At 46.1% G+C, this 130,862-nt stretch overlaps 6 protein-coding genes across 9 annotated transcripts; 3 read left to right on the top strand and 3 right to left on the bottom strand.

The window, feature by feature from the left end:
• Positions 1 to 3,964: 3,964 nt before the first annotated feature.
• Positions 3,965 to 10,204, bottom strand: PINLYP (phospholipase A2 inhibitor and LY6/PLAUR domain containing). Its single transcript, XM_033158758.1, has 5 exons — positions 10,147 to 10,204; positions 9,491 to 9,607; positions 8,280 to 8,432; positions 7,360 to 7,503; positions 3,965 to 4,246 (listed from the first exon to the last, which is right to left on the bottom strand). The coding sequence occupies exons 1-5, from the start codon at positions 10,202 to 10,204 to the stop codon at positions 4,095 to 4,097; spliced, it is 624 nt and encodes a 207-aa protein (XP_033014649.1). The 3' UTR covers positions 3,965 to 4,094.
• Positions 10,205 to 15,832: 5,628 nt separating this feature from the next.
• XRCC1 (X-ray repair cross complementing 1) lies at positions 15,833 to 32,141 on the top strand. Its single transcript, XM_033158257.1, has 17 exons — positions 15,833 to 15,952; positions 16,522 to 16,614; positions 18,651 to 18,758; positions 19,320 to 19,478; positions 20,480 to 20,560; positions 20,657 to 20,768; positions 21,984 to 22,105; positions 23,850 to 23,973; positions 24,763 to 24,988; positions 26,527 to 26,643; positions 26,869 to 26,968; positions 27,699 to 27,891; positions 28,714 to 28,768; positions 29,123 to 29,268; positions 30,203 to 30,293; positions 31,252 to 31,327; positions 31,913 to 32,141. Exons 1-17 carry the CDS (start codon positions 15,902 to 15,904, stop codon positions 32,024 to 32,026), a joined length of 1,968 nt encoding a protein of 655 aa, XP_033014148.1. The 5' UTR covers positions 15,833 to 15,901; the 3' UTR covers positions 32,027 to 32,141.
• Positions 32,142 to 36,794: 4,653 nt separating this feature from the next.
• On the bottom strand, positions 36,795 to 42,501 carry ZNF575 (zinc finger protein 575). The gene is made up of 3 exons (XM_033158255.1): positions 42,319 to 42,501; positions 38,973 to 39,086; positions 36,795 to 37,745 (listed from the first exon to the last, which is right to left on the bottom strand). Exons 1-3 carry the CDS (start codon positions 42,389 to 42,391, stop codon positions 37,048 to 37,050), a joined length of 885 nt encoding a protein of 294 aa, XP_033014146.1. The 5' UTR covers positions 42,392 to 42,501; the 3' UTR covers positions 36,795 to 37,047.
• A 5,323-nt stretch (positions 42,502 to 47,824) lies between these two features.
• Positions 47,825 to 58,787, top strand: ETHE1 (ETHE1 persulfide dioxygenase). The gene is made up of 7 exons (XM_033158254.1): positions 47,825 to 48,035; positions 52,466 to 52,610; positions 54,016 to 54,164; positions 54,432 to 54,561; positions 55,864 to 55,953; positions 57,158 to 57,274; positions 58,295 to 58,787. Exons 1-7 carry the CDS (start codon positions 47,898 to 47,900, stop codon positions 58,345 to 58,347), a joined length of 822 nt encoding a protein of 273 aa, XP_033014145.1. The 5' UTR covers positions 47,825 to 47,897; the 3' UTR covers positions 58,348 to 58,787.
• A 23,174-nt stretch (positions 58,788 to 81,961) lies between these two features.
• Positions 81,962 to 116,907, top strand: PHLDB3 (pleckstrin homology like domain family B member 3). 4 transcript variants are annotated; one of them, XM_033158250.1, is made up of 16 exons: positions 82,015 to 82,162; positions 93,871 to 94,145; positions 96,679 to 96,819; positions 97,230 to 97,370; positions 99,890 to 100,018; positions 100,801 to 100,956; positions 101,865 to 101,975; positions 102,734 to 102,820; positions 103,178 to 103,276; positions 105,766 to 105,859; positions 107,092 to 107,260; positions 108,631 to 108,718; positions 110,255 to 110,311; positions 112,643 to 112,862; positions 114,419 to 114,504; positions 115,808 to 116,907. In XM_033158250.1, the coding sequence occupies exons 2-16, from the start codon at positions 93,894 to 93,896 to the stop codon at positions 115,940 to 115,942; spliced, it is 1,965 nt and encodes a 654-aa protein (XP_033014141.1). In that variant the 5' UTR covers positions 82,015 to 82,162; positions 93,871 to 93,893; the 3' UTR covers positions 115,943 to 116,907. The 4 variants fall into 4 exon arrangements, with proteins under 4 accessions (XP_033014144.1, XP_033014141.1, XP_033014143.1 ...); XM_033158252.1 differs by having other exon boundaries at positions 82,017 to 82,162; positions 97,233 to 97,370; XM_033158251.1 differs by lacking the exon at positions 82,015 to 82,162 and adding an exon at positions 82,222 to 82,583.
• A 2,680-nt stretch (positions 116,908 to 119,587) lies between these two features.
• LOC117051671 (formyl peptide receptor 2-like) lies at positions 119,588 to 124,480 on the bottom strand. The gene is made up of 2 exons (XM_033158249.1): positions 123,943 to 124,480; positions 119,588 to 121,024 (listed from the first exon to the last, which is right to left on the bottom strand). Exons 1-2 carry the CDS (start codon positions 123,998 to 124,000, stop codon positions 119,973 to 119,975), a joined length of 1,110 nt encoding a protein of 369 aa, XP_033014140.1. The 5' UTR covers positions 124,001 to 124,480; the 3' UTR covers positions 119,588 to 119,972.
• Between the last annotated feature and the right edge of the window lie 6,382 nt (positions 124,481 to 130,862).

Here is a 130,862-nt window from a genome sequence, read left to right as displayed (position 1 = left end):
CATTGCGTCCCACTAAAAGAAGGGTCAAATAGGAGAACTACTTGAAAATGATTTACAGATGGTATTTAACTATGAGTAGGCTTACTAAAATGTATAAGATTGAATCAGATAAATGCTGGAGATGCAATGAGATTGAAGGAACATTCTTTCATATGTGGTGGACCTGTAAAAGTGTAAAAGAGCTGGGAAATAATTCATAATGAATTGGGGGGGGATGTTTTAAAAGTATTTAAAAAAACACCCTAGAGTCCTTTTTGTTGGGGATAATTCAGACAGAAATTCACAGGTGTCAAAAAAGGTTATTTATGTATGCCACTACTGCGGCCCCTGTTTTGTTAGCCCAAAAATGGAAAATGAGTGAGGTCCCAACTAAACAAGAATGGTAACTTAAGCTGATGGAATATGTGCAGCTTGCTGACTTAACACATAGAATAAGAAAACAAGAAGAACATACGTTTAGAGAAGACTGGAAAATGTTTATTGAATATATGGGGGGGAATTGTGTACACTTGAAAACGTTGGCAGTATTAAGATAAATTCAACAGTGTAAATAAGTTTTGATGGAAGTAATAATGGAATACTGAATGGTTTAGTTTCTGTAAAATATGCAGGGATTTATGATATGCAAAATGACCCATAGAAAGAGAAGAAGGGAAGTCATTGATATTTTAAGGATGTTTAAATGCGTATTCTAAATTGTAAAACAGAAAATTTAATAATAATTGTTGTTGTTCAGTCGTGTCTGACTCTTTGTGACCCCATGGACCAGAGCACGCCAGGCACGCCTACCCTCCACTGCCTCCCGCAGTTTGGCCAAACTCATGCCAGTCGCTTCGAGAACACTGTCCAACCATCTCATGCTATGTCGTCCCCTTCTCCTTGTGCCCTCCATCTTTCCCAACATCAGAATAATAATTATATATCTATATAAAAGAAGGGCTGAAATGATTTGCAGCCAATGAAAATATCCAACAGAGTGTCATGGAACAGGAGTTAGTTTCACCTGCTGAGCAGCAGCCTGAAGGGGGAGAAAGCAAAGGCTACTCTACCTGCACCTGACCAGCCTTCAAGGTCACAGAGCAGAAGGCACCGATGAGAACCAGGTATCTCTGGGCTTCTTAAACAAAGCTCTCAGCAGCAGTCAGATGCTGGAAATGGCAGCTGCAGTTCCTGGCCCTACCTGGCTGTTGCCTGCTCTCCATCTGGAGTCCCTGACCTCTAGACTGGACCTTTGGCTCTGTGATCATGTGGACTGCTTCCACCTGGCAGTTTATTGTGGTGGTGCTCATTCATGCAAGCTTTTTCTAGTGTCCCCTTGGCATCCCCATCATATTCCCCCATCTAATTCAGATTTCCTGTTTTGCAACAAATCCAGTACGTTTAAAAAAGAAAAGGAAAAAGTTTATCTATCCACAGTCACTGCTAGTGTAGAAATTTCTTTGCATGTTTGGGGGGGGGGGAAGGAGCTGGTTATGTGAGTGGTGACATTTCAGTGGTGACATCTCTATCACCGTCCTCCTGCATCATCAGATCACAACCTCACCATTTTGCTTGTGGCAGCCCCCCCCCCCAAAAAAAAAACTGAGGAAGGGGGAAAACCTATTTTCATTGATTGCCATGTGCCCTGTTCAGACTTCAGATGAGATACCAGTATTCTTTCAAGAAAGCCACGCAGTAAATGGGGGGGTTTTGCATAGGGGGCTGTGATCATAGTACAAAGCAGACAGAGGGCCTTTGGAACGCCCTCCCATCAGATGTCAAAGAAATAAACAACTATCAGACTTTTAGAAGACATCTGAAGGCAGCTCTGTTTAGGGAGGCTTTTAATATTTGATGAATCATTGTATTTTAATCTTTTGTTGGAAGCTGCCCATAGTGGCTGGGGTATAAATAATAAAGTATTATTATTATTATTATTATTATTATTATTATTATTATTGGAGAAAAATCACATGGATAGGGGAGAAATATGACTCAAGTTCACATTTAAAGGAGAACCTTCCTAACCTGAGCTTTCTGAAATAATATGCAGCCTGCAACACAGCCATTATTAAAAAAATCACATTTCTCCAGATTTTGCAATGCAGTTCTCCAGCCAAGTCATGTGTACTGAAAAAATGCATATACAGTGGTGCCCCGCTAGACGAATGCCTCGCAAGATGAAAAACTCGCTAGACGAAAGCATTCGTCTAGCGGAAGGCTGCCCTGCAAGACGAAAAAGTCTATGGGGCTGCCTTGCAAGACGAAAATTTTTCGTCTTTTTTATTTCCGTCTAGCGAAAGCGCGGCTGTCATTGCCGCTTCGCTAGACGGAAAACCCGCTAAACGAAAATTTTCGCAGAACGAATTATTTTCGTCTAGCGGGGCACCACTGTAGTAGTGGAAAGTGTGCATATGAATGCATATAGTGGTGAAAATAACATACAAAAAGGCAAAATTGCATTTTTAAAGTCTATATTAGAACTTTGTACTAAAATGCTGAGTATTTTCATTCAGGTTTTTTTTTAAAAAAAAATCAAAAACTGAAGTGTAGACATGAAGGACTGAGTGTTAGAAAAATGATAAACTGAGAGAAACTGAAATTGACAGATCTGTCCATCCCTTGCTGAAGACCTCTTCATGACTCTTCTACGAGACAACAGGATTATGAAACCTCCTATAGACCTTTTGCATGAAAAGGAAATAATGATATCTGGATTTGAGGATTGGAAATAATATTTGTTAATAGAAAGCGGTTTTGTTGAGTGTTATACAGGATTGGACGAAAAGAATGTTGTTTTAATATAGCGGACAGATGAAGAATGGAAAGTTCTTTATTTTTTTCAATCTTATTTTTTCTATCTTTCTCTTTTAACCTCTTTTTTACTCATTTATTTATTTATTTCCCTTTTTCTGTTTCTATCTGCCCCACACACCCCTTGTGTTCTTATTGTATCTAGATAAGTCTTAGTTTGGTTTAAAAAAGGGGAAAAGATTTTAAGTTTTGTATTTTTCTCTATAAACCTTAAAAACCTCTATAAACAGGGTGGCACCCTCCCTTTGGAACATCCTCCCATCAGATGTCAGGGAGATAAAGAGCTACAAAACTTTTAGAAGACATCTGAAGGCATCCCTGTTTAGGAAAGTTTTTAATGTTTAATGTTTTATTATGTTTTTATGTGGCTTCCAGCAAGAGTGGGGGGAGGGGAATAGTATAATAATAATAATAATAATAATAATAATAATAATAATAATAATAATAATAACAGGATTAAGACTTTTTTAATAACAAGGAAAGCAGAGGGTGGTTTCTGGTTTTTTTCACCCTTGCTTTGATAGCAAAACTGACCCAAAACCTAAGAGGTTTTCTTCCTCTTTCTCTGCCTCCCCACGCTCCAGCTCTCACTTTTTGTTACTGGTATGTGACTGTTTTTCTCCAGTCAACACAAGAAAAGGTACAGGGATATTTTTAGATTTCAGCTTCCTGGACCAGGTTGGAACCCAGTCTCCCCTGGCCCCAGCCAGGCCTTGAGAGGCGGACGTAAAAATGATGTGTGTTATTTTTGCTACTTTCCATGCCAGTTTATTGAAGGACAACGCAGAAGGATATGAGGAACAAATCACGCCCCGAACACGGTGAGAGGAAGAGAAGCGTAAGAAGAACATAAGAAGTGCCTGCTGGATCAGGCCAGTAGCCCATCTAGTCCAGCATCCATTTCTCACAGGGACCAACCAGATGCCTGCGGGAAACCGGCAAGCAGGACTCGAACTCAAGAGCCCTCTCCTGTGGTATCCAGTTACTGCTATTCAGAAGCATTGCTGCCTCCAACTGTGGTGGAAAGCCAAGAGGGCAATGGAATCCTCAGGTCATATCCATGCCATACCTTTCAAGCACTTTCATACCACTTTAGGAGTCATGGCTTGCCTCAAAGAATCCTGGGAGCTGTTAAGGGTGCTGAGAGTTGTTAGGCGATCCTCAGCAAATGACAGTTCCCAGGATTCCCTGGGGGAAGCTGCGACTCTTAAAAGTGGCCTAAGAGGGCTTGAGATGAATGGCTTGGATGCCACCATGGGCATTTCACAGGGATCGTTGTTCCTGAACCACCTTCTTCTCCCTTAGTGGCTTTCGGTGGCTTTCGGGGCCGGGCTGCATGACACCTTGTCGAGGTTGAAGATCACTCCTGCTGAGTAAAGGGCCGTCCCCAAGGGCAATGAGCAGGCCGTCTGTGTGCTGCATCCTCTTGCTGTGAATGTAGAGGGAAGACCACCTGCAGGCAGAGGGTGGCGTTGGTTAGCAGCACAAAGCTTGACGGGGAAGGGTTTTGCTCAGTGGCAGATGCACAACTTCTTCACATGCAGAAGGCCCCAGACTCAATCTCTAGGTAGTGCTAGGACTACCTCCAGGGATGGGGGGTGTGGGGTCTTCTATTTTTATTTATTTTTACCACCTAACATTAGACTGAATCTGCTGGTAGCTCTGTCTTACGTGTGTGTAGGAGGTGCAGTTTTGGCAACCTATGTTTTGGCATTCTCCCCTGAACACTGGGATTCACATCAATCCAGCGATGAGGATTCACATCTATCCAGTGATGAGGAACCTGGAGTCCTCCAGACTAAGGTTACCAGATTTTTTTCAGTGAATCCGGGGACACTTTAAATAAATAAATAACATGTTTGGGACGTTGATGCTGCGGCGATGGAGGTGGCAGAGGGGTGGCCGCCTTGACCTCAACCGCCATGTTTCCCCTTCCTCCGAGGTTTCTATCTCCTTTCTCCATGAGCCTGGGCAGCCCCTAAGTTGTTGGTACTTCAGTGGTGGTGATGGGGAAGTGGTGCTCAGTGGGTCAGGCATAGAAGGCGGAGAAGGAGGGCTGAGAGCAGCGGCAGCAGCGAGGCTTGGGTACCACGATGCCTCCCTTCCCTTTGGAGCAGCCCCAATCCCATACCTACTTGCGTGCAAGCAGGAGGGGGTGGGGGTCCCTCATCTGGGAAGCGAGGCTTCCCATTGCCTAACTGAGAGATCCCTGCCCCCTCCTGCTTGCACGCAAGTAGGAATTGGGAGGCTGCTCCGATAGGCAACATGAAGCCTCCCTTCACAGCTTAGTTACTGGGGTCAGGGAAGGTGGAGGCTGCCGAGACTGCTGCTGCTGCGTTTCCCGGGGACATTACATGAAATCCGGGGACATTCCAGGGATGGAATTTGTCCAGGGACTTATTCACAAATCCAGGGACTGTCCCCGGGAAATGGGCACATCTGGCAACCCTACTCCAGACGTTGCTGGACTCCACCTCTAATCAGCCCCAACCAGCACGGCAAATGAGCAGGGGTGATGGGAGCTGTGGTTCAGCCGAATCTGCAGGACGCCATATTGGCTATCCCTGGTTTAAATACTAATTCTCTTTTCCTAGGGAACATGATTCTGGGGCAGGGGGGAGGGTGTCTAGGAAAAAATGATCAACACCCTCATTAGGGCTGGGTGATACCTGGTTTTCAACATCACATTATATCACATTATATCACAATACAGTGGTACCTCAGGTTACGGACGGGATCCGTTCCGGAGGCCCAGCTGCATCCCGAAAAGTCTGTAACCGGAGGCACCCTTCTGCACACACACACGAGGCGAAACCCGGAAGTATACACGTTCACAACCCGAAGATTACGTATCCAGAGAGATACGTAACCCGAGGTACCACTGTATATCGATATATTGTGGTGTCTGGAATAAGGGTGGAGCTATGTAGAGGAATTGGCTGACTTCACGGTTTTTCCCACATTGTGATTTTTGCACTGCATGCGCACGCACACACACACACACACACGCACACACACACACACACACATCATGACTCACAATATATTGCCAGGTCAAAAATTATGAAACCGATATCACGATATGGACTTCAAACCGGTTTGGGGCAATATAACGCCCAGCCCTAATCCTCACCATTCTATTATCCTCAGTAGGACTACCTGAGTGATTTTAAAAGTATTACAAAACCAATATGTAGATATTTTTTTCTTACAGTTATACAGTGGTACCTCTGGTTACGTAATTAATTCGTTCCAGAGATCCGTTCTTAACCCGAAACTGTTCTTAACCTGAAGCACCACTTTAGCTAATGGGACCTCCCACTGCCGCTGCGCCACCAGAGCATGATTTCTGTTCTTATTCTGAAGCAAAGTTCTTAACCTGAAGCGTTATTTCTGGGTTAGCGGAGTATGTAACCTGAAGCATATGTAACCTGAGGTACCACTATATACCACATTTTTTCCACCATGGCACTGAAAGCAGCATACAGGAGTTTCTCAGATGGCCTCCCACCCAAGCACTGATCGGACTCTGACCACAGTCCCATCTGCACTATGCATGTAAAACAATATCATATCATGTTGAACAGACATGGCTTCCTGCAAAGGGCTATGTAGAGTTGTTGGCAGACCCCTATTCCACTCACAGAGCTACAATTCCCAGGAGTAGTTCTGTGAGGGGAATAGGGGATCTGCTAGCAATCTGCTTGTTTGTTTGTTTGTTTGTTTGTTTGTTTGTTTGTTTAATTTATTTACAGGGACTCAAGGTGACTTCCAACCCCGCAGTTCTATGATTCTACGAGGGGTGTCAAAAGTATTATAAATTAGTACGATACATGGTATAGTGTACAAAAATAATAATGATGCTCATCTAAGCATGGCCATTCTGACTGGGGCTAATGGGATTTGTAGTCCAGAACATCTGGAAGGCACCAGGTTGGCAAAGGCTACTTTGCTTAAGTACCAACAGTGAAGGAGAGCCCATCTCCTCCCAAGGCTGCCTGTTCTGCAGTTAAACAATGATCATTGGCTCCAACCTCCAACTATTCAGCAGCCCATTGCATTTTCCACCCATTGGCTCTCATCCTCCCCTTTGGAGAAACAGAGAGCAATTAAAAGTTTAGATCAGGAGTGGGGAACCTTTGGCCCTCCAGATGTTGCTGAACTACAACTCCCATGATCCCTAGCAAGCATGGCCAATAGTCAGCATAGCTGTCAACCTTTCCCCCTTTTTTGCAGGAAATTCCCTTAATATAGCATTGGGAAACAGCAGGGAGGGTTGAGCAAGGAGGGTTGACAGCTATGATAGCCAGGGATGACAGATGTTTTCGTTCAGCAAATGTCTCCCTTTAGGTTGAGACTTTTCTGCACAGCCAAGGCTTTTGAGATATGTTCCCTGATTCTCCTCTGTGCTGATTCTTGGTTGCTTTTGCTGTGAGAGGCAAATATGGCTGGCCACTCTGCTGGAAATCATAGTTTGAGTGTCTGTTGCTTCTTATTGTGCATTATGTGACTGAAATCAATTGACAGAGGACAGAGTACTAAAGTATATGCTTTTAAAACTCATACCGGCATTCAACGTCCCAGATACCATGATGCAGCGATTGTCTGTTCCGGTGCAATTCAACATCTCAGTCCCCTTGCAGTGGCTGGAACCAAAGACAGAACAAGCTGGACACTGCAATCCGTTGGAGGTGAGGTTTGTAGGTGGCACTGCGGAGAAAAACCCATGTAAAGCCCAGTCACTCCTAAACTGTGGGGCACAACACATTGTTTCATGCCACCCCAATCTCTGAGCAGTGGAAGATTCCAGAGGTCCTTGGCCTATCCAGGGTTTTGAAATGAGGTACAGTGGTACCTCCGGTTGTGGACGAAATCTGTTCCAGAGGTCTGGCGGGATCCCGGAGAGACTACTTATGCGCAGACATGTGCAGCAAAAACCCGGAAATATACTTCTGGGTTTGCTGCTTACGTATCTCGAAGTTTATGTAACCAGAGGGATATGTAAGCAGAGGTACGGCTGTACTGTGAAGGCTAATTTCCACCAGGGTTAATAATAATAATAATAATAATAATAATAATAATAATATTTTACGATTTATAGTATTTGTGTATTTACTATTTGTGTTTCCTCAGCTACTCTGGGCAGCTCCCAGCACATATAAAAACATAATAAAAAGCCAAACATTAAAAACTTCCTGGTACACGGCTGCCTTCAGATGCCTTCTAAAAGTTGTGTAGTTCTTTATTTCCTTGACATCTGATGGGAGGGCATTCCACAAGGAAGTCGTAAAGTGACTCTTTAGTGCTGAACTGGAGCAAACAGCAATTTGGGTATTGTCCAGATTGTTGTTTGCTCCAATTTAAAGTGAAAGAGCAGGCTTTCCCTGAGAAAGGAGCAGGACAAGGGGAAAGCTGCTGGGACTCGTGCCTAGAAAGCATGGGTCAAGGAAAAACCGCTCAGAGGAGAGAAGCAGAGAGTTCCATACAGGTCAGTTCCCAACGGTTGCAGAGGTCATCCTGGCAGCAGCTAGAGATGCTCTGAAGGTGGAGCCCGGCATTGGTGGTGACACTGATGGAACCAGAATAGCAATCTTCAGCAGCAATGCAGGTCTTGAGGGTCTCTGTGGTATCATCACCACCTGGAAAATGAAAAACAGCCATTAAGAGAGCTGGTTCATGGTAGATTTCTCTCTCTTTTTTTTTTTGCAAAAGGCTGAGGATTTGAAAACATTTGCAAAAAATCTCAGCAAGAAAAGCTTGCTCCCATCACAACGTGTGTATGTTCCAGTTGCTCAGCTTTGCCCTCTTGCCTCAGAAGACCTTGGTGGGAGCAATCAGTAGGATCATGCCACTGAATATTAGACCCCATCTGCACTAAGCGTGCTGAGAACTGTTAGGAGAGACCCCTATTCCCTTCACAAAGCTACAATTCAGCTTTAACCGTCAATAGCTCAGTTGGTACAACATGAGACTCTTAATCTCAGGGTTGTGGGTTTGAGCCCCACCTTGAGCAAAAGATTCCTGCATTGCAGGAGGTTGGACTAGATGATCCTTGTGGTCCCTTCCAACTCTACAATTCTGTGATTGTATGGTTTTCCCATCCCAAGGAACACTGGTAACTGCAGCTCTGTGAAGGGAATAGGGGTTCTCCCAAGAGATCTCAGAACCCTTAACAAACTACAGCTCCCAGGATTCTTTTGGGGTAAGCCACGACTGTTAAAAGTGGTATGATACTGCTTTAAATGAATATTTTATTTCTTTCATAAAATTTATATACCGCTTGATTGGGGGACGGACAGTCTTGAAAGCAGTTTACAAAAAAGATAAAACAATAAAAGCAAGAAACCACAACAGAATAGTCTAAAACCAATTAAAACGCATACACACTTTTTAAACATCTGGGTAGGCTTGCCTAAATAATAATGTCTTCAGCAAGTGCTGAAAAGAATGCAGTGAAGGTGACAGTTTTGCCTTAAGTCTGTGGAGAACAACAGCAGGAGATCACTGTTGTCCTCACGTCCTCCTTGCCTGCAAAGAGATATGACTGCAAGCTTGCAAGCTTAAAGGAAGATTTATGGATAGCACACAGGAAAAGGAAACTGATGCTCCTTGAAGCCTAAAATTTGCGGGAATCAGACCACCTTGCTCCCTTTACTAGGCCAAGCGGGACTTGCATGTCCCTCTTTGCATCACTCACCCAAAGAGTTCATTCCCACGATGGTTAGGCAGGTGTCTTCATTCATTCTGCAGGGATGAGCCAGGCCAGTGCAGCCTTCGCCGGGGCTGATGCAGGTCTCGCAGATTAGGCAGGAGCCTGTGGAAAGGAGCAGAGGAAGTGGAAGGAGACAAGCTTGTATGAATGAGGCAAGCTAATTAGAAATGAGGACACTCAACAAAATATTTGCATTTGCAGCGGATGCACTGGGTTAGATCCTCCAAACTGAGATAGCTGGGCTCAGGGGCCATTGAAATCAAAAGTGTGGCATTTGGAAGTCAAACGGAATCCATTCCAGAAGTCCGCTCAACTTCCAAAACATTCGACTTCCAAGGCACAGCTTCCAATTGGCTGCAGGAGCATCCTGCAGCCAATCGGAAGCCACGCTGAACGTCCAGCTTCCAAAAATCATTCAAAAACCAGAACAATCACTTCCAGTTTTCGATCATTTAGGAGCTGGAACATTTGAGTTTACAGGTGTTCAGCTTCCGAGGTTCCACTGTACTTAATTCTAGCCTCCCAGAGTGGCTGGGGCAACCCAATCAGGTGGGCAGGGTACAAATTATTTATTATTACTATTATTATTACACCAAATAGGCAGGTCAAGGAACAGCATTGCCCCCATGACATGGACTCACCTTTACCCAGGAGAGTAGCCAGGAGGAGGCTGAGGCTGAGGCTGACCAGAGTCTTCATCGTGATAGGATGCAAGATCTCTGCCGAGCTGTTGCCTCTCTGGCAACGAAGAGTCCAAGTGGGAGTATATAAGCCGCAGCAGTTACATAAGGGGGTGAACGGGTAAATATAAGCTTGGCGTCGGGCTTGTTGCTTTTGATGAGAGGCACTTAAAACCCTTGGGCAGCCCCCAAGCTCCCTTGACAGCTGATCCTCTTTGTCTATTGACTGCCTCAAGGAGTCCTTTTGTGAGCCAGCTGGGTCTCGCTCGCTCTCCCATAGCCAAGGGAGCACACAGCCACCTTCATTTCACCCTGACCTTTCCTACTCCTGGCAACAGAGTTGGGAGCTTTGAGTTTCAACTTGTGGGATACAAAGAGAGTTTATGGAAAGAGGAATGCTTCCCTATCTAAAAGCGCATTGCACTCCTTTTTCTTTTAAATAGAAAGGGTCTTCTAACACCGCTGGGATTGAGTCCCAGTGAGCTGAGCTTTCACTCCAGTTTTTGGAACAGTGACACAGCCCTTTGATTAGGAACATTAGGAACATAGCAAGATGCCCAGGTCCATCTGGATCAGTACTGTCTACACAAACTGGCAGCTGTTCTCCAGGGTTTCAGGAATGGTGTCTCCTTCAGCTCCATGTGGAGATGCTGGGGATTAAGATTGGGAACTTCTGCATGCGAAGAAGATGCTTTCCTGCTGAGCTACAGCCCTTCCTCACAAGGAATAGTCTCTGCCTACAGAAAGAGCTGTAAAGGGGAAATGACCTCTCCCAAGATTCTCCACCCTTTTCCTGGGCAATGAAAGAGAGAAATTGTTCATAGAATCGTGGACTTGTAGAATTGGGACCACAAGGGTGATCTAGTGCAACCCCCTGCTATGCAGGAATCTTTTTTCCAAACGTGGGACTTGATCCCACAACCCTGAGAGTAAGAGTTTCATGCTCTACCACCTGAGATTTGACAAAAAGGGTAAAGAAAAGAGAAAATTCTCAATGATTTTCCTCAGTAACATCACTTCTGAGAAATTTTGGTTCAGCTCTGCTATTCACCCCAGCAAGGCAGAACACCCAGTTGGCATAAGAGGACTCTGTCAATCTTTGTTTTATATGAAGTACTTGCTTTAGAGTTTTAAACTTGTGGACCATCTTGGGTGCCTTTGTAACGATGGTGATAGGTGATAGATAGACAGCAGACACATACACAATAAAAAATGTAATTAAATAACTTTGTTGTTGTTGTTGGGTTGTTTCTCCTACCCCCACCCCACCCCCAGGATGTTGAGTTACGGTTTCAGTGCTGAGTTCCATTCACAAGAAAGATTCATCACAAGGAAAAGTTAACTCTGTAATTGGCTTATTTTAATTTCTGTCTCACAAAATCCTTATCCCATGGATTCAGGTCAGGTTATAGTATGCAAGAGCCCTGCTGGATCAGTCCAAAACAGCCTATCAGTTATAGCATCCTGTTCTCACAGAGGCCAGCCAAGTGCCTATTGAAGCTTACAAATATAGGTTCCTTGCCATTGACGTAAAACAAAGATGGACCTTTGGCATGTTGCTGGGCTCCAGCTTCCATAAGCACCAGCCAGTGGTTTAGCCAATGGTCAAGAATGATGGAAGTTGCAGACTAGCAGCATCACAGATTTCCCATCCCTGATGCTAAAACCTTGAAATGTTGATTGACCTTGAGACTGCTCAGGAACAAAAAATATGCACACTCAAGTAAAAGAACACAGAACAAATTGTTAGGCACTGAGGTTGGAGGGATTCCAGTTACTTGCTTGCAATTTCAGTGGTTCAATGAGGGTCACTTTTTTAAAAAAAGAAGAATAATGAAGGTGATCCATTAGTGTTGGCTGTCCCCAAGAGAAGGAGGGGTTCTTTCAAACAAGAATGGGTGGTGTTTTTTTCAAAGACGGGTGTTAGTCAAGTATTAACATGACCTTGATGTAAAAATCCTTGAAGGAGACCCCAAATACTTGAGGTTGGGAAGTGCCTTACTGAAAATGGGGCCATGATGGAATCAGCACTGACAACACCCTTCAACTGGGCCCACCACCGACTCCCATCTCTTGGGGCTCATCCACAGTTTCCCTTGAGTACAGGCTTAGTTGTTCCGTTTTTAATTTTGTCTGGCGTTCTAATTTTCAACCTTTTTGCCTCAGATTTTATTCAGGTTTTATTTGCGTTCATTTTTCTAGTCTGCTTTTCTGGTTGTTTTCACCTCCTCCCGTGGCAGCTAGGTTGAGCATGTGCATTTAAAAAAAATAATCATTGAGGGTCGTATTTCCACTAGACTCAATTTTTCGGACCTGCTCACAAATGAAGCATGAGCAATAATGGTTGGGGGAATTTGTCTGCAAGTCTGCTAAAGGAACAGGATTCCTGGCCTCCTTTGCATCTGAGCACCTGCTCTGGAAGCGACTGTTTCTTTTATGAAATTCTTTAAATGAGAGTGCTTATTACAGCCTTCCCCAAATCTTATAGCTTGCATTTCTGGGGCTGAAGGGATCTGTAGCCCAAAATTTCTGGAGGGCATCGGGTTGCAGAAGGATGGCTCAGCAAGCATTTATGTTTGTAAATGAAGCTTGGAGGGATGGCCCCAAAGAGGCTCACAATGGGATGCTATTTCAAGGAGGCAAGCCTGTTGCCAGATTCTGAAAGGGGCCGAGTGCTTGGGCAGAGACTCTGAGGGAGGAATTGAGCTGAAGCTTGTTCCAAATGGAATCGGGTAACAGTAGAAGTGGATGAGTCAAGAGAAACAAGCTCAGATTGAGGGCTGATAGAATTGTTTCTGTTGGCACATACGTTTGGGGAAGGAGACAAATAGTGGGGTTTCTTAGGTCTGATCCATCTGGTACCTGGACAAAGTACCTGCCACCACCACCACCCCAAAAGCTTTCATGCTATTGGATCATCTACTCCAACATCCAGCTGCCCATTTAGGCAATACAGTGGTACCTCAGGTTACAGACGCTTCAGGTTACATATGCTTCAGGTTACAGACTCCGCTAACCCATAATAGTACCTCAAGTTAAGAACTTTACTTCAGGATGAGAACAGAAATCGTGTGCCGGCGATGCAGTGGCAGCAGGAGGCCCCATTAGCTAAAGTGGTACCTCAGGTTAAGAACAGTTTCAGGTTAAGAATGGACTTCCAGAACGAATTAAGTTCTTAACCCTAGGTACCACTGTACTGAATTATGCAAAGGTAAAAGACCCCTGGATGGTTAAGTCCAGTTAAAATTGACTATGGGGTGCAGTGCTCATCTTGCATTGGTATGCTTTCGAACTGCTAGGTTGGCAGGAGCTGGGACAGAGCAACTGGAGCTCACTCCATTGCGGGGATTCGAGCCACCACAAACTCAGGAGGCTCAGTGGTTTAGACTACTCCCAGGGCTGGATTTAGGTTTCATGAGGCCCTAAGCTACTGAAGTTGGACAGCTATATGTCCAACTGTCCTTTGTCAACAACAAATTGTTGCTGTTTTTTTACATTGAATATATGCTATATGGTAATTGATGGACCTAAAGGTAAAGGGATTCCTGACCATTAGGTCCAGTTGCGGACGACTCTAGGGTTGCGGTGCTCATCTTGCTTTACTGGCCGAGGGAGCCAGTGTACAGCTTCCGGGTCATGTGGCCAGCATGACTAAGTCGCTTCTGACAAACCAGAGCAGTGCACGGAAACACAGTTTACCTTCCCGCTGGAGCGGTACCTATTTATCTACTTGCACTTTGATGTGCTTTCGGACTGCTAGGTTGGCAGGAGCAGGGACCAAGCAACGGGAACTCACCCCATCGCAGGGATTCAAACCTATCTGTTGTAGCGTGGGGTTAATTATTTCGGTAAGTGATTTCAGCTCTCTGACATAGTAAGCAGGAGACAGTTTCTTCATGTAACAATTCTTTATTCAGGCAACAAGACAAGGCTGACTAATTGAGGAGAGGGAAGCTACATTTATAGGGACAGGGAACTTGCTCGAAAGGGATACATTTTGGAGGGAACAATTTCAAGCAATCACAACTCTGCCTTTTGATGGAAACCAATAAGACTGAGGATCCAAATACATCAGCTTAAATGACCCAATAGTAGCTGTTCCTTCTGGAACAGAAAGGCAGTTACTTTACCCTAATACAAATACAGACAACAGTAATGCAGATATTGTTTTGTATTGATTCAAGGGTTATCATATCTGATTACTATTGTCTGTATTCACATTAGGGGAAAGTAACTGCCTTCCTGTTCCAGAAGGAACAGTTACTATTGGTTCATTCAAGTTGCTGCATTTGGATCCTCAGTCTTATTGGTTCCCACCAAAAGGCAGCTTAGTGATTGCTTGAGATTGTTCCCTCCAAAATGTATCCCCTACTGTCCCTATAAATGTATCTCCCTCTCCTCAGTTCCCCAGTCTTGTTTGTCTGAATGAAGAGTGTTACATGAAGAAGCTGTCTCCTGCCTGCTCTGTCAGAGCTGAAATCACTTGCTGAATCACGATCCCGTTACAACAGATATAAAAACCATTGAATCAATACTCAACACTATCTAAAGTCATTTGCACATAACAAAATATGTATTTTATCAAAGTAATTGTTGAACCGAAGTACAATTTTGGAAATGTACATCCAGTTTTGTTTTGTTTTTGCTTTTGTTAAGCTGGTTTAATTTATACATAAATCCAGCACTCCCCGCTCACCTCACTGTACAGTACTAGGAAGCAGATCTCAAGTGTATTCAGTTGGAGCAGGGGTCCCTAACATGGTGCCCCGCATATCTTCCCCCCTGAGTCCACCTGCCTCAATGCCCCCTGGGTCATGAGTTGGCAAGGGTGGTTGCCCTTCTATCCATGGAAAAGTGCATAGGATTGAAGAAGGAAGCTGGAAAAAGTGCTCCCTTTCCTACTTCCTCTCCCAGCTCTATTCACTTCTGAAGGCTTGGATTAATTGTAAAACACCAAATAGGAAGCAATAGAAAGCAATGGCTTTGCTTTCACACCTCATGAAGCCAGTTCCTGTCACCTGCATTTTCTTTTTTAAGACAATGGTTTTGTTAATAATGGTGTTATAATGAATCAAACGAACACATTTCAAATAGGAAGCTTTTTATTTTTTTCCTCATTTCATAAAATTTGCACGCCGTTTGACTGTAGCGACAGAACGGTTTGGGAAAAAAAACTAAAAAGCAAGGGGGAGGAATGAGAAAAAATCTACAACACTTGAAAGTTAAAGCAGATTGACATCTCCTTAACTTTCTAAGCATGTGGCAATAACAACTGAATTAATATATCTAAATAAGTGGTGAATACATTAGGAACTGCATGTTATATTATTTATTTATTTCGTAGGGTTGCTCTTGGTATTGCTTGCTTGCTTGCTTGCAAAGAAATTTCCCGCCAGTTTAGCGCCCGCTCTGAGAGCGAGAGAGAGCGCATGCGCTTACAGGAGGAGGCGGGACTCGCCCGCCGGGAAGCAAAACCTGACTTGAACGGGGGGGTGGCGACGACGGCAGGGGGCGCTCGTGCCTCCAAGCCAACGTGGCCTTGCCCTTAGGCGCCTGCGCAAAAGCTCCTGGCGGACTCGTCCTGGTGGGAGGAGTCTCTGAGCTGCGGGCGGGTGAGAACATACCATAGAGTTGAGCGTTCTCGGGATCCAGCACTTCCGGCCAGCCCGGGGAGTTTTGCTACCGGGTCACGGTGGTGACAGAAAGTGGCGGGGAGATGCCGGAGATCGCAATCCGACATGTGGTGTCTGCCAGCAGCTCCGACCCGGTGCGGGCCAAGGCGTAGGGCGAGCCCGCGACCGCCTTTCTAAAGAGGAGGCTCCGTAGCCGAGGGAGGGGAGGGAGGTTCCGTTATTTCCCCTTGGCGGTTGGGCGCAACCACTCATATCTAGGATGGGGGTGGTCGGGGGGAGTTGGTTTTTGATTGGTGGAGCCTGGAAGAGCCCATTCTGGACGGGGAGAGGTGGGTGATAAATTAAGGGATAGGAGACCAGAGGAGATTTTTGGGTAAACCCATATGTAGGGTGAAGTGATAGGGTGGGGAGTGATGGAGAGGACAACACACCATACATTTAAAGCACACATACGGACATGCAAGGGTCCTGGGAACTGTAGTTTGTCCTGGGAATTGTAGCTGTGTGGGGCAGACTATACAGTTTGTAGGATTCTTGGGAGTGAGAGGAGCGGATTGTGCTTTAAATGTACAGTGTGTATGCAGCTGAAGAAATCACAGTGTGTATGATCTGGGCAAGTAATACCTGCTCTGATTGAGGGATTCTTTCCTGCCCCTTCTTTTTTACCCTTCCCATCTCATCTCTCTTCTCACACCCTGCCCAGACACACTGTGCTGAGAACCTGCTCAAGGCCGACACCTATCGCAAGTGGAAGGCTGCACAGGCTGGGGAGAAGCACATCTCTGCCATACTACAGGTGAGTTTTAGTTAACCTCCTGAGCGTTTGAAATCTGCCTCATCTCCCCCACCAGCACCTTGCAGGACTGTTAGGAGTGTAAATGGGTCAAGAAGCGTGTGATGCAATTCCTTTGGGCTGAAATACCTGGGATTGGTTTGCACAATTAGTTTCTCATGTACTTAAACAGCTGCAGTTATTTATTGGCTATACAAATTCCTTGCTTGGAGGAAGCTAAACTGAACCAGGTTGTAGGTGTAGATAACAGCTGTCTTGATTTTGTAGAGAGACAACTGGACAGGATGTTGGCATGATGATGGAGCTTGCTGGTGGAAATATGTTCATACACCCTGAATTGTGCTATTGTGTCTCCAAGTGATTGCAGACAAATATGTGGCTGTGGAGGGGAAAACGTATTGTAGGAACTGGCAATATTTGTAGCATTGGCAAATAACAAACCTCATGCGTGTGTTTAGTTGCAACTTGACATAGGTTTGGCTAGGTTTGCTATTGGCATGTGGCTTACTGTGGTTGCATTGCTTCAAAAATGGTGCTATGTTGGCTTGGGTGTTCTCAATGGGTTGCCAGGTCCTCATGTCCACACTTCCCATTGAGCTGCTTTTGCCACCCATCTGTCCCTTTGGGGGGGGGGGGAGAAGCCCTGTTTTGGGAATTCATGCAAGCAGTCTGTGAGCTGGGATCTTGAGAGGTCAACTCCAAAACCAAGCAGCAGATTAGCATCTCATATTTATGTCATAGCTTGGTGGATCACTTGCAGTCAGAAGTCTGAATGCAGCCCAGCAGCTGTGCATTGTGACCACCAGTGGATGACACCCTCACTGCTGTGGGGATAACCAACATCTGGGACAACCAGTAATTCCGGAGTGCCTGCTCCCACTGGTTGTGAATGGGTCCGCTGGTTATGAAGCTGAAGGTCGTGAGGAGTTGTTTGGAGTTCTGAAGGTTTCTCTGGAGTTGTTACGAAGGCTTGAGGTTCCAAAGAGGAAAGGATAGGCAGTAAAAAGTGCAGCAGAAAGTGCGGCCAAAACTAAGAAGGCAGCCAAAAATAAAATAAAGAAATAAAAGATAAAGAGACTAAGAGACTGCAGTCAATGGTGGAGTCGCGCTCTCCCGACTACTACTCTGTGCGGCTTGTTTTCTCTTTCGCTTTCTCTCTCTTAGCTTGTCTGGCACGGTTGTTCTCTCTTGGCTTGTCTTGCGCACTCTACACACCACTACAGAGAGCAGGGGCCATTTATTGATAAACTTGAACAACGTCATAACATTAACATAGACCAATCACAACATTGTATTTGGCTGAGTTTCCGGGCGGGAAACTGCTTTCCGACCGTTACTAGAGGCTTTTTTGGCGCGCTTTGTTACAGGCGCGGAGGGATCCAGGCAGCAAACCTCTGCCGGATCTCTTTACCTTCCGTGCATAGCGTGGAAGGTTACTGTGCTGCGGCAAGGTGCAGGAGCACCTGAAAACGTATTCCCACACACTGCCATATTTCCCACAACAAAAATAGGAAGTGTGACAGGCCTTCAGTGAGAAAGCCATAGCCCTTTGGTAGGGCACATTGTTTGCATGCTGAAGGAAGTTCAATCCCTATTCTCTGTGGTTTGAAGGATCTTGGGCACCAGGGCTGGGAAAGGAAAGATTCTGTGTGAGAGCTTGGAGAGTCACTGCCAGTTAGAGTAGACAGTTCTCTGGTATAAGACAGCCTTCCCCCCAACTCTGTGTCTTACAGATGCTTTGGACTACAACTCCCATCAGCCCTAGCTAGCACAGCTCTGCTGGCTGAAATTAATGGGAGTTGCAATCCCAAAACATCCAAAGGGCACCGGGTTGGGGAAGGCTGGTATAAGATTTGATTTGGTATGAGGTGAGTGTGTGTGTGTGTGTGTGTGTGCGTGCGTGCGCAAGCATACATATTGGCAATCATGCATGAATGGGACACTGTTCAGTTTGTCAGAAACTTTAGAAGCTTGGGCTGAAAGACAACATTTCTGTGTGTTCCCTAACCCTTGGCTGAGGCTGTCATGTCTCCCCACAGTTTGAGAAAGAGGAGCAGATTCACAGCATTGACATTGGCAATGAAGGCTCCGCGTTTGTTGAAGTATTGGCTGGCAGCTCTGCCTCCTCCAGTGAGCAGAACTATGAGGTGAGCGAGTGCCTGTGTGTGAGAGACTGTGGAAGGGCCTCGTTCCTCACCCAACCTGAAAGCAAGCTGTTTTTAAACAAAAGGCTGGTGGTTTGGGGCTTTGCAGGATCAGAGTTGTGTTATTCTTGCAATTTGTTTGGGCTGTCTCATTTGGTGCAGAACACCCCCCCACACACACACTACTTTCCTAGTCTGTGGGGTTGAAGCAGTCTACTAATGGGGGTCCACTTCACAGAGGCTGGAAGTGGTACTTAAACCTAGTTAAAGAAAGCCCAAACCATGGCTAGCTGCCACTTGAAAGCAGCCACATGCAAAACAAACTGTTAGACAAGTCAAAGAAAGTGCCATAGATACATGGAGGGGTAGGTGGGTAGAGGAGCACCCTGTATATTGTGCATTTGGTAGTTTTCATCAGAAGTCATAAATATGACTCGATGTTCCTCTCTAGTTCCCCACCACCACCTCCTACTTCTGCGAACCCATATTTTAAACCTATTAGGCTGGCATCTGTCAAGTTAGTGCACCCTGACCTCCACCCCAGTCCTTTCCCTCCCACTTCAGGTGCTGCTGGTCACATCCTCCTTCATGTCCCCCTCGGAGAGCAAGAGCGGCACCAACCTCAACAGGGTTCGTATGTTTGGACCAGATAAGCTTGTGAAGGCCACAGCTGAGAGAAAGTGGGACCGGGTGAAAATCATCTGTACACAGCCCTATACCAAGGTTTGTGTGGAAGTACAAATGATACAGGATATAAGGGATGCTGGCCAGTGTCAGGCTTGAGTTCCTGCATTCGTTTCTCAGTTTGGTAAGAGGCTTGCCTTCATTAGCCTGATACTCTCCAGCTACTTAGGATTACAACATGCCCTCATCAGTTCTAGCCAGCACAGCTATGTTGACCGGAGCTGACAGGACAGGAGTTGTAGTATTAAATGCCTGGAGAATACCAGGTTGGTGAAGGCTGTGCTAGCCAGTCACGGGTTAGTTACCATCTCTCTCCATTGCCCATCTGTTCTGGCCGGTATTACAGGAGTGGTCTGAAGCTGAGAAAAGGTAAAGTACTTTGCATTCTGCAGTAGAAATGGTTATTGTAATTGCCCAAAGAACATTTATGTTATGGAGTGCTGTACAAATGCCAAAAATAATAACAGCAACAGCACCATGAAAAGGATGGTGGATAGCATCTCTACTAATCTGGTGAACAGAGGATGCAAATTTTTAACTGCTTTAGGTAGTTAAACTATGGGTTCCCCATCTAGAATGAGGTGAAATCAGAGAACATTAATGTGGGGTGGAAATAACTAAATTCTTGTATAGGGATATTATTTTGAGCATATTCCTATTTATGTTTACTCTGAAATTCCAATGAGTTGTGGTACTTACTCCCAAGTAAGTGCATAACAGCATTAATTGGGCTAACCTCCAGCAGAAGAACATGTAAACTCCAGAGTTGTGCATATTCTTGGCATGAAAAATATAGTATCAACTGTTTTATCAGGATGATCGTTTACAAGGGGAGCAATTCCTGGTAGGTGGTGTCAGTCTGATGTATGCCTAACATACCAGTAAGCAGGTTCTGTTAACTGAGATGTCTTTGGTCCCTGAGGAGTGTGTGATGATGATAAGAGAGAGGTGCCTCCTGGGAGGAGGGGCCAACAAATGCTTGGGACTGCCTGATTGATAAACCTGACTCCTTTACTTGAGTTTCTTGCTTTCCTTCTCAGTCCTTGACCTATGGCCTCTCTTTTGTGAGATTCCACTCTCCTCCAGAAAATGACAAGGTTCATTCCAAAACCGCTTCACCGGTAAGTGCTCCAGTGACCTGAATGTTGTCCCCTCTTTTGCTGCCGTTCTTTGGCTGATTTGAAACCCTCGCTCTCCTTCCTGCTCTGTGTATTCAGAAGCTCACCAAGCTGGGGCAGTTCAAGGTCAAGGAAGACGACAATGACTCCCTGAAGCCCGGCGCGCTTTTCTTCAGCCGTGCCAGCAAACCCCTCGTCTCTCCACCTAAAGGTAGCCACGGTACCTATAGCATAGGTGGGGAACTATTTCCAACCCAAGGGCTGCATTTCCCTTCTGGGCAGATGTTTGAGGCCCATATACCAGTATTGGGGCAGAGGGGCAAAAGAGGACGGGGCCCTGAATATAAGTGTTGTCTTTGTACAGTAGGCTAGTTTCTGCACACACTCCTCTCTAACCTCCATCCAGATAAGGATTAAACATTATCAGAGGTCAATTGCCCAAAACCACTCAGAGTCAGTGAGGGGTGCAGCCTGGGGAAATGACTTGGTGGCCAGGGGAGGGTTCTGAGGCCAGAGAAGGCCACAGACCCAAGAGGCCCTACGCTTTGTATATTGCTTCCAGCTGCTAATAACTTAATGAGGATTACTAGATCAAGCCATGGGTCCATTGCATCCAGTTTTCTGTTTCCCTCAGTGGCTGACAAGATGCCTTTGAGATGCTTGCAAGAAGGGCATGAAAGCTACAGCACTCTCTCAATATTGCTCCTTGGGATCTTGTATTGAATGGTATCCGAAAGCCCTAAACGGCCTCGGCCCAGTATAGCTGAAGGAGCGTCTCCACTCCCATCCGTCAGCCCGGACACTGAGGTCCAGCTCCGAGGGCCTTCTGGTGGTTCCCTCAGTGTATGAAGTGTAGTTACAGGGAACCAGGCAGAAAGTCTTCTCAGTAGTGGCGCCCTATCAGATGTCAAGGAAATAAACAACTATCTGACTTTTAGAAGACATCTGAAGGCAGCCCTGTATCAGGAAGTTTTTAATGTCTAATGTTTTATAATTTTTTATGTGCTGTAAGCCGCCCAGAGTGGCTGGGGAAACCCAGCCAGATGGTTGGGGTATCAATATTATTATTATTATTATTATTATTATTATTATTATTATTATACTGCCACTAAACATGGAAGTTCCATTTACCCATTATTACTAATAGCCATTAGCAAGGAGAGTCTTAGATGAGTTTGTGTTGGTGGGGCCGAGAGGTGGCTTTTCTGTTGGCTCTGGGTTGAGCCAGAGACGTTCACATGCAAAGCTCTGTGTGCTCCCACTGTGATGCTGTGACGACAAAAGTTTTTCCGTGCCATCCCCGAAAAAGCATTCCTTAACAAACAAACAAAAAACTCAAATTGGCTCTTCTGCCGTGCACACTTCATAGCATCAGCACTGCATTTCTTAACACATTGAGAATGATTATTCATTACTGTTGTTGCAGCCTCTCAGAACAACCAGCCCTCACCCAGTTACGCCGCTGCCTCGTTGCAAACCAGCGTGTCCAGTTCCCCAGATCCTTCGCCATCAGCCGCTGAAAAACCCACCACCAAAGCCTCTCCCAAGGTTAAAGTGGATTTCTGGGTGAATGGGTTGGGTGCCAAACTTTATCCTTGTGTATTAGCCTAGAGTAGGGCTGCCAGTTGATCCTTTATTGTTTTCACTACCAATGCTCTGTTGAATAGTTCTATAGTACTTTTGTGTGTTCAAACTGCTTCACGTTCGTTATCTTGTTGTAATCTTTACAGCAACTCTTTAAAGCAGATGTGGGGAATATGTGACCCTCCAGATGTTTGTCAGACTACAGCTTCCCTCAGCTTCAGCCAACATGGTTGGATGGGAGTTCAGGAACATGGGGAGGGCAACTGGCTCCCCACCCCTGCTTTAAGGAAAGTTGATATTACTATTATCCCCTGCACAGCAGTTGAGACACTGAGACTTAAGGCTAAGAGCTGTGTACAGACCCTCTAATAGGGGTTCTTTTTAATTCTCCTCCAATATTCCAATTTCCCCCATTTTTATTTTTGTGTACCCTCAAATTTATCCATCCAAAAACAATATTCCTTTTACTGGCATCTCCTGCATGTCCCCAGCTGTGATTCTGTGATGCCAGAAGTTTTTTTATGACTCCATTCGAAGGCTGCCAATACAGTCGTACCTCGTGTTGCATTCGCTGCAGGTTGCGAATGGCACGGATTATGAACGCGCCGAACCCGGAAGTAACGGAACAGATTACTTCCGGGTTCAGCAGGTCACGCATGCGCAGATGCGCGCAGTGATGTCACGTGATGCACAGATGTGCCAAATCGCGACCTGCGTGTGCGCAGAAGCAACACTGCGGGTTGCGGACTTCTCAGGATGGGAACAGGGCTCCAGAACGGATCCCATTCTTATCTAGAGGTACCACTGTATGTGTGCTTGGATGGAGGATTAGCCAAGCTCACTTTTACAGTTCGCCCTGTCGCCAGACAGTTGGCCATGGGTGGGTTGGTGCAGCCACCTGTTTGAAAAAGTTTAGCTACTCCTGGCAAAGAGAGACAGCTTGCCTAAGGCTACCTAGTGGGTTCAGTGAAGAAGCAGAATCTGAACCAAGGACTAGGAGCAAGCTTGTTTTCTCCTGCTGTGGAGGGTAGGAGACAAACCAAGTTATAAGAAAGGAGATTCTGACTAAACACCAAGAAGAACTTTCAGACTGTAAGAGCTGTTTGACAGCGTAACAGACTCCCTTGGGAGTTTGTGGACTCTCCTTCCTTGGAGGTTTTTAAACAGAGGTTGGGTGACCATCTGTCATGGATGCTTTAGTTGAAATTCCTGCGTTGCAGGGTGTTGGAGTAGATGACCCCGGGGATCCCTTCCAACTGTACGATTCTATGACTTTCTGATTTATAGCTGTCACTTAGCCACTATGCAGCACCAGCCCTACTGTTAATTTAACAGAAATTCAGCAACTGCAGTTTTTTTCCTGCCAGTGAAGATGGATGGGGGGAGGGGATGCTTCACTTGCTACATCTCTATGTGTGGAGCTGCTGTAATTTAAAAACAAACCAGGAGCAAGTCAACCCCTGAAGTATACAAGTCCCATCCCATAATCCACTGCATTTCCTCTCTAGGTGGTTGTTAGACTAAAGCTCTCATCATCCCTGGCCACTGGTCATGCTGGCTGATGTTAATGGGAGTTGTGAGTCCAACAACATGTGGAAAGCCACAGGTTGCCTTCTTAACACCATGAGTAAGTCCCCGTGGCCTCCGGGTATCTTACTTTTTAGTAGGCCTGCATAGTTTTGCACTGCATGTTTCCTTCTGCTCACAGGAGCCCACGCCGGTCAAGAGGAAGTTTGAATTCAGCAAGGAAAATCCTGGTCTCTTGTCTGCAGCCAGTAAACCCCACCCCGATACTCCCCGCCCTGCACAGCCAGCCTCCAAGAAACTCAAAGGTGTGTATGTGGGGGCTGCATTTTGAAAATGGGCCTTGGGAATCCTCTCTTACGCTAGAAGTTGGAAGCTAAACTTGGGGTTACTGTAAGTTATTTGCATTGATAAGTAACTTTGCAGTGCAGATCTTAACATATTTACTCAACAGATAAATCCTTCTACATTGCTTCTTATTAAGTGTACATGGGGTTGCATCCTGAGTCCTTAATATGCCCATGCTCATTCTTAGTGGTAGCATTCCAGCTATGGAATTCCCTCCCTAGAGAAATCTGATAGTCTGCCTTTTTAACTGCATTGCTGAGAAATGTTAAGGATTTTTCTATTTGTCCAGGCTTTTGGAAGATAGTTCTATCAAGGTTTTACATGGCTGGTCCCTCACAACTGCACACCTTATCTTTGAGATTGAGGGTACATTGACCTCTGCAGATGATCTTGATACTATGGAAGAGACTGAAGTTCTTAACTGCTGGAAATCCCTTTTCCTTCCCCACCCCCTCCCAAATGCTCTTCTGACTTCTGGCAGTACCAGCTGTTGCCCGGATGCTTTCACAGCACATAGAAACTTAGTTCTTTTAAAAAATTACGTTGAGATAGTAGGATGTCATACGCTGCTCATAGTTCAATATTCCATGCAGAATCCCCCACTTCCAGCAACTATTTGCACAGGGATTAGGAACACAGCTTGTTCAGCATCACCTTTTGATCGAGTCGTATGGAAGAATTGCTGCAGATCTGTGCATCCCCTCCTCCTCCTAAATAACTTTGATTTGCTCTTTTCCCCTCTTCAGCAGCTTCTCCTTCAGCACTACCTTCCCCAAAGATGCCACCTTCCAAAAAGCCTCTGCAAACTCAGTCTTCAGAGGGGACAGCAGACGTGTCTTTCCAGCGTCTCCTGCAGGGAACTGTGTTTGTGTTGAGTGGCTTCCAGAACCCATTCCGCTCTGAGCTGCGGGACAAAGCCCTAGAGATGGGTGCAAAGTACCGACCAGACTGGACCCCTGACAGCACTCACCTCATGTAGGTGTCCTGCAAACTACTGGATCTCCCTGTGCCTTCTATAACTTTGTTTCTCTCTACCCAACCCCTAGATTTTTAAGACTGTACAATCCCGAAGGCTTCAACCAGACTTTAGTTTATATCTTGTTGACTTGCTGTTTTACCAGAAACATAACAAGTCTTTGGTATGAGGAATTAAAAAAAAACATGGAATTAACTTCTTCCCCTGTACCTCATCTCCCCCAAAAAGATTCGATTTTGCCAGGTCTTGGAAATGGGGTAGCAGGAGAGAGTTCCCCCGCTGTTGCTGCTGCTTATAATTCTCTCAGTCTTTTTTAATATAGCCTACAAAAGGAAGCTTAGGCATCTTACACACCATAAAAATGCAATAGCAACAAGCTAAACCATTTGCAAATCAGCATTGCATGTGTATTTTTTAACACAGGCCCATTAAAATAAGTAGCACAATAATATTAATCCCAGCAGATTTTTTTTTAATTAAAGTATTTACTCTACCTTCTGTACACATGGGAAAGATGCTAGACACCAGCCTGCATCAACCTGGTAACATATATTATTAACTACAACTCCCATCAGCCTCCAGGCCTCACAACCATGGCTGGGAGTGATGGGAGTTGCTGTCTAGCACATCTCCAGGGATCAGGTTAATGCTGGCTGCTATAGGCAGTTGCAGGGTAGCTCCAGTAAACTAGGGCTGCTAACCAACAGGGAACTGAAGTTTGGATTTGATATCCCGCTTTATCACTACCCTAAGGAGTCTCAAGTGGGACGCGGGTGGTGCTGTGGGTTAAACCAGAGCCTAGGGTTGCCAATCAGAAGGTCGGCGGTTTGAATCCCCACGACGGGGTGAGCTCCTGTTGTTCGGTCCCTGCTCCTGCCAACCTAGCAGTTAGAAAGCACGTCAAAGTACAAGTAGATAAATAGGTATCACTCCGGTGGGAAGGTAAACAGCATTTCCGTGAGCTGCTCTGGTTTGCCAGAAGTGGCTTAGTCGTGTTGGCCACGTGACCTGGAAGCTGTACGCCGGCTCCCTTGGCCAGTAAAGCGAGATGAGCGCTGCAACCCCAGAGTCGTCTGCGACTGGACCTAATGGTCAGGGGTCCCTTTACCTAAGGAGTCTCAAAGCAGCTCACAATCTCCTTTCCCTTCCTCCCCCACAACAGACACCCTGTGAGGTGGGTGGAGCTGAGAGACTTCAGAGGTGTGACTAGCCCAAGGTCACCCAGCAGCTGCTTGTGGAGGAGCAGGGACGCGAACCCGGTTCACCAGATTACAAGTCCTCTGCTCTTAACCACTACACCACACTGGCTCTACTACGTAGATGTACAGCCTCATCCTGTGCAGGTCTGCTCAAGGGTTAAAGTTGCAGCTGAGTGCATTAGAACTAATTCCAGTTTCCACCACAACAATCTGCCTATTGAAGCGACTGGTTTATAATGGTTGTGCTTTCTGCCAGCTCTTCTGCTCTTAGCGTTGGTTAGTAGAGAGTGACATGTTGCTGTGCCCTGAGTGCCCTGCTGTGCTCTCTCCTCTTCCAGCTGTGCCTTTGCCAACACACCCAAGTACAGCCAAGTGAAACGGCTTGGGGGCACGATTGTGCGCAAGGAGTGGATCCTGGACTGTTACCGCACAAAGCGGTGCCTTCCCTGCAAGCGGTGAGTTGGCAGGCGGGGGCTGAGCCTAAAGGGCTGCTCTGTCAAGGATCTTTGGAGCATTGCAGAGATGGGGAACCTGTGGTGATAAAACTCCAGTCTCCTGTCATCCACCGGTAGCTGCGGCTGATGGGATTTGGAGTCCAACAAAACCTCCTCACTGCATTGGGATGGGAGGTTTGGTTTCCGCTACATCTGGGTTTGCAACGGGTTTGTTCCTTTTGCCAGCTACCTGATGGTAAGCCCAGAATCTTCCAGCAGTGAGCAGGAGGAGGAGAGTGACGAAGAGACCCCTGCCCGACACCACAAACCCCTTGCACATCCACAGGTAATAGAGCACCTCGATTCATATGGAGTAGGCACAGCTCTGGCAGACTGCTTTTGTCCTGAGAGGAGTTGCTATCTGGCACTAATAGATCAAGGATGTATGTCTGCACACACATTCTGATTGAAAAGTAGGGTTCTTCCTATAAGGTTCTTCCAATGAAAGCGGGTAAAATCAAACCCTGTGTTTACTTCTCATTGCGTAATTTACACAGAAGTAAACCTACTACATTGCCATCTGTCTAGGATATTACCTGCATGGTTGTAAACAGCATCCTGATATTTGAGCCACTTTACATTTGCAATTTTCTGTCTGCATCAGACAAGAAATATACCCCCAGAATTTTTTGCCTTTAGAAGGGTTGTTGTTGTTTTTTGTCCCTGCCAGTGTTAACATACTGGTGTGTGGGAGACACCTTATGTGGTTTTTGAAACAAAACTGAGTTGTGGCACTGCTTTAGAGAATAAAACTCCTCTTCCCCCCCCCCCCAGCAAAGTGTGTTGTTGGTTACTTTGAGTTGAAGCAGGTCAGTTGTTTCTGTTGTTCAAACAGGTTTTTTAATTAACTGAGAAACAATGTTCCCTGGTTAACTGGGCAATGCATTTAAAATTCTATGTGCTGTATACCTTCTTAATAAAGGATAAGATTGCAGGTGCCATCTTAGAAGCATCCTCTCCTTCATGAGATTGAAGGGGAGAACTGCTGTGACGTGAGCACTGCTTTTATTTGACAGAGAGCTGACGTGCCCAGCTCCAACCACAAGCCCAAGAGCCTTGCCAGTCCCAAAGCTGTACCCAAGGCCCCGAAGAGGGCATCCTCTGAAGAGGAGGAGGAGCCCACCACCTCTCGGAGCAGCAACATCCATAACAACTCGCGGGCCCCGGCAGCTGACTCTGGAGCATCCAGCAGCGACGAGGATCCCAGAGGTAGGTCTGAGAAGCCCTGGTTCTACCTGCATGTTGGAGCAAGAGGGCTCACTTTCAGACTCCCCCTCCTGCTTCATCTTCCTGTAAGAACCACCTTGCAGGGTCAGACTAAAGGTCCTTCTTGTTGAGCATCCTATTTCCACCAGCAGCCAGAGAAGTGCCTCTTGGAAAGCTCACAAATGGGGCACAAATGTGATGGCCACCCTTCCCCCCCCCCATTTTTTGCACTCATGGGTAATGAAATCCATGAAATGATTATGATTAAAGGAGCATTCTTGAACCTTCTGCTGATCAATTCCACTACAGGAAGCTCAAGTTACTAGGCAATTTTATAAACCATTTTATCTGAGTACTATACCAGGCCTGATTCAAGGTGCTGACTTGAGCATAGAAAGCCCTAGTTACTTTGGACCCAGACAGTATCTGCCAAACTGAGCCCAACACACTGCAAGGCAATGCAGGGACATGCAGTTGTTCCATCCAGGGATCAAACCGCAACCTAGGCATTATCAGCACCACACTCTAACCAACTGAGCTGTCCAAGCTGTGGGTCTTATCTCTGGATGCCAGCAGCCCTTTGGAGTGTTCCCTTCCTGAGCCACCGAACCTCTGATTCTTTGCTTCCCATTGCCACTTGCTCACCTGTCTTTCAGGTTTTTGTGCAATGCTGTAAAGAAACCTGTATCCCTGGCACCTACGAAGGAGCTGGAAGGAGCAGGCAGTGCTCCTGGGTTGTGAGCCAGGGGCTGCATTAATCTGCCCATTCAAATGTGGCCCTTTGTACTAATTTTCTCTCTCCTTCTCTACCCCCTCCCCCCTCAGGTGCTCAAGACAATGGAGATGAGGGCTCTGGTGACACCGATGATGAGCTGAGGAGGTTGGTCAAGTGAATGGTTCTTTTTGTAAGCTGTGCCCTCAGGGATGGAAAAAGGATTTTGTGTTTTAAAAGGGTTGGAATAGTGGCTGGGTACCTATGATGCCAGCTGGTAAGCAAATATGGGAGAAGATGGTTAGAGATTGGTGGAACAGGACTTGAAGCTGTGGTGTAAAGGGGAGAGGCTCCATCCCCTTAGTGAAAGTCCTTTGCGCAGATGTTCCCTGGTTTCTAAGCCTTCAGTTGTAATGGCCAATGTGCATTTTTGTCCTTGAGGACTAGAAGCATGATGCTGGTTGTAGGGTGGGGATATCAGGTGCTTTGTGCCAACATATTCCCATTTCCCCTCGGCTTTAGAGTGGAAGAGGAGCACCGCAAAAAGCAACAAGGGGGAAGGAGGGTGGTCCCGGAGCCGGATGACGATCCATACGGCGGCTCCACAGATGAGAATACAGATGTTGAAGAAAAAGAGGAGCCAGATCAGCTCATCCCAGAGCTACCAGGTATGTCAGGACTGATGGGATGCGAGGACTGAGATTAGATCTGATCAGTCAGCTAAAGCTTTTGTTGTTTAACCCACGGGGATGAATTACTCATTCAGGCTGAGAGTGAAAGACTCGTTCATCTTGTGCAGCTATTTCGTTATCTCTTTATGCAGTGCGTAGTTAAAACTATGGAACTCGCTGCCACAGGAGGCCACCAGCTTGGATGGCTTTAAAAAAGAATTGGACCAATTTCTGGAGGAGAAGACTATCAATGGCCACTAACCCCAGTCAGAGGCAGAATGCTTCTGAATACCAGTTGCTAGAAACTACAAGATGGGAGAGTGCTCCCACACTTTGGTCCTGTGCTTTGTGGGTTTCCCACAGGCATCTGGGCAGCCACTTTGAGAACAGGATGCTTGACTCACTCTGATACAGCAGGGCTCTTCTTACACTTTTGAGTATTCCTATAAAAGGAAGTTAAGAAGAAAATATTAAAGATGACCTTTACTTTTCACCAGAGTGGTTATTACCCCCCCCCCCCAAAGTATCTCTGAGATTTATTGAGACTTATTTAGTGCAAATTATTTAATGATAAAAAAAAATTAGTAGCAAATTACTGGTGGGCAGCCCCAGCTTTCTCCCTTCTCTGCTAAGGAGGCCTCATGACTCCTAAAGGCAAGGAGAGACTGGGAAAATGAAGTCAGGAGATGAGATGCAACCATGCTCTTTCTTCCCTTGCTGGTATAGATGAGACTAGGACCTGAGAGCTCCTGGTTTGCATCCAGTGTTACTATACTCAGAGTAGACCCATTGAAATTAATTAATTAATTAGATGCAACCCTCTAGTCTTGAACTGCATTAATAGACATAATGCTTGGAAATTATGTGGTTCATTTATGGGGCGAGTTTGGGGTTTCAAGTCTTCATTCAGCTTCTTCTTTGTCATTGCCAGATTTATTCGTGGGCAAACACTTCTTCCTTTATGGCGAATTCCCTTCTCAAGAGCGACGCCTCTTGAACCGGTACATTGTGGCTTTTAACGGGTGAGTTTTGCTGCGGTGGCATTGCAGTAGGTGCCCACTGTGGCCCAAGTGGCATGCTGAATGCATGCTGTCATCAGAAGCAGTCTCCAAAAGAGTGTAAGCTGTGTATGGTGAAGAACAAAGACAATGGAAATCCAAATTCCCCACCACAGGCAGGCGAGTTTAGCAGCCAGATTTTGAAACACAATTCCATATTTTTCTGTAAGGATGCTTCTCTAGGAAGAGAGGAACCAGAAACTACGTAGAGTCTTGACTGTCCACTCCTTCAGTCTTGCCTAACATGCTTTGAATATATCATACTCATTTTGTCAGGGCCGACTAAAGTTTAAAAAGCACAATTCAAACAATATACTGTAACATTTAGCATGGTATACTTGCATACAAACTTATCAATCCATTTAAAAATACTACTCAGAGTAGACCCATTGAAATTAAGTTAGTGATATCCATTAATTTCTGTGGGCCTGGATACAATCTACTTCTTTCCTTTTCCTTTTTTGGTGAAAGGGTGCCCATGAGATGTCGGATTTAGAACAAACCTTGGCTACAGCTTGCGGCTAATTGAGGGAGAGCTTAGCCACAAGTCCTGGTTCAGAGGCCATGCTAAGCCAAACCTTGCCTAGTTTGGCGTGGCAGCAAAGATGACCTGGGAGAAGTAGCACAGTGGGTGCAAGGCCCTCCCTAGGAACCCATATGTTCAAGTTTGGCTTAGTACAACCTTTGCCAACATGGCACCCCCCTCCCAGAGGTTTTGGACCAAAACTCCCATCAGCCCCAGCCAGTGCACCAAAATATTTGGAGGATGAGCCAGGTTGGTTTAGTATGTCATGCGAACCAGCCATTTGTGCCAATTCTGCAATCTCAAGTGTATTTCAATATCACTTCTTTGTGCTCTTAGGGGAGGAGGAAAAGGTGCCTGTAAATTATTGTAAGGGGAATGCTTCTCTTCCGCTTGCAGGGAAGTGGAGGACTATATGAATGAGCGAGTCAATTATGTGATCACGGCTCAAGAGTGGGACGACACGTTTGAGGAGGTGAGCTCATCCTGCCAGCTGTGTAGGACTGCACTGCCCAGTCGTCCGTAAGCAATGACACACTTTTCAGGTGGCCCCATAGATAACGGATGGAGATAAACACAGGATGCCGGTTCCAAAGGCAACTGTGGCAGAAACAGATTATCATAGTAGCACTTTTTAGCATTTTTATGCTTTCGAAATGCTTCAAAAGCTTTTCAGCACCCAGTAAGTTAGTCCCACACTTTTAAATTGCTGTAGTGGTGGAGGCTGAGGTTGAAGAATAATACTACTTGTTGATGTTTGTTGTTGTTGTTTTAATTTTACTTATACCCTGCCCATCTGAGACTAGTCCAAAGTCACCAGCAAGCTCTGTGCTTCAGTAGGTAGTTGAGTGTTAGACAGGAGTGGGGAAACCTGGTTCTAACCATGGCACCCCACTATCTCTCGCTTTGTGACCAAGATAAAATCTGAACCCAGGCAACCTCATTTAAATGCTTGTACTAGTCCACAACAGGTAGGCATTGCATCAGGGTGGACTGGCTCCGCCTTTTAGGGTGGGCCAGACACCTTCCAAGTGCCAGCATTTTCTCCTTTCTGTTGCAGGCTCTGAACGAGAATGCCAACCTCTCTTTTGTGCGCCCCCGCTGGATCTACAACTGCAACCAGCGGCAGAAGCTGATCCCCCACCAGCCCTACGTTGTGGTACCACGAGTGTAGGCCAGCCTCTCTGCAGGCACGTCCCTGTGGGTCCTGTATACTCCCTCTGGAGCAAACAGCTGTCCTTCCCTTTGGGGCCACTTGACACCATGCTCTCACTCTCTCTCTTTCTCGTTTTCCACTGGAACGTTCCTTCCTCTCAAGGGCCTTATCCAGCAGCCCTGTTTCTACACACACACACACACACACACACACACGAAACGCAGCTGGGGTTTTGAGGGCCTTTTTTCTACTATTGCTTGCTCCAGCAGTAGCTACCCCAGCTCACATGGGACACGATTTCATTTTCAGAAATAACTCGAGCTGCTCTGGAGAAATCAGTGTAGAAAGCCTCCATGGTGCTCTGTGGCAGAGTGGTGAGCTGCTCTGGATTGGGGCCAGTGTCAACTCTCTCAAGGGCTTAATAAGTGGAGTGGGAGCTTGGCTTGGACTAATAAGGGGCGGGGGCACAACTGGGAAAGCAAGATGCATCCTCCAAACAATCCTGACTTATTTCTGGGACCCTCTCCTGACCCTGGTTCTCATGTCACCCTTTTTATTTCTTTTTCCCTCTCCCACCCCCGACCCCCACAATCATTTCCTAGCAGGCTCCGTGTGTTCTTGCCAGTCAGTTAAGTTTTTCTGTCTATCAATCTTATCTATGTATATAGCAGAGGATACTGGCCATTTCAAGGTGGAAGTTTATATTCTGACACAAACGTTGTCCTTAGAATGGAGGCACCTGTCCCTCTATACAACCTTGCCTTGCTCCCAGTTTTACAGGAGTTGATGTTTGCCTCCTGCTCCTTGACCCCTTTTCATTTTGTGACTAAGCTTCCATTTTTGCAGACGAAATTTGTTCTTCCATCTGCAGATTCAGCAAACCTGAGCATATGAACATCGGTGGTATGCTGGCCTGACCATGGGGCAAATCCAAGCCCATTTTAAGAAGTCAGGAATTAACCCCTCACAAGTGTGCATTACCATTTTGGTTGACATTCTGCTCACCTGCATTTCTATGACCACCTCTGGAAAATCATGTTCAAATGAGGCCCACAATGTAATATCCAGTCACTGAATTCACATTCCATTTTAAGCTCAGTGTACTTGCTCTGTGTCTTACACAGCTCCGTTATAAGCATGTGGTATTTGGAGTAGACGCCATACAGTGATCAAGCATAGAATCCTAAGTGGCATGCTTGGCCCAGGTACAGAGATGTTTTAATGCTGAGCTTTCTCACACACAGCCACTTTAAACAGTGTTCAGGGTTGCTATTGGGAGAAACTATGACTGTTAAAATCATACTAAGTTTTATATTGCAGCTCTTATGCCCCAAGCCTCAGATTTCTCTCATAGGAAGCAAAAAAAAAAAAAGCAGCTGGAGTTAATTGTCTTATGGTTTGATTCATTTCAGCAGGGTGTTGTCAGTTCCACTCTTTACTTTTTACCCCGGGCAAAGAACTCTTTTCAGATTTCGCTGGAAGGGAAACAGCAGAAAAACCCACCCTTTCAGCTCAGCTTCCCGGCGAGCTTTTTTTTGGGGGGGGGAGTGGTGTTCTTCCCCAGACCCCCCCCCAAAAAAATTGCATGTTCCTTTCTGCTTTTCCCTGGCTGTGAACTGGACTGAGAGGCCTTGAATAATCTACCTCGTTTTTACAGCCCATCTCTTCCCCCACATCATTGGTGCTGCCCTCAGTGCTGGGGATCAAGCCAGCAACTCTTCTCTGTCCTTACGTTCGTGGATAAACTACAATAAATAAGCTGATTGCTCACAGGAGCTTCCCAGCTTCAGGAAAGGGCTGCAAATGGCCCATCTCTATGGATTTTACTCTTTGGCCCCAGTGTATATAACATCTCCTCAAATAGAGAGGTTCTCCACTTGAACCCTTAGCTTTGATGCTTAAGTGGGAGGTCAGCCACCACCTTCCATTTTCCACTAGGTCCTGCTATGTGGAAGCATAGGAGTGGATAAGTAGACAGAAGCTACCAATGGAGTGCTTCAACCAGCATGACCAACGGACAGCGTTGATGGGAGCTATGACAACAAAAGATGGAGGTACCATGTTGGCCTCCCATTTACTCCAGTGCCTCTTTGGAAGGGTTGGCCTATCCCCAGGTAGGGGGCATTACAGTGTTAACCAGAAATTGTTGAAAGGCATTGGATGCTCTATTTTAAGGAGAGTGTGCTCAGCTATGATTCCCAAGAAGCTGGTGATGGCTTTCAGGTGACGGTGAAGGGCAGCAGTTTTTTTTTTTAATAAGCTATCTTGACTTCTCACCAGAGGGGAACTAGCTTTGGGAGTGCAATGAGAATTCACACACACCCCTTCTAAAATTGCCACGTTCAGGGTTGCTATGGGGGTGGGGGGAGGCGTAGCATTTAAACTGGATCAAGTTTGCATTGCAGTTCACATGTCCCAAGATTAAGGGCTTATTGGTTTTTAAAATTGAATTATACCTATGGTTCATTACAGTTTGCATGAGGTTCCAAAAGTTGTGACGAATCTCCTCCAGGGATGTATTCATGTCTTCTTCCCCCCTCCAATCTGGTTTGTTGTGTTTTTTTAAATAAAAAATAAATGAAAACAAAATCTCAGTCTTGAGCTGCTCTTCTGTACCACAAAACAGAGATTGTAACAACCTCCTAAGATCTTACCGAGAAGAAACAGGTGTCAGAATATTCACATGATGATTTCTAACAGGGTCTCAACAGTTCTGAACAGGAAGTAATGCATTTAAGCTTTTAAAAAGGTTCCTGATGCCCATAATGGCAGTTTCAGCTCATAATGTGGCTATTGAGGGTGGTGTCTAATTGCTTGAACACACAGTAAAACGATTGGCTCCTTCCCCTGAGTTCTCCATTCCCTGCCTTCCTTCCTGTCCAGTTCATACAGCCCCAAATGCTTCTCCTTTCTGACATAATTGCATTATTTAGAAACCCACAAACTAGTTGTATAAACCATTTAAAAGTTCAAGCTAAGGCACTTACCCCTAGGACTGACATCTCTGTTTGTCTTCCTCCACCTTCCTCCTCTGTCTAATTTAAAAGTGTGGAAAAGAGATCTGACTTGGGTCTGTGTTTTTTTAAATGCTTACAAAAACTGGAATATTTAGGCACAAGTGCTTTGATCTGCACCAGCAACAACAGTTAATTAACTGCCTTTTTGACTCTAATGGACATCCAATTTAACCTAGCTGCCTGTTTCTCATATCAAAATGCTTTGAAAGTGGGCACCTCCCTCTTTTCCTACCATCTAATATGCAAGACGTAAGCTGCCTTTGGCCAATGATGCTACACCTGACTTCTGCCAAGTTTGCCCAAAATTCCCAATTTTGCCCCCAAAATTCTACATTTGTCATATGCTCCAAGCGCAACTTAACCCAGTTAACTAAACTTTTATAGGTTTTATTATTTTTTCCAAGAAAAATAAGACAAAAAAACTCCAGGCTCCCAGGGGAGTCCCATTTTTTTTTTTAGTATCAACTACAAACATACCATGGATCAATCAACACCCCCTCCCCACCTCCCTTGTAACAATCTGAACAAATGCCTTTGGGGTGGGGGTGAAAGGCAAAAGATGCATTGGCAAACGGTACAAGGACAAGGAGTATGTGTGTAGAATTCATCCATCCAAGAAAGTGGGATGGAAAGGTGGCCATGTGTCTAAAAAGTGGGAGGTTGGAACACACTGCATCTGAGAAATCCAACATTTGAACCAAGAGGCAAGACAGTAACGCCCAAAAGTGGGGAATTTGGGGGGGGGGCCTAACAAAGGAAGGCAGGTTTGTGGGGCTGCCTCTCTAGGCATGTGGTGAAACAGTCACATGGAAGAAGCAAAAGGAACCGGGCAGTAAAAGTTGTGTAAACCAAGTGTTTGGGGGGGGGGGGGAATCCAGCCATCCAAATCCAGAAATCTGTGTGCTTAAGCACTTTTCAGTACATGTTGTAAATGGCTGGGGACATATTTTGATGAGATCAGGGACAGAAGCCTGGAGCCACCAGATTTTACAGCAGCTGGCTCAGAGGTAAGATTCCATGCCAACTAAAGCAAAAAATTAAAAATGGCAGATGAACACAACACATAACATTTGCAAAATTATTCTACTGCTACTTGTTGGGAGGGCCCACCACTGTACAGAATGTAGCGTGCGAGCACACCCCAAAAAATTCATGGATTCTTGGCATTTCAACTTAAGCTACCCCTGGCAATTTCGCAGATGCCACAACCACATTTTCAGACTTAGCTGTGCCTTTATAAGGACTAGCAACTTCTATCGCACACAGAGAATGCATGACACCGGTGTGTGCGTTGCGTGTCAGGTTGTTAAAACTGTCCCCCTTTAGCCACAGGCCAGAGGCACAAACGGGGTTTGATAAGCCACAGGAGGCAGGTAATGTACAACCCAGAAAATGCCAAGTTTGACAGGCCTTAGACTGTGAAGATGCTGATCTCTGCATTCCAATGTAAGCATGCGCCAACTGAACACAGACAAGGGACAGCCTGGGTAATAGTCGGAGGTCGTACAAAGCAATGGCAGAATTCTGCTCTCCGGAAGATTTGTGCCTATCCATCCATTTTCTATGAATTTATGCAAGCTTCTTGTGAAAATGCGATTCAAAGGTGGCTGGGCTTGTTTTGCAGAATCAGTGGGGTGCTGAGGTTGCAGGCCGTGGCGCTCTGCCCCTCCTAGGCACACATCTCAACGATGCACATGTTAGGTTGCAGAATATGCTGTTTCTGAGCGCAGAACCGGAGTTCTCTAACCACACACACTTTGGCTTTTTTTCAGCATGGTATACACAGCTTGGGCTATGGGGAGGAGAAGAGTAGACACACATCGACTTGGCACTGTAGGGGGGGAAACAGCGGCAAGACCCTCAACACAAGAGCTGAGCAACTATGGGTCCTCAAAGCGCATCTCTGTGTAAATCCCAAACCCCCTCTCCCTTGCTGTTATTTACAATGATCCCACCAAGCATCCAAGTTAGCCAGTTTCCTCCCCGTACCCCCGTGTTGTCCAGTTGCTTCAGATCTCTGCTCTACGGCCTCTCTCCGTTGCTGTGGCCTTTGCTTTGGGACAAGTCATCCCCCACTTCCCCATCCTCGTGCACCCGCTGGTGGAGCGTGAGGTTGCGCAGCTGCCGGAAGCTCTTGCTGCAGCGCATGCACGGGTAGGGCCGCCCCGCCGCGGCAGCCGCGTGGATCTGCTGGTGGGCCGCCAGCTTGGATGGGTAGCAGAAGCTCTTCCCACAGCGGTTGCAAGGGTAGGGCCGCTGCCCCGTGTGTGTGCGGCGGTGGGCGGCCAGCTTGGAAGGGTAGCAGAAGCTCTTGGGGCAGTCGGCACATTTGTACGGGCGCTCGGGCGTGTGGATCCACTGGTGGGCGGCCAGCTTGGAGCGGTGTCCGAAGCGCTTGGGACAGAGCGTGCAGGGGTAGGGCCGCTCGCCGGTGTGCGTGCGGCGGTGGGCCGCCAGCTTGGACGGGTAGCTGAAACTCTTGGGGCAGTCGGGGCATTTGTACGGGCGTTCAGCGCAATGGGTCCACTGGTGCGTGGCCAGCTTGGAGCGGTACACGAAGCGCTTGCCGCAGTCTTTGCACTGGTAGGGGCGCTCGGAGGGCAGCACGGCCGGGGGGCGGGGGCGGCGGGGCCGGGCAGGCTTGGGCGACTCCGTGGCGGGTGGCGAAGACAGAGCCGCGGGCGAAGGCGATTTGGCGTTCTCTTTCAGGGCCTGCGAGTCTGGAGGGGGGGAAGGAGGGTGTCAGAAGCTGGGCATCCTCATCAACCCAGGGGACATTCCCACATCTCCCAGCCATTTCTCTGCCCCACCTCTCTAATATCTCATCAGTCCACTCACTAAATGCATGGACTGGGGAGACTGATGCACGCTGCTGCCACTCACCTCCCAAAGTCAGCACAATCCCTGTAGTTCCCTGTGGAAGAGAACTGATCGCTAATTCCCTCTAGGAATTGTAGCTCTTGGAAGAGAATGGGGGCTCCTAAGAACTCTCAGCACCCTGAACAAGCTATAATTCCCAGGATTCTTTGCGTGGGGGAGATCTAGTTGTTGTTGTTAATACTTTTATTAAAGTTTTTTCATGACACAGTAAGAGATACTCTAAGTTACCAGGGTAAAGAAAACACACTAAGGTAAATAAAAAACAAAAACAGCTACAAAAAGTAATACAGCCGTACCAAACTCCTTGGTACTTGCACGTTTTGGCTCCCGAACGCCGCAAACCTGGAAGTGTTCCGGTTTACAAACCTTTTTCAGAAGCTGAATGTCTGATGCGGCTTATGCGGTGTCCAATTGAGTGCAGGAAACTCCTGCAGCCAATCAGAAGCCGTGCCTTGGTTTTCGAACCGTTTTGGGAGTCGAACGGACTCCTGGAACATATTAAGTTCGAGGACCAAGGTACCACTATAATAGCATAGAAAGTCTTCTCTTGAAAGTGGTTCTTAACCCATACTGCAGACGGTCGTACACCCTCCCAGCTCTCACCTGGGATCTTTATCCTCCCAGCCTGTCACCCAATATTTCCCTGCCTCCCACCCAGGGTCCCTCTATCAACCATCTACGACCCTCAAGAGTGTACAATCCCTGGACCCTAATAAAATTTACAAGCAGAGGACACCAAAGAAGAAAAAGAAAGAAGCAGGAAAAAGAGAGAAAACGAAAGAAAAAAGAAATAATAAAGAAAAATAAAAAAATTCCCATTTTCCATCTTCCAGTTACATTTAAAAAATTATTTAAGGCATCACTCCATGGTTAACACCCATCTTCTCCACTTTCTGTTAAACAATATTTATTTTAAATCCAAGTCTCAACTTCATTTCCTTTTGGGGGGAAAGCCACAGCTGTTTAAAGCGATATCACAGAGCTTTAGATTTATGGTGTGCACGTGACCTAAGTCCTAGCAGGTCAGGTCAGGATGCTCCAGGCTGGCTTTCCAGACACCCCCTTACCCGCAACACTGCTGCTCAGAGGGTTGGTGCCCACGCCGATCTTGCTGTTGCTCATGCAAGGCTGTTCCCCCCTTTCCAGCATCAGGACAAGGCTTGGTCGGGCGAGAATGTAACCTGCACAAACATAAGGAAATGGTTTTATCACCATGGCACGGTCATCCATCGTGAAGATAGAATATAAAAAGAGTAACTCGGGAATCAATGTTCTGAGAAGCACAAGAAAGAAACACAGGAAAGTGCCTTACATCCAGTCAGATGTTAATTTTACATTGTTCGTTCCGTTTCTACTCATTGTGGGGGGCAGAGGGAAACTGAAACCTTGTCTAGGCCTAAGGACTAGGAACTTGGTGGGGCTTTTTAAAACAAAACAAAACACACAAAAAGTATTTATATATTTATGTCCTTGCTAAGAACCTCAATTTGGCACCCAGTAACAGATTCCTGGTGCTGCCACTGGACACAAGGCATGTGTGTACAAAATAGGAATCGTTAGATTCCCTAAATAAATAAATAAATTCAAAAAACAACTTAATTGGCTCCGATTTTGATTGGAGGAGCAGAGCTGCCCGTGCCCCAAAGTGGGCTGAAGGCTCCTAACACCACTGGAGATTTTCCCTCCAAAAGCGATGGAGGGTAGAATAAAGGAAACTGCATTTTTTAATATCAGTAGCAGTGGTGATGGTGATTTTGGCTCGGGAATAGAGGGCAGGTGGAAAAAATTAAACACTGCCTGCAACCCCCTGGCACTGCAATTCAAATAAAAACTGCTATCTCTCTCCTGCCAGTGATGTGGGCTTTCTGGGACAGTTTATGTCCTGGTGCCCCAAAGTGATTGGGATTTGATTGAACACGCTTGACTTACATTTAGTCAACAACATTTCTAAAAAATATGCACCCTATGTTCATTTTACATGTTGCATAAGTATCTCAAGTCCCCCCATAGCTTTTTTAAGAAGGAATTTAGTGGAGTGGGGTGGGGTGGGGGAGGGAACGGTAACTGCCCTGAGATCTACGGGTATAGGGAGGTATACAAATTTAATAAATAACCATGATAAATAAAATTTGAACTGGCATATTTGATTGTTGGGGATGGGGGAAACACAACAAAGCACGCTCAGCATAGGAGAATGTTACAATCAAAGCAATTTAGAGTTTCTTCCAGATTATTTTTTGTCGAAATACTTACACATAGCTCAAACGCACGCACTTCTCTTTTCAAATGAAAATCTGTTAATACGCTCATTTCAGCATGCCTTAGAAGCTGCCAACTGGACTCGATATAGTACTAGCATCCCATTCATTATGTTGCTAATTAATCTTAATGAAGCAATGCATTATAGAGATTTAACAGGGAAATATATAGCAATGGGAAAATGTATCGCCACCCCGCTCCCATCACTCACAACGACGTTTTATTTAAAAAATAAAATAAAATGCAGAAATCCAGTCCCCTCACATCTTGTACAGGCTTGTAAACAGCCCCTTGCCTGGTCGCCTATGGCGAGCGAGAAGCTGCTCGATGTGACTAGGGAGGCCAGATCCGTGCAAATAGGCCTTTCCCCCCATTTCCAAGCCTCACATAACCTTTACGAGGATCTGTGGGCAAACGGGCTGGTTATTTCTGTGCCCTGATTTACAGGTTTGGTCTCGGTTTTGCCACGGGTCAGACGGACAGCGTATGGATCAAAACTGTGTTAACTAATGGTACTTCAATCGCACGGTTCCCTCATGGCTTCGTGTCTCCCGAAAGGCCCCGGGATCCAATTACTGCTGGATTCTGCTCTTGGCCTAAGTGTGGAGTTGCTATGGAAACTCGCTTGGAATACAGGCCAGAGAGGAGGAGTTAGTGGATAAGGCAGAGAGCCTTTGCAAACCAAGTATTACAGGGGAAAGCTTTCAGATCAGATGGTGCCCTATGCAAAAGGGGGCCTGACCCCAATATCCTCCCTTCCAGTAGCTTCCTGATGGCAGGAAGATGCGGAAACAGTATCTGCTGGAAACAGACTATTTATTGGCTGTGCTGGCTAGCGCTGGAAAGAGTTGGGAGGCCAGCAACGAATTGGGACCACATCCACACATTTAATCCACCGAGATGCCCCTTCACACAGTCATGGCTTTCCCCCAAGGAATTCTGGGAACTGTAGTTTGTTCAGGCTGCTGAGAGTTGTTGGCAATGCATTCCCCTCACAGCACTACAGTTCCCAGAGCTTCTTGCGGAAAGGGACTGATGTTTCATTTGTTCTGTTGCATATTTTTTGTGTTTTTATATTGTAAACCGCCACGTGATCCTCGGAACAACAGTAATTCGCAGAAATCACATCACTGCACCTGTTTACTCAGTTGAGTAAGTCGCTTCAGAACTGCTCTGACTTGGGCAGGTACCCTCTTTCAAGAACAGGCCTTTTTATTTTTAGAGGGGGAAGCGATGCCTCAGAAGTTAGCAAGGCAAATGTTTGTACATGCAACCTTTACAAGCAAAATAGCTTATATAAACTATTATATACAAGCTATTATATATAAATAGCTTATATATACAGTATGTTTAAACAGCAAGCTGTTGGCTTTGCAGAGAAGTTCAGTTTTGCAGTCTGAAATCCCAGACACTTATCCGCATGCGAACACCACTGGACACCGTGAGTGTTACTTTTGAGTAAGCACACATAGGATTGTGGTGGAACGGAGTTGTTTGGTACTGGGCCCAAACCATTTGAGCGTGAGCTCCCTGACCTAGTTCCTTAAGAAGCGGGTGTGCAGGATGTAGAGTTTGCACCAGCCACGAACCACAATGTTTTCATCAAAGCATTAAAAAAAAAATTGCAACCAAGGCAGCCATCCTCTGCACACTTACCTGGGAGTAAACCCCATAAAGCAGAGTGGCACTTACTTCCCAGTAAACACAGACAGCAGTTCTTGCTGCTATGGGGCAGCCCCCTTCCGTTAAAGCTGGCCCTCCTTCCCCAAAACCAGTCAGACAGTGGACAGGAGACCAGGAGCTTGAAATCCTACGTGCAATGTTAATCGTATCACCACCGAGGGAAATCTGGATTTGGTGCAATGCACCCGGATTCACACTATATTGGGGTGTGTGCTTTCAAACCGGTTTAGTCTTTTTGGGGGGGAGGGGCGGAGAGGAAAATAAAACTGCCCCCTTCTTCACCCTGCCGCGCCAAGGCCTGGAGCAAATGCAAAACCACCTTCAAATCCGAATGCAGCGGGGACTCCCCATTTTTTTGGCACCCCAACGCTGGGCATCCCTCGCCTTTTCACCGCATCTATGTATGCAGCTGAGCAGCTGGGCCTTCCTCCTGCTGCCCGCCCCCCCCCCCGCCCCCCAGACGCCACTCACCGGCCCGGGAGCCTCCCCCGGCCTCAGGCTGCCTCTGGGGTCTCCCCTTCATGAGCCGATCACGCCGGGTCATGCTGTCCCCGCGGGGGGCCAGGTCGTGCGCCCCACCGCATCCCTTCCCAGGCTGGTCCCCAGCGACGGGCGGGCGCAGCAGCAGCAGCAGCAGCAACACCAATCCGGCTGGCTGGCGAGGAGGGGTCTTTCCTTACTCGCAGCTTCCCCGGCCAATCCGCGCCTTCCCCGGTATTTATTTATTTATTTTGCAAAGTATGGGTGGGTGGGTGTTGGTGAGGGAGGGGGGGAAATGTAATAAACGTGATGAGGTCGCGATGACGGAAACGGCCGTCCCTGGGAGCTCTTCAATTTGCAAACCTAGACTCCACAACCACCACCGTGCATGCAACTAAATTCTATTTAGAATCGAAATCATTCATTCCAATGGGTCTGCTCTGAGCTGGGCGAAGGGGGGGGGGGAAGCTGGATAAGTTGTTGTTGTTGTTGTTGTTGTTGTTGTTGTTGTTGTTGTTGTTGTTATAATATAAATACTGTTGTTAGCAATGTTTACCTGAAAGCAAACTCTTGCAAAATATTACGCATGCATGGTCACTGGTTAGTTAAGACCCACTAAATAAATATACAAAACAAAAACCCTCTGAACGTCCGAGGGTGCTACTGCCAGCCTATGCAGTAGGACTACTTGGAAGTAAGCCCGCTGAGTTCAGGGCCACTTATAGCTTAAGCAATTATATACATGTGGCCGGGTGCTTCCATGCAGACTTATTTCGGAACGAAGACCCGCTAGATCTTACTGCCCAATAAATGTCCTTAGGATTCCTGCGCTATATAACGATGCACCACCACCTCTCGGTTCAAGGCCAAATCCTAACCAGGTTTACCTAGCAGTAGGGAGACTCTAGGCTTAACCTCTTACACGCACCTCCTTCAGGATGGAAATGTGCGTGGCTTCAGTTCCTCCACAATGTGGCACTGCCAGCCAAGTTGCGCTTAAGGGCCCTGCTGCACCTTCTGCTGAGAGGAGGACATCTGCCCTAAGTCCTGCCCTGGTGGCGCCAAACTTAAGTCCCACCCCACTGATTTCAACGGGGCTTTTTTCCTTCCAAGAAAGCAGGAAGCTCATTGAATGCAGCAAGGTACTTGCCTCGAGGACTAACCTGGATATGAGAAGTCTGCGTGGGTGTTTGGTTCCACAGCCTCCGTTCCTAAAGAGAGGAAGCTGGTGCTTAAGTCTGCCCTGTGGCGGCAGAATTTTTCTCCTTTAATGCCTGCTCCCTAACTCGAGAAAGACAGGGAGGGTGGTGCTGCTTTTCAGGGAAGAGAGGTGCCCACTTTTTCTCTGCATTATTATTGCTTACTATTAAGGCTGCAACCCTGCAGACAGATAGACTTCAAGGCAAGGCGGTGTTGGGAGGAAGGAAATGTTATTACACTTCTACCCCGCCTTACTTCCAAAGAAGTCAACGGGAGGCGTTTCCCAAACATTCCTCATGATCTGGACACTGACCAGACCAGAACCTGCGTAACTTGAGCCAAGACTGTTGGAACAAGATTCCTTTAGGCCATGATGTCCCAGGACCCTTAAAAGCAGACAGGATTTCAAGTATCAAGAAGCCAGAGTTTCAGAGACACCCACTTTGGAAGATCATATTGCATCAAGGGGGTGGGTTAAATTTTAAGAGCGTTTCTTGCATTGGCTTTTTTAAAAAAAACTTCTAAAGAACTGTATTATTCTCCCGCTTTTCTTTTACGCATTGATTTTTATGTTTTGGACATGCAAAAAAAATTATTATTATTATTATTAAGCTACTTCTTAGAATGCACACTAGGCGAATGAAGCTGAGGAAGCAGGCAAGGGGAGTAGCGAGGAGCTCTTCAATCTGGTTTAGTTTTGGAAAGTACCGTACATTGAAATGCAAAACTCCGCGCTGCCTAGAAGTACGCGCGCGCAAACAGACGGGAAAATGCGAAAATAACAAAAAAAAAATTTTTTTAAAGACTAAATCACAAGCAGCCGAAGAAAGCGCGATTATTCAAAAACCAGAAGCAATCTATACAGAACATAGAGGAACTACCTGCAGCAGAATCAACTGAGCAAGTCTTGTTGGCAAAATGATCACGCCCGGGCAGAACCACATCCAGGGATGATTTCACACGCACCCCTCCGCCGAATTGGTTTCGCCTACAGAGGAGCGCGAATGAACGACGTTTAACGGTGGCTGGAGAAGGACAAACGTAATCGCTTTTTTTTTTCCTTTTCCTTTTTTTCTTTTTTTTTGCCAATGAGCTGTTCTTCTGAGTTCTATGCTGTCCAGGTTTTCCTCCAATAGAAAAGCCTTCTGGACGCTAGCTAGGATTTCAGACGAGGGGTTTTCCCCCAACCCAGCCTACAGATTGAACCCCAGGACCTTTTGCATGCAAAGCAGATGGTCAGCCACTGAGAAACAGCTCTTCCCCTCGTTAATGTCAATGTTTCAAACTAGGAGCCAGGGGCGGGTCAACGTTTTAAAAGGGTGGGAGCCATTTACTAATGCTGTATTAGGATGGATGGATGAGTGAGCATTATTATATACAATCGCCTTTGGAAAATCTCTTTGTGTTGCAGAATAGTCTTGCATAAAGTCAGGGCGGTTTGTACCAGGGATGAAACCTAGGCATTTAGACTTTGTGCTGAAATTTGCCAGATCCTGTTCTGCCTCTCATACAGACATACCCACCCCCTAGATAAAACAGGGAATGTCAGTTTGCAGCCTTTTTAATAAGTAAGTAAAGAATAGGGGCATTTCTACCTGCAAAAAAAGAAGGCTGTGTGCAAGTCAGTGGTGGCGTAGTGCTTAAAGGTAAAGGGACCCCCGACCGTTAGGTCCAGTCGCAGATGACTCGGGGGTTGCGGGGCTCATCTCGCTTTATTGGCTGAGGGAGCCGGCGTACAGTTTCCGGGTCATGTTGCCAGCATGACTAAGCCAATTTTGGGAAACCAGAGCAGCGCACGGAAACACCATTTACCTTCCCGCCACAGCGGTACCTATTTATCTACTTGCACTTTGATGTGCTTTTGAACTGCTAGGTTGGCAGGAGCAGGGACTGAGCAACGGGAGCTCACCCCGACCTCCGACCTTCTGATCGTCAAGCCCTAGGCTCTGTGGTTTAACCCACAGCACCACCCGCGTCCCATGGTGTAGTGCTTAGAGGGTCCAAAAAAGGACCTAGGAGAAGAGGGTTCAAATTCTCACTCGGCCACAAAGCTCACTGGGTGACCTCGGGCCAGTCACTGCCTCTCACCCTAACCTACCTCACAGAGTAGTTGTGAGGATTAAATGAAGAGCCATGTATGCCCCTTGAACTCCTTGGATAAAAAAGTGGGAGACGAATGGAATAAATAAGGAAGAAAGCCCAATAAGAGACCACTTTTTCTACCATGATCTGTGTTGCAGGTAAAACCTCTTTCCCTGTTCTCTCTATCAAAAGTACCCACCCACACAATGCAAAAACAAATCATAAAAAAATCAAGTGTATTTCCCCCCCCCCAACATCTCACGCAAGAATACTGTACATCTCTTGCCCTTTGGGCTATAGAGAACGATAATGTTAAACAATGAAAATGAAGCGCAATTGCACTAGTTAAAGATTTCCAGCTTCCCACCCTAACAATAATGTATATATAGACCTCGACTGTGTGCTCTGGCTATGTATATCCATATCCCTCCATATTGTATTGCACCAACAAATTCCACTGCCTCACCTTTTACACACAAACATGCCCTACCCTCTAGTGCTCGCAGTGTCCCCCAAGTCACACAGCAAACTGCAATAATATCCATTTAGCTTAAGTACACACATTTTAGCATTGTAAAAACGAGGCTGCCCTTTGCACAAAGAACGATAGCATGTAATTATTGCAGGCTTCTTGTTTATGAGAACCTCCCTGCATGTAGACTTTACAGCTGCTGGTTCAGCTCTACTTTGAGCTAACCAGGTGCCCTTGCCTACCTTTTATTTTAAAAGTGTTATAATGATGGTAGTTCATTGATATGAATGATGTACCCACTTGGTGAATGTAGATTAGACTACCCTACTTTGTGAGTGGAAGAATATATCATCTTAGCTATAGTTATGCTGCTGGGACAGGTGCATTGCATTGGGGGGGGGAGGCCCAAATCCATGATACTGTATTTTGCACTGGGCCCCAGATCTCCTGGCTCGCTCTCTCTCTCTCCCTGCTCCCCAAATTTTAAAAACCTTATTTTTAAATATATTTTTATTTGTTTACAGGGTGGTTGTGCATGCTGCAAAGTGCAGTGCTGGTGATGCCCCAGCCAGCCAGAGACTTAAACATACACCTTTGCAGATAATCACACACACAAACAGTATTCAACAGTGCGTCTTAGCCTTGTGCTCTGATTCAATTAAATACTTCACAGTGTCCAGTCCCTAAGACAGTACTGATCAGTGACTGCAGAAGGTGGAAAAGGTAGGAACCTCAGGCAGGAAGAGGATTGAATAAATCCTAGCCAAAGGAAGATATAATATACTGCAAGGCAAAATGCTGAAAGTTCTTAATTCTTACCCATGTATGCATGAATGGACTGTGTGCATGAATGTGTGTTGAAGGGGGTGAACTCGGCCAAATGGGTTTCTCGGGAATGTACCAGTATTCTCTGTGCAATCAATCATCTGGTGGTGTCAATTTGAGTCCGTAAGAACTCATTCCTAGAATGTGTTTATCTGGACAAGTCAGCTCTCTGGCTCTTATCGTGACTTGCTGCAAGGGTTCTGTGGAAGATGTTTTGCCCTTGGGACCAAAGCCCAGGTTAAGAGTTTGTTGTTGGTAAATCTTGTGATTACAGTAGCATTAAACAGGACCTTTTGGCACAATGCCAGCTCTTGCTCCTGCATTCATAAAAAAGTTCATCAGTTGGCAGGGAAAGCCAAAACAAGGAGAGGGCTCCTGCACCTTTAATAGTAGCATGGAAACGAGCATTGCCACAGCTGCAGCTTTTCATTAAAGATGCAATAGCCCTGCCTCCTGCCTGTGTGTGAGTTGCGAAGTTCGCCTACGCATGATCGCATGAAGAAGTACTGCGCTTTCTTTTATCCGCCTTGAATCTTCCAAAATTCAACTTCACCGTCCACAAGTTATAGCCAGCGGCATAATTTCACAAGGGCGCTAATTTCAAAAAGTCGCATCTCGCTTTTCGACTAAACTAAAAAGTCCCCGGAGTTGCAACCTTTTCTCACAGGGAACCAATGCTGATCAAGGTCCGTCCTCTTGGAGGTGAGCCGACCAAGTACTGTACGCAGGACAGGGGGAGCTTGGATCAGGACTCCCAGAACTGTTAAGTGCAGGGAGCGCGCGCGCGCACGCACACACACAGAGAGAGAGAGAGAGAGCCCTGGTGGGGAGTGGTTGCGCCTGTGCGCGCTTTCCTCGCTGCCGGTGCATGGCGCTTTAAGGAGGCTCGCAGCCCGCCCACTCCGCCGCCGCCGCCGCTCCTGACCCAGCCCCTGAACTTTTAAAGGGCGTCGCTCCTCTCCTTTCATTTCCACCAAGTGTGGCGCGCCCGATGTCTCTGTCCCGGAGATGCCCTGCTGCAGCCGCGGCTGCTCTGCGGGTCCTGGGCGCCGCTCCGGCCCGGGCCAGCCTACCCCGGCGATGCTACTGTGTCCGCACCGCGCAGCGCCAGGGGCTGCTCTTCCGACAGGTGAGCTGATCCGAGGCAACCCCTCTTCCGCCCCGAAGGGTGGCAGGCAGGATCAGGACCCTTCTACCCCGCTCTTGAAACAATAACAGCAGCAGCAGCAGCAACCTTACATTGAATTTATTTGGCAGTACCAGTACTGTTGGTTTGGGTGTGGGTGTTTGTGCTTCTGTGGGTTGCCAACGTTTCCCATCCCATAGGGCTCCTCTGCCTCTGTGCACAGCTGCAAGGCAAGCAGAATTTTTTACAGTTGCGAAGCTGCCCTCTCCATACTTTAAAGCACATAAACACACACGCACGGGTTCTGGGAAGTGTAGTTGTGTTAAGGGTGCTGGGAAGTGCAGCTCTGTTAGGGCCAAACTACACTTCCCAGGGTTCTTTCTTTCTTTTAAGGAAAGGGAGGGGGCAGTGCACTTTCAATGTACAGCGTGTATGCAGCTGGAAAGCTCTGCTGCAAAGCTCCACTTGCTGGATTGTTGTTTGCTGTTCAAGATAACTGGAAGTCTAGAGTGCCTCCAAGTGGGTGCTGTTTGTTGTGGGATCAGCATGCATGCATGTTTCTCTTGGCTGCTACACGGTACCATTGTGGGGGCACAGAATCTGGGATTTTGGGTTCCATTTCCTGGATGCCTTATCTTCATTTTCGCCACTTGTTCCTGGGCACGTAGGCTTCAAACTCAGCTGAGTTCCACAGAGCTTCCTTCTGAGTAACTTCTACCCTGCATTTCAAAGCTAACAGCAAAAAATACATTTACATGCAATCTTTTCTCCCAAGTGGTGTGCATCATCGTTCTCATCATAGAATCATAGAGTTGGAAGAGACCACAGGGGCCATCCAGTCCAACCCCCTGCCAAGCAGGAAACACCATCAAAGCATTCCTGACAGATGGCTGTCAAGCCTCTGCTTAAAGACCTCCAAAGAAGGAGACTCCACCACACTCCTTGGTAGCAAATTCCACTGCCGAACAGCTCTCTTCCCCATGTAACCCTCACAACAACCCTGTTAGGCCGAGACGAGAGCATACAAGCCATCTCCTAGGGACTGAGGTCCCCTCAACCCTCCCAATAAAATATTTGAGGGCTCCAGCCCCCCAAAAGTTGATAAGCATTGCCATTCAAATGCTATGTGTGTCCTATGATCGATTATGCGGGGTGGGCCTTACCTGCCCCCCCCCTCCATATTTTATTCAAGTTGGCAACTACTCTATTCTGAACTTAAAAATGGAAAGTGTAATGCTGGCGGTCAACAAAAGAGATTTAAAGAATCTCTCAAGGCAAATCTTAAAAAATGTAGTATAAACACCGACAACTGGGAAACACTGCCCTGCAAGCGCTCCAGTTGGAGAACAGCCTTTACCAAAGGTGTCGTGGGCTTTGAAGATGCTTGAACTTAGGACGAAAGGGAGAAACATGCTAAGAGGAAGGCAGCCTTGGCAAACCCTCACCATGATCAACTCCCACCCGGAAACCTATGTCCCCACTGTGGAAGGACGTGTGGATCCAGAATTGGCCTCCACAGCCACTTATGGACTCACTGTTTAAACTGTGTTTGTGGAAGACAATCTTACTCAGCTACGAGTGATTGCTAAAGATTCAATTTGGCACTCATGGTTGAGAGGCAGTGAGCGGCCCAAGGTCGTAAGAGGCTTCCCATAATAAATAAGTAACAGCATGTAGGAGTGCATCCTGGTTTTCTTTTTCTTCCCTCTGCACCCGAAATGTAAGCATATATGTGCTTGACTGCAGCCGAAGCTGGCCCTAAAATTAAGGTGCCAGATGCTGAGGGATATTGAAAGACAGGGCTGTGTGTACCACATTGAAGTAAGACTCATGATACCACAGTCACAGTTTTCTTCAACAGAATGGGAACTGTAGTTTGTTAAGGGTCATGAGAATTGCGGGGAAACCCCCCTATTCCCCTAACAGAGTTGCAACTCTCAGAGCTCCCCAGGAAAGAGGGACTGATTGTTAAACCAAGTTTGAAACTGGAGCTCTGGGAGAGGAATTACTACTCTCCCAACTACTCTCAGCACCCTTTCAAGCTACAGCTCCCAGGTCTGGGAAGCCAGGACTGTCTATAGTGGTATTCTGCTTTAAATGCAGACTGGACTAGCATTGGATAGAATCCTGCATATCAGGTATAATACAAATGTTTATTTACTTATTGTTTATTTTGCTAAGTTGTCTTTATATTGTCTTTCAATTTACTGTGCTTTCTTAAACGTAATTGTTATATATTTCTCTTGAAATAATTGCCATAAATGTTTTGATGTGTATGGTCCCTTTTCTTAGGTTATCATATTATTGTCTCACTTGTATTGTTTACCACCTTGACATTTTTAAAACAGCAAAGTTAGACTCCAAACCCTGATTTCCCCATCTCTTTTTTTTACCTGCCCTTCCTCATAAGTTCCCAGGTTGGTTTACAACAACATAATACACAATTATTTTATTGTTCTAGCTGAAGGCCTTGTAACAATGATACTAATAAAATAATACAGAACATACATCCACGCTGTAAGAGAGAGAAGATACCAGAGATACCAACAAGTTTATCTTAATTTCAGATTGAACTTCTGAAACTCCAGAACAATTTGCAGCCATTTTATCTACAGTTATGCAGACTTAAAACTTCCAGAATGATAAAACAAGCAAACCGTGTTCAAAATGGAACACAGTACTGGTGTGTCTGCTAGATTCTTGGGGCTGTAATCGGTTTGATGATTAACTGCACCTTCTTGACCCCTGGGTTCAGTCGGCTTGGATATAAGCAATGTTAGGAAATAAGTTCTTCTGTGAGTGGGTCTGGAACTTACGACCTGCATCAAGAATACCGATAGAGGAGTAAATGGTAGGAATATAAAGTGCTGTGCCATTGGAAGAAAGCCTTGCTAAGGTCTGGAGAGCAGCCAAATTGGGCAAGAGTGGAAGATTGTGTTATACCTGAGCGATGCGGGAGCAGGGAGCAATTAGGCACATTTAAAAGATCATGGCCATTTCTTCGTTTTATACAAAGACCCTCAAACCCAGTGTGTCTCTGGAATTGTAAGAACTCAAAGAAAGCAGCACAGCTTTGAAAATTTCGGTCCACCATCTCCCTCATCTCAGGTGCCGTTGTGCAAAATTTGGCTACGATACATTATGAGGTGTCCCAATGCATAGAGAATGGGCAGGCAAGCAACTTTCCTAAATAATAAAATACTAAATGTAATGTGGGTATTTTATTTAGTCGGTTAACACAATTTATAGACTGCTTAATCTAAGAAAGAAAGAAGAATCTTTAAGCAGCTTACATAAAAATGGTGCAAATATTTAATAAGAAAGTCAGACGCAGTCAAAAATTTAAAATGGGTGGATGTATGTAACTTCTTAAAACTGCAGAAAGACCAGAAGAGATTTTGTTTGTTTGTTTGTTTTAAAGCAAGTATATGTAATAAAAATCACATGTCTGGGTAGGCTGGCCAAAACAAAATATTTGTTTGTTTGTTTTTAGCAAGTGCCTAAAGCAGTACAACGAAGGCACCTCCCTAATACTACCCTGTGGAACTCCCTGCTTATTGACACCAGGCAGGCGCATTCACTGTATTCTTAACAGCTCCTGCTAAAAAACATGCTTGCTTAGGCAAACCTATCCAGAACACTTGGTGGGTGTTTTAATCTGGTTTTTGTTTATCATTGATTTTAAATAATTTTTTTCAAATCTTTTAAATAGTTGTTTAAAACTGGTTTATTTCATTGTTTGTTTTTTCTTTCTGTAAACCGCTTTGCAGTTTAGTTTAGTTTTACAATCAAGCTGTATATATAAGTGCTGTGAAATAAAGAAAACAACATAAAATAGACCCGGAGCATAAAAGAACCAATGCTAAAAGATCAAACTTACATACGAAGGCACGTAAAATATTGTTTCTGTAGCAGGAGTACTGTATATTCTGGCATATAAGACTACTTTTTAATCCAGGAAAATCTTCTCAAAAGTCGGGGGTCGTCTTATACGCCGAGTGGAGAATCTGCGGTCGAGTATATCTCAAACTCTATATTTTAACTGGAAAAGTTGGGGGTCATCTTATACGCCGGAAAATACGGTATATTTGTGGACGCTAATTTGGAAAGAATTAATATAAATCAAGAGATTCCCCAGGGCAAGGGATTAGAAGCCCGCTTCCTGCTTTAACCACTAGGCCTGGAGTGGAGGCACTCTGGCCTATGTGCTGATGCACGTCATGTTGCCTTTGGCTTATGGCCTCCAGCTTCCTCTCCATATGACTGCCCACCTATACCCCAGTCATTGCTGTTATTAGGGACAGGGGTCCTTTTCTTCCTAAGCACAAGGGCAACCGGAGGAGAGGGCTGCTTTAGGAAGAGGGGTCCTCAGACGCTCTCACCTATCACCTTTCATGGACTAACCAGATATATCTCTGCATCCTCCCCCCCAGCTCTTTGAATCGGCAAGTTCCACATATACCTACTTGCTGGCAGATTTGAAGACCAAGGAGGCGGTTCTGATTGACCCAGTTCTGGAGACAGCCAAGAGGGATTCGACACTGGTGAAGCAGCTTGGTCTGAATTTGGTATATGCAGGTGAGAGGAGGGGGTTTTTCTTCGGTCTTGGATGGGATCAAGGCAGTTGGAGTCGAGTAACATGCTCCCAAGGAAGCCCACTCAGACAGGTTCAGAGTCCTTGCATTTGTATACAAAGCCCTGAGCAACTTAGTTCCTGGCTAAGCCTCAGCCTCATCGCTCAGATCACCTGTAAGAGCACTGCTGGTCACCCTCCATGATGCTAAGTGTGAAAACATGCCTTGGCCCAGTGTCATGGGATGTTCTTCCGAGAGAGATTCAGCACGGCATTCTCTTTTTCCACCTTTAAATGTTTGATGAAAACTCAGCTATGCCACCCGGCTTATGCAGGCAATTAAGAAAGCACCCCCTGTAATGGTTAGTGAATGATCTGTGGTTTTAATTTTTTTACTTGGTTTTTATTGTGTGCCTGTGTGTGTGCATTGCTGTAAATCACTTAGATATATTTTCTTTTTTTAAAGTAGAACAAAACCTGATTATTTCCCCCTAGCTCCCTCTCTCCCTCCCTTCCTTTCCCCCTGAACCGCACAACATCTTTGACAATAGGGTCTCGTACCGAATGTAAATGAAGTGTGAAAAAGACACTATGAACTGAAAGTAGAGGTGCTATATGTACTTGTACTTGTTTATTTGTTTTTTGACACAATAACATCTTTAATAAAAACAAATTTTTAATACATTGGTACCTCAGCTCCCGAACGCCTTGGGAGTCGAACGTTCCAGCTCCCGAACAATCGAAAACCGGAAGTGAGTGTTCCGGTTTTTTAACGTTCTTTTGGAACCCGAATGTCCGATGGGGCTTCTGTGGCTTCCAATTGGGTGCAGGAGTTTCCTACAGCCAATCAGAAGCCGCACTTTGGTTTCCAAATGTTTCGGAAGTGGAACAGACTTCCGCAATGGATTCTGTTCGACTTCTGAGGTACAACTGTTTATGTGTACATATAATGAAATTGCAAAAAAAAGTGGATTTTTTTCCAGCTCCCAAGAGCAGCATGGTCAAACCTGGCCTTCCTGGGTATTGCTAGGTTAAAATGGAACAGAAAATAAATGGCATATTCCACTTTCTACCACTAGGTAGCGGAAGAGTAGAGTAATAGACTCGTACCTTTGAATCAGGAAGGAGATGGTTACCCACACTGGGCTGGCCCAAGGCATTTTGGCACTTGAGGCGGCAAAATGGCCCGGCCCGACTGGGGGGTTAGATCTGTGGTTCTCCAGAAACATTTAGACGGCCAATCCCATCACCCCTCAACGTTGGCAATGCTGGCTGAGACCAATGGGGAGTTGGAGTCCCAATAACATCCGGGGGGGGGGGGGCGCGGCACAGGTTCCCTACTTCTTTGTTAAATGCTTTGACCTTTGTGTCTTGCAATAATAACCTCAAGCTTCTTTTCCTCTTTCTCAGTCAACACTCACTGCCATGCTGACCACATCACAGGCACCGGATTGCTGAAGAAGCTTCTCCCAGGCTGCCGGAGTGTCATCTCCAAACATAGTGGCGCCTCTGCTGACCTCCTAATTCAGGAAGGGCACACCCTCAAATTTGGGGATTTTGTGAGTTTGTTTGTTTGTTTGTTTGATTGATTTACACCCCACCTTTTCCTTCAGGGAGCTCAAGGTGGTGTACACACAGCTCTCCCCCTCCTCATTTAACCCCCTGCGAGGTTGGTTAGGCTGAGAGACTGCGGCTGGCCCAAGGCCGCCCAGCGAGTTTCACAGCTGAGTGGGGATTTGAACCCTGGTCTCCCACTCTAATTGCTATATCACACTGGCAGTTCCAAGGCTTGAGTCTCATGGCATGTCACCTTGCTGTCGTTGCAGGCCCTGGAAGCTCATGCCACCCCTGGGCACACGGACGGATGCCTGACGTATGTGCTGAATGACAAGGGTATGGCTTTCACTGGCGATGCCTTGCTGATCCGGGGCTGTGGACGGACGGACTTCCAGCAAGGTACAGAGGCCTTGTGGATCCAGTTGTGAGCCTCCGTAATATCCAGGGAGGGTGGTCATACCAGGGTGGACTCTGATCTGTTGCAAGGGGGGGGGGTGCTGTGGAATCTGAGTCAGTCTTAATGACTGCCCTCTGGTATAAAGGGCAGCTTCAAGATTTATGGGGAGACATGGGCCATTTGACAAATGATACCCATATTTTTTGCCTTAATCTGAATGTGTCTGCCTACAATAGCACTGTGTTTCTCTCTGGCCACATTCAGGCCATACATTTGAAGTACCATGGGACCACTTTAAACAGTCATGGTTTCTCCCATAGAATTCTGGAAGCAGTAGTTTGTTAAAGGTGCTGAGAGTTTTTGGGAGCCCTTTATTTCCCTCACACAGAGCTGCAATTCCCAGAGTCTCTGAGGAAGAGGGACTGATTGTTAGACCACTCTGTTTATTGTATCTCTCTGGAGCAAGTCTCTTTGAAGGGGAAAAATATGGGATGGTGTTTCAATGAAGACAACATTGTGTGGGTGTTGTGAATAAGATTTACAATAAGCTGTTGTGTAGAAACATGCAGCCACCTCTGCAAAACAGCAACCCTGTATAAGGGGTGTATGTGTTTTCTTCCTTCCCACTTCAAATGAACACTTAATGCCAGGAGTGGACCTCTCTGGTCGCCCCCTAATGTTCACACACATCCCATTAATGTGAAATGGGCTTTTATGCACCTTCCATGCATCCAGAAATGCAGATTGCCTAGGGTTCCGAATGCACATTTCTTCCTATATACATAAAAATCTAACGCTGTCGTCACGCTGTGCAGTTCAGGTGACCACACCAACTGCATGACAAACAGCAGGCAGGAGAGCGAGGAAACAGCACTGATGGCAGACATTTAACAGAGGAGGGGGAGGTGCTTCACAGAGTGCTTTAGTCAGCTGCTCTAAAGCCCCCCACCCATTGTTAAAAATGGGTGACAAAGGGGTGGGTGTAAAGGTGGTCAGTTATGGGGAAAAGTCAGTGAGTGGGCAAATTGGTAGACAGGGTGGGCAGCCAGTGGCCCTGTATATGCTCCATAGATGCTTTCTTTGCAGTAATGCTTAACGCATAGGTGTCAGGAGCATGGCCAAAGAGCATACTGTTGAAGGCAGGGCCCATATGCATAGTGCTTCTCCGCCCCCTCTGCCTGCCTCTGCATTTACTGAACAAATATGTTGAAGACCCTTTTCTAAAGCAGCTGTCCTAGAGAATCAGGTTGGCAAAAAGAGCTGATGTTGAAGGAAACTTAGCAAGGCTCTCTGTTTTATCCAAGGCAACCCAGAGACCCTGTATCGTTCGGTCCACGAAAAAATCTTCACACTCCCTGGCCACTGCCTAATCTACCCTGCCCATGACTATACCGGTAAGTCGGGGTCTCAGATTTGATGCTAGGGGGTGGGCAGCGCTGTGGTACAACGGGCACTGGATGACAATGCATGTTCTCACTCAGTTCCTCATTTTCCTTAAATATCTCAGCAGAACTGAACCCTCCTGCTCTCTTCAGTGCAGTTGGAAGTGAGGGTGGGCCATATGCTTAATTAGGGTTAACTGTATGCTTAATTAGGGTTTTAAAAGAACCCTATTTAAACATTAACCCCACACCCTGACTTGATTTGGGCTCAGGTTGATCTGGGTTTTCCTCAGATCAGGGCAGGGGGGTGCACACCTCTGACAGACACACAGAATATACACATTAGGGCTACAACATTTTTACAACCTTATGTTCCTGTTGCTTAGCTAAATGAACTTTTGGCTAAAAACAAAAGGAATGAACTTTCATTTGCAAATCTTTTGAAAGCAGGTGACCCCGAAATAAGTCATTTTTTTGCATATGTAACTATAATTTATCATGTAATATGCATAGCATTTATTATAATACAGGAAAAATGGAGCTTGCAAATTACTTGTACAGTGTTTTGTACAATGTACAATGCACATCACTTCTTATTGCCTGGAATAAATCAAGATTGTGGTTTGTCTTTCTTTTTGCTGCAAGCACCATAAAGTTCATCCCTTTATGATGCAGGAAATCATTGCCGGGGTGGGGGTGGGGTTGAGGAGGGAAATCAAAAAGTTATAATACACATACAGGGACACATAAACATAGGTGTAGAAGGAAACATTTGTAAAAGCGGAGTCAAGAGGTCATGAAATGTGCGAGGCAGCAGCTCTGTTCAGGCATTTGAGATGGATGCATAAAGAGGCTTGCAAAGGCGAGGCCCACCCCATTGCTCCACCAGAGACTTTCCCACATTGGCCAGGAAAGGGGGGGTTGCGAGTGTGTTGAGCTAAGCGATGTGAGGAGCCGCAAGGTGGAGCAGGAAGAGCCAGAGCGTGCAAGGATATTGGTGGCAGGGCTACCCGCTTGTTTATAGGCGTGACAGCAGAACTCCTGAATGAGGCTATGCAAATCTCAAAATATCTGCCTGCTAATTGAGGAAGATAATTCCCAAATTGGTAGGCCCAAAGAGCTTCGCCTCGATAAATCTATGTGAGCTTTTCAGGTGCTGCGAGACTCTTTTTTTTCTGTCCTAGCCCTCCTTGATGCATCTCCTCCTCCTTTGTAGGCCAGACAGTGTCCACAGTAGAGGAAGAAAAAACCCTGAATCCTCGCCTCACCTTATCCCAAGAGGCCTTCGTTGAACTGATGAACAACCTGAATCTGCCCAAGCCAAAACAAATAGGTGAGGCTGGTTTCTGGTTCAGCGGAGCAGCATTGATCTGGAGGCTTCCTTCTCTCAGCTGCAAGCCAGTGTCTGCTCCGCTGTTTGTGGCTTCCTCAGAAGGATCCTGGGGACTGTGTTTTGGAAACGGTGCAGAGAATTATCTCGTTTTCCTAGCCTCCTTCGCTTGCTGGGCCAAGAAATATAGGTAGCTTGCCCTATCTTAAGCCAGATTGTTGGTCCAGCTAGCTGAGCATTGTCTACACTGGCCAGCAGCAGCTTTTTCGGGATTTAAGGCAGGAGTAACACTCTCAGCCTTGCCTGGAGATGCCAAGGATCGAACCTGGGCCACAGCACTTCCTTTAAGGAATATCCAAGGAATGGGCTTTTCCTAAACTGGACATCTTAAAGCACAATCCCCGCAAACACTTCCTAGGGAGTAAGTCTCATAGAACACAGCGGGACTTACGTATGAGTAAACAGTGTATAGGATTGAGTATTGTGTCCCTCCAGATGTGGGTTTGTTTGCATTTATATCCCACCTTTTTCTCAAGGGGGTGTACGTGGTTCTCCCCCTCAATTAATCCACACAACAACCCTGTGATGTAGACTAGGGTGAGAGGCTGCGACAGGCCCCCAAGGTCACCTGCCGGTCTTCCTGGACAAGTGGGGATTCGAACCCTGGTCTCCCAGGTCTTCGTCTGGCATTTTAACCACTATACCACACTGGCTGGGTTGCAACTCACATCATCCCCGACCGTAGGGTGTGATGGGTGTTGGAGTCCCTCAAAATCTGAAGGCCCATAAGTACTCTATGGCTCGATTCCTTTGGCACTTTTACTTGGGAGCAAGTTATGTTGCTCTCTGTAGGACTTGCTTCAGAGTAAACCAGAATTAGGTCGGGCTGCTGGGGCGCTGGGTGGCTGATCTGAGGGGTGGGCAGCCATGACTTCTTAGGTTCTGTGCCCAGCCACAGAGGGAGGGTGATTACTATAGGAACTCTGGGGGGATAAACTTTCTGCTCCCCCTCATCTCCTGCAGATTTCGCGGTCCCTGCTAACCTCAAGTGTGGGGTCCAAGATGTAGCCGCCTAGATGAACCCTCTGACCTCCCCAAGAGGCATCCCCTGCAGCAATGGGATGGTTTCATGGCGAACAAACAATCTCCTTACCACACTCTGAAGGAAGATGGCAGTGATTTCTTTGGAAAGACGCGTGTGTCCTCAGATACACCCTAACTTGGTTTGGTTCCTGATCCTCCTGCCTGTTGTGATCATCAACCTCTTAATTCCACCTCCATGACCTCAGTGGCCCACTTTTCTTTGTCAATTTGCACTGGCTGGACATTCCCAGCTCAACCAGGACCCATGTGATGTTTTTGTTTTCCAAGTATGCACTGTGTCGAGATTTCTGCCGGGCCTCAAGATTCCTTGCCAGAAGACAAGGAATCCTTGCACTGTGAATGTTCTGGAAACTCGGGTTTTGTGCCTGAGAAACTCTTGTCGCTGAGAAAAAATAAAATGTATTTGTTGTTAGCCGGCTTCGCTTCTGAATAGGATGGGGTTGATTTTTCTGGAGCAGCAGTATGAAATCTTGTCCACACCATACGTTTGGTCACATCCACACCATGCATTTAAAACACACGAGAAACATGGGAGTTGTAGTTTGCTAGTGGTGCTGGGAATTGTAGTTCTGGGACAGTTGAGCTTCACTTCCCAGAAGCATTTGGTGGAATCGGTGGGCTTTAATTTATTATCATCACATTTCTGTCTCACCTTTCCTCCCAAAACCTCATGGTCGCATAAGCACTTCCTGCCCCACTTTTCGTTTTATACTCAACAGCAACACTGTTCACCTGATAGACAGTGTCTGGCCCAAGATCACCCCATTGACAATCATGTACCAGAGTAGGGATTTGAGCCCTGGTCTCAAGAGTCCTTAATCCAGCACACTATCTAACTACTACTACTACTACTACTACTTCTTCTTTGGCGATCACTCATAGCCGAGTAAGATTGTCTTCCACAAACAAAGTTTTAACAGTGAATCCATAAGTGGCTGTGGAGGCCAATTCTGGATCCACACGTCCTTCCACAGTGGGGACATAGGTTTCCGGGTGGGAGTTGATCATGGTGAGGGTTTGCCAAGCGTGCCTTCCTCTTAGCACGTTTCTCCTTTTCATCCTGAGTTCAAGCATCTTCAAAGTCCATGACACCTTTGGTAAAGGCTGTTCTCCAACTGGAGCGCTCGCACGCCAGCGTTTCCCAGTTGTCGGTGTTTATACTACATTTTTTAGACTTTCCTTGAGAGAGTCTTTGAACCTCTTTTGTTGACTACCAGCATTACACTTTCCATTTTTAAGTTCAGAATAGAGTAGTTGCTTTGGAAGCCGATAATCAGGCATCCGAACAACATGGCCAGTCCAACGAAGTTGATGTTGAAGAATCATTGCTTCAACACTGGTGATCTTTGCTTCTTCCAGTGGATGAGGCCTACAGCTCCCATCATCCCTGACCATTGGCCATGTTGGCGGAGAGGAATGGGAGTCATTGTCCAATTATCTAAGAGTCCTGCCTCATCAGGCCAGCAGCTCACCTAGTCCAGCATCTTCTCACACTGGCCAACAAGAGCTCTCTCCCCTCCTGTGGTTTCCAGCAAGTGGTGTCCAAAAGCATTATTGCCTCCAACTGGCAGAGTAAAAGCTGTAATCGCTAGTGAGCATTCATAGTCCTCCATGAATTGATTCAATCCTCTTTTAATGTCGTCCCAAATTGGTGGCCATCTCTGTTGTAACTGTAAGCTCATTGGAAGAAGAAACCTTTCTTTTTTGATGCACCCTTATTTATGCTGAAGGGGCTGAAATAATAATAATTGTCCATTACAAGTCTCAGCTCAGAGACTTGTGCTGGCTTGTAGTTGCAAGTTCCAACCGCTAGATAGTACTGTTTGCTCACTGGGGTGACTTGCCAGAAACTGTTTAACAATAACAGGTAGCTTTTCTGAAAGGCCCCAACCACACTTTGCAGGGCATTGCTTGGATTTTCTGACGACTACTTTTTTATTAAGCATTTTAAAGATGAAATTGCCATGGGGGCAGGTGGTTGTCTGCAAATATGAGCGGGGACATGGTTCTGGGAATGTGCACTCTTTGCTTCCTCATCCAGGACTGAGTTTTGCATGAATATTATTCCTCTCCTTTCTCAAATATTGACTTGGGAGCATCCAGAAACAGAAAATCTACAAAAAACAAACAAACATCAATGTCTGGATCAAACGCCTTGCTGTGGTCCCATCATGCAGGGGAAGTGGCTGGGTGGGTGAGTTAAGGGAACCAGAGGAGGAACAAGCAGAGGAGGGGAGATAGCAGCTGTAGCATCTCTTATGCTGGGGGCTCTTGAAAGTAACTGTTGGGGTGGAAAGCTGCCAGATTACAACTTGAACTTGGCTTGACTCTTCCATTTTAAAATGCTACTGTGCTGTTTGGGGTTTTCCAGATTGGGTGTCCTTGCAGCCTTGGGGTTTCCCAGAAGTTGTGGATAGAATGTGGAATGTATTGCTTGCCGCTAGATGTTGTGTTTGAAGTGTTTAAAGGGGTGGGGCACAGAGGGAGCCCTTCTGACTTTTTCACTGCGTTGTGTTCAGAGCTCTCTCTCTTGGGGCACCCAAATGGTTTGGGTGGGTCATTGGGGCAGAGATCCTGGACCCCTCTCAGCAGGATGAGCAAGAGGGCTCCTCAAAAGCAGCACAACTAGCTTTCCACGGCATTGATCTAAGGTGATTCCAAAGACCAAGGAGTTGGAGGGAAGCACCAGATGGCAATGGAACAAAAACTGGATAAAATAAACCCATTCTGGGCACTAGCAAAGAAAAAAAGTAGTATCCGGTTAGCTCTGCTGGTTAGAATGTGGTGCTGATAATGGCAAGGTTGTGGGTTCAATATTCATACAGGCCAGCATATTCCTGCATTTCAGGGGGTTGGACTAGATCAGTGTTTTTCAACCACTGTTCCGCGGCACACTAGTGTGCCGCGAGATGTTGCCTGGTGTGCCGTGGGAAAAATTCAAAAAATACTTTATATATAGTCGATATAGGCACAGAGTGAAATTTTTTAACATTTTTTAACATTTTCTAATAGTGGTGTGCCTCGTGATTTTTTTCATGAAACAAGTGTGCCTTTGCCCAAAAAAGGTTGAAAAACACTGGACTAGATGATCCACAGGGTCCCTTCCAACTCTACAGTTCTATTATTCCTATCCCTCAAGCCCTCCCAGCCCTGTTGCAGACCGTCCTGTACAACCAGGCCTGACCTAATGAACCCTAAAGTTGCAGTGTTTTGACTGGATATGATTCTTCTCTGTTCTCTCCACACCCTCCTGTGCCCCAGGGTGCCCCACTGCCCTTAGTTCCTGTTATCAGCAGCTGGATACTTTGCCCCTTGATCTTCCAGCTGTACAGAGTGACGTGGTTGCTGGACTGCTCAGGGGTGAGAGTAAAAGTCCCATCTGTGCTGCTGTTGTAGCTTCAAGCAACAGAACTGCATGGACTCCAACTCGCATCGGCTCCAGCCAGCAGAGCCAATAGCCAGGAATGATGGGAGTTGGAGTCCAGTCACATCTGGAGGGCCACTGAACCCCACCACTGCTAAACCATTCTTTCCATACAGATATCTTGTTGGTTAAGAGGGGAGCATTAAGTCAACAGCTGCGGTTAAGAATTTAAATGGTGACATAATGAGGCCCAGCCCAAGCCTGCCTGCGAGTTCCAATCTCTTCTGTGAATCCCTTAATCCCCTGATATTTAACCATTCAGGGGCTCTTGGTTACTCAGTAGTGAGGGGGGGTCACACTCTGTGCATGCTCAGAAACACAATGTTCTTTGCTACATATGTTTAACAGTGGTTCCTGCCATGGAAAAGAGGTTCTGGGGCCGAGTCCAAGAACATGCCAGAATGCAAGAATACAAAGCACAACAGGCTTAGTTTCCTGTATGACAGATGTGGGCAGGGCTGGGGAAAATAACAAACCATATTCTTAGGTGCCACATCATTGATATAATAGAATTGCACTTAGAAGCCAGGCCAGCTTAGAGCTAAAGAAACTTCTCCAGTTTCCAGGCACCTCCAATTTCTACAGGTGGGACAAGTCAGTTTCCCCACTGACCTGTTTACTCTGCACGCATCCTGATCTGTTTGCACAAAGCTTACACAGTGAGCAGACTATGTCAGAACAAATGCTCAATATATTACAGGGCAGGGTTGTGACAATGTGCATTTGTCCAGGTTTGCTTGTGGCATGTTTACATATCTTCCCATGAAACATTTAGTCTTGGGGGACAGGGGGTGGGCTGGTGTGGAGGACTCCCTGGTCCTGAACGGGGTAAATGTGCCCCTGAAGGACCAGGAGCACAGCCTGGGAGTCATTTTGGACTCACAGCTGTCCATGGACGCACAGGTGAATTCTGTATCCAGGGCAGCTGTCTACCAGCTCCATCTGGTATGCAAGCTAAGACCCTACCTGCCCACAGACTGTAACGCCAGAGTGGTGCATGCTCTAGTTATCTCCTGCTTGGACTACTGCAATGCGCTCTAAGTGGGGCTACCTTTGAAGGTGACCCAGAAACTACAACTAATCCAGAATGCGGCAGCTAGACTGGTGACTGGGGGCGGCCGCCAAGACCATATAACACCAGTCCTGAAAGACCTACATTGGCTCCCAGTACGTTTCCGAGCACAATTCAAAGTGTTGGTGTTGACCTTTAAAGCCCTAAATGGCCTTGGCCCAGTATACCTGAAGGAGCGTCTCCACCCCCATCATTCTGCCCAGACACTGAGGTCCAACGCCGAGGGCCTTCTGGTAGTTCCCTCACTGCAAGAAGCAAAGCTATAGGGAACCAGGCAGAGGTCCTTCTCGGTAGTGGCGCCTGCCCTGTGGAACGCCCTCCCATCTCATGTCAGAGAGATAAACAACTACCTTACATTCAGAAGTCATCTGAAGGCAGCCCTGTTCAGGGAAGTTTTTAATGTGTGATATTTTCATGTATTTTAATCTCTGTTGGAAGCCGCCTAGAGTGGCTGGGGAAACCCAGCCAGATGGGCGGGTTACAAATAATAAATTATTATTATTATTATTATTATTATTATTAGTCATTCCACAATCATCATTGCATTTCCTCATTACTTTCCAAATCGCAAAAAGTCTGGGGTTTTTGTTGTTTATTGTGTTTACTCTAGTGTATTTAAATAGTCTTCCATTATTCATTCTGGAGGGGAGTTTCCAAAAAATAACCGTATTGTCAACATAAATCTCTGTCAATCTGGAGAGGCACAATTGCTAACTCATGTTCTTTTGAATTGCTATTTTTGTCGTGATGTACGTAAGATTTTTATCTAACCCTTTCTACAGAGATTCCCAGGCTGATGGGATGCTTTCTTTGTTTACTCGTTTCAAATCAGAATGCGTCAACATCTTCCAGGGCTGCTAAATATTGTTGTGCAGCATGTAAATATTACCAGGGAATAATTTTAGCAAATTCACAGTTTTGCTCTCTATGCCCGGCAAAACAATTACCAATCCATATATTGTGGTGGGTATCTGCTTTGTTTTGTTTGGTATTATTTCATGTATTTATACAAAGTTTCTTTCTGAATATTGGTCATAGAATAGACCATAGTAAATAAATGGACTGTCTTTTTTAAAAAAGGGGATTGGTTGTACTAGGACAGCAGCATGATTCAGTTCATTTTAAGAAACCAGCCCTGGTCACATGCCGTATACACCAAACATTTCAGGCACATGACTTCCTTGAAAGAATCCTGAGAATGAAGTTGGTTGAGGCTGGTGGGCATTGTAGCTCTGTGAGTTGTTAACTGTGCATTTATCCTAATATTCACATTTTTGCAAGCAATTTTACCCAATTGTTCAATTAAGCAATCTCCCCCAATTCATGTTTTCTATTCATCTGCACTCTTCCCCCTAATGTATGCATCTTTATACACTGTTCTTGGTTGGAGAACAGCATCACAAACTTCTGAGAACTGCAATTTTCGAAGGACAGGTGTGTTACAGTGAAGAATTAGGCCATCTCACATGAAAATGCAAACCCTATTCCACGCCACTCATCCATACCCCAAACAAAGCTCCATTAAACAGTGTGGGACTTACTTCTGAGCAAGGTTTTGCACTGTGCACCCTACGTTAATTGCTCCCTTTGAACAGCGCGACATCCTTCAGAGTACTTTTTCTGTTCTCTAACTGTTCTGGTTGAATCCCTGTGACGGGGTAAGCTCCCGTTGCTTGGTCCCAGCTCCTGTCCACCTAGCAGTTCGAAAGCACGTCAAAGTGCAAGTAGATAAATAGGTACCGCTCCGCCAGGAAGGTAAACGGCGTTTCCGTACGCTGCTCTGGTTCGCCAGAAGCGGCTTTGTCATGCTGGCCACATGACCTGGAAGCTGTACGCTGGCTCCCTCAGCCGACCAGTAACGCGAGATGAGCGCCGCAACCCCAGAGTCGGACACGACTGGACCTAATGGTCAGGGGTTCCTTTACCTTTATCTATATAATTCTCTATGGAAATGCAACTCATTATAGCTACTGCATCATATTATATATTTCTTATTTTTTACACTTTTCTTCTCCCTCTATTTTCTTTCTTTTGCCACTTTGTTTTCTAAAACTGAAATTCTCTTAATATTGATATTATTAATAAATGCAGCTTCCAATGTTACATGAATCACAGAGTCAGAGTACTTTTTCTGTTCTCTAACTTTATTTCCCTCTCCACTTTACCACTTTGGCCGTGGAGACAAATTTGCCTGCCAGCTTCTCACTCCATAACTTCAGTGGTAACACCCAATGTTGTCACCCATGGGGCAAGGGTGTCCCGATTGTATCTCACAAATGGATTGTTTTGAACATGCAGAGAAGTGTGCCCTGCCAGCACGGCTCCTATTCATTCCCACGGGAGGACGGGCAGAGGTGAGCACCGACTCGGATGGCTGTTAAAGGGGGTTTGGACAAATGCATGGAAGATTATGTTTCATTTCACTTTTAGCTTGTATACAACAGCCTTTCTATATTACTATAGGCAAGGTGGTTTTCAAGTCGGAGAAACGACGGAATAGACAGCAAAGACCACACAATCTGATCCAGCACAAAAAAAGTCATAATAAAAACATAACTTTGAAATAAACAACTTATATCAAAAAAGCATTATTCAATAATCCATTAAAATGCAGTGGAAAGCAGTAGTTGTCTTGTCTATGATGGCTACGATCTGCCTCCACAGTGGGAGGCAGCAATACTTCTAAATACCAGTTAAAGGAGAGGGCTCTTGTGCTTGAATCCTGCTAGCAGGATTCCCACAGGCTGGCCACTGGAAATTTATGCTAGTTTAGGTGGGTCATTGGCCTCATCCAGCAGGCTTTTATGTTCTTATGCTCAAACCCCAGATTAAGTGCAGGGGGTAGTGATGAAGGAACTGAAGGTAAAATCAACAAGGTTTGCATTTGTGATTGGTGGCAATTTGTTTGCCCGAATACTGAAAGGGAGTGGGCTGTTCTCCTTGCCTCCTTGCCTGGTTTTATATAACTATATTTAAATTAGAAGCTGGTGGGAAGCTGTTTCTCTCCCCGCCTTCTTCCCCACCTGCACAACTTTCCCTAGACAGGCCCGAGTTTCCCAAGGGAAACCAAAGGCAGCAAAACAAGAGCAAAACCAGGCAAGATCTGGCATGTTTCGATCTGCCATCAGCTCAGTGTAGCTGGCTTGAGAAGGACGTGAGTTTTCTGTTATGTTTTGGTTTTTTCCCACAGCCCAGGCGGTGAGATCCTGCCATGCCTTGCGAAATTGTTTCAGGGTCTCATTTCCCCAGGGGCTGCAACGAGAACCTGGAGTGAACCGGGTTGATCTGCACCAGTTGCCTGGGACAGGGATGAGGAACCTTTGCCTCCCCCCCAGTTAATGTTGGACTACAACCCCCCATCAACCCTGGGACAATGGGCCATTGCCATGCTGGCTAGGGCTGATGGGAGCTGGAGTCTAACAACATCCAGAGCGCCACAGGCTCTCCGTCACTGGATTTTTTTGTTGCTGAAACTAAAGCAATCTGAGTGGTTTAACAGTTCATCTGTCTTCCCAGGGAATTCTGGGAGTTGCTACTGTGTGAGGAGAATAGGGGCCTCCTACCGACTCTCAGCATCCTTAACAAACTACATCCATACCCTCCAACATTTTTCCAGTGAAAACAGGGACGTCCTATTCAACAACAACAACAATTTTACCCCACCCTAGGTAGTCCCAGCCACTCTGGGTGGCTTCCAACACATATAAAACATCATTAAACATTTTTTTAAAAACTTCCCTGCACAGGATAACTCCATACCCTCCTATTTTTGTCCGATGAAAATAGGGACGTCCTAAGGAAACGCTGGACATTCTTCTGGGATTGAATCAGAAACCAGAATGGCTTCTGTAAGTCTGGGGCTGTCCCTGGAAAATAGAGTCACTTGGAGTTTCTGTACATCTCCCAGGAAGCGGTTTAGTCATGCTGGCAATATGACCTGGAAAGCTGTCTGTGGACAAACGCCGGCTCTGTCAGCCTGAAAGCGAGATGAGTACCGCAACCCCATCATCGCCTTTGACTGGACTTAACCGTCCGGGGGTCCTTTACCTTTTTAAACTTACTACGCTTATGTAAATTTCTCTTTTTTGTCATTTGAACCCACGGGATGAAGACACCTGTGCCCCTCTGTGTGTTGTTGGTCTACAAGCCCCATCTTCCCTGACCATCAGTTATGCTGCCTGCAGCTGATGAAGTCCAACAACGTAAGAACATAAGATGGACTTGCTGGATCAGGCCAATGGCCCCCCTGGTCCAGCATCCTATTCTCACCTTGGCCAACCAGGTGCCTGTGGGAAGCCTGCAGGCTGGACTTGAGAGCAACAGCACTCTGCCCATCGGTGATTCCCTGCAACTGGTATGGAGAGGTATAATACTTCTGACACTGTGGAACATGTTCATCACGGCTAGTTGATAGTCTGGAGGGCCACAGTTCCTCTATCCTCAGGTTAGAGAAATTTAGCTCTCTCCCCCCCTCACGCAGCAGTCCTTTTACTTTACTTATGGCTAGGAATGGAGCTTCAATGTTCAGGGGTAGTATACCACAGAGGTCCAGACATTTTCCTCTTCCTCACGCATTGTGGAGAGAGACAGCAGGAGACAGATGTCACCTTCATGCCCTCGGTGAACTTTCTGGGGTGCGGTGAGCATTTGAAAGCATTGCTGTGTATCGTATTGGCAATCGGCTCACAAACATTAAGTCGAAGGGCGGCTCAGGGCTCTGCAGACTGTGAGTCACATTGCCACTGGGATGGTTGAACGGGAGCAGCAGGGTCACGACCCTGATTGCTGTGTCACCTCCAGGACTTCAATGAATTGGGAAAGGGCTGTCACTCAGCAGAAAGGCATCTGCTTTGCATGCAGGAAGTCCCGGGTTCAATCCCCAATGGCATCACGGAAGTAGGACTGGGAGAGAGTCCCGGCCTGGAACCCTGGAGAGTTGCTGCCAGTCAGTGTAGGCATCACTAGATGGACCCAACGGTCTGACTCAGAATAAGACATGCCCTAACTGTGGCCAAGAGACTGGTATTGATGAATTGGAAGAATAAAGATAAGATCCCCGTTAATCAATGGACTGATGACCTGACAACACCTGCACCATGTGAATGGATCGCTTACAGACTTCTTTGAAAATTTATTTATTTGGTTTTTCAAATTAAAATTTTACAGAGGTATATCAAACATAAATCATAAAAACAAGATTCCAAGGAATCTTCTGGACTTCCACCCTCCATTTTGTGGGTCCTATTATTAATCATTTCCTCCCACGTCTTTTATGATACTCCAAATGTCCTGAATCCAACCTTAGACTACAAGTGATATTCCAATCCTACTAATGATTTTAGCTGTTTACAATGGTATTTAAGATAAGCAGGGGCGTAGCAAGGTAAATTGGTACCTGGGGGCAAAAAAATTGTTACTCCCCCCCCCCCCGAGGGGTAGGAAGGTCAGGTGGTACCCAGTGCAGAAAATTACTTGTCACGCCCCCCCCATTGATTTCCCCCCTTGCAAAAATGGTTTTACGTTATTTCATATTTTCTTACAAAGGAATAATAACAAGTAATAATAATAATAAAACTTTTATTTATATCCCGCCCTCCCCGGCTGAAGTCGGGCTCAGGGTGGCTAACATCAGATACATAACATTGGTATAAAATCAAACAATAATTAAATTAAAATATCTCAAAATCAAATTAAAGTCTAATTAGATAGCTTTCCACAGGGTTAGGGTTGCGAACAGTAAGTGCTCCACTGAAATTTCAGCCTTCACGACATAGGAAAACAGCCAAGTAAACAGCTATTTTGGTGGAGGAGGATCAAGATATTAACCAATATGCATGAAATTTCATATATAGCTATATAATCCCTAGTATAGTAAGATAAGACCTTTGGAGCAAGCAGATATTTTTTTAAAAAGGTTTTTATGAACAGCCCTAGTAGGGCAGTAATTTGTCACCCCCTCCATTATGGAAGACGGGGCGGACCGCCCCCTACGCCCCTGAAGATAAGTAATAAATTTCTCCCATTCCTTATTAAAATTTTGGCCTTCCTGATTTCTAACTCTTCTGGTCATTTTAGCCATTTCAGCACAGTCCATTAACTTCATCTGCTATTCTTCTCTGGTAGGGACTTTATCTTCTTTCCATCTCTGGGCCAGTGAAATCCATTCAGCCCGCTTATAGCCTTTTACGGATACTGTAAATATATTGACATTTGGAATGAGTTTATACAGAATATACTAGATTATTAATAAACATATATGTATTAGGACGGTAATATTATTCATCTATCTATATAATGGGACGCGGGTGGCGCTGTGGGTTAAACCACAGAGCCTAGGGCTTGCTGATCAGAAGGTTGGCAGTTTGAATCCATGCGACGGGGTGAGCTCCCGTTGCTCAGTCCCAGCTCCTGCCCACCTAGCAGTTCGAAAGCACGTCAAAGTGCAAGTAGATAAATAGGTACCGCTCCGCCGGGAAGGTAAACGGCGTTTCCGTATGCTGCTCTGGTTCGCCAGAAGCGGCTTTGTCATGCTGGCCACATGACCCGGAAGCTGTACGCCGGCTCCCTCGGCCAGTAACGCGAGATGAGTGCCGCAACCCCAGAGTTGGACACGACTGGACCTAATGGTCAGGAGTCCCTTTACCTTTATCTATATAATTCTCTCTGAAAATGCAACTCATTATAGCTACTGCATCATATTATATATTTCTTATTTTTTACACTTTTCTTCTCCCTCTTTTTTTTCTTTCTTTTGCCACTTTGTTTTCTAAAACTGAAATTCTCTTAATATTGATATTATTAATAAATGCAGCTTCCAATGTTACATGAATCACAGAGTCACGGGCTTGGAGGAGATCTTGTAGACTCTCTGGTCCAATGTCCATGCCTGATGTACAAGATCTTTGTGGGATGTAAACACAGAGCAGCCAAACACAACACTCCTAGAGAGGACATGAAGGTAACTCAGTCCTCCAGGCTTAACTTCCTGTTTACCTGGACTGAGTTACAGGAACCAGAAGTAGGTGTGGTCTTACCTGGGAGGAAGATCCCAAAGAAGACTCTCCATTTTGCCTCATCTTTTGAAGAAGCAGGATGCTCTCTCAGCCTGCAGCTGAGAGAAGCAGGGGTGAAGGCTGTTCCCTTATGGAAGCAGCTTCACCACATGTAAATACATTTATCTAAGTTTATATGCCTCCTTGAAGCCTGTACTGTGACTCTTGGATGTCCGTGAGTAAACTCTATTATATCTAATAATCAGTACTGTATTGTGTCTTTTTGCTTTTAAGAGGGAACAAGGGGAAATATACCAGGAATATAGCTGGCTTAAGCAAGCCTATGCAAACGTTTTTTGCTGTGTTTTAAAAGGGAATGTAAACTCTGCTAAGTTTGGAGCTTGCTCACACAAGCTGGGATTGAGATATATAAATAATATATACTCATCCACACTCCTAAACATTCCCACAAAGGGTTATTGGCCCCAGTATTGCATATTTTTGTGTATTTTTGAAGGATTGCGTTGGATTGTGTTTTTGAGTTGAGTTAGATTTTTTTTTAAAGTACTTCCTGGTGAGCACATGTTTCTTTGTCTTTGTTCTTTGTGCTGAAAAGGGATTAACCCCCCTCCCCTCCCTCAGAGTTTACAGTACTCAGAGGCAGTGAAGATTTATTTGAGGTTTTTGTATTTTTGAGCATTTTTGAGTTTTTGTTTTTGGAATTTTTGACAAATTTTTGGATTTTTGAAATTTTTTCAACTTTTTGAATTTTAAGATGGCTAGTGTAGCTTTTGATAGTGATGCAGGGCTAGGAATGCCCATGCTGAATGAACGTGATTTTGTTTCATGGAAGAAACGCTTGATCGCATTCCTGGATTCAAAAGGAGTCCTGAATGCAATTAAAAATCCTAAGCCTACTGGCTCAAGTGAAGAGGATTTTGCAAAGATTAAGTTATGGAAGCTACAAAACCATAATGCCAAGACCATTATTTTCAGACTACTTCAAGAGAAGCAGCTATCAATGATAGATATTGAGAGTGATGCGTCTCAAATTTTAAAGGATTTAGAGCGCATTTACAAAGGGAGATCTGAATCTCCAGGAAGGAATGCTAGAAGCAAAGATAGCAACAATACAAGGAATGGCAAGGCTTCTAAAGCAAAGAATTCCCAGACCTTTCAGCAAAAGGCAGAAAGGAAGGAAAGATTTAAGTGCTCCATGCTGTTACAAGAGAGGAGTTTAGCTGTCCAGAATTATGAAAATGTGCATAATACGTGGATTTTAGATTCTGGAGCGAGCTCCCATTACTGTTTTGTAAAAGAATATTTTAATGAATTAAATGATCAAGAATCTGAGATCGAAATAGCTGATGGCCGCATTTTGAAGTCGGAAGGTGCAGGTTCTGTGCATTTGGAATTCAATGTAGATAATGAGTCTTTTAGAACCAGAGTGTCTGATGTTCAGTATGTGCCAGAATTGAACTGCAATTTACTCAGTGTGTCCGCTTTGGACAAGAAAGGCTTCAAGATCACATTTGAGAATGGACAATGTAGTGTAACCAAAGATGGTGAAGTGTATGCTGAAGCCAGACTAACAAATGGGGTTTATGAGCTTAATGTTTCAGAAAAGCAGTCTGCAAAAGTCGCCCATTCCAGCCAGAAGGATGAAGCAGATTTAACGCTGTGGCACCGAAGATTGGGACACAGAGACAGAAACGTCATTCTGGATCTACAAAAGAAGGATCTTGTAAGAGGTTTGCAGGTAAAAGGGAGCAACAACCAGGCTCCAACAAAATGCATAAGTTGTATAACTGAAAAGGCTGTAAAACCTTCTTTTCCACGTTGTGCAGAGCAAAGAAGTACTAAAGTTTTGGACATTGTGCATTCAGATCTATGTGGACCAATCAATGTTCCATCACTTGGAAACAACAAATATATATTGATATTTCTTGATGATTTTTCGAGATATTGTGTTGCATATTTCATCGGAGAGAAATGTGAGACAGTAGAAATGTTCAGAGACTACATTGCCATGGTCAAGAACAAGTTCCAGAGAGCTCCAGGTGTGTTGATGAGTGACAATGGAGGTGAGTACTGCTCACGTGAAATACAAGATCTCATGTCCAAGGAAGGTATCATACATGTAACCACAGTCGCATATACCCCACAACAGAATTCGATAGCCGAAAGGAAATTCAGATCCATTATGGAAATGACAAGATGCATGCTAAAGGAAGCATCCTTGCCCCAAAGGCTATGGGGAAATGCAGCCCATACAGCCGTTTATCTACAGAATAGATTGCCAACCAAGGGGGCAGAGCGCACACCATTTGAACTTTGGCATGGAAGAACGCCTAATTTGTCACACATACATGTGTTTGGTAGTCTGTGTTACTATCACGTGCCCAAGAAACACAGACACAAGCTAGACTCCAGAGCACAGGCAGGTATCCTGGTTGGGTACGCCTCTGGAGGAAAAGGATACAGAGTGATGGACTTACGAACTGGTAAGGTCAGCGCACAACATGCAATCTATTTTGATGAGCATGCAAAGGTTGACACAAGGAAGACTGTCATTGACTGTTCCAATGAGTCAGAATGGACTCAAGAACTTATACACTTTCCTTCTGTAACCCCACAAAGTACTAATCTGCCTTCTAGTGTCATAGCGCCCCCTACAGGTGATGCACCAGAAGACGCAGAGGACCAGAATCCTGGCGGCTCCAGAGACGAAGAGGATCCAGAAGGGGACATGCCAGCGTTGGAGGATGATGAAGAAGCTGATGTGGTTCAGGAACCAGAACCAGAGGTCAGACGCTCATCCAGAACAAACAGAGGTGTTCCACCGGTAAGGTTGTCCTACCTTGCAGGGTCGGCGTCACCACAGGAACCTTCCACATGGGAAGAGATTCAGCGGATGCCAACTGCAGAAGCTAGTCTCTGGAAGAAGGCCGCGCAGGAGGAGATGGATGCACTGCATCAAAATAAGACTTGGACCCTCACAGAACTACCTCCGGGTAAGAAAGCCATTGGCTGCAAGTGGGTTTTCAAGGTTAAGAAGGGGTCAGAAGGGGAAGTGCAACGCTACAAAGCAAGACTAGTAGCACAAGGCTTTTCACAGAAATATGGTGAAGATTATGATGAAACGTTTGCACCAACTGTAAGATACAGTAGCGTGAGAATGCTTTTGAGCATAGCAGCCTCTAAGCAAATGGACGTACGTCACATCGATGTTTCGACTGCGTTTTTGCATGGGGAGATTACAGAACAGATTTATATGAAACAGCCTAAGGGTTTTATAAAACCGAATGAGGCTCATCTAGTCTGCAAATTAGAAAAAGGACTTTATGGATTAAGGCAGGCTGCTAGAGCTTGGAATCAGAAATTGCACAGTATGCTGGTGCAACTTGGATACAAGCAAGGAAACGCTGACAAGTGCTTTTACAGTAAGTCAAATAATGGACAATTTTCTTATATATTGGCTTTCGTTGATGACTTGATTATCGCAACATCTAATAACAGAGACTATGTGCAAATTGTGAAACACCTCAGCAAAGAGGTGGGAGTCAAAGAACTAGGAGCCGTCAAGTACTACCTAGGAATCCAAGTGGAAAGAGAAGAAGACGGATCATTTCTTCTCAGCCAGCGACAGAAAATAAATGAACTGATTGAATGCATGCAGTTGCAAGATGCAAACACAGTTGCAACGCCCATGGCCACAGACTTCCTGAAGAATCAGCAGGATTCGAAGCTGTTGCCAGATAACAGTGAATATAGGTCGGTAATTGGTAAACTTTTGTATTTAGTTACCACATGTAGACCTGACATAGCCAATGCAGTGGGGATTCTTAGCAGGAAAGTGAGTTCTCCCACTGAGCATGATTGGGCTGGTGTGAAGAGGGTGGTGCGTTATCTGAAGGGTACAGTGAACTGTAAATTAAGGTTGCCAGCTGTCAGTGACCCTAAGTTGGTGGGGTACACTGATGCAGATTGGGCTGGGGATAATGCTGACTATAAATCAACAAGTGGTCATGTTTTTATGTTTGGGGATGGACCTGTTGTGTGGGGCAGTTATAAACAGAACTGTGTAGCATTATCTTCCACAGAAGCTGAATATATTTCTGCATCGGAAGCGTGCCGAGAGATTGCCTGGCTCGATGAACTCATCAAGGACTTTGGTTTGGTGAGAAAGCAAGCTGTCAGTTTGCTGGAGGACAATCAGAGTTGCATAAAACTGACTCAGAGTGAAAAGTTCCTTGCCAGGACAAAACATATAGGTGTGAGGTACCATTATATACGTCAGGCAGTCCAGGATGGACTTGTGGAACTGTCGTACTGCTGCACCAATGAGATGGCTGCGGACATCCTGACGAAGCCCCTCCCAAGAGAGAGTTTCCAGAATCTACGTGTCAAGCTGGGACTCTGGGTGGTTGAATAAAGTTGTATGTTTTTGTATGTTATGTTTGTCTGAGAAGGGGTTTGTGGGATGTAAACACAGAGCAGCCAAACACAACACTCCTAGAGAGGACATGAAGGTAACTCAGTCCTCCAGGCTTAACTTCCTGTTTACCTGGACTGAGTTACAGGAACCAGAAGTAGGTGTGGTCTTACCTGGGAGGAAGATCCCAAAGAAGACTCTCCATTTTGCCTCATCTTTTGAAGAAGCAGGATGCTCTCTCAGCCTGCAGCTGAGAGAAGCAGGGGTGAAGGCTGTTCCCTTATGGAAGCAGCTTCACCACATGTAAATACATTTATCTAAGTTTATATGCCTCCTTGAAGCCTGTACTGTGACTCTTGGATGTCCGTGAGTAAACTCTATTATATCTAATAATCAGTACTGTATTGTGTCTTTTTGCTTTTAAGAGGGAACAAGGGGAAATATACCAGGAATATAGCTGGCTTAAGCAAGCCTATGCAAACGTTTTTTGCTGTGTTTTAAAAGGGAATGTAAACTCTGCTAAGTTTGGAGCTTGCTCACACAAGCTGGGATTGAGATATATAAATAATATATACTCATCCACACTCCTAAACATTCCCACAATCTTGAGCTAGGGAACCCGCAACGGACAGCTGCCCTCCTTGTTTCTAAAGGCTTCCAGCAAGGGAGAGCCCATCAGCCCTGTATCTAATGAGTCCCATTGTCAAACTGCTCTCATCATCTTCAGATGGAATTATTACATCCTGGGACTTTCCGGGTAAGGAGGGACCACAGGGATGAGCCAAGGAAGAGTAGTTTGAGAAATATTGACTGTAATGCACCATGGCTGGGTACAGAGTTAGTTTAGAAGGGCAGGGAATATCTGGGTTGATCCGCTGTTTGGGGGTCAGCCCCAGCAGGGGATTAAAATTCAAACTACCTGACAAAATATTCCAAAGAGACAGGAAATGGTGGAGTTGAGATAACCCCCAGTGAGGTTTTTGGGTGGGATGGAGAGGAAAAGGAAGCAAGTCTCCTCCTGCATGTACCTGTTGTCATTTTGAACACTTGTTTTCGTGTCCTGGCTGATCCTGTTCACCAGCATGCTTACTGCAATGCACTCTACGTGGGGCTACCTTTGAAGGTGACCTGGAAACTACAACTAATCCAGAATGTGGCAGCTAGACTGGTGACTAGGTGTGGCCGCCAAGACCATATAACACCAGTCCTGAAAGACCTACATTGGCTCCCAGTACGTTTCCAAGCACAATTCAAAGTGTTGATGCTGATTTTAAAATCCTTAAACAGCTTCAGCCCAGTATACTTGAAGGAGCGTCTCCACCCCCATTGTTGTGCCCAGACTCTGAGGTCCAGCTCCAAGGGCTTTCTGGCAGTTCCCTCCTTGCAAGAAGTGAGGTTACTGGGAACCAGGCAGAGGGCCTTCTCGGTAGTGGCGCCCGGCCTGTGGAATGCCCTCCCACCAGATGTCAAGGAACTTAACAACTGACTTTTAGAAGACATCTGAAGGCAGCCCTGTTTTGGGAAGCTTTTAATGTACGATGTTTTTTCGTTAATTCTGTTGGGAGCCACCCAGAGTGGCTGGGGAAACCCAGCCAGATGGGCAGGATATAAAAAGCAAATAATAAATTATTATTACTATTATTAAAGCTACAAATTTTTGCAGGAGAGGGCAATGAAGAAGTTAAAGAACTACTGAGGGAAGAGTCAGTGCAGAAACCCTGCACAACACACAAGCAGAAGGAACGTTAAAAAATACATTACTAAATAGTTCTAATGGGCTGCAGGCAACTAAGTCTTCCTCAGGGTAGACGCATTGAATCAAATGCTAGTCATCCCCATTACTTTCAAATGGTCTGCTCTAGGTATGAGTACAGTTGCAAACAACCCATCATATTTCTTTTGAATAACTTGGGGTTGCTACTCCTGCTCGATAACTGCACTTGCCCCATTGCTGTCTGCCCCACTTAGTCCCACTTTGCACCCCACCTGCCCCGTGCCTCCCTCCCCACAACTTTCCCCAAGCCCCTCCCCTCTCATCCCAGTTTGCTAAAATGCTTTGTGAAGCGCCTCCCCTCCCTCCATTAAACAATTTGCATGGGCTGCCTTGCTGTTTCTCACACGTATTCATTCCTAGCTTGATGCCCGAACCTCTACGTTATGCTGGATAATAGGGTGGGTGGATGGGTGGGGGCCATGTCAATCCTTTTCCAGAGAAGCTTGTTTGCCATGTCCCTCCTAGTGACTGAGGAACGCTCAGATAAAACTCTAAGGAACCTCACTAGCATTCCCCACAGCACAGTTTGCAAGCGCCAACATGCACCCCAAAACAACACTGGGACCTAGAGCTATTCACGGGTGCTGTGACAGTTCCGGTTTCCCCAACTGCTGGGAGTGCCACCCAGCATTCCATCTCTGCCGGAAGGATTTCTCTGTCTGCAAAGACATCGTGCTTCTCGAGCGGTGCAATGCATTGTTGTGACAGAAGGGAGTGGCTGTTTTTGTTCAGGTATTATTTCTGGGTTGGAGGCAGACAGGGCGAAGTGCTCTCCCTCTGTGTGTGTTTGTGTGTGTCCCACAGGGCAATCTATCTGTATCAGCAGAATACCTGGTTTTATTGACATTTTCTCAGGTGGAGCCAAAATGGTGTGGTGGCCCTTAGGCCCCAGATCCGTTTTTCCGACCAGCCAGTGTTATGGTTTTAGCCGTGGACCGTGCTGTGAGAACAAAGATAACCGAACATGAAAGGACAACAAACAAGACTCTGATGAGTCTGCAAAGAACACAGGAAGCACTAGGTCAGATGACTTGTTCATCTGGTCCAGGACTAGAGATGTAAAATTTCCAGAAATTTTGAAGCTTGGGAAAAAAAACCGGTTTACCCCCGGTTTTTTTTCCGGGGGGAAACGGAAATTTTCGGGGGGGGGGGGAATTGAAAAAAATGCTACATTAGCACTTCTTTTTTCTTTTCCAGATTGAAAGTCATTCTGTTACATTCTGTTAACATAAAATATAACCATGGACAATTTTAATGGGCATAAAATTATCACAACTAGCATATTAAAAATATAGTGTATCCAAACAATTATTACAAACAGAATTTACTTTTAAAATAATATTTATTTGTATTTGTAACAAATGGAGCAACAATCTCCTGAACTGTTTACTAGTTTATGTGGTACAAAAAACTCCACAAAACAATTTTTAAAAATCCAGAAGTAACAATTATTCATATTTCCTCTCCACAGTATTTAAAAAAACATTCTCATAAAAAGAACTGAAGAAGGAAGTGGGACTAAGTTTCAATGAATGGGCATGAAATTTAATCAATCATTTTCTGAGTTGTAATTAAGTATATACGTTCAGGCCCTTTTTGTTGCTCTATATTTTCTTCCAGTGCTTTGAGGCCTAGTGAAGAGGAACAGAACCAATGCATACCACACGCATGCAAAAACAAAACTGAAACCTTTTTCTTTTCTGGTGACAATAGCACCTCCTAAAGGAAGAAATGTATCTTGTTCTTGCATTGGAGAGTTCAGTTTGTAACCTAGGACTTGCTTGTCCTCACAGAAATTAAAATAATCTGATACCTTACATATTTTTTAGAAATGATTTATAAAATATTTGAACCCCTTATCTTAAAATATTTTATTCGTGATGTTAAAATAAAACATGTCCCATGGACTGCAAGAAGATCAAACCTATCCATTCTCAAAGAAATCAGCCCTGAGTGCTCACTAGAAGGACAGATCCTGAAGTTGAGGCTCCAGTACTTTGGCCACCTCATGAGAAGAGAAGACTCCCTAGAAAAAACCCTGATGTTGGGAAAGATGGAGGGCACAAGGAGAAGGGGACGGCAGAGGATGAAATGGTTGGACAGTGTTCTCGAAGCTACTAACATGAGTTTGGCCAAACTGCGAGAGGCAGTGAAGGATAGGCGTGCCTGGCGTGCTCTGGTCCATGGGGTCACGAAGAGTCGGACACGACTGAACGACTGAACAACAAATAATCTATCTGCAGGTGTCTCTGGACTTCCAACTCCCAGCAGCCTCAGTATGTACGACCAATAGTGAGAGATGATGGGAGTTGCAGTCCAACAAGATCCAACAGGTAAGAGCTGTTTGGCAGTGGAACGGTCTCCCTCGGGAGGTTGTGGACTCTCCTTCCTTGGAGGTTTTTAAGCAGAGGTTGGATGGCCATCTGTCATGGATGCTTTAGATGAGATTCCTGCATTGCAGGGAGTTGGGCTAGAATCTAGATGACCCTTGGGGTCCCTTCCAACTCTACAATTCTCATTCTAAGATCTGGAGAGCCACAGCGCCGCTGTTCCCTGTTTTTACTGAATCCATCTAACTGGAGATGCCAGGGATTGAACATGGGACCTTCTGTATGCAAAAACATGCACTCTACCACTAAGCTACGCAACCTGCATCACTGTCCACAGATTTGCTCTAAAGGTCCCTACTCCCCAGACAGAGCTACAGTTTGCAGATTTCCTGGAAAGAGGGGTGCATTGTTCAAGCACTCTGGGAATTGTAGCTCTGCAAGGGGAATAGGAGCCTCTGAAGAAGGCTCAGCACCCTTAACAAATGACAGCTCCCAGAATATTTTGAGGGAAACCTGTGACTGTTTTAAGTGGAACATAACGCTTTAAATGTGGGGTGCCAATAAACTCTGCTCTCTGCCCTCTCCCTGAGAATAGATAGGGGTGGGGAACCTGTGGCTCTGCAGCTGCTGCTGGACTCCAATTCCCATCAGCCCCCAGGCAGCATGGCCAATGGCCAGGGATGATGGGAGCTGTAGTCCAGCAAATGTATGGCGGACTGCAGATTTCCCATCGCTGCATGTCAATCTTTCCAAGTGCCAAGCCTAAGAACAAATATTATTTCAGCCTATATAGCTTCTGGCAGAAAAGTTATATAATGAAAGAAATACTGCTTGAAAATGCACACACACACAAAACCCACTTCAGGAAACTGACAGACATTTATGGCTCTGAGGTTTAATAGCTCGATTTCCCACAGGCTGCAAGACTCAGGCTACCAATTCTAATATTAACAGAATCAAGTGGTTCAGCACTTCCTGGACTGTACTACTTCAGGGGGCAGGGAGTTGCACATTTGAATACGCCCTCATTTTTAAAATTCTTCTTTTTTAAAAAAGAAAAACCCGTCCATCCGGAAAACCAAAATGTCAAGGAAGAGCCTAACAGCATGCAAGTTTTCTGTGTATGTTTTCTGCCCTCCACCCTGCGGATGAGCAATTCCAACATGCCACTCCCCCACCATATGATCTACAGTGAGAAGTGGTAGAGTCCAGGCAAGGTTTTCAAACAGTGGGAGGCTGTAATGCTTCTGAATACTAGTTGCCAGGAGCCACAGAGGGGAAAGAGTGCTCATGTGTTCTAGTCCTGCTTATAGGTTTCCCACTTTGAGAATAATGGCATCTAATCCAGCAGACTCTTCTTATCTCTCAGTGTGTGGTTCTGCTATTTGTAGACAAACCAGCTCATTAAATGGAGCACATTATCTAATCTCCTTGCAAAGAAATCAGGATGAATTTTTAATTTTCTTTTTATTAATGCATTTATATGCCACCTTTCCTCCAAGGAGCTCAAGGTGGTGAACAAAGCTCTTTCTCCCTTCCTGCTATATCCTCCTTGCAACAGCCCAGTGAGGAAAGTTAGGCTGAGACATTATGACTGGCTGAAGGTCACACTCTAACCACTACACCACACTGCCTCTCCAAAATGTTTGCTTGCTTGTTTATTAGATTTGCATCTCTGCCTTTCTTCCATGGAGCTCAAGATGGCAGACTTGGTTCGGGTGCTATTTTTCTAGAAAAAGGGATGCCAGAACTCACCACAAACACTTTCTTTGTTCTCTTAGAATGGCAATAGCACCTACCCGACAGCTGCCGGAACCGAGTTCCGGTGAGTTCTAGCTGAAAAAAAGTCCTGCTTTTATCATCACAACAACCCTGTGAAGTAGGTTAAGCTGAGAGACAAAAGTGCCTGGGCCATGGTCACCCAGTGAGTCTCATGTCTGAGCTGGAATTTGAACCCTGGTCTCCCAGGTCCTAGTCCAACACTCAATCTGCTACACTACGCTGGCTATGAGCTGCTGTGTATTTTAAGGACTGTGCTGGCATCACACCAAAGCAGGCTTTCATGGGTGCAAATGATCAGTAAGACATAATGACTGAAAACGTGTCTATGAGCACAGACAGAGTGCCTTTCCCCTGTGCATCACTGTGTAAAACTGCCAGCAGCAATCTGAAGGGGAGGGACAGGTGAGTAAATGAGAGGGTGTTGCTTTCAAACCACCTTCTGCCCCGGCATAATTGGCATCTGTCTCATTAGGAAATTAACCACTGTGGAGTGAAGGGAACGGCAAGACTGAGAGGTACTCCAAAGCTTTTGAATTTATGACGCTGCCATGGCGTCAGGCAGACCGTTGGTCTCTGCCTCTAGCAGACGGCTGGGAACTCTCCCAGCAGGCCCAGTGCCCGCCAGACTTTTGCTGGACTACAACTCCCATCATCCCTGATCATTGCCCATCTAACCGTCAACACTCATAAGTTATGATCTTTAAACTGAAAATGCCAGGGATTGAATTTGGGAGACTTGGGCATACAAAAGACTCGCACTGCCATTGAACCAGTCTCTTCCTGCAAAAACAAAACAAACCAGCTTCACCTGCCTGCCAAGCAAGTTATAGAATCATAGAATGGTAGACATTATGAAAGGCCCTGTGTGAGAGGCAGGTCAGAGAGGATCTTCCAGGGTGGGAGGCTGTGGTAAGAGGGGGGAAGTGCCCGGATGTGTGCTGGGATGGCTTGCCTCCCTTTGTGTGGATGAAGAGTAAAGGCACAATCTTCATAGAGGGTTTTATATTTTAGTTTTCTTTTTTTCTTCCTTTTCTTCTTGTGCATTTTCTTTCCTTTTATGTGCTCTTTCTTTCCAATTCTTACTCTCTGTTTTGCTTTTATTGTACTGTATTCTGAAACTTAATTAAAAACTGATCATATATAAAAAAGAAAACGACCAAGAAATAAAAGGGTTTCGGCACAGCTGGGGAGGAACAAAAGAATGGTAGATTCTATGTTAATAATAATAATAATAATACAATGTCAGGGGTTGTTGTTGTTTTTAGCAGGAACTCAGGGGAACTAAGTTCCCTTACCCTTTTAAATTTAAATAATAATTATCCTTTGTCTGCTGGGGCTGGAACCCAAGCCTGAACCAAAAATCCAACTATATCTGTAATCAATAAAGTTGGGGCCATTTCTAATCCAGATCATTGTCTGATTGAGTTTATTAACCACATCTTACACTTAGCCACTGCGGGGGTGGGGGGTGGAGGGTGGAGGGGTGGGCGTGTGGGGGAGGCCCCCCGCAGCAAACTAACTAACTAACTAACTTCTGGTGAGTTCCCCCACCATTTCCCCCTGAAAAAACCCCCACTGACATTAGTAATAATAAAAGGGGCAGCTGGGAAAGCTTCAAACTTCTTCACTCGTGGGATTTTCCTGGTTTCACTATCTCAAAGCTGGTTCCCTGCAGGCTGCCCCCCCCCCCGCCCTCCAACCACCCCGCTTCTTTCGGCCTCTGATGTCACAGCTTTTGTTTTTCCAAAGCAAAAGCCAAAGCCAGCGAGCAGGGTTGTAAAACTTGTTTGAACACCAGGAAGGCAGGAGGCGAACCGCTTCCAGGCTCGACATTGCAAGCGGGAAATCCGCAGAAGAAGCCGTTCCGGCAGCTCAGCGCACGAGGGGTCTGCGCGCCCCCGCGCGCCTTGGAGCCAGAGGGGGTCCTCTCTGTCCAATAGCCCGAGAGCATCGGGGAAAAGCCTCCCCGTCAATCCAGGTGAGTGACAGGCAGCTAGCTGTCTATCCCTGAGACTTAACAAGGAGCCAGGGTGGTGCAGAGAGGAAGCCAGGAGCTGGGTGACATAGGCAAGGGAACGATCCAGGATGGAGGCGGAGCAAGGGAGGGACACTCAGGGAACCAGGAAGGACATTAGGACAACCTGGGAGAGACACCCATCATCATCTTCGTCACCATCATTTTTCCCTATCTGGGATCACAAGGGACAGCATCTGCTTGGACTGGGGGTGCCCTCAAACTTGGGAGCTTGTTTTTCACTTATCTGTGGTCTCCTCTCCTGGGATTGACTGAAGACCCAGGCGCAGGGGTCACCCTGCCCTCCACCCCAAGGAACTGGAGGTTTTGCTTTGGGAGAGATTCCCCCTCCCTACACCCCCGGAGTGACAAGGCCCAGAGGAAAGTGAGTGTCAAGAAGTGTTGACCTTGGATTAGTGGGGAAGGTTGTGTGGCTTTCTTCCTGGGGAGGAAGAGGGAGCAATGTGCTTATTATTGCCGTTTTTCTGGGTTTGTTTTCTCTCCAAATGGGGGCTAGTCCCACCCACAATTTCTGGAATCTTATCAAATGAAGGCTAAAATGACTTTCAGGATAGACTGAAAGAATCTGAAATGGTGGGGAGCTGATGGAAGCCAACTTTTTTCTTTCTTTTTGAACTGAGACAAAACTTTCCGTCGGTGCAGGTGTATGGAATTAAGTTGCTTGTTTGTGGGATTTGCAGTCTGCAAACACCATTGGGGGGGGATTCCATATAGGAATTGGGGGGTGGGGGCAGTGTGGTGCAGAGGTTAAAAGTGTCAGTTCTATGGTATGCAAGGAGGGTCTCAAAATATGGGTCGTGGAAAGGGATTGTTTTTAGAAGCAAGTGGGAGTGCTTTTCCTGGAAACGTTAGGACCCGGTGTGTGTTTGTATCACTTGGGTGGTGAGGAAAGGGGTTAATTTTGGAGGGGTTGAAGATCAAGAGCGTGCCAGGTACAGGGAAAAGGTCACTGGTCTTGCGCCATAAGGAAGTGGGGTTGGACGTGAACCAGAATAGGATCTTTCCTGCTTGTCTAGTGCAGTGTACACACTATGCGCTTGCACCACTTCCTGCAATTAGTCCTGGGAGCTGTAGTGTACTCTCCGCAGTGCTATAATTCCCAGCACCCACAACAAACTACAGTTTTCAGGATTCTTCAGTGAGGGGGTGCACAGCAAGAATCAGGTCAGTGCAACCAAACCCTTACGTTGTACGCCACTGTTAGTTTACGGCAGGCATGGGCAGCTGGTGCCCAAATGTTATATGGCCCTCGGCTTGATTTTGGAAGCTCCTTTGCAAGTGGTCAGACCTCTGACAAGTGCAAGCTGTCCTGGAGGGGTGAGAGAGAAGGGGTGGCGAAAGGGGTACCACTGGCTTTGTCCCTGTCCACAGTTGACATGCAGCCCCCTACAAGGGGAATGCACAGCCTCCAACATTTCTCCTATGAAAATAGGGACATCCTATTCAACAACAATAATTTTATTATTTTATACCTTGCTCATGTGACTGGGTTGCCCCAGCCACTCTGGGAAGCTTCCAACATATATAAAAACATAATAAAACATTAATCATCGGAAAACCTCCCTATAACAGGGCCGCCTTCAGATGTCTTCTAAAGGTTGTATAGTTAGTTATCTCCTTGACTTGGGGAGGTCGCATAACTCCCTAACTTCCAGAATTTTTCTGATGAAAACAGGGATTATTCTAAGGAAAAGCAGGACATTCCAGAATTAAATCAGAAACTGGGACGGCTTCTGTAAATCCAGGAGTGTCCCTGGAAAATAGGGACACTTGGAGGGTCTGGGAATGCGGCCATCAGCTCCGGCACCAGGGGCAGGAAGCAGGTGGGGGCGGGGCTGGCTCGCTTTCTGGGAGCGGGGTGCCCTTCCTACGCCAGTGATCACCTCTGATCCACCTCTGCTGTCAAAGGCAACATGGCACTGAATGGCAGATGCTGGAAATGGCAAGCAGGAGAAAGTGATGTCCCATTTTTCCCCAGGAGTGGGGGGCCTTGCAGTGACGAAAGCACATGGTGCACAGTTAAACATGGAAATTGCTCTGATGGCTTTGAAAGAAGACTAGATGGATGCATGGAGGAGAAGGCTTATCACTGGCTACTAGACATGATGATGGTGCAATGCCTCCACGACAGGAGACAGTCATGCTTCTGAATGCCAGCTGCTGGAAACCACAAGAGGGGAGGGATGCTGTTGTGCTCAGGTCCTGCTTGAGGGTTTGCTATAGGGGCATCTGGGTGGCCACTGTGAGATGAGCTAGAGGGGCCATTCGCCACCCAAGCCAGGGCTATTCTTATGTTCTTAATCAGCTCGGATCTCCCTAGTGGGACCTACAAAAGAACATAAGAAGAGTTTGCTGGATCAGGCCAATGGCCCATTTAGTCCAGCAACCTATTCTTACAGTGACCAGCCAGATGCCAATGGGAAGACCACAGACAGGTCCCTTTTAGTTCCATAATTCCATGCGTTGCAGGCAAGTTTCTCTCTTACACCGAAGGAAATCCTTTCTGACGCTTGATGTGCCGTGACACGCCGATAGATGGATGCACCGCTGGTAAACTGGGAAGGGTTTAAAAAAGAAAAATCCGGAGGGCTGTGTTAGTTGATATGCAAATGCATGCAGATTTAATGAGTGAGGACCCCATTCAACAAGACGCATGATTAATTCACCAAGCTGTCTTCCGCCGGGCAACAGTCAAAGCAAAAGCAAGCACACGTAACACTCGTTCTCTGCGGGTTTGGCAGAATGAACTGGGAGGTTGGGTGGTGGGTTTTCCCTCTTCCAAGGGCTAAGGGAGTCCAAGGGGTGCCGTTTAAGACTCCAGGAGAAGGCAATGAGCCAAATTTCTTGCGAGATTGAAAGGCCCCCTTTGGGTTATGTTTATTTATTTAGAGTATTATTATTATTATTATTATTATTATTATTAACCTGCTCTTCAGTTTTAAAAGTCTTCCAGAATGGGTTGCATGTGACTGCTTAAAATACCATGGTCCCTGCTCACAGGCTTGCCATCTGAAAGATAAGAGACGAAAGAAAAATGGGTTGGAGAGGGAAGGGGGCGAAGCAGTTTTTATTGCAGTTGTGACGAAGAGTGTGTGTTTTAAGAGTATTTAAGAGTTTTAAGAGTTAGGATTTCTTTTATTATTATTTTTATTTGAACCCTTCTAGATTTTGAGATATTCACCTACAGCAGTGTTTCCCAAACTCGGGTCTCCAGCTGTTTTTGGACTATAAATCCTACCATCCCTAGTTAGCAAGACCAGTGGTCAGGGATGATGGGAATTGTAGTCCAAAAACAGCTGGAGACCCAAGTGTGGGAAACACTGACCTACAAGGTCTGGCTCTAGGCTTCTTCTTTGTCAGATATGAGGCAGAAACCTAGCAGGATAAGGGCCTTGTTTGCTATGGACCCCTTTTCTCCCCTTAAAGAGTCTGCAAGGCAATTTCCTGTGGACTATGAGCAAACAAATATTTAAAAATTATTATTACTCCTCTGGGTTTTGAGAGCTTAGCACTAGCTCTTTCACACCAGAACACTTAGAATTGCCAGATTTCCAACTGAACCATGCTTTTGTGCCTTCGTCAGCAGTTTACAGCACAAACCTGGCAATATTTCATATTTATTTATGTGTAATTTTTGCCGTCCTGACAGACGCCTCATTGCTTTTATTTTCTCTGCACTGTCCTTACACAAGTCAATTGCTTCTTCAGACAGCCCTAGAGGCAGTAAGGCTGCAATTGTATGTAAACTCAGAAGTAAGTCTAACTGATTTACTCCCAGGTAACTGGGGTTAGGATTGCAGCCTTAATTTGCAGGCATTAGCAGGCGAAAATGCTAAATCTTTATCCTGCGAAAGCCTTGCCTTCTTTCTGCAATTCAACCTGCCACAAAAGCCTCAGGAGCAAGATAATCTGGTTTCCCCCCTCCTGTTTAGTTGCCAACCCACCTTATCTGAGGCTGCGCACAACACTGCACATTTAAAGCACATTCCACCCCTCCGCCAAGATGCCTGGGAACTGTAGCTCCACCTCACAGAACTATAGTTCCCAGCACCCTTAAAAAAAACTTCAGTTCCCAGGATACTTTGATGGAAAAATGTGCCTTAACTGCAATTTGAACGTATAGTGTGCACATAGCCTGTATTGCCAGCCGTTCTCTGTTTTCATTTTTGTGTCTGTGCTTTTGCAAATGGGTTTACGGTATGTATGATGCTGCTACCTTTCTAAGCTGCCTTGAGGGCCCTTTGTCAGGAAAAGCGAGGTGAAGAAAAGGGTAAATCAATATCCCATAAGAATAATTATACTCAAGCCATCAGCACAGATTAAACAGTCACCTACAAACACCGCCTCCCCTTGTTTCTTAAGCAGAGGGATTTATGCCTTTGCCATGCATGCAAACAACATGGGGCCAGTTTTAATCCTTCATAACAAAACGCTCCGTCAGCATGTAGATCCAATCAGAGTTGGCCAAATATGCATCTGAGCCATGTTGTTGTTTAGTCGTTTAGTCGTGTCCGACTCTTCGTGACCCCATGGACCAGAGCACGCCAAGCACTTCTGTCTTCCACTGCCTCCCACAGTTTGGTCAAACTCTTGTTAGCAGCTTCGAGAACACTGTCCAACCATCTCATCCTCTGTCGTTCCCTTCTCCTTGTGCCCTCCATCTTTCCCAACACCAGGGTCTTTTCCAGGGAGTCTTCTCTTCTCATGAGGTGGCCAAAGTATTGGAGTCTCAGCTTTAGGATCTGTCCTTCCAGTGAGCACTCAGGACTGATCTCCTTCAGAATGGATAGGTTTGATCTTTTTGCAGTCCATGGGACTCTCAAGAGTTTCCTCCAGCAGCATAATTCAAAAGCATCACTTCTTTGGCGATCAGCCTTCTTTATAGCCATAGTCACATGCAAAGGATGCTGTTGCAGCCTTAGAGTTGCACTATCTTGCCACTGAGGAAAGGGAGGGAGGAGAAAGATGATCTAAGAAGGAGCATGTGGAGGAATACATGTGAAAACTGTACAAGTGTTATAGTTCAGCTGGCATACAAATTCCTGTTACAGGTAGGTAGCCGTGTTGGTCTGCCATAGTCAAAACAAAATAAAATAAAAAATTCCTTCCAGTAGCACCTTAGAGACCAACTAAGTTTGTTCTTGGTATGAGCTTTCGTGTGCATGCACACTTCTTCCTGTTCAGCTCGGGACCAGGTTGCTTTGAAAGACTGCCTTATACACCCTGCAAATTGGAAATTACAAGCCCGCTCCACAGTGACTCAGAGCAGGGCTTTTACTGTGGCTGCCCCTGTTCTGTGGTACAGTGAAACCTCGGTTTTTGAATGTCTCAGATGTTGAACGTTTTGGAAGCCAAAAGTCAAAACCCCGGAAGTGAATGCTTCCATTTTTGAACACGCCTTGGAAGTTGAACGGCTTCCAAGACATGTTTCTCAATTTTTTTCAGTTGAATTTGCCAGCGACCCTTTGATCCTCAGTTTTCAGACGTTTCAGAAGTCAAAAGGTCTTCCGGAACAGATTGCGTTCAAAAATGGATGTTTCACTGTACAGCATTCCTGCTGAGATACAACAGGTGGCTGCTATCTGCACTTTCCAGAAACTATTGAAAACAGTTTTGCTAAGACAGTCTTTTTCAGCTGGATAAATGGGTCTTCACCATGATTGCCCATTTGTTAGGGCTGTAGTCTTGTTTTAAATGTATTTAATAGAATCATAGAATTGTAGATTAGGAAGGGATCCGGAGGGTCATCCAGCCCAACGCCTTACAACGCACGAATCTCAACTAAGCCAGTGTTTCTTACTGCTTTTAATTGTCTCGTATGTAAATCATATTGAGATGGTGGTTTAGAAGACTTTTAATAAATAATAACAATAGCAATAACTATTTATGTATCCTGGTGCAGATAGAATGCAATGTGTGAGCACCCCGTGAGGGCTTCTGGGACCCAGGGATTGTATCCAATTAAGCAGAGCTGCTAAAAAATTACTGGAGCTAAATTGGCCATGCCCATTGATTCCAATGGGTCTTCTCTGAGTATGACTAAGGTTGGATGCAACTCCAGGCTTCTGCCCCATTTTAATGTAGTTTCTGCCAAGTCCTATCTCCTTCCTCTCTGTTTGATTCCACTTCTTCCTTCTGGAAAAACAGGACTTAATAAGGCAGGCCCCACCTAATTGTGGGTGAGGCACTGAGCGGGATTGCTGACAGAAGAACTTACATAAAACAATTTACCTTTCTTACCATATAAAAGAAGCCGGGGAGGAGGCATGTGTGGGAAGGGTTAGCAACTTGCTACATATGTATGGACTCGCACATGCAGACTAGTCTGCTAGGACTGTGCCCTCCGCCAGCCCTCACCCACCTGGCTCTACCTGTCTGCCTCCTCCGCCTTAATCTCGGTGTTGCCCAGCTAAAATCCCTGTGCTATTTTTCTAGAAAAAGAGGTGCCGGAGCTCACCACGAACTTTTCCCTTGTTCTCCTGGAAAGGCAGTACAGTGGTACCTCTGATTGTGGACGGGATCCGTTCTGAAGCTCCGATTGGATCCTGAGGTTTCTGCAACCGAAGGGATCACTTTTGCGCATGTGTGTGTGGCGAAACCTGGAAAAATACTTCCAGGTTTGCCGCGTATGCATCCCAAAGGACACGTAACCGGAGGTGACCGTAAGTAGAGGTACCACTGTAGTGCCCATCTGAGAGGTGCCAGAGCTGAGATCTAGTGAGCTCCAGATGAAATCCCGTTTTCAGAATATAATATTAAAATCCACATCACACACTTTAAAATGCCTGAGCAAAGCTGTGGTGCCCTTTTAATATCAATCCAGGCAGATTATATTGGAAACAGGCTGCAGGCTCCTTTATTGCATATCTTTAGGCACCGGGCGAAAACGTTTCTCTTCAACCAGGCATTATTTTTTAATGAGTTTGTGAGAGGCGGGGACTATTGGCTTTTTGTTTTATTATGTATTATGTATCATGTGTTCTCATGTTGTATTTTCATGCTGTGAACCACCCTGTGATTTACAGAATAATAATAATAATAATAATAATAATAATAATAATAATAATAATAATAACAATAATAATAATAATAATACAGATAGCACAATCATTAACCCTGCAGCAGATTTTCGGGGGTGGGGACGGACAACTGCAGGCCTTGCCCAATATTATTACCATTTTCCTAAACTCCAGCTCAAATCCCGCTTTCATGCCCTCTCTGACCAAATGCAAGCAGAAAGATGTGTCATTCCAAAGGCTGGGAAGAGACCTGTAGCTGTTAAGGACCATGGAACTTGTTTGCTGTGTGATCACAGGATATGCAGCCAGCCTTGCAAAAAATGAGAAGTTCCCCTCAGGTAGCATAACAAGGGAGCCTCGTCCATTAGGACAAATGGAGCTTTTCCTCACCAGTCTCATTCCGCCTAATCCACCTGCCTTCGTATTTACAACCAGTCCAAGGGTTCTTGCTCTGGCTGTCAGCTTCTTCCTCCTTAACCTCAGTGTTGCTTTTGCAGAACTCAGCAGGCAGGAGAGCTGGGCTCAATCTACCAGTTGGCTCTGCTTATTATTGGCCCTGTCTCCACCCGCTGTTGACCTCCCTGCCTTCCCCGCTGCTGTTCTCCAGGGGGACTGAACACAGCATTTTCTTCATGCAAAGGAAATGTTCTTCCACTGTGTCCTTCTTCATTTGTGAGCCGGAGCGATGAGAAACGAAGTGGCTCTGAAGGCAAGCTCTGGCTGTCGGCAAGCCTTTGTGTTGCCTCAGCAGACCTCCTGGCTGTGTTCAGTTCCTTTTTCATTGGCATCTTACCCGCTTCTGTGGAAAAACCTGACCTTGCTGTTATTTTGGTCCGATGTGAAAGCGTCTCTTAGCGAAGGGGGAAACAAGCCGGGAGAGAGAACTAGGAGAGATAAGTGGGCTGCTGAAGTGGTGGGTCTCTGCCTCAGCATTCCCACTTGAGGTAGCGACAGCCAACAGCTTGGAAGGCTTTCAAAGGGGACCAGAGAAATTCATGGAGGAGACAGCTATTGGATGACTACCAGCCGCAATGGAAATGCTCTCCACCTCCTCTGAATGTGGCAGTGGGCATTTGAATGCCAATTGCTGGGCATCACAAGTGAGGAGGATGCAGCTGTGTTGGGGGGCTTCTTGTGGGTATCTGGTTGGCTATTGTGAGGACAGGATGCTGGACTAGATGGGCCTGCGGCCTGATCCAGCAGCCAGACTCTTCTTAAATCAGGCACCCCCAAAACTTGGCCCTCCAGATATTTAGGGACTACAACTCCCATCACCCCTAGCTAACAGGACCAGTGGTCAGGGATGATGGGAATTGTAGTCCCAAAACACCTGGAGGGTCAGGTTTTGGGGGTGCCTGTCTTAAATTCTCTCACCAGACATTTAAAGCAAACTTGATGTTGTTATTAGGCCATCAGTTGCATACCCGCCAAGATTTCCCCGATGAAAATATGGATGTCCTATTCAATCCTCCTTCTCCTCCTCCTCCTCCTCCTCCTCATCATCATCATCATCATCACCAGTGCTTTTTTCTAGGGGGACGCAGGGGTATGCATACCCCTAAACATTTTGTGAATCTTAAGTTTGGCCTCATTGAGAGACAGTATTTCAATATGAGTAGGAAAATGAGAGTACCCCTAAACATTTTTTAAAAGAAAAAAGCACCGATGATGATGATGATGATGATGATGATGATACCCCGCCCATCTGACTGCATTGCCCCAGCCACTCTGGGTGGCTTCCAACATATATAAAACCATATTAAAACATTAGAGATTAAAAAAATAATTCCCTATATAGGGCTGCCTTCAGGTGTCTTCTAAAGGTTGTATAGATACTTATCTCATTTTGGGGGTCTCATAACTCCATACCCTCTGATGAAAATAGGGACATCCTAAGGAAAAGCGGAACATTCCGGGATCAAATCAGAAACCAGGATGGCTTCTGTAAATCAAGGACTGTCCCTGGAAAATAGGTCACTTGGAGGGTCTACAGTTATTTAAGAGGTTCATACCTCCCCCCCCGACCCCCCACATCTTGCAGAGGAAACATCTTTATTATTCTCACACCAAGGAAGACTTGGGCAACCAGAGTTCCTCTGCTATTACACAGGAAGCTGCTTCAGACTAGGCCAGACTGTCTAGGCCAGTGCTGACTACTCTGACTGGCAGCAGCAGCAGCTCCCAAAAGTTCTGAGGCCGTGACACTTTCCCAGCCACCCTTTTCAACGACGGCAGCAGCTCATGTGCCACCGAAAAATCGGAAAGGCGTCACCAAAGAAGACGCCGAAAGAGGATGCAGATTTGCATGGAATGTGTGCGTGCTGATGTTTATGTATGGATGCAAATCTAGAAATATTTAATAGACTCTAATGAACAGAAATAATTGCATTTTCTGCCTCAGGCAATGAAATATCTTAAGCCAGTCCTGTCTCCGATGTGGTGTGTCATGTGCTGCCCTATGTATGCGAGCACAATAAACCCATCAGGGATAGGACGTCCCATGTCTGGGGTGCAAATGTGGCCCTGCAGACTCTTTCTATGGCCCCCGCAGCTCAATCTAGGCCACACCTCCTTTCCTCAAACCACGTCCCTCAGTGACCCTGCTTCCCACCTCCCCACACCTTGAATGCTTTTGCGTGGCTAGGATACGTCCTTGCTCTCTAACAATGAAAATTCATATTTGTCACTCTGCCCACTTTAAGCTCTGGCCCTGTCCACTTTTGCTGTGTGGCCCCTGGAAGGTAATGTGGCCCATGGGCTCAGAAAGCATCGTCATCCCTATATACATCTGACTTGAAGCAGTGTGGAAGCAGCTATGGAGTTCGTAGCAACCACAGTGTTTGAGGTAACCTGAAGGATACCTGAAGGAGCGTCTCCACCCCCATTGTCCAGCCCGGACACTGAGGTCCAGCTCTGAGGGCCTTTTGGCGGTTCCCTCACTGCAAGAAGTGAGGTTACAGGGAACCAGGCAGAGGGCCTTCTCGGTAGTGGCGCCCGCCCTGTGGAATGCCCTCCCACCAGATGTCAAGGAAATAAACAACTATCTGACTTTTAGAATACATCTGAAGGCAGCCCTGTTTTGGGAAGTTTTTAATGTTTGATGTTTTATCGTGTTTTTATCGTGTTGCGAGCCGTACTCTGGGGAAACCCAGCCATATGGGCGGGAAATAAATAAATAAATAAATAAAATTACATGTCTGTTCCTTTGCCTTTTAACCTCAGGTGGCAAAGATGGCCAGGAACCACCAACTCCAGTTGCTGCCCCCATGTAGGGGCACCATCTGGAGGGCAGCAAGCCCCCCCCCATTTTTTTTCAAGGAGGGGGTCAGGACCCCTCAGTATTCCACAGCCTGCCAGGCCCTGCTCCGCCTTCCCGCAGCTGTGGCAGGCCTTGTCACGCCTACCTGCAGCCAGCAGATGGCTGCACTGTGTCTCAAGACGCCAAGGGGGCCAGCGGGCATGGTGCAAGGTCACACCGGCTTGCACAGCATCTCCTGACGCTGCAGGGACTGGTACAGTTTAGCGGAAGGTGGCACCGGTCTACCAGCATTTGGAGATGCGTGTGACGTCGCAGGTGACATGTGGCATCACATGTGCATGCCGGGCCCCTTGGGGGCAATTTGGCATCGGTGCATTCAAGGTAACATGATGCCCACCCCTGCCACTGGATTATCTTGGGCAAAGGAAAGGCGACAGCTGGCTGAGAAGCAGTTGGGATTCCCTTGGCCTTTGGTGCAATGGGGATTTCCTTTCCGCTTCCACGCTCCTGGTAAGCTTTTCTTCTTCTTTCCCCTAAAAAGAATAAATTGCAGGGAGTCCATTATGGGATGCTGACTTTGACATATGAAGTCCCTGAGGGCTTGGCCTCAACTTATGGTAATGAGTTGCAATAAACAGGGCTGGCCTTGTACCTTTGCGTAAGACAGGGAGGGGGAAAATACTGAGCATTCATGGGGTGTGTTTCAGATGTTCAGGGCATTACACCTGTGTTTATCTATTCATGCCTTAAAATACAGGTATTTGTACCACACCTTTGGGGTCCAGAGTGAACTAAATGACAGATTATGCTTTTAAAAAAATTACACAAAGAACAGAATGAACAACAGCAAGCTAAAACCACACTGCAACAAAAGGCACCCCTCACTGACCCCCAATCTGCTTTGGGCTTGAGGAAAAACTCAGGACAGATTTACGGGGTGCATGGAGGGGAACACTGCCCCCGCCATGCAGTAGAAATCATTCTGCTCATGCAAAGCGATTCTTAGCTCTACATTAAATGCAACCCTTAGTGACACCAACCCTTTGGCACTTATATATCAGGCAAAAACCACCTCTGTGGTCTTTCTGGCACCTGTTGAAAATCATTTCAAGTGGAGATCTTTATCCCTGTCTGTACCTATATTGGATTTTAAATTGTTTTCATGCATAAAAGCGTTTCGAGTTATTGTTTTTATATACACGGAACTGTTTCTCTGTTGCTTTTCGCATACGTGATTATTTTTAGCGTGGATCTTTCCTGCTACGAAACCACGGGAAACGATTCCCAAACTGAATCACAAGTCAGTAAAGAGTTAGCCGATGCTGGTGACTAAATAACGCGGGGTCTTTTGTTATTATCGTTTATCCTCACAGCGGTTATCATGCCTTGTTGAGCGATGGTGCTCCAGAACTCGGGTGCCATGGGGGTGCTGAGGCAAGTGGAGCTGTGCCCTTATTCAACCAAACTGGAGAAGGATCGCCTGGAAGATATGCCCAAGTGCCACCAGTCACCAGACAAGGAGGGGTCCCCAGCCCAGTGTAGCATAGAAGATGCCCTTTCTTTGGAAGGCGGCTCCAGTCCAGGTGGAAACTCCAGTGACGGGATGGAGGAGGATGAAGCCAGCAGCACAGAGAGTGCCCAGAATGGGGTGAGTGGCAGCAAACATCTAGGCACTCATTTCTTATTGGAGGCTTAATTGGCTTTTGAGCCTTTTCCTTCATCAAGCGAGAGAGGGGTGTTTTTAACTGAAATGATCATCCGGACAGGGGTAAATGTGTATATGTATTTGCTAGGGGCTGCCCCCTCTGCTTTCTCCACTCGCCAGCCCCATATGCTTTGCATGTAGAAGCTCCCAGGTTCAATCCCTGGCATCTCCCAGGCAGGGCTGGGAATGTGCCCTGCCCCAAACCCTGGACAGTTGCTGCCAGTCAGTGTTGACAATATTGAGCTACAGAAGGACCAGTGGTCTTCCTTGGGACAAGGCAGCTCCCAATGTTTTTATTTTAATCGAACAATGGGTAGAGAAGTGCAATTGTATCTAAGCAGTGCACAAGAAATGCAGTACAGAAAAGGTAGCTAAAACCACACAATCAGATACTCTGGTTTCTCTTCAGATCGTACAGATCTTTTGCCTTTTACTAAAACGACACAATCAGACTTCAGCTAATGGGGAAAAGTCTTCAGTAGATCAACAGGGATGAGGCCTGCTAACCCCAACTAGAATAACTAGAATATTAACCAACAATATTAACTGCACGGCTCCCAATGAATACAAACCATGCATCCAAGCCATAGGTGCCACAAACAGTGAGCCAGAGATTGGGCAGAGATTGGGGCTGCCAGTGCAGGTTTTTGAGCATTGGGGTTATGTAGTTTGGGAGGAGCCACAGCTCATTGGTAGAGCACCTGCTTTGCATGCAGAAGGTCCCAGTTAGGCATTGGGGTGGCTAACGTGAGAACAGGATGCTGGACTTGGTGGGCCCTCGGCCAGATCCAGCAGGACTCTTCTTAAGTTCTTACGTGGCAGCAAACCAGAAGCCCTTTTGCCACTGGCGCCTAAAACCATTAGTCTGGGTGTTGCTAAAGAGGGAAGTGAGCAGGTTTTTTCTCCTCCCTCTATGAAGCTCATCTGTATGGAGAATGGTCAACACCTCCTCTTAGTTTCCTATTATAGTCGTACTTTGGTTCTTGAACGGAATCCATTCCGGAAGTCCGTTCGACTTCCAAAAACGTTCGAAAACCAGGGAACTTTCTGCACTCAATTGGAAGCCAAGTTGCATGTTTGGCTTCCCAAAAACGTTTGCAAATCGGAACACTCACTCCTGGGTTTGCAGCGTTCGGGAGCAAAAAAGTTCGAGTCGCAAGGCGTTCGAGAACCAAGGTACGACTGTATGTAGTCACTAGAAGGATTCCCAAGACAGAAGTTTTGTTTTTCAGGTATGGTTAGGTCTTCATAGCTCCTAGTTAAGTACCAATTGGACAAAGGGGTAAAGGATGGGAGCAGGGCTGGGAGGAAGAGTTCAGAAAGAACAAAATCTCTCCTCTCGCGAAGGGACTCTAGTCTCTTGCCTTCCAAGCTGACTTTTTCAGTTTCAGTTTTGCAACCCTGGTAGGGAATCTCAGCCACACCTTTTGGCACAGTTTTTGGGATACACCGTAGCTCAGTGCTGGAGCACCTCATTTGAACAATAGATGGTCACTGTTTTGATTTGCACCTGGTACCTCTAGTGAAAAGGAAGCCTGTGGTCAAAGGGAGAAGCCATGCTTCTGAATACCAGTTGCTGGAAAGCACAGGAGGGGAAAGATGCCCTTATGCTCAGATCCTGCTTGCAGGTTTCCCAACTTCTTCTTAAGTTCTTTTTAAATTTCATATTCTTTATTGAAAAATAAAAAGTACAAAATTACAAGTGCTCAAAGTAACACTCGATTGGGAGCAGCCCAGAGTGTCTGGGGAAACTCAGCCAGATGGGCGAGGTACAAATAAATAATTATTATTATTATTATTATTATTATTATTATTATTATTATTATTATTATTATTATTATTGTAAAAGAAGACACAAAAGGAAGAGACAATAAATAGTATCCATGTAGGAAACAAAACAGAACAACAACAACAACAACAACAACAATAACAAAAGATAATGTGTACATTACAAAAGGGGTGTGTGTGTTGTTGTAGTTAACCAGACCTTCATCTAATATGACATTTATAACAAATATCATTAAATTTGTCCATGGCAAATCTGTGTTTGTACACAACTTGCTCATGTGTAGTGAGTTTGTACATATCTTCAATCCAATCATTAAAGGTAGATGCATTTTTATTTTTCCAGTTCATAAATACCATAGTAAGGGTACGGAGAGTCCCTTTGTTAGATTCCACATCTTGCATATATAATTCAAAAGCATATTTTCCTCTGCAAATTTAGAATTGTTCCATACAGTCATGTTGATTGTCTCTATTACCTCCTGCCAGAAATTTTTCAATGTAGGACGTTGTACGGACGTATGTTTTAGCTGAAGCATTATGCTTGCCTCACCTCCAGCGGCTAGATATAGGCCCTTCTTAAGCTCTTACAGCAAGGGGATCAGAACCACCCACAGGGTTTCATTTGTGCGAATGCAGCCTGCACGTGTACACGCAAACCCTGATTTATATATTGTGTTTCCCTTCCCAGTACGAGAGTCCCCAAACAGGAAGAATCGGCTGCAGCGCGAAGGAGAAGCAGCTGCGGCCGACTCACGCTGCGAGCAAGATCTCAGCTCTTGAGAATCGGATCAAGGAGCTGCATCACCGGAAGAAGGAGGTGAACATCGAGGTATGCCTCAGTCTCCTACAATCCCCTCCCTGTTTCATGAGGAAAGGGGTGTCTGATGGGTGACAATTGGCACCTGCAAAACCGGTATGGTGGAGGCACCACACCCAGGCAGGCGGGGAAAAGGATTGAGGCACGTCACAGATACATAGGGAGCAGGACCTGCTGGTTCTGCAGAACGGGGCATCCCTCGCTGCACGGTGTTTAGTTCCTAAGGTGCTCTCAGGAGCGTTCTCTAATGGTCAGATCAGATCAGGGGAGCCTGGAAGTTTGAACTTCCCCTGCGTTCCTCGATTGCTCTCTTATCCCACGATTCCGCTTGCCCGTCTGCCCCCTGGTGGTTGTGTAGAGGTTGGCTGGCCGCCAATCAGGATGTTTGGGCACCTCGCCTCTGACATGGCCCCCTTCCCCATCAGATGGACCTGGAAGGAGCCTTGCTGCAAGGAGAACTGAAGGAGGAGAGGCAGGAGCTGAGAAGGGAAGAGGAGCGGCTGCTGGAGCTGCAGAGGCGCCTCGTCGAGACGGAGCGCAGGTGCCATGCCGAAAGAGAGAAGGTGAGGCCCTCCTCTCTAAGTCTTCCTCTCGTCAGCCTCCAGGGGCCTCTCTTCAGGCCGGCAATTTATTGCGGGTGTGTTTTGCAACATGTGGATTTCTCCTACTTTCGTTTGTTCTGAGGTGCTCCTTGGATGCCTCTGCATGATTGCTGTCCGGAAGGGTGGAAGTGCATCAGAAGCAGGGCAAAAATCAACCGGGACATAGAATCATAGGATTGCAGAGTTGAAAGGGACCTTGAGGGTCTTCTACAGGTAGCTCAACCCACCTCCAATGCAGGAACATTGGTTATGTGATTTCAGTAGGAAGTTGCGGGATATGCACCGATTGGAAACGAAACAGTGCGACCTCCCCAAAACTTTTGCGAGTGCAAACAGTATTGAAAGTCAGATCATGTGTGGTCGCCCAGATAACACCATCCTGAGCTGATGATGAATGGCATAGGTAGGATGGGTAGGATCACACCCTTTCTCTGCCAGCTCTTTTTTCCCTGCTGGGTAACTCTTCCAGTTGGATGAATCTTCCCTCCTGTGTGATGGTGGGAAGGTCCATCAGGACTGTGGGAAGGGGAGGGAAGTTTTGCATTCTTCATCTCCCTGCAGTCCGCCTTATGCTGCTCAGTTGATTGGTGAACAGGTGAGACTGGAGAAAAGGTGGCGGAGGATGGACTGCAGAAAAATGTTAACCTGTATCTGGAGCCTCCTGTCCTTTTTACTGCTCTGCTGATTAGTGGGAGTGTATGTTGTGAGTCATGTAAGATCAGGCAGTGGTCTGGAAGCAGCCTAGGCAGAGGACCGATTGCACACCTCCGACCAGAGAATGTGCAAAATGTAGTCGACATATGCACATTCCCCAAGGGCAGTTGGCGAGTATGTCTGTTGATGGGAAATGTACATTATTCCCTCTTCCTGGAAATATTATATGCACATTCCCCATGAGGCCTGGTGAATGTGCACAATGGCTATTGCTATGCACATTAACCTCTCAGTGCACATTCCCTTTAAAACACACACACACATGATATGGATATATATACCTTCCACTCAAGGTAACAGTTTATACATCTGATGAAGTGCACTGTCGTCCAGGAAAGCTTATGCCATAATAAATTTGTTAGCCTTTAAAGTGCCACGAGGCTCTTTTTGTATTTTGAGATTGAAACTGAAATTCAAAGGCTTTCTCATCATCCCTTTTGTTAATCACCACTTTGGCCTTTTAGTGTTATATAATAAAGCAAAGCTTAAGTTGACAGAAAAGCAGTGTTTGGCTAAACAAAAACAAAACCCCACCACACCTACACACAGAATGGAGGAAGGACTGTAGCCCATCGGTAGAACATTTGCCTTACATGCACAAGGTCCCGAGTTCAGTTCCTGGCATCTCCAAGTAGGGCTGGCAAAACTCCTGCCTGAAACCCTAGAAAGCCACTGCCAATCAGTGAAGACAATGCTGGGCTAGATAAACCAGTGTAAGGCAGCTGTCTATATTCCTACTTATGTTTTCTCTTCTCCTAGACTCATAGGAAGGGACACCAAGGGTCATCTAGCCCAACCCCCTGCAATGCAGGCCATCCCCACTGTCTCCCTGCTTGTCTTAGGTCTCTCAGCTTTTTGTGTGTGTGGTAGGGGGAAGAAATGGCAAATGGTTGCGTCCTGCCCTGAGATCATTTATGATGGCAGGTGCAATAGATATTTTCTTCCTATATAAATAAAAATGCAATGCTGTCATCATGCAGCCCACATCACAGGACTTCTGCATAACAACAACAAGCTGTTGCCAAGAATATATATGCGTAAAGAAGCTGTCCTTCCAAAATCTTCAAAAGTACCTGTAATTAAATAGTGCAAGGAACTTAACAGGTAGCTGACACACAGGAGGGTGCTAAATCTCCACCTTGATGTCCAAAGTCTGCTCCTAGCAGAGCAGAACACCTTGGTCTCTGGTGGTGGGCTGGGAGGTCAAAGTGCCTGAAGCAGTGAGGAATAACAGCACAACAAGAAGGAAGAGAACACAGGGAAAGAGGAAAATGTTGATTACTTAGTGACTAGTTATATCTTTCCATTCCCCCGTGGGAGAAGAGGAAGGGCCATAGCTCAGCTGTAGAGCATCTTCTTTGTGTGCAGAAGGTCTCAGGTTTGAATCCCAGCATCTTCAGGTAGGACTGGGAGGGACTCCTGGAAAACCACTGCTGGGCAGTGTCACCAATGTGATGGACCAATGTGTCTGACTTAGCGCAAGGCAGCGTCCAATCTTCCCATGCTGGCAAAAGTGATGGGTAGACTGAATCCAGGTGGCCCTACCCTGACATGCACTCCTGCCTGCACTCTGTAGTGTTGCAGCCTGGACTTCGCCTTTATTTCATCAGTGAGAACTTGGCCTCCCAAGCAGCGCTTATCGCAGCGCCGATCATGGTTGGGAAAGGAACGCCTAATCTGGTAACCTGCTAGGTGGAGCAAAAGCGGCTGGATATTTGCTGCCCATGGAGATGTAGTAATGCTATCCCTGCCCTCTTTTTCGGCAGGAGAAGGTGCGGCTGCAGAGGGAGCGTCACAAGGTAGAGGAGCTGCAGCGGCAGCATGCTGAATCACAGATCCACCTGGACAACCAGCCCGAATCCATGCGGGAGCGGATGCAGAAGCAGCTTCAGGAGGTGAGTGTGCAGCAAGGAGCTGCCAGAAACAGGTCTGGTATGGCAGCATGCGAAAAGCAGGTCAGATCGTGTGGTTTCTCTCTTCGGTTGATACCGCTTCAGATTGCAAGTGGGGCAGATGGTGCGATTTGAAGACATGCATCAAACTCTCTGCTTATAGGAAGATAGTCATCAGGGAGAGAAGGGCTCTAGCCTAGACCTTTAGGGAAGGACAGTGGCTCACCAGCAGTACATGTGCATGCAAAAGATCACAGGTTCAACCCCCGGTGTCTCCAGGTACAGTTGGGAGACACCTCCTGGCTAAGACCTTGGGGAGCTGATGCCAGTCAGTGTGGGCATTGCTGAGCTTGATGGGCCCAGGGGTCTGATCAGTGTAAGGCTGCTCCCTGTGCTTGCATGTTTCTAATAGTGTTCTCTGTGCCGTGTGCATTTAAAAATAAGGTTTCTCCCCACCTACGATCTGAAGTGGTCAAATCTAGGAAAGACTTCCCCAACTAGGTGCCCACCAGGGGCTTTGGATTGCTATCAGCCCCCAAATACCACAGCTGGGTTGGGTGGGAGTTGTGGACCAAAACATCTGGAAGGCACCAGGAGGTTGGGGAAAGCTGGTTTCCACAATCAGTTGCAGGCCTAAAGAAATCCAAGCCAGGAAGAAATTTCTACAGTACTGACTTGCAAATTGTGGGAATCTGGCAGGTAGCATAAGTTCCCTGACCACTGGGTCCTTCTGCCAATAAGCGATGGGACCCAGAAGTCTATCTTGACTCTGGTTCTCTTCTCAGACTTCTGAGATGCTAGATGGAGCCCTGAGATGCTATGAAGATCTGGAGTTCCAGCAATTGGAGCGGGAAAGCCGGTTGGAGGAGGAGAAGGAGGCCGTTTGCCAGGCTCTGGCCCAAGAGATCACCGAGCTGCAGAATAGCATCAACCAAAGGAAGGTAAGTGGCATTCCTGATGACCCACAAATCCAGTTCCAGGCTTTGTGCTCACCCTATAGTCATAGCTGTCAACCCTCCCTGCTGTTTCCCAATGCTATGATAAGGGAATTTCCCTGCAAAAAAAGGAAAAGGTTGACAGCTATGCCTATAGTAGCCTTCTCTAACCTGGGGCCCTGACGGTGCTGGTTGGGAGTTGTAGCCCAAAACACCTCAAGGGCACCAGTTTGGATTAGGAGGGACATTCCTATCCTGCCATTTTCATGTGCACAGCATTTATTTCTTACACATTTAGTAGCATGGGTGATTTTTTGTGCTCCAGGCTGCTTTGCCAAGGCAATGACAAACAGATCTGGTACTTTTGTTTTCCTTTTGTTTTCTTTTGATTGCACACTTAAATCTGGTCCAATCAGTAGATGAACCAGCTGACATTTTAGTTGCTCAATTGATGCAGGAGCCACCTTTGAACCAGAGGTGCCAACTTTTAATCAGAGGAATCAAGACTTAGAGGCTCTTCAGTATATTTTTGAAGGGTATTCTTTGTCTTTTTTCTGCTGGGATATGTATAAAAAGAAGGATGAAAAAGAAGATGGCCTTTCCTTTCAATAAAGGAGCATTGCTAAAGTGTAGGTTAGCACACAATTCATGTGTCCACCTTTTGCTTTCTAAAATGATCCATGTTTAGGTTGGGATATTCTGCACACGTGATAGTTAAATCTGTGAAAAGGCAGATGAGTCATCAGCTAAGCATTATTTAATTAGTCAATAACCTTGGGGTTGTGTTTTTCCTTCTACTGCACCTGACCACGACACAAGAGGGACTCCCTGTGTGTAATTATCCTAGGTGCAATAGAGCTCTGTGTTGCCCTGAAGTCTGAGGATTCTAACCAGGTTCTCTCCCCCATATCCAGAGAACAGTGCAGAGGCTGGAAGGACAGGCCCGTTTGACACAGGAGCAAATGGTGGGCGAGAGCCAGCGATTTGCGCAAGAGAAAGGCGAGGCTGTCAGGAATCTCAACGCGGTAAGGAATTCCCAGGAATCTCGGCGCAGCAAGGAATTTCTGGCTGAAAGCCAGGAAAACACCCAGGGTCCCTGTCCTCCTACATCAGTCCACTTCCCAGGCCCAATGATAACAATGAATGCAAAGTCTTGCTTTCAATGTCCTGCCACTAAGCTTCTTTTTGCCTTGCCAGCCTAGGGATGGAAACCAGAGGTTCTGGCTCCTAGGTTTCAGTGGTGGCTGCTTCCATTTGGGATGGGTGGGGCAGAAGACAAGGGAGCCCAACAGCAGGTGGCGCCAGACCCAATGGCAATGGAGAAGACCAGGGGTTTTGTTGTGAGGAGGGAGGGCACTAAATACACCGTGATGCTATTCTCATACCTTCCAACACATCGAGGTGAAAAGCCAGGATGCGTGTCCATGCGAGTCACGTTACCCGCATGAGATTGTGGGTGTGCTCTTGCATGTAAGCAAGGTGCCCAAAAATGCATATTTTGGGGTGCTGAGTGAGATCATTTTTTGGGGGGGAGCAAGATTATGGCACCCAAAACGAGCACTGTGTTCTTGCACGAAAAGAATGGGATATCCCAGTTTTACTGGGACAGTTGAAGAGTATCTATTATTTGTGGGTGAACCGACAGTAGGAAGACGTGGGGTGGTGGGAGGAGAGGAAATGAATGGGGAACTAGATCCATTTATGGGTCAAGCTGACCTGAACCAACATTTGCAACTGGACTTTGCCTGTCTACAAAACTGACTTGTTGTTGTTCTTGGTCTAGGAGAAAAATCGCCTAATGGACATGGGCCCGGAGTATTCAGAGGAGGGTGGAGAGGACTCCTCTGAAAGTAAGCAAGGTGTCACTCAGGTAAGCCCTTTCAGATGCTCCCTTTTGTCTCTCCATCCACCAGTGCCCATCCAAAACCAAATCCTCTTCCAGGCGGCCTGCTTATTGAGTGGTCATCTTGATTTGTGTGCACAAAGTTTTGTAGGGGGGTTATATGGTTTCTTGAGCATTTGTTCTGGGTTTTTTTAATGGGGAGGTTTTGCAACATTACCTCAAGAAAACGTTATTTATTCGCCACCTTTTGGTGCATTTCTTCATCACTTTCCTTACTGTAAAAAGTCCAGTTGTTTTTGGAAAAGGGTTTGTTTTACAAGAGCTCCAAATCTATTTTAATGGCACTCCTTCCATCCTTTTATCTGTGTCTGTCTCTCCCTGCAGCTCACTTTCACCCAAAAGACGGACCGGAAGGTCATTGTGTTGGGTTCCGACCAATCAGACTCCTCCTCCTGTGTCTTCTCCGTCCGCAGTTCTGTCAAGGTCTGTCTTGTCCTGTTGGTCTGTGTTGATTTTCAGTGTCTTATCTTCCTTTTATGTGTACAGACGTGACTCTGCAGCTGTGCTTCCCCTTCCCCCCAACCTAGTGCCCTCTGGATGTTAGCAGACTACAACTCCCAAACACCCAGAGGGACCAGATTATGGGAGATACCTGCTGTAGCTCCTTTGGATCTGCATTGTGTTTGATGGGAGAGGATGGGACATCTGCATCCTTTCAGAGTGGTGTGGGAGCATGGACCAGCAGTGGAGGCAGCAGATAACCGATGGCTTAACTGCTGCAGTGGAGGCTGGTCTGTTAGGGCAAATGGGACACATTCAGCAACCTCAGCCTGCCCTCATCCAATCCTCACATGCTTGCCTTCTGACTCTGGCTGTGGTTCCACTTCCTGTTGGCCTGCTGCCCTAGCAGTTCCAATGGGCACCAGCCACCACTGCAAGATAGATTCTGGAACAAAGATGACGTGTTGGCATAAGAACATAAGTAGAACCTGCTGGATCAGGCCAATGGCCCATCCAGCCCAGCTTCCTGTTCTTGCAGTGGCCAAAACCTGCAAACAGGAACTGAGTGCAAGAGCAATCTCCCCTCCTGTGGTTTCCAGCCGCTGATGTTCAGAAGCATTACTGTCTCCAACTGTGGGGGGTAGTGCACAGTCATCGCTGCTAGTAGCCATGGCAGTGACTCATGGGGCAAAAGGACAGAGACTTTGGAATATGAGATTGCCCTTTGCTAGGGGAATATTGGGGCTGAGCCTTGCAAGGAAGTAGGAGGTGAACCAGGAGCCATGAGATCAGTCAGTCAGTCACGACCAAAGAGCAGATCGCAGCCAGAGGGCGAACCAGAGTCAGGTGCGAGGAGCAAGCTAGGATCAATAAATAATCCATAATTCAGGAGTATGCTATTGCTCAGACCCCGGGGAGCTCTTGTTGCGATTCTCAGCCAGCACAGGAAACTCTCTTCCTGGCCAGAGGAATCCAGTGGTCAACCTGGGTAGGTGGAGTCAAAACCTGAAGGCATCTTCACCGTAATAATAATAATAATAATAATAATAATAATAATAATAATAATTTATTTATACCCCGCCCTCCCCGGCCAGGACCGGGCTCAAGGCGGCTAACATCAAAATATATAATACGTTAAAAACATAAAGTCAAACAATCAATTAAAATACAGCTTAAAATCAGATTAAGATCAAAATAAAATCCGATGGCAACCCACGAGTTATAACCATAGGGGTTGGGGACATTAAGTGCTCGCCAGGCCCAACTGTTTGTGCTGGTCTTATATGGGCCGGTCGGAAGAGTTAAGGACGCCACTTACATGCAGGGTCTTATGAAAGGAGGATCTTATGAAAGGAGGGGGGTCAGACTGGGCCCCGACCAAAGGCATGGCAGAGCAGCTCTGTCTTGCAGGCCCTGCAGAAAAATGTCAAATCGCACAGGGCCCTGATCTCTTACGGCAGAGCGTTCCACCAGGCCCTGGTCAAGGCCGGTCTAACATCCTTGAGGCCCGGGACCTCCAAGTTGTTGTCTATTTACGTAAGGTCTTCTGTGGGGCATACCAGGAGAGCAAAGCTGTCGCCTGGGGTATTAATGGATCACGCTATAGGGGAAACTTTACACACAACGTTCCAGCACCTCCCTCTGGCAAGGAATCATTAACCAAACAACGAGAAAAGTAGAACCAAGGTGTTCTTTTCAAAGCAGTGTTTTTCGAAGGCCCTGCTTTGGGGAAACAATTTGTAAACATTGGTTTATCTGCTATGGAAGCCTCTGCACACTGTAAAGGATTTGGAGCAAGGGCACTATGTGCCCTCCATAGTGGCATAGCTGTCAACTTCCCCCCTTTTTAAGGGAAATTCCCTTATTCCAAATAGGATTCCTTGCAAGAAAAGGGAAAAGTTGACAGCTATAAATAGTGGGGTAGGAGAGCTGAAAATAATGCCAATATATTTCACATCTGGCACCCAATGCGTCCCCTTGGTTTCAGATAGTATGTGGGCAGCCGAGTCTAAAAAGCCCAGGGCACAAATTTCCATGGCCTTCTAGCAGCTGTGGTGGCTCATTTACCAGAAGTGATGTCTTTAGCATTAACTCTGGAAGTGTATACTCGATTCTGACCAAACCAAGCCTCCTGATGTATATTTCGCTCTAAATCCTTGCATTGAAGGAACAAGTTAAGTTAGATGTCACTTGTGAGGTTCTAGATAGCTAGTGTGGCTAATAGACCCTTCTTCCATGTTGTTGAATCATTCCCTCTATTTCTGGTGCTCAAGAGGTAAGTGTTGTTGCTTATGTGTGGTGGATTTTAGGCCTACTGGATGTAATTCTCATAAAGCTGTCTAAGAAATCACCAGACAAACAGACAGACAAACGAACGAGCAAATGGAAACCTGGCTCCTTTCAAAGCACGAGGGGAGAAGTGGAGTGGGAGCTCCGAACCTAATTCTTACCTTCCTGTTTTCTCTGCCCAGGGATCAATTGGATTGCAGAGGACCGCAAGTCTCCCTCGTAGGAGAGGAGAACGCCTCACGGCCAGGACTGCACAGCGCCCCCTCTCCATGCATGGTATGGATTATTATTATTATTATTATTATTATTATTATTATTATTATTAATTACCTGCCCTTCACCCTAAGGTTCTAGGGTGGGTTCCAACAATCAAAGAAGGAGGTGGTCTTTCAGGTATTTGGGGCCTAAGTCAATTACAGCTTTGAGCACCTTGGATTGGGACCTGAAATGAGCTAGCAACCAGTTATCTGGAGTGGGCAGAAAGCATGAGACAGGGAAAAGGGGAAAATTCAAGGAATACTATTTTTGGAGGTGGGTGGGTAAGGTTCATATACATGACATTTTGGTTGCAGAGGTTGTTGTTATCACTTTAGCACAAAAACTGACTTCTATCCAGTGAAACGAAAAGTACAGCATCCATTCCAGTAAACAGTGAATGTCATCCACCTTACCTATTGATGTGAAAAGCAGGGCCTTTCTCCTCCAAAAAGTATCAGCCAGCGGTAAACCCACCTCTGCAATCTCTTAAGACAGCTTTCCCCAACCTGGTGCCCTCCAGGCATTTTAGAATACAACTCCCATCAGCCCCAGCCAGCATGGCCCTTGGTAGGGATGTTGGGAATTGTAGTCCAAAACAACCTAAAGCCATGACGTTTCCAGGGGGAGGCAACTCTTTGCCTTTCGTCAGCCATTTTTTCACTGATGGCATGGTTTGAACTTCATGGTGGCTGGCAAAAAACAAACAAACCACACCTAAGCAATGAACCAAGAGGTTTGAAATAAGATGTTTTACAGGAACTCGGTCTATTTTATCTAAATGGTGCAGCAGGAAAACAAATGGACCTGTTATTTGTTTAGTACATTTATATTCCACTGTTCTTCCAAGGAGCTCAAGGTGCTGTGCATAGTTCTCTCCTCTCATTCTAACCTCACAACAACCCTGTGAGGTAGGTCAGGTTGAGTGATAGTGACTGGTCCAAGGCTGCCCAGTGAGCACCCTGGCTGGGTGGGGATTTGAACCCTATGTTGTTACCAATTATATCCAAAATTAGGATTTCCAGAGAGGGTTTGTTTTTTTTAAAGGGGGGAGGTTATTGGGCCATAGCTCACAGAGAGAGCATCTGCCCTGCATGCAGAATTTCCCAGGTTCAAGTCGCTGCCAATCAGTGTACTGAGCTAGAGGACCAACTGTCTGTTTCACTGTCTTCTGATGAGGACCATGTGCCCTGTGTCTTTTGGGAGATGCTGAACCAATCACTTTCCTTGGATTTCCTCCTCTCTCCCTCCAGGTGCTCTGGATCCCAGCATGCTGGCAGCACAGCTCTCAGGTGGGGGCAACAGGCCCTACCTAGGCAGCCCAAACCTGCAATATTCACGTCTCAACAACCCCCTCTACCAGCTGCTGGCCGGCCAAGGAGCTGTGGGGCAGCTAGGAGGGTCCAGCCAAGGAGCCTATAGGTGAGCACATCCATTTCTCCTTAATCTCAGCCTGTCCCAACACCTCACCAGCTGACAGCTGCCTTTTCCTTGGCACTCCGGCCTTCTCCACTCGGCAGTCACCATTCCATTAGTTAAACCATGGGAGTCCACATGAGGCAGTGATGGCCCCAGACTTAGATGGCTTTAAAAGAGGATTGGACAAATTTGTGGAGAACATCAGTGGCTATGTTCTTTTTAAATAATTTTTATTAAATTTTCTGTTTTACGATTTAGAATATCCATGTAAACAACCTTAAAATATCAGTGACTTCCCTTCTTCTCTTTCCATGGTTTATTTTGCATAAATCCCTGCATATTTTACATAAACTAAACCATTCAGTATTCAATTTTTACATCCATCAAAACTTATTTACACTGTTGGATTTATCTTAATGCTGCCAATGTTTTCAAGTGTACACAATTTCCCCCACCCCCCATATATTCAATAAACATTTTCCAATCTTCTTTAAACGTATGTTCTTCTTGTTCTCTTATTCTATTTGTTAGGTCCGCAAGCTGCGCATATTCCATCAGTTTAAGTTGCCATTCTTCTTTAGTTGGGACCTCGCTCGTTTTCCATTTGGGGGCTGACAAAACACAGGCCGCAATGGTGGCATACATAAATAACTTTTTTGGACACCTGGGAAATTCCGTCTGAATTATCCCCAACAAAAAGGACACTTTCAACATTTTTTTTCAATTCATTATGAATTATTTCCCAATACTCTTTTACCCTTTTACAGGTCCACCACATATGAAAGAACGTACCCTTAACCTCATTGCATCTCTAGCAATTATCTGATTCAGTCTTATACATTTTAGCAAGTCTACTTGGCTTGATCAGTGGCCAAGTTCTTCTCTCCATCATTTGAGGCAGTATGCCTCTAATACCAATTGTTGAGAATTGCAGGGGGGGGGGGGAGTGCTGTCACACTCATGTCCTGCTTGTGGGTTTCTCATCTGGTTGGCCACTGTGAGGACAGGATGCTGGACTAGACGGCCCTTTGACCACATCCAGCAGGACTCATGAGATCTCCCACTTTCCCTCCTGCGGAAGAGAGAGAGGTGGAGATTGGCACTGTGTCTCTTGAAATACTTAGAACTGTGTGTAGATCGTGGCCCTCCAGATGTTGATGCACTACTGCAGGGCAGCCAATGTTGTGCCCTCCAGATGTTTCTGACTACAGCTACAACATTGGCTGTGCTCTCTAGGGCTCATGGGAATTGTAGTCTAATGACATCTGGAGGGACTAAGCATGTGAGCCAGTCCTGAACTACAGGCTCAGGCCAACACCCTGATATCTGCTTGTCCACTTCCACCGTCACTAACCAGAAATGTCTCCCGACAGCCTTGGGAACTGTGTCACCCAGTTGGCCGAGATGGAACGGAGGGTACGGGAGGCCATGGCTGAGAGAGAGCGGCTGCTGCAGGAAAGGGTGAGAAGCCAGATCAATGAATTCCAGGCCAAGATTGTTAGCCTTCCTCTGGTTTCAGAATAATCCCTGGTATTTGGGGTGGGTGGGAAGATGTCATCCATGTATACATACCACAAGTCTCTCCAGCTCTCCAAACACAAACACACACATTCCTCAAAGTGTAAGAGCATGAGGACCAAGCTAAACATTATGTACATCGCCTGCATTTTTCTCTGATGTAAAAAGAGCTTTGGGTGAGGCAGAATTTGGTAGGGGCCAAGGCAGTGGCGTGGGTGCGTTAATGAGCTGACATGCATACCCAGGTCCAGGAAATCTACTGGGCCTGACTCCCCCTATTAGCAGCATTATGTGGTTCTGTTGCACAATATCACCCATATACTCTTTGCATATGAGGCCATAAATGCTAAAGCACCTAAATGCAATTCAGAGTTGTACAGTGGCAGAGCATCAGGCCAGGGTTGGTGAGATCAGGGTTCAAATCCTCACTTAGCCATGAGGGAATCAGACTACTCAACTACCACTAGATCTGGGTGTGCTCATAGGTGCTGAAGTTGGGAACAGAAGAAGGTAGCAGTTTTCCTTCCGACCTGTCTCTGTCGCAAGAGACCCCGTTTCCATTCTGCTGCAGTTCGGTTTGCGCCAAATGCTGCTCTCATAGCCTGCTGTTTCATGTAATCTGGGGAATGATTTATGCTAAGCTATGCAACTTTACAAATTTAACATAATTAATGATGTAATGCTTTCTCTGCTATTCATTTCAATGTAAAGGAAATAATAGAATTGCAGAGTTGGAAGGGACCCCCAAGAGTCATCTAGCCCAACCCCCTGCAAGGCAGGAATGGCAAAGCATTGTTTAAAAAATGACCAGGAGTTACATATTGGTTGCTATTCATTAGCTAATTAATGAATGAATAGGCCTGTTAGCCACTTGTTACCGGAAAGTCTCCAAGCAACTGGTGGCACATAAAAAAAGAAGAAGAATAGGACTATAAATATATTGTGCCATGAAAACAAAACAAACATACACAAAACTCGCCAGTAACAGTTGCAGGAAGCCTTGGCAACACTAGCGATAGACCGTCAAGTCCAGAATCTAATATTAACCAACAGCATCATTATTCTGCTCAACTACGTTTTCTTTTCTTGAGACGGAACACCACAACATCTTGTTAGTAGTGAGATCTAGCCTGTGGGCAGGCAGTGGGGGAAAGTGAACAGAATGCTACCCAGCCCCCTCTTTTTGCTATAAATCAGAGTAACCTCAGTTGCCTGCCATGTGCCTCCGAGGACAAGGAAGTTGCAGGTTTCACTATGTCAGCTCTCTGCTCGCCTGGTCTTCACGGAGAGAGAGCGTGAGGGGAGGAGTTTGGGAATCTGTTTCGGTTTTATCTTTTGCGGTTTGGGGTTGGGTGCATGTGCCCCCCGTGTGATGTTTGTCTTTTTTGGGGGGGGGGGTATGTCTGTGGCTGCTGGCGCTTTGCTGCCTATCGCCTGCTCTCGCCGCAGCAGACTCCTCTCAACCCTCTTTCCTTGCAGGAGGCCAAGAAAGTAGCTGGGGAGGCGAAACGCATGGAGGTGCCCCCGTCCACCAAGGTAGGAGAACTTCTGCAAAATCAAAAAAAGCTTTTACGATTCTTTTCGTCTTTGGATCCCAGTGGGAAGGTGGCTTGAGCTCAAACGGGCTTTGCCAGGGCTAAGCCTGGAGCCTGTTGCAAATTTGCTTCTGGTATGCATCTTGTAAACTGGGAAGGACTTTGAGCAGGCACAGAGCGCATTCTGGACAGCTATCCTACACATCAGGGGGATGGGGAAATGATTCAATAATAATAATACTTTTGTTGTCAATGTGCAACCTGTGTACAATGAAATTAACTAAGCCTCCCCCCCCCCAACACTCAATCTCATTGCACTCTGTGTGCTTGTTGCACAACAATTCAGCTTTTTGATCAGAGGAGGTGGCTTCTGTGAACATGTGCTTCTTCCTAAGAATAGCCCTGCAGCTGGGTCAAACCAAAGGCTGATCTGCTCTTTGGCATTCTGTTTTCTTCAGTGCCCAAGCAGGCGCTTACGGGAAACTCACAAGGAGGACAGGAGTGTAAATAACACACTTTCATTCTTGCTGCCCTGCAGCTGGTATTCCATGCTGGAGTTAGCAAACAGAGATCATGGGATTGTAGCCATTGATAGCCTTAGCTTACATCAGGGGTTCCCAAACTGTGGTCCGTGGACCATGAGTGGCCCACAAGCATCCTTCAAGTGGTCCAAGGCATGCCCCCATTAAATGCTCACATTGATTTTTCACTATTGCTTCTTTCATTTCTTACATTGTACTTCATGGCATTGCCATTTGAATTCTGTGGAAGCAATGTTTCTGTGGCAGATGCTTTATTTTGTTTTATTTTTAAAAGTCTCTTAATCGGCTTTTTATTTAAGTAGCTTCTGTCCAGAGATTTAGATGAGAGTGTTTCCCAGTCCTGCTTGAAGATGCCAGAAGCAGAGATATTTTAATTAAGTGTGTTTTAATGCCCCAATGTAACTGTGACTGTGTATTTTAATTATTTATTGATTTTATAGAGTAATAATAATAATAATAATAATAATAATAATTGTTGCCCCAGCCACTCTGGGTGGCTTCCAACATATATAAAAACATAATAAAACTATAAAATGCTTCCATAAACAAGGTTTTCTCCAGATGTCTTCTAATGGTTATATAGTTAAATATGACTTGGAAGCCATTTTGGCATGTAGGCAGGATGTAAATTAATTAACAACAACAACAACAACAACAACAACAACAACAGTAATTATATTGCTCCCTTTGTTTCTTTTATTGTATTACAATTTGAATTCTATTAAAAAGAGATAAACAAAAGTACTTCTTCATGCAGTACATAGTTAACCTGTGGAACTCTCTTCCACAGGAGGCAGTGATGGCCACCAACTTGGATGGCTTTAAAAGAGAATTATACAAATTCTTGAAGAAGAAGGCTATCAATGGCTGGTAGCCATGATGGCTGTGCTCTGCCTCCCTGGTTGGAGGCAGTAATGCTTCTGAATAGCAGATGCTAGAGGGGAGAGTGCTCTTTTCCTTTGGTCCAGCTTCCGGGTCTGTCACAGGCATCTGGTTGCCTGCTGTGAGAACAGGATGCTGGACTAGATGGGCCTGATCTGGCAGCCTAGCTCTTCTTATGCTCATTCGTTGTTAAGTACGTATCTCTGCTTTGAAAGGTGCTATCAGTCAAGGTAGGCAATGCTAGGTCAGGCGGGCTAACTCCAAAAGAAAGCTGGTGAATATATCTGTAATGTTTAACTTAACACTAGAATTTCATACCCAAAGTAACATCCCCTTTCCGCACCACAAACGCCATTTGAATATAGGAAGTGGGGAGAGATGTGTTATACAAGGCAGTCAAGCTTCATATGCAAATTCTGCTCAGCTCCCACCCACTAGCCTGAGAACGTGAGGCTTCATTATAAGATCGCAAGAACAGCTCTGCCAAAAGCCCATCTAGCCAGTTTCCCACAGTGACCAAATCAGATATTTACAGTAAGCTGGCGTGCTAGATTTGAAGACAACAGTCCTCTCCTGTTCTTTTTGTCCCAGCGTCGCTGGTATAACTCCATGTGTCCCTGGGTGTTCTGCTGGGTAACGGTTGGCTTTCATGTAGCATACAAAGCAGTTCTAGACAGTCAACCTTCGCTCACATGCATTTCAAGCTTCTCTTTGCCACCCTAAGGACTAGAAACTTGCTTTGGCGAAAGTATAAAGCCAAGAACCTTAGGAAACTGAATTCTGTGCCTGGTTTGGCTTCTTGTGCTTGCATGGTGCAGTTGCAGAGTACAGGCTGCTCTGAACGCCCCCCCTCCCCCCCAAAAAACACACTTCCAAATTTAACCCTTGCCATGCTTGCTGTCCTGCAGGATCCTAACCCAGCTGAGATCCAGGAGCAAAAACCAGCCACATTCGACCTGCGCAAACACCTGGAGGCATCGGGGCACAGCGTGGACACCTGCGCCCACGTGCGGGTGACCAACAAGTCCTGCAAAGGCTACCTGGTCAAGATGGGTGGCAGGATCAAGACCTGGAAGAAGCGCTGGTTCACCTTTGACCGTCAGAAACGTGTCCTGGCCTACTATGCAGGTGAGAAGGAGAATCCATGGCCAACCGCCATGTAAAAAATGCAAGAGAAGCCCTGCTGGATCACGCCAGAAGCCCACCTAGTTCAGCATCCTGTCCTCACAGTGGCCTGATCCAACAGGCTGGTCCTGTGAGGTTGTTCCAACTTTTTATGGCTTGGGGGGTGGGGTGGAAGAAAGAAACATGCATGAAGTGCATGCAAAAATGTCCATAGAGTCAGAATTGTAGAGCTGGAAGGGGCCAAGAGGGTTCATCTATTCTGACCCCCTGCAATACAGGAATCTTTTGCCCAATGTGGGACTTGAACCCATGACCCTGACTTTAAAAGTCTTATGCTGCATTTACGGAGCTATCCAACTTGAAATAAATGTTCTCTGGAGAAATGAAAAGCAAAAAACAAAATTGGATGTATTTATTTCATTTGCATGCAGAGATTTAAAAGACTGGCACCTTTTAGAGGATAGGGTAATTTGGGGTTTTGATTGTATTAGGGTGAGCCTGCTTATCCCCCAATTAGCTACCTGGGTGGGGGGTGTTCATCTGTTATCGAGACTTGCTCCTCGGGATGGCTCTTGGCTCCCCCAGTTCTGAAAGCTACATACTGTTGGAGTACAGTTGCTCTGCCTGCAGAAGGTCCCTGGTTGAACTCCTCCCTTGCATCTCCAGTCAAAGGGATCACAGGCAGCAGAAATAGGAAAGAGAGCTGCTGCCAGCCAGTGCAGAAAGTTTTAGGCTAAATGGTCAGACTTAGAGCCAAACTGCATGTGGTGTTAATCATATGAGCACCCTTTTCTTCTTTAAGAAATTGACAGTGCATGGCTCCAATCTGGATCGGGACCTTGGGGGTAGGCTTTATCCCTTTGACTCTGCCACAGCACTGATCCAGATCCTGCGCACATCCCTGCAATTTGTGTTTCAGGGTGGGGTGGGGTGGCAGAAGCACCCATTTATTGCAACAAAGCACCTTCCTTTGATCCCGAAAGTCTGTACACAGCATTAATCTCCCCTACCCCTAGTTCCCATGCCGATTGAAGCTCAAACCACTGTCATGTGTAGAACATACAAATCAAGTCTGTGTGCATATTTCTTATTTGTGTATGAGAATTTGCATATAAGTATAAAAAATGAAAATCATCATCATCCATGGGGAAAGCAAGTTGCTAACAAAAATGATATTTACTGGAAAGCATATTCATCTCCTTCTCAGGCTGTTAAATTTCACCAGGCTTCCTCTCTTAAGCCGTAGCCATTCACTTGTTTCACATCCATAAGGGCTAGAAACTCTCTCTTTAAAAAAAATAAAAATGAAGAAATTAAAGTTTTGCAGTCTGCAACCCAGTACTATTTTCCCTAAGGAATTGCAGCTGGCACCCAATCCCGGAATGTCCGAGATTCCCTTAGAGAAGGCCAATCTTTGAGTATGGTGAACATTTCTCTATGCTTGTGTTGTGGAGGGGTCAATGTGATGCACCTGAGAAATTCATGCTTGTCCTCAGTTTGGTATTTCCCCTGCCGTTCTCAGCTTCCTAATGTACCCCTCTGCTTCTTTCTCATTGCAGACAAAGAGGAGACCAAGCTTAAGGGTGTCATTTACTTCCAGGCCATCGAAGAGGTGTACTACGACCATCTCCGCAGTGCTTTCAAGGTACCCAAAAGCACAGACCCCCCCTTTAAACTCTCTTCGCCGTGAAATCCCCTGACGCAGAGCAAAGTTAAACTATGGAACTCGCTGCCACGGGAAGCAGCGATAGCCACCAGCTCCGATGGATTTAAAAGGGGATGAGACAAATTCGTGGAGGAGAGGGCTTTACTTAGCCATTTGGAGGCAGTAATGCGTCTGGAAATGGCAGGAGGGGAGAGTGTTTTTGTGCTTGGGGGAATCTGGCTGGTCCCTGTGAGAACAGGATACTGGGCCATGTGGGCTGCAAGTTCTTATGTTACTAAGTTACATCAGGGGCAAAATTCTGGGGCCCGTATGCCAGTGTTGGGCAGGACCGGGGGGGGGAGTGGGTGGAGCCACAGGTGTGACCCTTAACCTTTGCATACCGTAGCAGGTAGCATCTCTCCATCCAGGCAAATGGTGGCCAAAAGCATGTCAGGAAGCTATGGAGCAGGGGTCATTGAGGAGTGTAGATCTGGGGGTGAAGGGTTGGTAAACTGGGAAGAGTTGTCCTTTGCTACCCTGGATTCCTTTGGGCAGGATAATAAACAAATGGACACATTCCAGCTAAGCAAAAACCACCCAAGGACAGTGTGAAGGGCAAATGGGGGTGGTGGTGACCTAGGGAGCATCCTGGGGTGAAATAAGAGAGGCTAGGTTAGCCAGTTCAGTTCCCTGCCCATTATCTACCCCAGTGTAATCTGGAGTAGGCTAAATTTATCACTATGGGGAAGGATAGCTACAATAAAGATGACTGTGCTACTGAAAATGTTGTTTCTTTTTCAAACAACAACAACAATAATAAGTGGACTAAATTGCTTTAAAGAATGGCAGAGAGATTTGGCAAGATTTATACAGCAGGGCAAAAAACCAAGGATAAAGGGCAAACTGCTAACGGAAATAAAACAAAGAGGACGGTTTGCACTACCGGACCTCAAATTGTATTATGAGGCAGCATGCCTAGTATGGCTTAAAGAGTGGATGATATTTGAAAAAGCAAATATATTAGATCCATTTTTTAATGGAATCTGCAGAAATTGGGTTTGTGCAAAGCACCTGCTCTAACCACTGAGATGTGGTTGCTTTGCAAAGCTGCTCTGCTGTAATTGAGCCGAGCACTACCCCACAAAATGGCAATGAGGATAAAATGAAAGGGGGGGGAGGTGTTGAAAGAGCACCATGTGCCCTGCCGCGAGGTCCTTGGAGGAGGAAGGGTTGGATTTCTAAAAAAGCGCACCATGAGAAAGTTTTGTGCTTTCATTGTTCTTTCAACTCTCCTCTCTGCCAGAGCCCCAGCCCCAAGATGACCTTCTGCGTCAAGACTTACGACCGCCTTTTCTGCATGGTGGCGCCCAGCCCGGAGGCGATGCGTATCTGGATGGATGCGATTGTCACAGCGGCAGAGGAAAACGTTCGCTACTGATGGCCCTCATTTGCTGTGGACACGTGGCTCCCCATGTTTGACTATGGGGCCTGGAACTTCTCTCCAAGGAGGACTCCTCTGCTGTAAAATATGGCTCCTCCCCAGGACAGAGACTGATGGCAAGATGGGAGAGGCCAAATGTTTTCATGTTTCGTCAGAAGGCTGTGCGGCCTGTCTGATCTTTGGAACAACAGGGTAGAATCCAAGTACCTTATAACAGGGTAATCAGTCAATAAGAATAGTTGGATGTGCCTGTTTTGTTCATACAAATTGCCTGAATACTGATGTTTGTTTTTTAACGGACCAGCTCCAAAGAGATTTCTGAGTATCCCCTCCATCAGAAAGGACTTAGGGCAATTTCTTGGCAGATGGAAACTCTTCTAGCCAGTTCTATAAATAAAAGTGACTTCCATTCTGAAGGATAAAAACCAACTTCTCTGGAACTTGTAGCTCCGGGACATCTGCCGAACAAAGCAAATCATCTGGACTTCATGTGGATTTTATGAGTTGGCTGGATGTTCCATGAGTCACAAGTAGACTCCTGCTGGTTTTGTAGAAGTCACGGCTTGCACTAACCCCAGCCAGCTGATATTTGGTCCTGGTTGTGACCCTTAGAGGTACATCTGCTACTTGTTTAGAGGTTCCATCATGCTATTTGTTTAGACTTGCTCAACCACATGGCATTTCCACCCCTCCCCAGTAGTGTTTTTGTCACTCAGCGTTCACATGGGTTTGACTGGATTGTGGACAAGGTTCTTAATATGTGTGTTTGGGAGGTAAAACTCTGCTGCACCCCCTAAGCGGAAAAGCAAGGCAACTTGCCCATGCTGTATAGACCTCCTTGTATTTATTGTGTGCTTCAGTCTTTCTTTCTTTTGTTGGAATACCTGGGGCACTGCTTAAAGGGGCAACCATGTATAAAACTGTGGGCTATTTATTATGTCAACCTTTAAAATGGAAACAGATCTGAATGTCACTCAAGTTATTACCTCCTGTTTCACTTGTGATAATTAAGCTGTCCAGCCTCCCTCCCCCTGCAAACTTCTCTGTGTCGAATCCTGTTCTTCTTCTGTATCTGCCTGGAAGTACACCAGGCACTAGCTAGAGCCTATTTTGGTACCCACCATATGGAATATCCAGTTGTTCTCATGACTATGCATCTACCCCGCACAAGTGTCTGCTATCAGGGTTGATGTTATCAGGGTTCGGAATCATGAGACACCTGCCCAGGCCCACTCCCCGACAGCAAGGCTGCTTGTTTTCCTCCTCTTTGACCTTCTGGTGCTTGTTCACCTGCTTTCTCCAAGCACAGTGACAAGTAGAAGGAGCAGCAGCAGCAGCAGCTGAGGAAGGAGTGTAGCTCAGTGGCAGAGCATCACCTTTGCATGTACAAGGTCCAATCTCCAGGTAGGAGTGGGAGAAACTCCTACCTAAGTGTTGGAGTGGCAGCAGTACTGAGCTGGATGGACCAACGGCCTCATTCAGTATTTTTTTCATAAAATTAGTACGCCTCTTGACTGTAAAAAGAACCTCAAAGCAGTTTATAAGACAGCTTCCCACATTCCTGTGAGTTCCCCTGCCTCCAATGCCTCCTCTCATACCTGCCAATTGCCAGATGTTTCAGTGATGCCTTTTTCCTGCCCATGGGGATGCTGCAGCTTGTGAAACGCCACACATGTCACTGTGCAAGCCCCAGCGATCAGCTGATTGCCACTGTTTGCAAGGGCCACGGATGGCATGTCGCAAGCCCTGACAAACAGCTGATTGTTGGCTCTTGCACAGCACTGAACAGAGGGCCTGCAAACTCTCTTTGGCTCAGTCACATCTTTACCTGCCCCAAAACAGCCTCGTTTATAGGCAATTTGCTTTTGCTCAACAGACTTTGAGCAAAAGTCCTTCCTGCCCTCTCTTCGATCACAACTCCTTTCATCCCCCAATATGAGCCAGCAAAAGAGCTTCCTTTAACATCCTGAAAGATGGGGGAGGTGAAAAATGTCTTTTCCCTGAACTGCTGAAGAATTTCCATCCACCTCTGAAGAATATTCAGTGAAATGCATATACCTGCCACATACAATGTCACCTCCTACATATAGTGCCGAGAAATGGGGATGGTTTAGTCCTAGGCCGCATTCACACCAAGTTAAAGCACTATGATGCCACTTTAAGTAGTTATGAACTCCCCAAAGAATTATGGGAGCTGTAGTTTGTTAAGGTCCCTGAGTCTCTTCTTGCAGAACTTTGATCCCCAGAGTTCCCTGTGAAGGGGGATTGAATGTTAAGCCGCGCTTCAGAATTGGTCGTTCTGAGAGGGGACTAGGTTCCCCCTAGCAACTCTCAGTACCCTTAACAATTTACAGCTCCCAGAATTCTTTGGGGGAAGCCATGACTGTTTAAGGTGGTATCATTGGGCTTGGGGTGAAGGTGGCCCTGGTCACTTGACTAGTTTTTTCTCTCCAGTAACCCATTGCTGTGGGACTTGAACTCAGGCCTGTCCAATGAAGCAGAATGTTGGGAGATTCAGGACAGTAAAGGAAGCTCCTTCATATATAGCGCATAGTTAGAATATGGAATTTTCTGACGCAAGGTGTGGTGGGTACCCAGCCACCAGCTGGGTAGCTTCAGTAGGCGATTAAGACGGTTAAATCGGTTTCTAGACATGGTGGTTATATTGCAGCCAGGTTATACTGCCTATATATCACCGTGAAACTATGGTGGACTAGGGCTACTGTCCTTGCATCCTTGTTGCAGGCTTTCCTTAATAGGCATCTGGATGGCCACTGTGAGAACAAAATGCTGAACTAGATGTGACCCAGCAGGACTCTCCTTGAGACAGCAACGCCTACAACAAAACAGCTCAGAAACAGAGCCTGCATGATTAAGACTGCCTGTCTCCTATTTGGGCTGGGGAAACTGGATGAATAACTTGTTTTGTGCGATAGGAAACATTGAGCAAAGCCGTCGCTTAATCCTCGGGAGAGGTGTGTATCTTTTGAGCAACTTCTACAATCCCAGGATTAGGAAGCCTGTTTGATGACTGCATTCAATAAATTTTTGCACCATCACAGGTACATAAAAAATAATAATCACACCCCCTTTGAAGCAACTGTGCTTTAAACCTGCTTAGCAACACGGCACGGAGGAGAGGAGAGGAGTGAGGTGCTTTTCAAAAATCCAGATGCCAGCAAAAGTTCTAAGCATCCTCCTCCAGGGGTGGAAAGACACCACCCTACTTCAGACGCAGCTTCAGACCACACATGCTTCTGTCAGACCACACTGTTTGATTCTGCAGGGCTGTTGTTGCAGGCATCTATCACAAAGACATCTTAAGTCTCCAATGCTGACTCACCTAAATCCAGGAAGCCCTGGTTCCCTGGAGTCTCACTGCTCAGGCAAGTGGGGGAGTCTGCAATACCGTGCAAACATTCTCCCCAGGTTTTTAAGGGTCTTGGTTTTCCAGCTTTGCTAAGCTGAACTTTGGAAATTTGTCCCCGGTCAATTTCCAGAGCCTGGTTCTCAAAAGCAGAGCTCTGTTTGTCCTTCAAGTTTGCTTTCAGACCCAATGATAGGGCAAAAGACCACAAACAACCACACACACAAGTTATGTTCAGAGACCGGAGACTGTAAGAATCAGCATTCAGACTAAGCTTAGTAGGTATAGGGATTTATTCTACAGTTCCTTCCTTGCCCCAGGGTGCATTCTCATTCTTCTTTCCAGAACTGCCCTTGCCCTGTCAGTCTAGTATAAATCCTGGGGTGGACTTATCTGTGCTTAATCCGGGTCATTCTGAAAAACCTGACCTGGATAAAGAAATGGATTTGCCATGAACCTCACACCCACTATCCCCAGTTGAAAATGTTCAGAAAACATCGCTGTGTACCACAAGGTCAAATTTCATTCTCCGCAATTTGGGGGCAGAAACGGGCAGTCCAAAATTTGATTTGGTAAGGAATGTGATGGATTAATACTGTTTTAGTAAACGATGACACATGGGCCTCACAAGCCAACAAGTCTCCAGAACCTTGAATTTGCTCAGAGCACTCTATCAACCACCGTGGATTGGACCGGCTCAGCGACAGATGAAGCAGCTTCCTTCTGGTATTTGCTAGGCCTTCTGAAGGAGTAGCCGCTCTCTTCGAGCAAAGTTCTCCTGAAAGCCCCAGCCAAGTTGAAACGGCCAAGCTTCCTGCGGAAGTCCAGGCCCAGGAAGAAGTAAAGGATGGGGTTAGCACAGCTGTTGAGGTAGGCCAGAGAAGATGTGAGGGGAAGGCCAATGGAAATCCCTTGACCCTTCACTCCCACCAACTTGAGGATGAGGAATATGTGGTACGGTGCCCAGCAGAGAAAGAAGGTGACCACAATAGCCAAGATGACCTTGAAGGGTTTGTTGGAGCGAAAGGTGTTCTGTCGCCTCCTCAACTTCACTGTGATGATCCCGTAGCAGACCACAATGATGGCAAAGGGAGCCAGGAACCCACAGACCAATCTCAGAAGATACAAGGCCCACTTCACTGAAACCTTGTCCCCCACGGCGAGGGAACACTTGGTGCTACCTTTCTCTGCTACCACTCTTCGGTAAAGATAGAAAGGGAGGCTTGCGGAAGTAGCCACAAACCAGGCCCCAGCAGCAGCCAGCCATGCCAAGCGGGGGCCCCGGTGGTTTTTGAACCACACTGGGTAGGACACGGAAACTGCTCGGTCCAAGCTGATAGCAGCCAGGAGGAAGACGCTGCCGAACATGTTGAGGTACTTGATGAAGCTGTTGGCTTGGCACAGGAAGCTCCCGAAGGGCCACCCCTCGTAGAAGGCGTTCTTCAGCAGTGGCACTATCCGGCTGACCGAGAACAGGAAGTCAGCCAAGGCAAGGTGGAAGAACCAAACACAATTGACAGTATGGAAGACCTGGCGCGCTGTGACCCAGATCACGGTCCCATTGCCGAGGGAGCCAAGCAGGAAAACCACGCTGTAGAAGAAGATCTGGATCATGTCCATTATTTTGCTTTCTTCGCTTCTAGCTTTGGAAGGCAGCTGCAAGGAGACAATGGTAGGCCACAGAGCAGTGGCGTTGACATCCATGATGGAACCTTCAAAAAGAGAGAGAAATGGGAAGTCAGGTGTTCCTGAGTCTGGTATATGAACCTTGAAAGGAGAGGACTTGTGCCCCAACAACATCTGCAGGGCCACAGATTAGCTTTCCCCTCTTGAGAAAGAGACTTTTTAAAATTGTTTTTTTTAATTTAAAAAAATGATGGGGGGAAAAGAAGAAAGAAAGAAAAAATTATCCTTGCAAACAAATGCTGAGTGAATTCTTCACAGATTCAAGCCAGATTGGGTTGGAAGTAAGCCTGCCTGTCAAGCTATGAAAGCTAATCAAAATGCAGCCCACACTTCAGATTCATTTCTCCAAATTGCCCCGCCCCCACTTGCCAATTCCTCAACCCCTCTCTGCATTAGGTAGGCACTTTGAGGAGCAGGAAGAAATCACGGCAAGAAGGAGGATAGTCTCCCTTCCCCTCCCCACAGCCCTCTATCATCTGAAGGACTTCTGCATTTCTCAGGGACTGCATGCAGTCTGATACTCCAAAAAGCAGCAAACCCCAGGCGACCAGAAAAGGAAGTTGGATGAGAGACTTCTCTCCCTTCCTCTCACTTGCTATGTTGTGCGGCCTTTGTAGAATCAGTGTGGGGAAAAGAGGGTCTGGGGTGGCTGGGGCAGGGCAGAAGAACTTTGAGGTTGGTAACACTTATATTTGAGGCAAGTTCATGAGCCCATAAGGCAGTGGTTCTCAACCTTGGGTCCCCAGATGTTTTTGGCCCACAACTCCCATCAACCCTAGCTAGCAAGACTAGTGGTCAGGGATGATGGGAGTCGTAGTCCAACAACATCTGGGGACCCAAGGTTGAGAAAGGCTGCTGTAAGGCTTCTCATCCATGCTGAGAAAGAAGGGTCTGGGGATTATGAAAGGAGCAAATTAAATACTGAAAGGCTCCTGTGAACCACAAATGCCTTCCCACAAAGGAGGCTGCCCACTGCAACTCTGCCAAAGTCCCTGTTCTGGGTTAGTCTCTTCCCTAGGAGCCTCCAACAGTGTTGCATTCATCCTGCAATTGCAGTACTCTGAAGGCACAGAAGCCCCAGAATTAACCTTCCTTTAGAGGAGGGCTGTCTGTTGGGTACGTGCATAAGCTCTAGGCTTTTCTCCTTTCATTCAGGAGATACACAGGAACTCATACAGGAACACAACAGGTGGGCTCTCCGGACAGAAAGGTGGAGGTGGGGAAGGCGGCTGGAAACCAAGTCCAAAGAGGAAAGGTTTAAGGAAGTGGGTGTATTTAGCTTTGAGAAGAGATCATTAAAAGGAGATATGACAGACACCATCAAATAGTCCAAAGAGCTGCCACTGGGGTTGGGAGGATATTTCCATTTCTATTCTGTTTCTTATTTTTCCAGTCTTAAATTCAGTCCAGAACCAACTTGTACTTTTTTTTATGTCCTTCTGAAAATTCATCAGCATTTTATCAAAATTTTCTCCCAATAAACACCTTTTTGTGTGCAACATTGACTAATGGACACCTTTTTGCAAGCAATAAAAACCATTTTCTCACACATATAATTCATTTTCAGGCACACTATCCAAATGTATGCATTTATGTGCACATTACTTGGCTGAAAAACTGCATAGCAAAATTCATATAAGTGCATATCTAGAAGGAGAGCTGCATTTTGTTTTTCGTATTGTTTCGCAATGTGCAAATTTGAGTCGATTTGCCTATAAAGGTGAACTGAATTTACATCCTCACCCAGAAAACCATTTCAGCTCACATTTCAAGATGAGCCTACCTAATCTGCATTTTCATAAACAATATACAAACCCAAACACTACCATCCTTTGAAATTTATCTGAATTTTGCAATGCAGTTTTCCAGCCAAGTAACATGCACAGAAACGCATATGCTAGGATAAGGGGTTTGTGCAAATGCAGATATTAGTGAACACGAAATACCAAAATCCATGATAGTAGGCAAAATGACTTTGTTTTTTTAAAAAAGTGTCTACTGAGAGAAATTCACACTAAAATGCTGATGGATTTTCACAAGTTTTTTTGTTTTAATCACATACTGATGTGGAAACGTGGAGAACTCATGATAACAGAGAGAAATGACTGGCAGGCAGGGGCCTCAGGAAAAAAAAGTGGAGAGAAAAAATCTGCCACCTGAAGTGGCTGTCTCACTTTGCCAAATGGTTTTTTTCTTTTCCCAGAAAAAGGGAGTGCCTCTGTTATTAGAACAGTGGGAAATATCCATCTGCTTTGATTGACTTAGCCTACGTGCACATCATACATTTAGAGTACATTTAAAGCACCTCCCCAATAGCCCTGGAAGCTGTAGTTTAACCCTGACAGAGCTAGAATTCTCAGCACCCTTCAAACACTACAATTCCCAAGATTCTTGGGTGGGGGGGTGCTTTAAATGTATGGTGTTCATTCAGCCTATGGCTCCCCACTGTCTCTGGTACAGATCCTTCCCAGCTCTGCCTTATGAGGTTGTTTTTAATTGGGAATGGCAGGATTGGAACCTGGGACCTTGTTGCTGCCTCCACTCACCTATGCTTTCTCTACACAAGAGTACGAACCACATACAGGGAAAGTGAGAGGCACACGCTCCATCCTAAGCACGTCGCTGAGGCCACACACCTAAATCACATTGGGATGCCGTTATGACACACATTGCGATGCAAACCACAATGCAGAAAGGGCACAATTTTGGCGGCCACAGACCACAACAGAGGTGCAATCTATGCAGGAAAGAAACAATCTCGCCAGGTGGACGATAAAAGCACATTTACCTTGCTTCTAAAGACCAAAGCAACTGGAACAGCCACAGAGAAGAGAAAGACCATTGTGATGTGTTTCCCCTCACATCAGCTTCCATCTGATTCGAAAATGTAAGCTCTAGCAGGACAATGCCCAAGGAGATGAAGCATCTTGGACCCAACCCTTACCTGTCAGAGGTTGCAGGACTCTGGTCTTCTCTTGTCTTTCGTTGGTGTCCTTGTGCATGAAACTGGAGACTTCTTGGTTGCTGCTTGTCTTCCTCGCCTGGCTAAAACCTTGGTCTCTGGCCAAGACCAAGATTAGCTCCTGATGAAAAGGGGAACTCGGTGATTGTTTACTTCATTTTTACGTGGAAGAGTGGGGAACACAGAGGCTGGTGTGTGTTTGGGAAGCTCTGCTTGTAGACCGAGATAACAGCGGCCAATTGAGGCACCAGGAAAGGCAGGAAGCCCTCTAATGAAGAGTTCTGTGGAAGCAAGGCGAGGCATCAATAAAAAGAAAGAAAAAATCCAATTGCTCTCCTAAAGCTGCAGGGTGCGATGATTCATGGGAGACAGAGGTTTCACCCGATGCTTGTCTTGAAGAGGAATTCTTTCTCTCAGGAGTGAGCTGTTCCTTTTGTAGTAGAGAGCGGGTTTGCAGAGTCGACAGTGGGCAGGGCTGGATGTGCACTCTTTGCAAAAGTTCAGCCAAGTTCTGCAACAAGAAACAGTTGAATTCTGCAACCGGAATGCAAGCACATTTGCCTGATTTATTCCATATTTGTTTCCTTCTGCAACAAGGAAAGGTGGATTCTGCAACTTGAATGAAAGCACATTTGCCTGATTTATTCTGTAATCGTTTTTTTTTTTCCATCAAAACATTTTTGCAAAAATCCCCCTAGCTGCTCTTAGTTGTGGGGCTGGGGAAGCTCTGACCCTCCAGATATCACACATACAGACAATTCTTGCATGTTTCATTTTAGCTCACCCCTCCCCGTAAGCACCCACCCACGTGGCAAATGTTGCTGAATGTGTCTGCATTGCACATATCCTGTAAGGAAACTCCTGAGTTGCAGGGGGATTGGACTAGATGACCCTTGGGGTTCCTTCCAACTCTACGATTCTATGACAATCAGGCCTTCGAGGAGGCAAAGCTGTCTGAAAGAAAGAGTACAACCCCCTCTGCACTATACATTAAAAGCAGCATCATTCTAAACAGCCCTAGCTTCCCTCAAAGAATTCTGGGTTCTGGAGTTTCTTAAGGGTGATGACAGATGTTAGGAGACCTTATTCCCTTCACAGAGCTACCGTTCTCAGAACAGTTTAACAGTTCCCTGGTAATGTTGGGAGTTGCAGCTTTCTGAATAGGAGCTTCCTAGCAACTCTCAACACCAGTATATCTGAAGGAAAGTCTCCACCCCCATCATTCAGCCTGGACACTGAGGTCCAGCTCCGAGGGCCTTCTGGCAGTTCCCTCCCTGCGAGAAGTGAAGCTACAGGGAACCAGGCAGAGGGCCTTCTCGATACTGGTGCCCGCCCTGTGGAACGCCCACCCACCAGATGTCAAGGAAAGAAACAACTATCTGACTTTTAGAAGACATCTGAAGGCAGCCCTGTTTAGGGAAGTTTTTAATGTTTGATGTTTTATTGTGTTTTTAATATCCTGTTGGAAGCTGCCCAGAGCGGCTGGGGAGGCCCGGCCAGATGGGCAGGGTATAAGTAATAATTTTACTACTACTACCCAGAATAAATTACAGTTCCCAGGATTCTTTGGGGGAGAAGCTATGACTCTTTAAAGTAGTATGACACTGTTTTCAGTGTGTTGAGCAGATGGGGCCAAAGAAACACATGGTAATTTTACTAAAACTATGGTGCCAACACAGGGCGGCAGTTGTAGATTCAACAAATGCAACATACACCAAATGAACAAGCAGGACAGGAGTGTCTCTGTGTTAGTAATCTTTGGTATGTGCCATTGATCTCGCAGCCCCTTCGTCCGTTTGGAGGTTGTTCAGCCTTAGCCACTGTTAGGGATACTTTATGGAACAGGCGATGCTACTGTTCCGTTACACAATGAATGCACCGGAGAGAGCAGACTTGGGCTCTCTGCTAGAGTGCTTATTATTATTATTTTAAGATTTTAACATTTCAATTTTAAAATTTATTTCAAGGAGCGTGTCACAAACACATCATCGTTTCAAGCATTACAGATTTACAGATATAAACTGTCAGATGAAATGCAACACAGATAAGGACGACCCTAAAAAAAACCAACCTCCTTTTGACAGCTCTTACAGGAAACCGAAGCCGCTATCTAGTTGGACTGATAACACAGTTAAATTGAATAGGCAGTCAAACTAGATAGCAGCTGCTCTTTCCTGTTCCTGTAATAGCTGAAGATTAGGCTGCATGTTAGAGCTATGAGGTCTGCTTGCAGTCTGAGGCTATGTACACATTTGTAACTTAAAACATAACTCTCTGCCCCCCCCGCCCTGCATTTTGAGTTTCTATTTTTAATGTTGCTATATGCACTGGAGAGAAAGTCAAGGATGTCTTCACTCACTGTGCATTACCTAATTTGTTTTGTTTAGCTGAACTCCCTTCATTGAAGTTGTCCTCGGTGCTTGTTCAATGGCTGTTTCAAATGTACACACCTTAGCTTAACTGTGCCTTACATTTTCAAATCAGATGGAAGCTGGTGTGAGGGAAAACACATCAGACACAAGTCAGCCTGGATAGCTTAGTTGGTTAGAGCATGGTGCTTATAACGCCACGGTTGCAGGTTCGATCCTCGTATGGGACAACTGCATATTCATGCATTCCAGGGGGTTAGACTTAGATGATCCTCACAGTCCCTTCCAACTCTATGATTCTGTAATATAGAGTATTTCTAAGCAAACTACAGGGTGCACATGGATTGGGGCTAATGTTATGTGTGTCCAGACAGCAGCAGGAACACACTGGAGCTGGAGTAAATGGTAATGTGTTCAGATGAAGATTGTCTTAAGATCATATTCACACAATCCATATAAAGCACTATGATACCACTTTTAAGCAGCCAGGGCTTCCCTCAAAGAATTCTAGGAGCTGTAATTTGTTAAGGGTGCTGAGAGTCATAAGGAGAGTCATGGAAAGAGGGAATGACTGTTAAACCACTCTGGAAATTGTAGCTCTGTGAGGGGAATAAGGGGTCTCATAACAACACACAGCACATTTTGCATGTAGAAGGACCTGGGAACAATCCCTGACACCTCAGTGTGGCATGAAGCTCACTGGGTGACCTTGGGCCAGTCACAGTCTCTCAGCCTAACCTACCTCACAGGGTTGTTGTGAAGGGGAAAAAAGAGTGGGGAGGGAGAACTGTGCATGCCACCTTGAGCTCCTGGTGGGATATAAATGCAATGATAAATAAGGGTGATATTTAAAGCTAGGGAAGCTTTGGTGCAGCTGCCTGAGCAAAGTCCGGAGCCCCCTCCATCTGTTATGGAAGGGAAGAGGGAAGACAGCTAATGCACAAGAGAAAGCCTTCCCAGGGTCTCTCACTGTTATAAGAAAGTGTCATTGCTTAGGGCTGATGCCAAAAAAACGTCAGCTGTTTACTTTTAGGATGTTTTGCCACAAGCAAATTAAAACAAGATTACTCAGAGGTCCCCCGCCCCAGCATTCCCATGAAATGCCACATTTTGTAGCTAGAGCTGAACGGCATGTGTTTGCAGGTGTCTGTGACTGACAAGCAGACTTGCCATGAATATGTGATTCACTTTGATTGTATTGTTCATGAGGATGTGGGTGGCTCTGTGGTCTAAACCACTGAGCCTCTTGGGCTTGCCGATCGGAAGGTTGGTGGTTCGAATCTCCATGATGGAGTGAGCTCCCATTGCTCTGTCCCAGCTCCAATTCAAAAACATGCCAGTGCAAGTAGATAAATAGGTACTGCTGCGGTGGGAAAGTAAACAGCGTTTCCGTGCGCTCTGGTTTCTGTCACGGTGTCCCATTGCACCAGAAGCAGTTCAGTCATGCTGGCCACATGGCCCAGAAAGCTGTCTGTGGACAAATGCCAGCTCCCTCGGCCTGAAAGCGAGATGAGCGCCACAACCCCATAGCATGTGCCTTTTAAAACCTTGGAGATAAAATATCCAAAGGGCTAGCCCAAGACATTTAGCTGCCCGAGGAAAGGGCACAACAACTTTCACGTACAGAAACTGGCTTGACTGACAGTTAAATATTTCTTCAATACTGGCAATGAAGAAGCAGCCTTAATTGTGCCTGAAGGCAACAGGCTAGTTTACAAGGTTGCTGGGCAGATTGAGCGACAGCCCTCTCCTTCAAGGCTTTGCTTCTGTTGCCCAGCCCCTTTACAGTTGCCACCTGAGGCAACCACCTCCCTCTGCCTAAGGACAGCTCTGCCTTCAGTTGGAGGGATCAGATAGTATCTGTTGGAAAAGACCCTTGTCTTCCTGAGACCCTGTGGGGCTGCTGCCAGTCAGAATAGACAATAAATACCGGACCTGGAAACTCAAAACAGCCTCCGGTGATGTGGAAGGAAGGAGGTGGCAGCACTATTTGAAAGTTCTCTCAGGTCTTTAGAGAGACGCTCAAGAAGAAACGAGATGTCTCATTTGGTGGGCATCCAAACAGCATCAACCTGTGCATCTTGGCAGGGGGGAAAGCGGGGCAGTAAAATGGGGTCAAAACTGCTGGTGCTTGGCAGCAGCAGGTGATATTTGTAAATGGCTCCACCTCACTGGAAGGCAGTGGCAATGGCTGCCTGATCACTGGAACTTGTACAGAGAGAACCCAAACTGTATTGCTCTGCCAGAGCGAAGTAAGATAACTTCCAGCATGCCCTGCTCTAGGGCAGCCCTGCGGAGAGAAAATTCCCAGCATGCATTGATCTTTGTCATACACACTTCTAGTCTCACAGTGCTCCAGGAGAGCTAAAGCTCAGTAGAAAACCAAAGAAGCGCTTTGGCTTTAAGTTCGCCTGCAGATCCTTTGCCCCTCATCACAGAAGTGATGGGGCAGGTTGGAGGCAGTCAGCGAAGACAGAAAGTCACTCTGCTTGTCCTCAGGAGTACTCTCATTGGACAGGGCTTTTGTTGGCCTGGAAAACAGGTCATAGGGTCAAGCATTGGCTTGGATTAAGCCCAGACTGGTGTGCATGCAAAGCTTGATCCCAAGACTGAGGGTCGTTGTTTTTTTTCCTGGGAGGTTACCTCTCGTACCCTGCTCATACGATACCAACACATTTTTGCTATCTTTTTCTGTGGTTCCGCAAACTTTCGAGGTGAAGAAAAAGGAAGTCTGGTTGCTCCATCTCACTCTGTGAAACCTTCACCATCGAGGAAGCTGCTCCGTAGCTACTTCCTTTTTCATGTCCCGAGACAAAAGCTCCTAGCTACCCTACAGTCGCGCCTCACAGAGAGATGCTGTGGACTCAGCGTGACATCATCCCCTGGCTGCCCCATCCCAAAATAGCAAGGAGACTGCTCAGCTCTTTCTACTAATGGAGAACAGAGATGAGGGGGGTGTCAGTCAGGCATGTGGGTTCGGTTGCTGGCTTCAGTTCTATAAGAGCTTTCTGCTCACATGAAAAGCCTATATCCAACTGATAGAGAGTAAGTTGATAAAAAGGGGAGTCCAAGTCATAGATTAGGATTTTTTACACATTAGTCGCTTTCTCTTTTTACAAAAAGTAAACTTCAAGCAGTATACAACACAAAAATTAAAAACAACTATAATCTCAGAACATTCATGTACATAAAAGTTGATCTAACACATGCCAGCCATTAAAGAAGGCTGCACTGTCTAACATTATCCAAGCTAAAGGTCAAAAGTTCGGCTGAAAAGAAACGTTTTTGCCTGGTGACTCAAAGTTGGAAGTGATGGAGCCAGGCCTGCCTCCCTGGGGAGAGCATTTCATAAGCAGGGAGCCACCACTGCAAAGCCCCCTTTTTTAGTTGCCACAAACTGAGGTGGAAATGTGGAGAACTGGACTTAAGATGGGGGAAATGAGAAACTGAGAGAAACAGAAATGGTTGGAGTCACCCATCCATACCTGAAATTTCTGGAGATTGAACCTGAGATCTCCTATATGCAGAGCAGATGGTCTCCAACCAAGCTACACAGCCCTTCTTGACCTTTGCCCTCTACAAATTGGAGAGTGACGGGGATGGTGACCAAGGAATGTTGCCTAGCACACACACATTCTCTCGCCTTGCTTGGGTGTAGACTTTTCAAAGGAACAGAATGCCCGAAGATGGTTTTTGTTATGGCAAAGGCTTAACCCTAGCACCTTTTCCTAATGCCAGGGTTCTGCTCTAGGAGACATAAGATATAAATATTGCCCTTTCCACCTCATCACTACTGAGACGATTAATTTCAAACTACGCATGAGATTATTCATATCAGATTCCCCTCCCTGTTCTCCCCATCAGCGCTTTCTTATCTCAAGCAAGGTACCTACAAGTGCTGTTGATGGTGGTGATGTTTTAACCCTTTTCTCACTGCCGGCACCAAACCACCCCTAAGCTACTCTTGAGTCAATGGGAGAAATTGACTGGTACCCATTATTGTTCTCCCCGTGTAGCAGCCAGAGATAGAAAAGAGGCAGAAAGGAGAGGGTTGAGATGCCTCTCTATCAACCCTCATCCCCAGATTAGTCTCTCATTCAAGATTGCAGCCTAGGTGACTGCTTCAAGTAAGAGAGAGAAAGACAGAGTGAGACTGGGGGGAAGAAGAAAAATCCCAACACATGACTGGAAGTCCTGCTGAAGTCATGTGTAGTTTGAGCTTGAGTAACAACAGTCAGCCCATACACCTTCCTATAAATAGGACGGAGAAGCACTTCTAGATCAAGCCAAGGCAGCTTTGCAACTTTTTAAAAATTTTCATCATGCTTTGTTCTGTTTTGCTGGCCTTTTCTCTTCCTTCCTCTTTCTTCCCCAGTTAGTACAGGGACATGGGAAGATTCCTTTTACCCACTCAGGCCAAGAGTGCATCTATCTCAGCAGTGGCCAAAGTGATTGGCACCAGTTCTGACTGCAGCCAGTCTTGGGGTACCCAATAGGCAGGCTAAGCAAGTGCTTAGGGCACCAGCAAGGCAG

Source organism: Lacerta agilis, chromosome 8 (assembly GCF_009819535.1).
Source record: "Lacerta agilis isolate rLacAgi1 chromosome 8, rLacAgi1.pri, whole genome shotgun sequence".
NCBI lineage: Eukaryota > Metazoa > Chordata > Lepidosauria > Squamata > Lacertidae > Lacerta > Lacerta agilis.
This window is presented reverse-complemented; position numbering and strand designations above follow the sequence as displayed.

Coding starts and splice junctions, on each gene's coding strand:
- PINLYP (XM_033158758.1), bottom strand. CDS start 10,204: ATGAAGACTCTGGTCAGCCTCAGCCTCAGCCTCCTCCTGGCTACTCTC. Junction 8,433..9,490: donor CGTGGGAATGAACTCTTTGG/GTGAGTGATGCA, acceptor TTCATTTTCCAG/GTGGTGATGATACCACAGAG. Junction 7,504..8,279: donor CAACCGTTGGGAACTGACCT/GTATGGAACTCT, acceptor TTTTCTCCGCAG/TGCCACCTACAAACCTCACC.
- XRCC1 (XM_033158257.1), top strand. CDS start 15,902: ATGCCGGAGATCGCAATCCGACATGTGGTGTCTGCCAGCAGCTCCGAC. Junction 20,769..21,983: donor CCTCGTCTCTCCACCTAAAG/GTAGCCACGGTA, acceptor CTGTTGTTGCAG/CCTCTCAGAACAACCAGCCC. Junction 29,269..30,202: donor GCTCATCCCAGAGCTACCAG/GTATGTCAGGAC, acceptor TGTCATTGCCAG/ATTTATTCGTGGGCAAACAC.
- ZNF575 (XM_033158255.1), bottom strand. CDS start 42,391: ATGACCCGGCGTGATCGGCTCATGAAGGGGAGACCCCAGAGGCAGCCT. Junction 39,087..42,318: donor CGGGGGAGGCTCCCGGGCCG/GTGAGTGGCGTC, acceptor ATGTTTGTGCAG/GTTACATTCTCGCCCGACCA. Junction 37,746..38,972: donor TCTGAGCAGCAGTGTTGCGG/GTAAGGGGGTGT, acceptor CCCCCCCTCCAG/ACTCGCAGGCCCTGAAAGAG.
- ETHE1 (XM_033158254.1), top strand. CDS start 47,898: ATGTCTCTGTCCCGGAGATGCCCTGCTGCAGCCGCGGCTGCTCTGCGG. Junction 54,165..54,431: donor CCCTCAAATTTGGGGATTTT/GTGAGTTTGTTT, acceptor CTGTCGTTGCAG/GCCCTGGAAGCTCATGCCAC. Junction 55,954..57,157: donor CCCTGCCCATGACTATACCG/GTAAGTCGGGGT, acceptor CCTCCTTTGTAG/GCCAGACAGTGTCCACAGTA.
- PHLDB3 (XM_033158250.1), top strand. CDS start 93,894: ATGGTGCTCCAGAACTCGGGTGCCATGGGGGTGCTGAGGCAAGTGGAG. Junction 100,957..101,864: donor ATAGCATCAACCAAAGGAAG/GTAAGTGGCATT, acceptor CCCCATATCCAG/AGAACAGTGCAGAGGCTGGA. Junction 102,821..103,177: donor GTAAGCAAGGTGTCACTCAG/GTAAGCCCTTTC, acceptor CTCTCCCTGCAG/CTCACTTTCACCCAAAAGAC.
- LOC117051671 (XM_033158249.1), bottom strand. CDS start 124,000: ATGCACAAGGACACCAACGAAAGACAAGAGAAGACCAGAGTCCTGCAA. Junction 121,025..123,942: donor AGTCCTGCAACCTCTGACAG/GTAAGGGTTGGG, acceptor CTCTTTTTGAAG/GTTCCATCATGGATGTCAAC.